General features: G+C 44.1%; 1 long non-coding RNA gene and 1 other non-coding gene across 2 annotated transcripts; both read right to left on the minus strand.

The window, feature by feature from the left end:
• Positions 1–12,464: 12,464 nt before the first annotated feature.
• Positions 12,465–84,915, minus strand: LOC110589361. Its single transcript, XR_002480885.1, has 3 exons — positions 84,855–84,915; positions 26,311–26,368; positions 12,465–12,497 (listed from the first exon to the last, which is right to left on the minus strand). It is a non-coding gene; the product is annotated as an uncharacterized LOC110589361 (long non-coding RNA).
• Positions 84,916–86,570: 1,655 nt separating this feature from the next.
• Positions 86,571–86,674, minus strand: LOC123325401. The gene has a single exon (XR_006540410.1). It is a non-coding gene; the product is annotated as a U6 spliceosomal RNA (small nuclear RNA).
• Between the last annotated feature and the right edge of the window lie 35,919 nt (positions 86,675–122,593).

A 122,593-nucleotide genomic window follows, 5' to 3' on the forward strand; every position in this document is an offset into this window, starting at 1 on the left:
CCCGCTCCCGGCAAGGAATTCTTTCAAGGAGACAGAGGAGTACAATTTTCTCCTCACCTCTGGAAGAAACTCCAACAGCTTATACAGCCAGCCCAAGTTTTCCCAACCTCAACCGGGGCCTGTCATACTCACTCTCCAACAGACGGACACAGAATCCTGGTCTCTCAAGGAGTGGTCTTATTCCCCTGCCACCCTGCAAACTACCTATCTGCTCATAAAGGCTTTAAAATGATCAAAATGACTTTAACCTCACAGCTTCAGTATCTGGGCTATTCTTTTGCCCTTACAATTTTGGTAAAGTCTGCTCCATTATTTATAGAAGAGTCTCCATATACATCAACTAGTGCAGGTTTGCGCTTTACTGAATTAGTCATTACATCTACAGTGGTCAGAGTTTGACCAAATAAATGCATTTTTTACCAGCAAAATCACACTACACAACACTCATAATCTTGCTGTTAGGGTAAAGCGGCGTCACCACCACCACCAGACCAGGGAAACATCGTCAGTCAGTATGACCAGCAGCAGCTGTCAAAACACTGGTCTTTTACTTAGCGTAGGCCAAACACAAGATGATCAAAACAGAGTGGGGTAACTCCCCCGTCTGTGCGCCTTCGCCCTTCCTCAGAGGCCTGAAGATCACAGTGGACTCTAACCCTTTGCCACTCAAAGTGTGTTCCCAGGAACAGAAGCATCAGCATTGCCCATGAACTTGCTAGAATTGCAGACTCCCTGCTAGAGGTGGGGGGTGGGAGGGGTGGCTGGGTGATAGACATTGGGGAGGGTATGTGCTATGGTGAGCACTGTGAATTGTGCAAGACTGTTGAATCACAGACCTGTACCTCTGAAACAAATAATACATTATATGTTAAAAAAAAAAAAAAAAAAAAGATAGTAGGAAGGGAAAAATGAAGGGGGGGAAATCGGAGGGGGAGACAAACCATGAGAGACGATGGACTCTGAGGAACAAACTGAGGGTTCTAGAGGGGAGGGGGGTAGGGAGGTGGGTTAACCCGGTGATGTGTATTAAGGGGGGCACGTACTGAATGGAGCACTGGGTGTTATACGCAAACAATGAATCCTGGAACACTGCATCAAAAACTAATGACGTTATGTATGGTGATTAACACAACGTAATAAAATAAAGTTTAAAAAAAAAAGAAAAGAAAGAAATGCAGACTCCCAGACCCCAGCCAGATGTCCTGAGTCAGAATCTGTATTGAACATTCACAGGCACACTAAAGTGTAAGAAGCACTGCTCCCAGGCCTTTCTCCTCCCGCCTCCGCACTCCCCCTAGCCATCCTCTACTCAAACATACACTTTGGCCTTAGATCTGAGAGCAGCCCGTGCTCCCTGGAGGCCACTGAAGCTTTCTCCAAGGGGCCGAGTTACCATGGCAACCCCACTCTGCAGGCCCTCCACCCACCTGACTGCACCCTGCCCTGTTGGCCTCCTCCGTTGACTTGTCTGGGGTGGTTAGAAACGTGCGAGGCATTTCTGTCCCCCCAGAATGGTTTATTCATGAGGAAAAAGATCTATTTTTAAGCATCAACTGCCGGCCCATCCTGGCTCACCCAGTCCCTCTCCTCCCACTTGTCCAATTAGAAAGATCATATTGTTTCCCGGCATACAGTTCCAAGGGCATGCAGCACAGGCAGGGGACCTGCGGAGGGCTCCAAGGACAGCTCTTGCTGAATGGAAACAAGATGATGTCTGCTCAAAGCAATTTCCTCAGCACCCACCCTTTCCTCCCACCATGGACCCCATGCCGAAGGGACGCCAAGGCCACGTGGAAGTAACAGAACACCAACATATGCGAGACATATTTTTACCCTCCAAATACAGCAGAAAAAAAGGAGAGCCAATCAGTTAACTCTCCTTTCATCCCACCCAAGTTGAAACCTTAATAGTCTAATCCCAACTTCCCAGATGATAGAGAGATGGATCCAAGTTTTTCTTATATGGAGGAGCGTGCCCAAGAAGGAAGGACGTAGTATCAAAAGCTTCTGAGCTTGCTGTGCTCTCACATTCTGACTTTTTAGGGGGATCTGGAAGTGACCATAAACAGCTAATTTACCTTACTATCCTGGTGTACTACAGGGATGGCAAATACGTCAGGCCATTTGCCTTTCCTTAGCTCACGGTAGATGGCACTAATTCACCACAGTGCTTTTTGTCACTGAGCCTAGATACTGCCTTAGAATCCTTCTCGACAGAGCCCCTCTTCCTGTAGAACCTCAGAACCCGCCCTAGAACGCCTCAATCAGGATGTCCACTCGAGCAGGACCCCAGGTGACCCGCACGGTGAGAAGCACTGGCGGACGCCGTACCCGATGTGGGTCCACAAACTGAGATGCACTTGCTACCCCTGGTCTAGTGTCCTGGGCTTCTCACTTCTATTCCAATGTTTCCAGAGCCTCAGAGCCTATTCCACTCCTTCCTGCTGCCTACCTGAATGTGTGAATATTACCACAGTGGAGGCTTTCATGTTTCCCAAGTCAGTAAGAACAGGTGCCCATGACACCAACCTTCACATTCAACCCTTTTCACTAGTCCTGAAGATGAGCAGCCACATCTGCTTTGGCACACTTTCCCTTTCCCCCCGTGATCCCCACAGGAAAGGAGCACTGCAGTGTAAGCTGCCCCTACACAGAGCTCCCGTCCTGTTGGAGATCCACAGGCTGCCCGAGGCCTGCAACCACACACTACAAATCCTTCCTGCTGTCTCGTGCCCAGCACCAAGCACACACCAGCAAACATGACCTCGATAGCATGAGCCCTAAGTCTGCAGCCTGCTTCAGATTCCTGGCGATGCCACTCAGGAGCAGCGTGAGGACCCTGGGCAAGCCGCTAACCCCTCTGAGCCTGTTTCCTCCTGTGTGAACTCAGAGGAAGCACTTAACTCAGTGTTCTGCTCAGTTACTAGGGGGAATAAACGGCAGAGTGTGAAGTGCTCAGCACAGTGCCTAGCATATCTATGCACTCAATAAAGGTGGTTATTGTTATCATGAAACACAGCTCGTGCTCAACAAATATTTGTTAATTGATTGACTTTCCCATCACCTTTGACTATCCCACTTCCCTGAGAAATGGAGAGCTTTCAGACCCTCTGCACTGTCATCTAGGTTGCGGATGAGGCATTGTAGTCGCTGGGGCGGGGGGGGGGGGGGGGGGTCGTCTCTGGACAAGCTGGCCACATCAGCATCCCAGGATGTGGGTTGGCGGGATAGAGACCTGAAACCGCACAGCCAGGCAGGGCATTTTCCTTACCGCCACTCACAACTACACAAACCAGCCAACTTTTTGCTTTTTAAAAAAAAAAGGTCATTAGCATTTCCATATGTCTCCTTTTGAAGTTAATAAAATAGATTTTTAAATTCCATTCCAACCCACATACATCTCTCAATTCTCTGGGGAATCTCACAATGCACTTGGGTAGGACCACCCATTTTAGCATTTAATGCTCTCTCAATATTTCACATAGACCGTACGACTCTCCAGAAAAACTCTAAGTGGCCTCTTAGCTGATTAGCACAATGTGTGGCAAACAGAAGGTATTTTTTTTCAAGTACGCATACGTGCATATACAGGTTTCCTTTTCAAGCAAAACAATAAATGTTTCTGCATTTATTTTGCATTGGCAAAGTGCTAAGCAATGTAACAAAATATATGCCATGCCCATCAATATCCATTTCTTTGTGCGCTAAGAGATATGTTTCACGTTAACTAAACTATGAAATGGAACTCTTCCAGTTTTCTTTGGTAAAGTTTGAAAGTGTAATAAATGAAAAGGGACTGAATTAGGTCACTGTCTTGTTTGTTTCCTTAAAAAGAGACTGGTGATGATCTCTGGGCTGCAACATTTTATCTGCCAACGCTGCAAAATTGACGGAAGAAACATGCTATGTCTTTCCAAAAACAATGGTTTCCGTGTTAGTTCCTCCTTTCAGTTCTAACATCTCAGTCCCTGATTTCAATACGCCACAGGCCTTGGTCTTGGCCTTCCTTTTTAGGAACCGTGACGGCCTCACATTCACAGCCTGCAGAATGCAGGGGGCCTGGGGGTCACTAGCAGGGACTGGCGGGAAGAGAACCACACTGGTCATTTTCAGTCTCCCTAAGATGGAGAGGAAGTAGAGGTGTTTGGGACCATTCCTGGCACCTCTGTCCGGGCCATTTATTCGAGCATCCTGTTGCTTTGGCTGCCCCACAACCAGCTTTGACTCCTAAGTGGCACATCGCAACAGCTAGAAAATTCACTGTTTAATGGCAGCCCTGGACACCAGCTCCTCCTCCAGGGGGCAGACAATGGTCTCGTTGAAGCAGCTCTCTGGGGTGGATTTGGAGTGACCCGCTTGTCTGAGCAAACCGCACAGCCCTGCCAGGCAGCTGTTCCCTTGCTTATGGGGACATGGAGAGTTGTCATCCCACCCTTGGCCCTTAGCAATAAGGAAACCCCTGTGTTTTCGGTGAGGGAACAGTCCTGACCTCTAGCAGTGCCAGAGAGAATCATGAGAGTGTTCTGAGCAGAGCCTGAGGTCTCCAGGAAGGGAAAAAGGCAGGAACATTAACACTAAGAACAAAGGAACAGAAAACCCCTTACCTCCCAGGGAGAGGAAGTAGGTCCCTTAATTAACTGCCTGATATATCACCCGTGAGTGGCAGCCCCACCTCCCCAACTCTCTACCACCCCCACCTCAGCCCAGATCTGCATGGCACTTGCTCTCCAGACAGATGCTAAATCAGCTACTTTGAAACGAGTTGTCTAACAGGATTTCTCAGTTGGTGGGCAGTGAAGGTAGGGGAGAGGAACCATTTGGGGACACAGAGAGGGCAGGAGAAAGTGGGGAAGGCAACTTCCAAGTATCTATTGATAACAAATTATGAGCACGCTGACTGAAGGCCCAAAGGCCTTATGAGTGCTTCCTTTGTAGTTTCTCAACTGAGTACCCCCAGTGCAGTCATGAGATGTGGGAGCCCACTGAAGGACACTGCAGAACTCCTATTTCACATGTAATTGCTGCTTGTAGAAACCATTTCACATTTATTGTTGTATGGAGAACACAGAGGCAGCCCACGGCCTGTCATCAGACTCACGGCTGGGCCAGTCACACAGTCCTTGGGAAAGGGGAGGGTCCCCTTTCATAAACTCTTACACTATGACCAGCCTGGCAGCTGATCAATCAGTTACTGAAACAGATCCGGGGAACCCAGGAACACTCAAAAGGGGGGAAAAGGTAACAGACGAACCCATAAAATACTACTATGCTGCAAAAACCACACAAGAGAGGACTTGCAGTTGAGGAAAATGGTAATAATTAAAGCAGTGCCAGGTGCCTGGGTACCTACACAGGTGAGGGCAGTCATTAGCCTACAAACAGTAGAAGCCATAACCACTAAGGATAAGTTAAACTAGAAGAAAAAGGAAAAAAGCATCCGCATTGAAAAAAACACATTTCCATAGTAGAAATAACATTAGAATGCTTTGAGTTTGAATTCTGATAAGGGTCCACTTTAAGAGGGAAGCCATTTGTAATTCTAGAATCCTTAAGCTACAGCAATTTAGTAGCTCCGTGACCTTTAGATTTTTTTTTTTTTTTTAAACCACTGTAGTTAAGCTTTTGTCCAACTACCTCTACATCCTTGGGAAGTAAATTCTTCAGCATTGTGTGATGGCTCCGATTTGCCATCAGGAACAGAAAAGTGAACAATCTCTAAGAGACCTCACATTACCCCAGAGCCTGCTTTCTCCAGTAGGGTCCCTGGAGAGGCTCAGGTTTCTGAATGGTAAACACTGCTATGGGCCTAGCAGGACGACTTTACGGAGCTGCCAAACTTGCTTTGTCCCTCTGTGGAACCTACCAGCAAAGGGAGCTTGTGAATTGCTTCCCGAGACTTCTAGGAATCGCCCTGCTCGGCTGCTCCTGGTTGCGGCCTGTGTGTGTGTGTCCCGGGAGGCAGAGAACACATCTCAGCTTTTCCCGATCCCCTCTGAGCTCCCGTCAGGCGGGCTGTCTGTGTGCCCACCTCAGTGCTGTGATCTCCGCACCCTTCCCCTGCACAGGGCCACCGCCCCTCTGTCCTTCAAGGTCTAGCCCCGGTGACATCTCTTCCATGGAAGCCTTTCCTTTCAGACTATCCGCTCCCACCGAATGGGATCCGGTCTTTACCTGAACCCCTTCAATGGAACAGCACTTTTACGGCACGGTGCATTTAAGAGAACATCTTTTCTCCCTTCCTGGAGAGCCCTACAAACTTCTTGAGCTCCGAACCCTCACCAGACTCACTGTCACATGCCCACGGAACTGCACACCCAGGGCCTGCTCAGTAAGTGCCTATGGGAAGCTGCCTAGGGCCCTGTTTCTGCCTGCAGGGAGGGTGGCAGGTGTCCACAGACCTTGCTGGGGCACGGGGACGGCGCTCAGGGACGGCGCTGGGATGGCAGTCTCCCATCCTTCCTGCTGGGGCTCTCTAGCCTTCCCACCTTCCTGCTCTGCCCCTCTGTGAGAATGGAGAACAGCAGGACAGTCGTGGCCATAGCCTCACCCTGAGACACAGTCCTCAGACCCCAGGCCTGGCCTCCCGGATACACGGGGAGAAAGAGCCTTTCCTCAGCCACAGAGTCACCTTCAGATACATACAGCTGTGGGCCTGAGACCGGGAGATCGGCACAGTGCCAACCAGGACAACACATCAGGAGGGTCAGGGCAAGGCATGAAGTCATTGCCACAGGTGCACTGAGGACAGAAAATGTGACTGGGGGGAGGAACTGACGAGGCAGGGGGGATTCTGTCATAGCCTTTGAATGTCTCTTGCAAATTCCGGGCTGGGATGCTAAGGGCAGACCCACCTCCAGTGGGCAGGCTGTAAGCACTCTGCCTTGGCTTTTGCAAGGGGGCTGAGAAGGCAGCACAGCTGACTGACCTGGGACCAGGTGGGAAGGGCTGAGGGTGGCTGAGGAAAATCACGGACCACCCACCAGTGCCGAGGTAGCAATGAGAGGGAGACACTTGACGTGCCAATGGAGTTTCCTGTTCTGGGCCCTGGGCAGCCCCTTGGGTAGCTCTCTTCTAGACATTGTGCAATTGCCTTACTTCATGCCCCCAAGCTGTGAGGGCCTCATGCCCAGCCTGCTGCAGACAGCAAACTCCTGAGGGCAGGGACCACGAGTGCCTCCCCGACTCAACATCACAACCTCCCACAGCATCTGGTGCACATGGCAGGTGCCCAGTAACGACCTGCTGAATGACACCTCGGAGGTAAAACAGAGCTCAGATTTTTGGTTTGGAATCGTCAGAGCTAGTACATTTTGAACACAAAGTACAAAGACCATATCAGCCTCTCCATTCCTGGATTTATGTAGTAGGGGACACGGTGGGCATGTAAAATCTCCAAATCAAAATCCAAAGTTGCCTTCTTATAGGGCTACCATTTCTCAGAGAAGAATTAGCCAGGAAAACCTCTGTTATGATTTTTGTCAATAAGATGAATATGTATCATTTGTCTGAATCCTCAAGTCACAGATGTGTGCAGACACAGCGAGGACCCACAGCTCCGCTGACTACAGCAGTTTCAAAGCAGCTTGTTCTGGTGAGACCAGGCCACCTTGGTGCGGAAAGTCAGGCCAAGGGCAGAAAAGTGTGCCAGGAGGTCCTGGGCCATATTCTGGTGCTCGTGCACATGTGCACACACACTCACACAGATACACACACTCACACACACAGATACACACACAGATATACACACTCACAGACCAGAACACAAAAACAAAGACACAACCACTAAAGTGACTGTTTGAACAGGCATTTAACTGCCTCTTAGTCTGCTTTTCAGTAACTGGGTCAGAATCTGAACTTTTCTTTGTCTTCCTTTTTCTAAAAGAAAACATTCCCTAACCAAAATATGGAATTCATCTGCATGGTAATCCCAAGTGGAGAGCAGACTCATTTCCTCTTGATCTGTGTCTCACTCACGCCCACTCACTCTTGTTTCTCATGGACAATGAATGGAAATACTCCCCTGTAGAAATCTCAACCGCCCTCTTTGAAACAGATGTTTTGGAAGCCCCTGACAAGCTGCCCGTCACTGTGAGGCAGATCGCACACGTTCACAGCCCGTCGGGTCCGACGCTTCTGCACACCCAGCTCCAACAAGGCTCGCAAGAGCTCAGACAGCTGTTCTGTGAGATCAGAGAGAACTCTGTAGTTCAGCAACTTTTTCTCCATGTCCCCTTTTAGCAACATCAGGAGGCCACTTCTAAGGCCCTACTTCAGCAAAGTCATTGTCATCTGCTACAGAATCAAGAGTGGGATTTCTCGGGCATGTCTCTGTAAAGACCTAGTATGGTCAAATCCTTCAATGAAAACATTACTTTCAGGAAATGAGCCACGCACTTGGGAAAGAAAATGAACTTTTGTAAGCCACCAGAGCACTGTTCATAAATTTCTGCTAGGCGAACGGGGCCCTCGTGGCCTGGGAGAGTTACTGCTCAGTACTTCCTAAGCACCCACAGAAGCTCACGTTTCTCCCTGAGGGCCTCACTTGCCCCAGGAGAAAAATGTACTACAAGCTTTCGTCTTGTTTAAAACTGTGTGATGCGTGGAGGCAGATCATTCAAGCCACCTGGGTGTGCTGTGAAATAGTTTCTCCAACAGTTCCAGCTTTTCCAAATGCACCTATAAAAACAAAACTAAATGCCTGTTAAATCCACTCTTTAGGGGAACCTACTTTGCTCCAGAGTCAACTGACCAGAGAGAAGCTTCAGCAGAACCTAATACACTTGCTCGAACAATCTGGTTATTGGCCAGAGTAAAGAACAGGTTCATGCACATTTGGAAGGCCATGAACTAAGGCAAGAGCAGACACCCAAAAAGAGACCTTTCCTTACCCAACTTTTGCTAAGGCCACAATACAGAGGATGAACTGGAGAAGCTAAGGAATCTGAGAGAAGCAACCAACATTTAAAAAGAAAACCTGTGAAACATTATTCCCATCTGCCTCAGCAATGGGCTTCAAAAGTTCTGATTTCTACTGCACCAATAAAACTTCCCATGACTGTCTGTGAGCCATTAAACCCAGGCACAAACATACTTCTAGAGCTGTACATGCCTGCTCAGTATTAGTACACACTGTTAAGGTTAGACTATCGGCTCCTTTCCTCTACATTCTTCTTTCTATCAATGAGGATTATTTACATGTAACACTAAATTTCAATTTTATTTGGAGTAAACTTTGAGTGGAATGATCATAAAGTTGTAATTATGATAAAAAAAAAAAGACATTTTCTCAAACCAGGTATCCTTAGGTACTGCATTCACCAAACCTAATAGGAGGAAAAAAATATACATATATGCATACGCACACACACACACAAAGATAAAAATAAAAAAAGGGATTAACAGAGAAGGGCAACATAGTGGAATATTTAAGGACATAAACTCTAGCCCAAGGGACCCATCCCCAGCTCCATCACTTTATCAGCTGTGTGACCTTGGGCAGATTAGTCTCTGAGCCTCAGTTTCCCCATGTGTGAAATGGGGATAATAGAACGTACATTTCTAGCATGGATGATTCATCTTGAGGCACAGTGTCCAGCAAATGGAAAGCTCCCAATAAATGGTTGCCTTTATCATGTGGTTCTTACTAACCTCAACTCCAGAACCCGCTGGTGCTTGCTTACTTAAGAACGACACAATCTGGCAGAGTCACCTGCACATATGAGTATAACTGGCCTCTTGTTCGCCTTGCCATTTAGAGGTCACAGTCTACACGTTCTGTTTATATTGACAAAGAGTTTCCTGAGGACACAGTAGTTACACAGAAATATCTATTTGTTTAGTTCTTTGCTTTTTGCTGCTTCCAAATGTCTGTGGATTGATCTATGTGGATCCCAGAAATGTAATCGTTAGTTGCTTGGCTAAAGAGGCTTCTCTCTGTGTTTGTTTTTATTAGAAGTCAGTCCTCTGAACCTGTGGTTTGCAAACTTTCTTTTTGAGCATGGAACACTATTTATCAAACAGAATCTGACAAGCAACCCTAGATGCGTATATGAAACAGCGAGAAGCAGAGCTGGTGCTGATTATAAAATAAGGAGTCGACAAGGGCCACCTTGCTCCCATGACCACCATCACCTCCAGGTAGCCCCTAAAATACCATTAGGAACTGTAGCAACTGCAGCACTCTGTGGAAGATGCTCAGAAAAACACTGATCTAAACCACTCTTCCAATTTGGATCTCAGAGCCTATAAACACCACATGGCCTGAACTTGAGTCTCATTGGTGAGCTCCCGCTTTTCATCTCCTAGCTCTGTCAGTAACAACAAAGTCAGAGACCCACAAAACCATGATCCCTTGCTTCCTAAACATTCTTAACATGGCTGTGGTCTGTGCAGATACACAGACTCTTACTGTCTTTGTTTTACTAGACCGTACACTGAGTTACAGCAACTCCCCAAAAGAAATGCCGTAGGATAACAGTGTTCACATGGCTGTGCCAACCAGTATGTATGATGTATGTTATCATTATTCCTGGCTTCTGGAGGAGCCATGTTCCTCTTACACTTTGTTTCACCCTTTAGTCCGTGACATACAAACCAAGATCAATCCAATCTAGCGAAGACTCCGAAGAATGTTGGAAAAATGTTCAATGACTATGCCACTCTCATGCTGAAAAATATACCCTTACAGGGCTTATGAAGTACCACACGGTTTCCACACATATGAAATGTTACAGGGATGAAAAAATTAGAAGTTCAGGGTAGGGGAATCAGAAGGCTGAAGCAGCTGGAGAAAGTCATCACTTCAGAAAGCGCCAAGACCAGGAAGCAGGCCCCTCCTCCTCAGTTTAATGGCTGCTCAGCAGAAGCATGACATAGATTCAACTGTGGGAAGGCAAGAGGTAGAGGGAGACTTGCTCAGGGTGGTCTGAGGAGACCAGCCAGGAGTGATGGGGCTGGAGCCAACCAACAAAAGATCCCAACCAATAGGGAGGAAAATATTTCCTCCACAGAAAAAGCCGCTCCATCTCCCAAGGGAATGGCTGGAAGACTCCCAGCCTGAGTCATTCGGAAACAGATTTTACAAACTGCTCCAGAGTATCCCAGGGGGAATGATCAGGCCATGACGGAGGAAGAGACTTCATGACCAAGTGGGTTTTTTCCAGCTCCAACTCCCATGATTCCCAGAACCTTCTGCTTCTTCCCAACTCACTGCGGCCAGCGTGGCCATAGCCTGACCATCACGATCCTCCCCTGTGAGCCCGGCAAGGCCTGGGCGTAGCTACTGATGTGGCTCTGCCTGAGTCCTCCCAGCTGCCACGGTGAGCCTGCAGTCCCGGCTTCCGTGTAAACAGCCCCACCTGGCCCCAGGGCGCTGAAGAGATGGTGGATATGACAGCCGAGGATGCAGAGCTGCCAGGCCCCGGGGCACTCAGCAATCAGGCCGCTGCCAGGGGCACTGCCCCGGGCCTCTTATGTTTCCACATCTCACTGGGGCCTTCACATCTGCTAATCAGATTTGCTCCTGGGAGCCGGCAGGCATTAAACTTGCTGCATGGCTGGAACACTGGCAAGGTCTCACATCCCTGCAGCTGTCCAGCGAGGGGAGCAGATGGGCTGCATCCGAAGCTGTGTCTGCTTGAATCTAATTATTAGGCTGAAAGAATGAGCCCTAAGTGACCCTGGTCACCTCAGAGATGGCTGGTCAGACAGGCCTCGGGAAAATGTCGCCCCGACAGCAGCGGGGGAAGGCTACAACTTCTCCATCAGTCCCTCTCTCTCACCTTCTTCCCGAGGCAGTGTGAGCACCAACCATGCTGGATCACTCACACTGGGACCGACTGGGTGCCATTTTCTGGTGCCGTTAATCATATGTCAAACACATTTTTTCTTGGTACCTATTCACTTGACTCAGGTTTCTAGAAAAATCCCTGTCCAGAAATTTCATTTTAAACCAGAAAAGCCTCACAGAAAGTATCTGATTAGATAAACCACCACATTTTTTTTGTCTCGTTTCAGTTTTAATTCAGTTTTTAATTAAATTCTAATTAATTTAATAGTGAAGACGGTAACTATTGCTGTGTAACAAAGCTTCTCAAAATGTAGTGGCTTAGAACAATGATTTATTATTTCTCACGATTCCATGCGCCGTCGGGCAGTTCCTCTGCTGGTTTTGCCCCGGCTCATGGATGGTGGCTCTCAGCGGGGTCAGCCATGCTGGAAGGCCCGCTGAGCCTTCATTCGTACAGGTAGCAGTTAATGCGGCCTGCTGACGGCGGCACCGCGGCTCTCCTCCATGGGCCTCTCATCCTCCTGTAGGCTGGACTGGCTTCCTTCCACGCAAGTCTCAAGGCAGAGTCCCAACAGGGCAAAAGCAGAAGCTGCTGGACCTCTCGAGGTCTAGGCTCTGGAACTTACACAATGCTTGGGCCGCAACTGTCTCTCCAAGTGAGTGAGAAGGCCAGCCCGGCCCCAGGGGGTAGGGAAATAAGGCTGCCGTTCTGGATGAGAAGAGCAGAAAAAGGATTTGTGACGGTTTCAAATGCACCACATGTCAGCATCTTCCCAGTGTGTCAGAGTGACAGGACTTCTGGACACTGGTCACAGGTGCTCCTAGACCAAAGGGATCCCAGAACAGATGCCGAATCCTACAGCCCACACTTGAAAAGCCGCTGTACACACTACCACGTTAAAGTCTCTGAAAAGTCCCACAATAAAAATGCATCCTGCTTAACAATGAACAAATAACCTTATAGAAACCAAAGAAGATTACTGTCCTGTAGTAGTTGGAAACCTTGGTCACGAATCCTGGATTTTGGGAATAGTTCTGGTTTTGCATGCTTTGTTCTTGGTGACCTATGAAACATCCCAGAAATGTCACGTATGTTTCCAGAACACCTCCTAACATATGAAAGTGGCACCACTACTGCGGGTCCTGAGGTGGGGTTATAAAACTAAAAGCCACCACAGTTCTCTCTCAGGTAAGTAGACATGAACAAACTTCTGCTCAGAATCATCTCGCATAGCCCTAGAAAACTTTCTTAAAAGTTGTAGGCACAAAGGTTTGGAGGCTTTTGCTTCAGATATAGTATTTCTGAGCACTGACATTAGTACCATTTCCTACAGAATGAACATGAACATTTACTCTGACTAAACTTCACCAATTTGAAATTCAGGGAAAATAGCATGACCAACAGCAGAGCAGAAGGCCAAAGACTGTGCTTCCACAGAAGCTGATCAAGAACTACTCTACTTCATATCTGCCTATTGGTCACCAACCTGTACCCTCCCATAAATCTGTACCCTCCCGTCATTTTCTGCTCAATCAGAAAGAAAAAGCTCATCCATCCTCAAAACCAGGTTCTCCACTGGCAGCTTTCAATAGCAATGATACGGGGGACAGTGGTCTAGTGCTCTGGTCATAAGACCGCAATGATTCTAGCGGTGAGTGAAGATTCACGTGGGCTGGGCCAAGTCAAATCATGATCTAGGACCGCTGAGACGCATGCACTCAGGAGACCAGGAACAAGGGTGGTCTCCTCAAATTCAAGAACCAGACCCCGAGCACAGTCCCTGCACACAGAGTACAATGCACAGGGAAGGCACACTGCAATGCTGGATGCTAACTACAAACCTGAGAAAATATCCTATTTACCTTTGTATTTTCTCTTGTGTCAGGGAGAGTGACTGACAAGGAGAGAAGAACCTATGCATCTGGCTGCTAGAAGTTTCTTAGAATTGATTATTCTTTTTTTTTTTTTTTTTTTTTAAAGATTTTATTTATTTATTTGAGAGAGAGAACACATGAGAGGGGATAGGGTCAGAGGACGAAGCAGACTCCCTGCCGAGCAGGGAGCCCGATGCGGGACTCGATCCAGGGACTCCGGGATCATGACCTGAGCTGAAGGCAGTCGCTTAACCAACTGAGCCACCCAGGTGCCCAGAATTGATTATTCTTATATTCATTCACTAAAGGACAGTGATTCACCCTGACAGCTGTCAGGGGGGCGGTTTACTAAATCGGACTCAAGACATCTCAGTATTTCTTTCTTTGGCATCAAAAACTTGTCAGTCTTTGTCTTATGCTGTGAAATCATCAGGGAAACATCTCCTGGAAGCCTGCATGAAGTTTCAAAGGATGGGATAAAAGTGAATCTACAGACAAATGGAGGGGAATTCCATGGGAAAAAACCCCCCATGTGTGATAAAAGAGGAAGGCGGAACTCCTAAGGGAGACAGAATCCTGAGCACACTGGTCAGTCTAAGAAATAAACAAGGTGACTGGCCGAAGGAACTCCACAGCACAGCCCCCTGGAGAGCCTTTCTGAGAGTGGATGAACGACATGCAAGCTTGAATTTAAGCAGCAAGAGGTCGGTGCAAGGATGTGGTGAGAGGGTAATGGACCAACTTCCTCAGGGTTCCTAGAGATGTGTCTGGGAGTCCGTTTTAGCTCCTGCTCCCAAGTCACCCTGAGAAACGGCCCTAGGATGTGGACACGACATCGTGTGCTTTTTCCCTCTACCAAGGTAGCTACTCCTTTAGAAACAAGGGACAAAAATGACAACCAAGGGATTCAGCTGCTCAGTGGGGTATGGGGGAAAACCTGCAGCTGGCTTACGACTTTGTTCCCTTTCTCAGTCCATGCACTGAGGGATTCTAAGAGCAGACGTGCCCCCCGGAGCACGGCCTAAAGCACCACCACACTAATGCGATGACACAGCGAGAGCAGAGAAGGGGGGAATTAGGAAGAGAAGCACTAACAATTCTAAACTCTATTATATATAGCGAGGTATTTCCAGAAATATAGAACACTTGGAATTGCTGGAGTGGTAGAAAATACATGGCCCAGAGGGGACAAGGATATATCTAATACTGACCACCTGCGTGAAGCAGGCCCATTCCATCATCGACAAGGCATCCACAGGCCATTCAGATCAGCTGCTAAGCACAAAATGGTCGTTTCACTGCCAGAAGGCTGCATCTGTGGAACTTGGAACCCCACGCAGGTTGTACAAGCTCTGTTCATCACCCTACGTTATTTCTACGACAGCAGGATGTTTGCTAGGGAAACCGGAGGGGACAGAAGAGGTCGGGCTGTCAATGCCATCTGCCTTCCAACGGTACATGAAGGCAGTGGCAAGGCCCTCAGGACTTGGACAAGCCGCCTTCTCCTGCCTGCAGGTCCAGCCTCACGACACCGTGTTCCGCATCCCACCAACCACTCACTGCTCCCTGACCACACGCAGCACTTCCAGCCCCCTGGCCTCCATCCACACTCGTCCCCACCTGGACACCATTCTCTCCCTTCATGCCTCAGTGAAACTTAGTCATCTTTAAGGCCCAACTCAAATGTCGCAGCTCTGGAATGCCCTCCCCAAAGGTCAGAATTAATTGTTCCGTCCTCTGTCCCCAGTATTATCCATTTATCACAGAATCAGTGGCTTCTCTGCTCGTCCTCTCATGGCTGGATCGGGAACTCGCTGAGGACAGGGACACTGTCCTACTCTTCGCTGCTCCACCGTCACACAACAGGTCTGAGTGATTAGATATCTGACAGCTTCAAGATCGCATCCACTCGTCCCCTAAATGACACTCATGGAACAGCCAGCAGGATATTAGAAGGTATTTTCCATTTTAGGATGTGTCCTCAAGACCGTTGTGTAACAGAGAGGAATCAAAAAAATAACAGAGAAGGGTTCTTTTTAAGGTGCACTAACAGCTTGGATTCCCCCTTCTTTCCTTCCTCAGGAATTTCCCCAAGTAATGTAAATGGCTCTGTTCAGACTTGGCTGGCCAGAGATTTCCGTCAGGTTTTTGTTTTCTTCCAGATCTGAGTGCATGGAAAAAATACCGTAATTTCCTTGTGGGCCTGGTTACAATTCTATAGGCCGATGAGCAAGGAGGAAACCTCGGCCCTATAAGAAGCCCTGATAATCTAGTTGTTCCATTTGTTACTGTCAAGGCTTATCAGCGTTTTTGACTGAGGCATGATGTGTCATTTTAGGATCAACATCTAGACACCTCTCAGAGATCATCCCTACATCCTCCCTTCCCCGTCTCAGGATTAACGGTATCAAACTCTCAGTATTTTAAATTCACTTCAGTATCTATCAGACACTGATAGAATTCATACTCTACTAGCAATCTCTGCATGTGCTTTGTTTCTGACCAACCTGAGATGTCTCTAAGTGAACTTGTCTATGACTGTTAAAAATATTAAAGCAGTGGATTCAGTAGGCACCATAGTGGTCCGTGCGTACCGCTCATCTCCCTTGGGTGCTGCTGACGGCAAGCACCCACGACCAGCACCCAAGCAGAGAGCAGGCCTTAAGTGCCGGCCGCAAGAGCAGCCACCATCAGTGACGGATGTGAGGTGGAGGCAGCCTCTCCCCACTTGTTGGGCCCTCCAAGGGCTGGTTCTGAAGGAAGCCTCCTAGAATTCACCAGGGATTCAGGCCCAGGTACCCACAGCAGCAACTTAATCAAAATCATCTCTTTACTGCCTTTCATCTTCTCGCTAGTTCACATATCTATCTATTCCCTTACCAATGTTTTCCAGGATTACCTCCCAACAACCTACTTGTGCCTGAATCCCGGTCATAGGATCTGGTCTGGGGGGAAGCCAGTCTAAGAAAAGTCCCCACACAGAAGCAACTCGATAAGCAATATGGGAAAGCAGACGTACAGGGACACCCCATATTCAAGTGTAGTAAATATGCACAGTAAATAAAACACGGTCATGGCATATTCATGCTGAAGAACTTTCCGTGTCACAGTCATAATGAGCCTGACAGCCTCAGGAAGCCAACAGAGCTGTCTTAAATCTCTGGGAATTAGTGTGTTATATGTGTTCTAAAAACGGACTGGATTTCAGGGGCTGTTTCCAACTTCCATGGTATTAAATTTCCTTTTATTCTTCCCAGCACCATATTTCCAATAAGCCCTGAAAACACGTACCCCTGGGGAAGGATATTTTGCTATTTTAATAAAGTCTTTCAATCCTTAGGAGACAATGCACCATATTTCATTCTCAAAAATATTAATTTTACTCCCCCCAAAGAATCTTAGGTAAATATTTGTATTTCTCGCCTGAGTTCCCTGGGAGGTGAAGTTGAAAAGCTAGCTAATAAAGGATAATTCGAATATTACAAAAAACAATACATATTGCAATATGGAAATAATTAAGATCCAAAGAAAAATTATCAAGCCCTCAAATCAAAAGCCCTTTCACTAGAAAGTTATGTCCCAGGGGCTCTCGTTTGACTAATATGTATTAGACGTTATTCGAGGCATACTTTGCTTTAAAACAAGCAAGTAGGTACTGAATTCAAGTTTCTATAAAAGGTAAATTCATGGATGAGGATTTACTTCATAAAAAAATTCATAAATATTCCATTAAAATACCATGCCCTGCAAAATATCAATTTTATTTTAGAGAAACCTGATTTTTTTTTTTTTAAAGACTGTATCTAATTGGGAAAACACACATTCCTTCCTCCCAGGAGTGTAGCCTGGACCAGGGTGGGAAGAACAGGGATGGAAGGAGGCAGAACTGAAAGGTCGTTCTATAACCCATGGGATGTGGGTGGTGAGGTAAAGAAGGGTCTCAAGATGCCACCTAGGTATCTGGTTTGGGAGATGGACTGGAGGTCTTTTTACTGGGAGAGAGAAGGAGTAGGTTCATTTTGGGGCACGATGCATTATAAGTGCCTGTGGGAATTCAGGGGAAGACCCCCCTGGGCCTGCAGCCTGGAGAAGAGGTTAGGTCGGGGGAGGTCTGGCCCATGAGTGGCAGCTGAAGTCATGGGGTGGGCCAGAGAGTTTGGAGAATGCAAGGAAAAGAAGGAAGGAAGAGGAGAGAGGAGTCCCTGGAAACAATGATAAGGAAGAGGCACGGAAAGTCAGCTAAGCAGTCTGAGAAGAAACACTAGGGAGAAGCAGGTATGAATCACTTCATGGGGTCAGTGAACACTGTATTAGGAGCCAGCATGTGGTGTTTATTGTTATGATTCCATCAACATGAGCTACACCAGGTGCCTTGCACAGGCAGAGGGGACGGAGAAGTACCAGGGCAGGATGCGCAGGTTGATGGCTGGCGTGGCTGCCAGGTCTGGTGCTCCCTGGGTACAGCTGACCTTCCAGATGCTGACAGTCCCAACCGAGAAGTCACGTTAGAAACTCCAAGTGTGGGGCGCCTGGGTGGCTCAGTCGTTACGCGTCTGCCTTCGGCTCAGGTCATGGTCCCAGGGTCCTGGGATCGAGCCCCGCATCGGGCTCCCTGCTCCGCGGGAAGCCTGCTTCTCCCTCTCCCGCTCCCCCTGCTTGTGTTCCCTCTCTCGCTGTGTCTCTCTGTCATATAAATAAATAAAATCTTTAAAAAAAAAAAAAGAAAGAAAAGAAACTCCAAGTGTGTTCTCTTTGACACTTCCACACCCAATTTCGTCTCCCATACAGGACAATTCTGTATTCAATGAACTATTACTGAGAAGGCAGTAGGCGCAAAGTTAGGCATCTTAATCAACCTTTCTAGAAAATGGGTCAAAAATCATAAACATCGCAACAGTCATAAATAACAACTTCACCTGAAAAAAAAGGACATAATCACAAAAAAGAAAATACAGGTGGCTATTCTGTTCATGAAAAACATTCAATTTCATTAGTAATAAAAAGAGCAAAAATTAAAGTGAGGTGCCATTTACCTCCCAAACCGGCAAAGATTCGGGTCATTAGGGATCCTGGCAGTGCGCTAAAACAAGCACTCTCTCTTACTGCCAGGGAGAGAGCCCAGTGTTCCTGAAGCTATTTTTAAAACTGAATATCTATAAAAGGACAGTAGAAGTTTATATTCAATTATTTTAAAAAATCAGAAAACTCAAATGTTAAAAACAGAAGGTTAAAATGATTTAAGTATATACCACAGGTATTATTTTCAACCACCGAAATACTTTAACAAGAAGCTTCTGGTGATAGGGGGAAATGAATATAGTATCATATGAAACAAAAAAGTAACTGGCTGTAAAGTTGTATACAGAGTAAGCACTCAATTAGGGGAAGAAAAGAATGTACAAAAAGAGACACTCTTTGGAGCTCGGCCACCAGATTGGAAGCGGTGAACCCTAAGGAGACGGATTTTTTTTTCTCCTGCAGGTGTATAGTTCTCTGTATGAACCTGGATTATTTTGATAATTGGTAGAAAACACAAACATCTCCTGGCAATTCTAGTCCAGCAATAATAGCACATAAGGGTTGTTGCCTGACTTCACGAGTATACCAGTGTCCCAGGCACTAGGGAAGACTGAGGTGTGACCTTTGGGCAGCTGAAGAGGTAGTTACCTCTGCTTTGAGGTGTGCAGGTAATATAAATGTGCAAGCGTAACAGCAGCTAGAGAAAAAGAGAGCTCCTGGAGGTCTGCCCAAGTGACCTTCTCTACAACCACTCTTATCCCAAAATGCCTGACAGTTTCCAGAAGGAAAGACTTCAACGTACCTGCCGTGGGGTGTAAATGGTCAAAAGTTGGCTACCCTGACCGTGAATAATGATGAGAGGTCCGTGAAAGCAGGAGACCACCATGCCAGGCTGGCTGTGACTTTCCAGGCCACAGCCAGCCTATGAACATGAGCAGAAAAATGGATGGAACTTCAACTGAATCAGGGATGCAGTTTGAGAATGAAGCAGGAAGAGAGAAATGTGTTGATGAGACAACAAGACAGGAACCAGCTCTTTCAGATTAGTCACACTAGACTTCTAAAGTGAACTCTCAGTCATATTTGCCTTCATTACATGAAAGAGATGACCTAAGCTGTGAGTTAATGACAGGAAGAGCCCATTTCCTAAAACAACTTGGCTGCGTATATAGGAGGATTTGGATCAAAATCAGGTACATTTCTAAGTCCATCTGAGCTTGCCAATTAGCTCTTAAGAGTTTTTCACAGGCTGTTCTGGGCTGGTAACACAAGGTACAGAGACGGGGGCCAATCCCATCTTTACAGGCTGCCTGGCACCTAACCCTGTGAGACGTGGTGCGTGGCTGGCCTGTGGCGCGGGGGGATGCTGGTGTCTCGGAGGACAGGGCCACTGTACAAAGAGTGGTTCCCACTCATATGAGGGCACGAGAAAGGGAAAAGATTACAAAAACTTTATTTTGGCTTTTGAATTAATCCAAAAGGGAATGTAGATTAAATCAATATTTAATTGAGAAGAAGCCGGTTTTTCTTAGGAAGTCATGATGAAATTTCAAAGAGCAAATAGGGTGCTTATGGGGGCAGGATCTCAGAACTTTAGAGCTATACTCCTGCCTTCTTTAGTGATAAGCAGGGATTGCTGTGGTCTGACCTGAGAAATGAGGTCAGACCACAGCAATCTATACAGCTATGACTTACCTGTGTTAACAAGCTTCATGTGAAATCATATGTATATTTTACAGTGACAGCGGGGGAGACACGTCTACGCCATCCCCGTGTATATTCATTCAGATGAGGCGAGTTCATCCCCTTCCTTTCAAGGAGCAGCTTACGAAGTGGATCATTAAGGTGAAAGAGCTTTCCATGTAAGGATCATGGCATCTCTTTGTGTAGATGGCATGTCAAGAGGAGTACCAACTGGAACCAGACCTACCTGACGGAGCAGCTATATATAGCCTTTCCCATAGACTTGAGCATTTGATCACAACAAAACTATAAGTTTGCTGATGTGAGATGCAGAACTTCCCTGTGGACTTACTCCATCAGATGGAGGACCTAAGAATTCTCTGTCGAATAATCCTTTAGAGAGGCCCAGAATTCACAGGAAGATGGATGTTCTCGCCACATCAGCACTGAGAAGAGCTCCTTTCCACGTGGGGAAGCATAAGAACCCCTGGTTCCACCTACCCTCCCCCAAACGGATGACTTTTTCTGCTTCTCAAAAGAACTGAGACCAGCACATGAGAATTCTCTTAACATCTATTCCACGTACGTGAAGCTTGTTTATGGCACTACTACCCTTCCTATGCCAGAGAGCTGCCCCAGTTCTCCTCCAAAGCTAACCACACAGGCACTCACCCCTGGGACTCCGCTTCATTCCATTAGCTGCAGCCCTGCCCACCTGACCCTCTGAAGCCTCCCTCTCCACCCTCATAGTTTCTTGCCGGGGGCACCTTCCTACCTGGCTTCCTAGCCTCTGGGCAATCTGCTAGCCACGGTGCCTTCCTAATATCTAACCTCACTTCTCTGCTTAAAAGAACCTTTGTGGCTTCCCAGATTATAAATGGTTCATACTCCCAAACTCCCTTATAAACGGGAAGTTAAACTTTAGCCTATATTCACTCCTCCGATTTTCCAATATTTAGCGAGCACATAACATACGAGACGCTATGCTGTGCAACCCCTAACGTGCCTGGAGTAGAATTCTCTTCAGAGGATGTTATAAAACTAGCTCTACAGTCTAACCACAGACATTCATCTTCCATCCATTCAGCCGATATTCACTGAGCACCCACTATGCATCAGACATTGTACTGGGCACTGAGGGTATAATAAAAGATTCAGACCAGCCCTCAGAAGTTCACAGTCTACCAAGGGAAGCAACTGTTCATTCTGTCCCTGCTGAGAAGAATGCTCAGGACTCTCCTGTCAAATGGCACAAGTCTAGCCAAAACTTACCAGAAAAAAGGCAAGCCGTCAACATACAAGTAACAAAAGCAGAAACAGAACGGCTTTCACTTTAAGTCTTTAATATATCCAATTACTTTGATTTGCTTTTTTAAAATCTTGAAAACCACAATCTTGTTTTTACTTTATTTTCTCATTTTCCTATCCAGACACCATATATTTGATTCAATTTACCCTCAGTAAAGGAAGAGGGCTATTACACCCTCCCCTATTAAATGTTTCCAAGCTACTGGTGGAAATGAATTCTATACTCTGTCCCTGGAACTTAAAAACCTCAATGTCTTAATAAACTCTATGCAAGGAAAAGCCACTTTTTGGTGGCTACAGATTCTTCATGAAATGTGATAATGGCTTGTATTTAGTACAGAAATCTCAATCCTGCTTAATTCCTGAATAGAATGATACTGGAAAGTAAACTCTCTCATTCATTTACCCAGCCTGGAAAAGTCTGAGGATGGCAATGTATTTGCCATGTTTATCACACGAAGGCATGTAGTTTCATGGATCAAGTACACACAATGGAAGAATGTTGACAAGGAAAGTGGCTGGTGTTTGTTGGCACCAATTACACAGGAACAGAATCAGAGGTTAGGAAAGCTCACCACAATCACCCTGTGAGCCAGCCAGGACTCAAACCCAGACCAGCATGATTCCCGGTCAAATACTCTTCCCCCTGCCCCCCTTAGACTACATTTCAGCAGAACCCCGGGCATGAATGAGAAACAAATACATGGATGATTCTAACTGGGTTCTCTTCTCATGTTTCATACATATACTGGCGACAACTAAGCATCTAGCCAGCAATCATTCCCTTGAGAATGTATCTCTGTATTTCTGGTACCACAGTAAGAAGAGAGTGCTAATTCACTGTAGGTCGTTAAAAGTCATTTTCTCCGGGATGACAGTTCCTAAACTGATCTGCTGGGGCATGTCAAAATGTGACCCTGGGAACATGGTACCTGAGTCAAATGTCAAAATTAACAATCATCAAAGAAGCAGAACATTTAACTGAAAAGTAGTGTTTGGGTTCATATCCTGGTGGATAGTGGTGAGTGTCTCCCTTGGAAGTGAAGAGGAGAAAGGTCTACGGCAAAGACATCAAAACTGAGCCTCGGGCTGTATGACATAAGGTCCAGATAACACAGCAGCTATGTGCCTTTTCTTTTTCTTTACAATTTTGAATATTTAAAAATATTCCTCTATATGTAGACTGTGAACAAAAACTTGAAAAGGAGAGAAAAAACCACTTTCATAACCTTCACAATCTCTTAGGAAAAAAAAAAACTGTATTTTACTTAATAAATTAGAAATTACCCCATTCTTTCAAGGATCTTCTAGAGCATCAATGTCCAATGGAAATATTATATGAGTAGGTACGGCATTTCAAAATTTTAGTAGAAACATTTAAAAAGAAGATATTAATTTTAATAATATATTTAACTCTATATATCCCAAATACTATCATTTCAACATATAATCAACATAAAAAGTATTAAAAATATTTTACATCCTTTTTTCCTAACACTAACACTTCAAAATCTGCTGTGTACTTTGCACGTAATGCCCCTCTCAATTCAGGTACTAAGTTTTCATCAGAAATACTTGACCTGATTAAACCATATAAAATGTACAGTTGAAAAATAGATCTGCATGCCCAAGTTGCCTCAAACATGCGTAAGAGTTTTCCAATAACTGAATTAACTATCAATTCTAAATTTTCAATGAACTAAAAATTCAGTGCTTCAGTCACACTAGCCATGATTCAAGTGCTCAACAGCCACACAGGGAGAGTGGCTACCAGAATGGACAGTGCAAGTCTAGAGCTCTCATTTCGCTCATCTGGTCAATTCTAGCAAAAACTCCCCCAGATGGGGAAAGATTCGTTTACTCGTGAATAGAAAACCAAAGAAGACTAACTCCCAATGCTTCACCCTTCTGATGAGGGAGTCCCACTTTGGAGGATAAGGTCACTCTAGATTTATTCAGGAAAAAGATGATCCTTCCTGATCTAAATAACATAACATGACATAAAAGGCAGCTCAATAAGCCAAAGTTCAATTTGAAGAGATTTTAAAACTATGGATATTTTTTCAAGTCAGAGTCTCTGCCTCCCTTCTTGTGTCCTGGCGAATTTATGAGCATATTTACTGAGATTCAATAGGTGCTAGTTCCATATGCCTCACTCTACACACAATACATCATTTAATCTCACAGCAATCCTGTGTGAGACAGGTGAGAGCCAGAGAGGGTGTTAATAACTTGTTCGAGGTCATACACCTAATTATAAGGTGTAGAGCTGGGACTCAAGCCCAGAAAGTCTGACTAGATTTTTTTTAAAAGCCTGCTCAATAGAAGCCCCCTAATACCAACTACACACCCTAAAGTCACGCTTTTCAAAGATTTCTCACATACACACCCTAAAGTCACGCTTTTCAAAGATTTCTCACAGTTCGCAGAGTAGGCAGGGCAGGAGAGAGCAGGTACTACCTGGCCACTCGACCAGTGAGGCAGAGGAGGTACCTGGCAGGGCCGTTCCTCCATCCCACATCCAGGGCTTCTTCCAAGGTCCCTGATGCTGCTAAAACACCACACACATGCTATCTTTACCTCGCTGAATCCTCCAAAGCACTCTGGGAGGAAGGGGTATCCACACGTAAAGAGATGTGAGTTCCATCAGGTAAAGGAACATGCCTTAGGTCACACAGCCAAATGGCACCACATCTGGGATCCCAACCCAGGTCTGTGCCCAGCAGAGATGGACTCTCAGCCTTGGACCACCTGAGGACAGGCTCCCCTCAGACTGCAGTGACTACTCATTCAAGAGAAACCTTTCAACAAGTTGATATGATGTGAGTAGTCAGATTTCTTCATAATTCACATGCTGTTATTTCAGAAAGGCCACTCCTGTGTCTGACTTGGTCAAGTTTTATTGCATTTGTATGGGATGAACTCACAATTAAAAAAAAAAAAAAGATAGATAGAAGGTGAGTTTTATCTGGCTAAATCTTCAGAGAGGGAGATTTCAAGGATGAACATGACTCCTGGAGGCACTGGCAGAATGGAACTGGCTTCTCCCCAGAGCTGATTAAACAGGCCAGCCTGGCCAAGATGCAGGGTGACAACCCACAGTGGGGGACTAAATCATCACTGGAATACATGGGAAATATGGAGCCACTTAACTCGGGCGTTCACATGCGACTTCTTACATAATGGACAAAATGGCAATTGGACCTGTTTCCACTCAAACAGACAGTGCCTGGGAGTTGAAATAAACACATTCCTCACCAGCACAGATCTGTCTCTGTTGAGAATATTTTCCCTTGTAGATCTGTAGGAGTGAAAACAGGCCTCACTACCAACCCCAATGTCACCTGGCTGACAGGCATCTGAAAGTCTGGACCTGAACAATGCCTGGCAGAGTGTTATTATTAACCAAATTTTAAACAGACTTATGAACACCTGAGTCAGAAAATCACATGTAATAAATCCCTTGTTTTCAACATACAGGAACAGATATATATTTTTTATTCATAGTCTTCATTAATAGAAAATCACTTTCATCTACTCCCAGTAAATAAATAATGGAACAGGTATTTCAGGATTATCAGTTTGATAAGGTGCCAATGATTAACCTTCACAAGACACCCACCCATCTTGGGTCAGCCCTGGCTTTCCCATGAGAAGGAACTTTACTCAAATAATTTCATAACTCACAAGTGTTTACAGTTCCCATTAAAAAAAAAAAAGAACCCAAGCTTCCTAATCTAACCCAAGTAGTAGTAGCTGTTAGAACATTTTAATAAGATTTCAGAAATCAATAGTTCAATTCATGATGTAAGGGCAATTATGCCTTCCCCAGAATCTGTAAGTTAAAAAGATCACCGTTCCACAGTTGAGATGGTGTCTGTGAAAATATTCTGTGAATTCACTGTATATGGAAGAGCCTCCAGGAGAGGGTGTCAGTGGGTCCCATATCCAAACCACATGCTGGCTCTCTTGGCCTGAGCTGTATCCTCAAGTTCATTACAAGGCCCCTGGGGGACCGGGTTGAATACTGTCTGCTTTTTTAGAATCAGAGATGGATCAAAGTCTTTTAAAACAATTATTTAATTGATCTTCCTGAATACATACTGTAGATTACTCAACCCCTATTATTGTTTCTAACATTTTCCAAAAGTGACCCTTATAAATCAGAATCTATAGACTCAATCATACATCACCTATTAGTCAACTGTTTTCAACTTTTATTTAGGCAATTCCTCTACCTGAGCTGTCATCAAGTAATAAAACTGGGTAATCTGAATTGGCCATCTCTACTTCCCCCTTCACAGAGAAATGGTAAAAAATGGTGAAATGGTCCACAGAGAACTCAGAAGGAATAACAACTTAGAGTCAGCTATGCCCATTATAAAGAGCTTGGAAATTTGCTTATGAATGGTCACAGAACCTTTACAGGGTCTTTTACAACATTTGGGTATGCTCATCCAAGAGGTATTTCTAACCAAAACAAAACAAAACAAAACAAAAAACAAAAAACCTAGTGTTACCGTTCAAGATCCAAAAGTTTGAAACACTGCACCTCTTTCAAGAAGTAATTTGCTACCCACCTGGAAAGTGTATCCAAAGAATTGTTATAATAAGGGTATCTGACTTCGACTACTTACCTATTTTATCTGCAGGAATGCTGGGAAGTGTCAATGAACAACTTCAGAAAAATGCCACCTGGAGAAACAAATTGAAAAAAAACTTAAATTAAAAAAAAAAAAATCAAAGGTTTTTTTTTTTTTTTTAAACATAAAGAAGACTTAGCATACAATTTTATGTCTCATTAAAATATGTAACGTTTCAAATATTGGCCTCCAGGCAGCAAACAGGTCAACGTGCATTAGAACATAGCCACCTGTTTGTGGGAACAGCCACAGGTTCGTGGGAACACTGATGTACTAACACAGAGTCCAAACCAACGATGAACCAGAAAAGGTAAGAGAGCAGTAGGGGAGGTACAGCCCATGAACATGCCCCTTATTAAGCCCTTTCCTTTCCCCCACAAAGAGACCAACTTGAAAACACAATTTGTGTCCTTCAGGGCACTTTATAAACAGTCTTAAAAGGCTCCAATACTCCTGAAACAAATTAAGAATGAAATATATAATTGTGAATGAGGAACTATCCTGGCAGTACTCAATATCCTTTCCAGTAACTCTGCTAACTTTTTTTCAAGCTAAACTCACAAGGATGTCCAAGAATGGAGAAAGGAAAAGTGGCCATTACAACTCTAACATAGTAAACAAAGGAATCAAGAACTAAGAATTTATCTAATGATTAGTTTACTCAGAAATCAAGCATTCCTTTTGGTGTTCTCCAAGTCTTCTGGTAATCTTAGAAAATTATAAGCCTATTAATATGTTCACAAAACAAAGAATCCCAAAATGTCCGTCCATTCGTTCACTGCTTTGAAATATTAAACATAAATGGAACAAATTTCTAATACAAAATATCACAGTTACTATTTGGTGGAAATATATTATATATCAGCATAATGTGGCATCAGATTATAACCTTTCCAGATAGACAGTATGTCCTTTGACTGTTGAGGAAACTAATGTTGAAAAAAGCAGAGAAACTTCCCCAGCATCACAGAGACCCAGGGTTTCCAAACGGCAATCCTTCCATCCTGTCATGTGGCCCCCTGCAAACACCTTCTACTCTACACCTGCTAGTCTACTCATTACTTCTCCAAATAGAAACCTGACATTCCTTAACACAAAAGCTCTGGAAAACAAATCAACTAGCAGATAAAATTAACTTGTGCTTTTTGTGTGTTTAAAAGTAGTTTCTTCATTTCAAAATGGTTAGCCTAATCATGCTATTTAGGACTGTAATTTAACATCACATATAAGTAAAAATGTAGAAAGAAAGAAGAAGTTTAGAGTTCAAGAAATAAAACACACAACTAGGAGTGAAGAGGTGTTTTTAACTTCAGGTAAGACAAATGAAACAAAATATTTGACAGCTTCAATTCTATTGGTAAGCAGAAAAACAGGAAGTCTACGTGCCCATTTTCTATTAACAAACTTTCAAATATCCCATCATCAAATTTTGATAATGAAAGTCTGTAATATCGGGCCACAAATATCCATACTTACATCCAAATAACTAGTTTAACAGCAGCAGTATCAGTGTTAATCTAAACTGGACCTGAGGTTGAAAAGCCAGTGTGGGGCTTAAAGGCTCCTCTATCTAAAGACATCATTTTAGTTCAATAACAAACTTGAAGATACTGAACAACAGTCATTGGGTTTCACTTTATAAAAAATAAATACACAAAAGAATTCTGAATTCATAAGGTTCTTTGTTATAATAGCTTAGGGGAGTTATGATTTTTTTAAATGGTTCTTTATAAGTTAATTACTAGTTATATTCCAAGCATTTCCCACAATTTAATTTTACCCCTTTAGGGAAAGTCACAGGAAGTCATGATCAGTATTTTTATCTGAAAACTGCTTCTGTGAAATAAACCACTAGGATTATTATAAATGGGTCTGTTGTGGTGGAGCTCTTGATCAACATTTCATTACCTCTCAAAGCCAAATGGGTAACAAAAACACTGACTTCAAGCATAGTTCAAAATCAAAGATAACATTTTAAAAAATTTTTGTCACATACAACGCCAGCAAAGCTCTGGACAGTTAAGAAAGATCTCCAACCTCTAACAGTAATAGAGAAGGCAGGGTCATATCCTGATTCCCACCTAAAGTTTTCCAAACTCACGCTGCCAGTAAAAGGCACTTCCTAGAATAAATATATTTGGTCTGAAGCTCTGAAGAAAAAAAGCATTTGGGACTAAGTTTTCAGTATCATGATTACTGACAACAAAGTCCTATCTTGTGAAACTACCAAAATGATCAGAAAGATAAAACATGACAATAGGGCATTACAGTTATTTTTATTTATTAAAAAAGTCATTTTAAACATTCAGTAGACTAAAAGTATACTAAGTCATAGAGCCCTCAAACGTTCACAAAAAATAATGACTCTATTAGGCATTAACTGTCAGGCACTATGTACTTGATGGGAATTATCTCACCTCTCACAAAAATGCTGAAGTAGGTACTAATATTATCCCACTTTAGAGATGAAGAAGCAGGCACAGAGAAGTCTCTCAAAGTTACATGGCTTGTAAGAAGTGAAGATTCAAGTCCATATACATGACCACATTTAATCCTAAACAACCATATTAACAGAGGCAGGTCAAAAAAAACTTAGCCCCATTTTGAATCTGAGGGAAAACGAAATTCTGAGGAGAAGAGACGGACGTCCCCCCAAAACACACTGCCCATCAGCAACACGGGCAAGAAGAGAACCCAGGGCATCCAACTCTAGCGTCGGGGCTGGGTTTTAATTTGCTTGTTTTTGTTTTAAATTCTGTTAATTAACATGTAACTCACTGAGGAGAGTGTATCCTGCCTTTAATCTCTGAGAGGACGCTTCAGGGTCCTCCCAGGGGCTGTGGCGACTCTAAGAACATCTAGCCCAGTGCCCACTGAGGTATCATGCTGCCATTTCACTAGTTTCCCTTCCTCTATGTGCAATTACGTTTTTCACTTACTGGTTAACAAACACAGAGGAGCTTATAAAAATCAGAAATAGATGACTTTATTATTTATCCTTCTTTCATCTTCATTTTATAGACCAGTAGTCTCCCTGGCCACTTAAATGAGTTATAACCTAATAAATGCAGGCACTTATTCAGCAAGTAGCCTAAATGAAATCAAAACCACCGTTATTTTTGCACATTAAGGAGTTAAAAGTTTGTACTTCCCATTCATCTTCATTTGGGTTGCATGCCCTTCTGTTCCACTTCCGGAGATGGGGGGGGGGGGGAAACAATAGCTGCCTTTAGCGCCAAGCACAGCACTCACGTGACAGGCACCAGCTCTTAGGTATTGAATTGGATTGCGAAAAACAGGAAGCTGAGTTGTAAGACCCCTTTCTCAGTTAGAAATTTCTATGACTTGAAATGTGCTGATTTGAATTGTTTCCCGTCAACTCTGTAAAATTAGAACCAAGAAGTGTAACTTGTTTTGGAAGTTATAAGGAGAAATTCCAGGTCAACCGAAAAAAGAATGTCACAGTCAACAGAGTGGCCACACAGAGGTCCCGGCTGCCGTGGGGGGACTGAGAAACATCGGCTCATGATCAGAGAAGCCAAAGAAGGGTAAAGTCTCGATTACTGTCCTATAACAGAGAGACTCGTTCCATGAACCCTGCGATAGTTCACTACACCCATCCTCGGTGAAAATTCGAGTTCCCATGGCAGAGCACTGTATGAGTTAAATGATGCTTTACAATTCATTTTCTCATCTGACCCACACAATGAGCAGAAGGCAGTTGGAGTGGGGGTGTAGGGCAGACATCATTTATTATTGCCACTGTACATACTAGGAATGTGAACCACTCAAGCTAAACCACACAATCAGTAAATGCTGGATCTTTGCAACAACCAAGACATGGGCTTTTCAGCCATCATACTTATTCATCAAGGACAAGGGCAAGGATGGGCCCCAAAAACTTGAAGCATGAAAATGAAACCAAAGGAGATGAGCTAAAAGCAAAATATAGTAAGAACCCTATTACTCTTATAAACCACTCTGCCTTCACCTAAAAAGTACTCTACATTTTTAGTAGACAACTCTAGGTTCTGTTTACTTGTGTCAACTAAAGGGACAGTTGTCCAAACCCTACTTCACTATGCTCTGCTGATACAACATATGTTTGTATGTGGTTCCTATTTTAAGGGGAGTTGGTGGCAATGTAACAGACACAGAGAGCACTGTCCCATTTCTACATCCAAAGCATAAATAATTGTTCAAAGACTAGGCTGAGAGGTTGTATTTCTTTCTTTCTTTTTTTTTTTAAAGTCAGTGAAATGTACAGACTCTATTCTGACAACAGGTCCAAGAGAACTTCACACTTGGGTCTGACAACAGTAGTTTAAAAGAAATGGGTCAGGCACTGAAGACTGCTGAACCTTGCAAAAAAATTTTTTTAAAGATTTATTTATTTATGTATTTGTGAGAGAGAGAGAGAGAGAAACAGCATGAGAGGGGAGAGGGTCAGAGGGAGAAGCAGACCCCCCGCTGAGCAGGGAGCCCGATGCAGGGCTCGATCCCAGGACTCCGGGATCATGACCTGAGCCGAAGGCAGTCGCTTAACCAACTGAGCCACCCAGGTGCCCTCCTTGCAAGACTTTTTAAGGGAAGACATGAAAGTGTCAAATTTCAGAAACCTGTCTCTAAGCAAAGGGAGTTGCAGGTTACCAAAGGCTGAACTGCGTTAACTCCTGTGAAATGCTGGGAACCTGAGCCTCTACAATGCCCACCCTGCCACTCGGCCACACAGTGAATGACTGAAGTTCAAGGTTCTAGAGACCTCATGGGTCTATGAGCCAAATGTTGTTCATCACAAAAACTTCCTTTTACTCTTAAGGAAGGAGAAACTACCTGAGTCAAAAATCACATCAACATGATGCTGTTAAAGGGTAAGTTTTTAAATATCTGAGAACAACAGAATAACCTACCCACATGCCATCAATAAGTCAGATTCAATTATACTGCCTTTTAACAATCAGGTTTGTACACCACACTCATTCACATGACTATTAGCCTTTCCCCAACATTTAGTTACAAATCTACTGGACCAGAAGCTCCTCCAGACTAAAACTAATTCTACCTTACACCCTTACCTATCTCCTGCACTTAGCACAGTGCATTGCACAGAGTAGACATTTCCTAAATAGGCACTGAATAAATGGATGATTTCCTACAGATAGAAAAGGAAGGATAGGGGGAAGAGAGAAATATGGGGTTGACAGAATGGAGAAAATCATCAAGCAAAGAGGACTGCTGGAATTCCAGCAGGAGAAAGTACAAGAGGCAAAGGATGAGTCAGCAGGCATGGAAGGAGCATGCGGGTGATGGTTACCCTGTCCATGTAGGGGGAATCCTCAAGTGGGTGTGTTTCAAAATACCAGTGTGTGGACGAACCTCCGTGATATCCTTGGAACACAAGTGGTGGAAGACGGTGACAGGGGCAAGTGTATATAATTAAAGAGCTCTTTTGGGAATTCTGCAAAATGCTCCTCGAGATGACAACTACTCTTAATACTCTTGGCCTTTTTTTTTTTTAACCTTGAATATAGCTATGTGATCATTCTGCAAGACAGAAACAGTTGTGAATATTGTTGGGCGCTGGTAAGGAGCAAACCTCATCAAATACCACAAGCACGTGTTCACGAATAAGTCATTTAAGGTGGACAGACACAGGTCGTTATAGGCAGACAGGTGAGTGCAGCACGCTCGGAGTACGCGCAAGGCTGGTGGGTGGCCACGCAGGTAGCTTGCACCAGAAGAGCTGACAAGCCCTTTCTCTGTCTGACACTTCCAAATCTGGGCATCAACTTAGTAACAGGCCAATGTTTCTGAAAAACAGAGGCCAAGATTAAAACTAGAACTAAATGAAGGCTAAACATTAAAAGCCTTTCCAAAGAGGGTCATATGGACACACTCCGCACTCAGGTGAGAGCACATAGATGGCAAGTAGAGCTGTTGCTCCCAAGCTGGCCATCAGCTATAATCCCCCTAAAGTCCAAGAATGAGCCCGTCTGACCTGTGGAAAGACCCAAAGATCCTTGTGTAGCATCACCTTCACACAGGTGAAGTTCACGGAGGGGACATGGCTGTTACAACATCAGCACAGGCTGACTCTCATTCTGGAAATGTGTTCTTTAAAGGATCTGCAATGTCCTAAAAATGAAGGAAAGAATTCTGAGAGTCTCTGCATCCAAGCATTCTGATTCTAGTGGTGAAAGACAGTTGGCTTTGGGAGGCCTGGCTCCCATATCTAAAATATTTTCCCTTTTCATTATCTTACGTATGCAAAAAGCATTTATCTGTCCATTACTTTATCCTCCCCTAGTCAAAAATTATCTGTTGGGCACCTATTCCCTGCCAGGCACCAGGGAGACCGAAACAAACAAGGCATTAATTGCTGCTCCCAAGAGAAGTATTGTCTCCCCTGCACTGCTCAGCCGTGTTCTGCCCCGTGCCCTGGTGCCTCCTGGGACTTCCACTGCACGAGGGGTCTGGTGGCCATCACGTACACAACACTCGCCGGTCACTGCTGTCTCCTCCAGGGGGACCTACATCTTCAGCTTCTGTCTACATCATCAAAGGCTTTGAGCTTTTCTAAAACCTTGACATTAGTAAGCAAGGAACAGGATTTTGGTGAAACAGAGCCAGAGAAGAGGAGCTTCGATTACCCTTGGAGGGCTCAGAAGGCCTGTGGCATCTCAGGAGGAGTGAGGATGTCTTCCAAATACATGTCGGAGGAATAAAATCACTTCAACACAAATTGAATGAGGACAGTATGAATAAGCTTTTACTGCTTGCCAGGGTAAACTTTCAAGAAATTTGTAAAAAAAAAAAAAAAAAAATCTGTATCATAACATGGGGCGCCTGGGTGGCTCAGTTGGTTAAGCATCCGACTCTTGATTTCGGCTCAGGTCATGATCTCAGGGTCGTGGGATCGAGCCCCATGTCGAGCTCTGCGCTCAGTGAAGAGTCTGCTTAAGACTCTCCCTCTGCCCGCCTCCCCCTCTCAAATAAATAAATATTAAAAAAAAAAAAGTAAGTTGTTTGTCCACTAGAATATAAGCTCCGTTACACAACCTTTAATGTGTTTTAGTCTGTGCTGTATAGATCCCTAATACCTGGAGTGGCACTTGAGAGCGAGTTCTCAGGGAATATCAGTTGGTGAATACATTTGTGGGCAGATGATAATGTCTTGACCAAAACAGGAAACCAAGGGAAAAAGGGAGATCAGATGAGGGTTTGGAGGAAAATCTGCTCATTGAGGCTTTTAAGCTTGAAGTACCTGGTTGGGCAGATTCCAGTAGGCATGTGAGGAACTGAGGAAAGGAGGTTGGTGCAGGTGATATAGTTTGGGAAATTCGTACCATATAGGAGGTGTTTGAAGCCATAGGTACCCCCAGAAAAGCAATCAACTGAGTAAGGTAAGAGCTGGCTATTGTATAGTAAAATAAGTAAATAAATAATAGCATCTACCTCACAGGGGTGTGTGTACTAAAGGAAAGAGCTCATGTGAAATACCTGACCTGTCTAGCTCTTTGAGGCTTAGCCAAATTACACAGCAGGTGCTCAATAAATAGTGACTGCCAAAATGCAAACACCTTTCAAGACTGATAAAGACCATTTTTAGTGCCATTTTGTCCTCACAGCATTTGGGCACAGCATGGATGCAAGAATTGTATGTTTACACGAGGCTGTGTTTTTCTTTCGGAGGACTCTTACTCCAGTCTGATCAAAGATTAAGAGATTCTCCAGCGTTATCTACAGCATAAAATAATGCTGTCTTCCTTTTTATTTTCTAGTAGGGGAAAGTAAATAGGCAGGAACACAATTACCAGAAATGGGGTATGAAAGGCTACCACTTGTTCCTACAAGGTCCATGGACATGAATGTTTACCGTGGTCCAAGCGCTGTAGCTACAGATTTAAACCTAAATCCACGAGGAGAAAAACTTGCTGCCACAGACTAAAAAAGTAGTAACAAATGTGGCATTTGAGCTAAACTCAAAGGATGAGTTAAATGTAAAGGTCCAATTTCAAGAAAGAAAAAAAAAATCACGGGTTGGCTTAGGTGGTTTGCTTTTAAGCTTGTCACTAACTATAGCTTAACTAAAAATAAGCATCCCAAGTCAATGATGGGAAAACAAACGTCACTATGAGTGCCCCATTTAGAAGTTAGTCAAGGAGGTAGAAGTCCAACACCAATCAACCACTAAAGCAACTGGGTTAAGTGCCTGCTGTAAGTGCTGCTGGGTCTTTCGGGAGAAGGACCCTGTGGTTTCACTGGTCAGGGCAGAGGAGGAAGTGAGCAGAATTCTTCCCCAGCTACAACTAGAGTGTCTCTGCTTTTATCTTTTTTTTTTTCCTATATTAGAATTCTACTGAAAATTTTGTTTGAAGAAAGCACTCATTGTTAAGAACAAACATTCTGAAAGCTACTGACGTGGTAAAAACTAATTCTGGGGATAAAAATCAACAAAAGCTTTAAAATTCTGGTTTTTATACCCATTTTCACAATTGGCTCACGAGTATCTTAAGGGTGATCACTGTGGGGGTTGGCTGGTGCAGTGATTAGGAGGTGCAAAGGTTTCATAATTCTGTAATGTCTGAATTCTGCTTAATAAAAATGAATATTTTTCTCACCAAAAAATGTTTGAGATACTTTACTTCAGCCTACTAGTCTTTCCTATTTTTCAAAGAAAACAAATTATAACTAAATTTAATTGCTTCCCTGGGCAAAGATGAAATCGTACGGAGGCTTCATATATTGCTGTGTTTATGCTAAGAAATAAGAGAAAATGTTCCATGTTTCATTAATAGTAAAAACCTAATGATATAGAACCATTCTCTAGGGGAATGGTACGCATGGGAATAATATTTTTTGCCAAACAACTTCCATAACATTCCTGTTCTTGTACAGATGCAAATGAAGTGTTTCCAATTTTAATTACAAAATGGTGTTTAAATGAAGAAATGAGAACAAGCAGAGACAATGAACAACGGTCTTAGGGAGTTAGAGGCAATTTCTCTTCTAATGCTGGCCCTTTTCCCAGTTCCTGAAAAGGAGGATGGTATGTTCATGTTGAGCACTAGGGAGCACTATTTCAACAATCTCAGTCTAACTTAGTGTAGAAAGTTTTGTCTTCAGACCAGAGAAGCCCACAAACAGCAGGCACTGAGACTCTGGCTCACAGGGAATATTTCAGACTCTCCTTTTAGGCTGTTAAATATGCAAGCAGGGTGCCCTCCATCCACGAAGATGAACGCCAAGCCTTCTACTACCAGGACGAAGGCCCTACGAGATCCCAGGAGGAAAAGCGGAGTCTGGACATACTTCCACACTCTCTAACCCTCCCTGGGACCCGTGACATACATGTGAGAGGCAGCTGGTCGGGGTTAAAAGTACAGTCTGGCTGCACAGTCCCGCCCAGCTAACTGGCCCACAGAGCAACTGAACCCTGACCTTGGCCTCACCATCCCCATTCTCTAAGCAAATGTGTTAACTGGCTGCAGATTCCTGAACTGTGCCTCAGATGCATTCCCAAACTAACACACACACACACACACACACACACACAAGTGATAGGACATAATTTTCTCTAGTGAGGAAAAACAGTTTTATTTATTAACAGCTAACCACTTACCAACAAAGTCGACTACAATCAATGGTAAACAAGAACCCATAACTTGGGATTCTTCTGTGTTAGAGGGTTACAGATGCCTCCCTGAAATCTCTGGAAAACATTTTCCTGAGAAGATTCTGCTGATGCATCAGCTTTGGCTCCCAAGCTCTCATTTGCATGAACTGCAGACCATTCATGCTAGAACAGGACGATTCTTCCTTTAGCCAGGCCTTCTGCACTCGCTGTGCGTATTCCTCAGTCACCCAAACTCCACCACCTCAGCGCTCTGTGTGTCTAACTCAGAACTGCTTAGGGCGGGAAGGACGTCAGAGATGACCTAGCACAACACCATCATTTCAACAAAGCGGGTCCAGAAACAGCAAGTGACAAAAAAGTATTGGTGGCAGCCTAGGAGCAGCAAACAAGGCCCTCCCTCCTAATCCTGTGTTCGTGTCAGGGGATGAAGAACTCTCAGGGGCCCCCAGTGCTCAGATGTGCCTCAGAAACCAACAGAGCAGGAGGCGGCTGGGGGGCAACTCCCCAGAACAGCTACGGTTTATCTGTTTCATATATTAGGGTTAAAAATAAGATTTTATTTGAAAGAAAGATTTTCAGTGTAAATACACAAACATCTTGAAAACCACCACATGGCAGAACTAACTTCAAATAAAAGGAAAGTTAAAAGAGAGAAAGAACTGGGCGCCTGGGTGGCTCAGTCGGTTAAGCGACTGCCTTCGGCTCAGGTCATGATCCCAGGGTCCTGGGATCGAGTCCCGCATCGGGCTCCTTGCTGAGCAAGAAGCCTGCTTCTCCCTCTCCCACTCCCCCTGCTTGTGTTCCCTCTCTCGCTGTGTCTCTCTCTGTCAAATAAATAAATAAAATCTTAAAAAAAAAAGAGAGAGAAAACTAAAAACATAGGGTCTTACTTTAATGAATGTGTCCTTTCTTAAAAGGAACGAGGAAAGAAAACAGTACTAAAACCAAATGTTACAGCTTGGAGTTCTCTCCTTTATTTTTGCCTGCCCAGGAAAATAAAACAAACAAAAAAAGACAAAGAAGAAAAACAAAAGGAAGATAATATATTTTAGAGTCTAGGTCCTTGGCAAAGTCTTAAATCCATATTGCATTGACTGGACAATTTCAAGAAATAAAGTCACAGAGGGCATTAACCTCCTAATTTAAATTCCTAAGATAAATCTTTACTTAAAAAAAAAAAAAGAATGGAAAAAAAATGCTTCATAAGTTGCCTTTGCGGGTGGGGGGGGGGGGTGGGAAGCAAGGCTCCCAATTTCACATTTTGCTTTCCTGTCTGTTGAGCACCTTTAATGCTTTCAATTTCTCCATTCCTAAAAAATCAAGTCCTTCTTACAGGTGTTCATAAGCCTGTGAACTATATCTCTTTAAGGTCAGTAGGCGGGAGGGAAACTGATTTGTCACCATGTGGTAGGCTAGAGCTGGATACAATTTGCAGAAGGAGGGGAAAGCCCTGGGGATACTGGGAATCCAGCAAGTCACCAAGAACTATGTTCACTGTGGTTTGGCATTCCACAAAGAATCTTTTCTTTGACTTTTTAATTTTTGTCATTCTAGACTCATACTGGATCCAGACAATTTAAAAATCTTGCTTCAGACAACCTTCTTAACTTTTTACAGTTAATATAATAGCTTCCAATGATAATGAACCAAACAACCTCTTTGCATTTTATAGACCATTTAAAGCCAGCAAACTAATCATTTAGTAATGCAATAGTTCTTTACAGGAAGTGTCCTCACGCTAAATACAGTTCTTTGGGGACTTTGTTAATATGCTCAGTCAAGTCAGCTCTGCTTAAGCCAAGTATCCTCTCAGTGCCATCCTCTGAAAGGATCAAATGTCTCTCTCCAAACAGACAACCCCTCTTACTTCCTCCTTCCCACTCACTCCTAAATTTCCACAAGCAACATTAGCATACAATGCAAATGAGAGACACAGCCATTTCTAGGCACAGGGAGCTCAACACATTTTTAAGGAGCTCTAAGAGAATGTTGCAAAGTACTGATTTTCCTTATGCTCCACGGATATATGAATATTAACACAAGTTGTTTTATAAACTTGGAACACTGCAGGAGGCCATCTTGGTTAGGTTCCAAGCAGACTTACTTAAGTGACCTAATTTTTGTGTTCTACTTTTGAAGATCTCCAGGACAGAAATTTCACCATCTCCATTGGTAGCCTGACTTGTAGTTTAATTTCCTTCAGAGTCAAAGGGGACAGTTTCTCTCAACTTTTTAAAAAAAAGTTAAACAAGAGCTTAAATCTTGTGAAAGATGTTATTTGAACCCCGAAACTGGTAAATGCAACCACACAAGTGAACCACCAAGAAAGAGGCTACAGTTTACAACACAGGCTGACATATCGCCCACTTAGTAAAGACAGTCACACTGCTCTGTCCTACCCTGGCAAGTCTGCGTGCATCATGGACGTCCACATTCACAACTCAGAGTCACAGATTTAAGAAATGACTCTACAGTGTGGAACTGTTGAATCGCTGTATTCTACACATGAAACTAACAGAGCACTGTATGTTAATGAACCGGAATTAAAGTAAAAACTTAAAAGAAAAAAAAAAAAAGAAACGACTCTACAGCTCCTGGAAGGAAAGGAGCTCATGTGCAACAAAGAAGTATTTCCTAGTCACTGGGGAAAATCTTTCCCAGGCCTTCCACACTTTCCAAATGAAAAGAAATTGTGTTTTTTGGTTTCCTTTTCCTTCTCTGTTTTTCTAAGAGTCCCCTAAGCAGTATCATACTCAGGTTTTCTACATTTTTTTTTTAAAGATGAACTTTCCACTGAACTACACTCCATGAAACAAGTCTTCTGGAGATTTTACCCTTGGCCTCCTGGAATTTTTCAATGAAATTCAAAAGAGATGTTTACCTGACCCCAAATGTTATCCTAATGAAGACTCTGTTTTTAATTCCTTGAACTCTTCTCTTTCTCTTTTCTTGTCATGCCCTCTGGGAAAGAAAGACACATACAGATGTTGGCCTGACCTCAACTGGCAAACACCAAGATAATAGAGTTCTAATAGTTTCTCAAGAAACTTGGACAACATCACAGAGGTTAATTATGCCCCTTTTTCTGGCATGGTCCTCCACACTTCACCTTTTTAGAAGATCAATGGAAAGACAGAAAATACCAGCATACTATCTTTGTGACAAAAACAAGATGCCAATCACTGGAAGAATAAAAGGAATATTATGGGTTTCTCAAAAGCAATGAGAGAGCAGAAAATAAAACAAAACAAAAAACTATGACCTAAGTGGTAGGAGGAAGGAGGAGTTAGAACCATTTTCTGCCAATTAAAGAGTCCAAATGAGGCTGATTGCAGGCTCTCTCTAGCAGACGGCATCTGAGGAATATAGGAATTGGGCACCTACAATCAGGGTTTAGTTGATAATTTCCTTTTCTTACAAGAAGGAAGGTTCCCGGCATGGAGGCTTGGCAAGTCCATTTCCAACGGTCACAATTGCCCCTGTTTAGGAATGGCTTTGGCTATCACACGTACATACAGAGCCACGTCATATGCATTTCAGGGTCTTCCTCCTCCTCCTTTCCAGATACTTTCCTCTACCAAGAAATCAAGGGGTGAGATCAATGGCTTCACTTTACTGCCAATTTTCTCTGAGAAATATCTTCCAGAAATCATTTAGGTACAAGGCTTCTGAAACCATTCCTAAACCTGCTCCTAACTACCTGTCCTGGAATAAGACAACACTACCACACGATCCATCAACCACACACACGAGCCCTGGGGGCTCAGAGACACCAAGTCCAGCTCTCTGCTGCCTAGAAGCTACAATCCAGTAGCAGGAAGAATGCTGACTCACAAAGAGCTTTGTTTCAAGCAGGTCCTTCTGAAAAAGTACAGTTGGTATAATAGTGAAGATGAACTCAAACCCAGTACAAAAGTGTAGTTTATTTCCTCTACCTTTTTGAACCTGACTCTGCAAAAGAGATGAAAACTGCCCTCAAGCAAAGGAAAACGGCCTTCACATGGCCTATACAGTGCCCCGAGTTCAGTGATTTGGTATTTGTTACAGTCTGGCCATTTCCCTGCACTTAGGGTCAAACAGGTGAAATTATCTGGAGCCATGGTTGGAATCCTCTCAGATTTCAGGACCAAGCCAAGTGTACAGATGAATCTACACAAATGCCCACAGTAAGGGAGTAGCTCACACTTGTTGACTGGCTGGATTGATTTGTAGGAGCTGAAAAATTGCTCTTTGGCATTTCATTTAATAAAAAATTTCATTTAGGGTGCCTGGGTGGCTCAGTCGGTTAAGCGGCTGCCTTTGGCTCAGGTCATGATCCCAGGGTCCTGGAATCGAGTCCCGCATCGGGATCCCTGCTCAGCTGGAAGCCTGCTTCTCCCTCTCCCACTCCCCCTGCTTGTGTTCCTGCTCTCACTGTGTCTCTCTCTGTCAAATAAATAAATAAAATCTTAAAAAAAATTTTTTCATTTATATTTCATTTGTGTTCCAGTGTGGTCTATCTAATCAAGGACTTTAATGGAGATCTCTAGGTAAAGGAACAAAACACACAAATCACTGGAGTCTCTTCATCAGAAGCAAGATGTTTTGAGGATGGTGATGGCCAAGGAATTAATATGATTAGCAATAATAGGAAATAAGTGAGCAAATAAGGATTTTCAACCTTTTTGTTTATTTCATCCAGCTCAACTCAGACTGGCTACTGCTTTATCCCTGGGCCACTCTGCATAAACAGGAGCCCCCAAATTAGAAACAAGGGAACTTATTTTGTTCCCATTCCATTCAAAGTTTCAGTGACTAAGTTTAATATCAATGGTTTGTTTGTTTGTTTGCTTTTTTAAAGGACTGATAGTTCTAAAAATGGTTTTTCTTCTAGATGCTAAATGAAGGAGCTTTAGTCTTAGTTCATGTGGAAACCATCTGGCCTAAATGATGATTTGAAGCTCTCAGCAAACAGCTGATTGTAAGGACACTGTACATGGAGATGGCATTCTAAGCCCATCCTAGAGGGAGGCAAGGAGCTAACTGGTCTAGGATTTTCATAAAATTCAGATTAAAACTGATAAAGTTAGAACAGAAGCATCCTACAGTCTTTCAGTTTCCCCTAAGTACATGAGTAAGAAAAGACAACAAGGATGAAACTCATCAAGAAACATCAGGAGAAGAGCAGGAACATCTGCTGGAAAGTACTTCTTGTTAGCACTGAAAATGAGGGAAGCGGTGTGACCCCAGTTTTTGGGTCCTCGTGTGGGCCTGTGTCTCTACCTGTTTCTCAGAAATGAGATGAGATGATACTTGCCAACCCCTGGTTAAGTGATATAGAGGAACAGGAAGTCCTTCTCTGGTTTGCCTGGGATAAAAATATTCCATAGATCTTTAAAGGATGAATTAAAAGATTAGCTCTGGACAGAGGCTATGAGTGCCATTGACCTTGGGAAGGCATGGGGGTCAGCATGTACCATAGGCCCAGCTGTCTCTGTTGCTTGATGAGGCAGAAGAATCTTGAAAGTTTAAGCTGGGGTATGTGGAATAAATAGGAAACACATGACAACAGAAGTTCAATAGCTGTTCTCCATGGAAACCAGCCCCCAGGAAGCTATTATGGGCGTGTGTAACATGGGAGGGTCAAGAGTGCAAGTTCAGCCAGGAAACAGCTCAGCCACACATGGGTCCAGGGAGAGAGAACTTTCTGTAACCAAAACCTCAAGAGCACTGAGAACCTTAGCAGTGACTATGGTCTTCCTCCTCTTCATGATAATGAGGGGTCTTGCTAGGTGCCACAGTGCGAAGTACTTAACAGCATTTATCTCCATGGAGCACTCACAACAATGACATGAGACAGTCAGTTAACTCCATTTTACAGATGGGGACACTGGGAATTGGGGTACCTTGCCCAAGCTCATATGGCCAACAAGCAGCACAGACCCTTCTCACATTACTTCCCAGTGATCTAAAAGGCCAAGCAACACCAGAGCTAAAAGCGGGGAGAATGACAAGGCCATTTTTATCCAGTGCTTTTCCGTCTCTAAAGGACTTGAGGAGGAAGAACAGCACCAACTCTGCAGTTCAAATTCTTGGGTTTAAGTACCAGATTCACCATTTGCTGTTTGGGGATGTAATGATCCCAAGGGTGGCCAATATCCACCCATTTTATTCTCCTTTCCCTGGGGCAAGTGACTGAGACCTCTAAGACCTTTTGTCCTCCTGTCTACCATGCGATCATCATGTCACCTCTCCATATAGCTGTGAGCATTCAGTGAGATGATTTTATGATATGGCAGTACACAAAGACGAACCATTGTTATTCCATTTGATTTTCATCTTGTCTCATTTGCAGAAAGTGCTAAGCCATCTGGTTATAGAACAGTGCTGTACTCATTTCACAAATGCGGTAACTAAAGCCCGGCACCGGGGCACCTGGGTGGCTCAGTCGGTTAAGCGACTGCCTTCGGCTCAGGTCATGATCCTGGAGTCCCGGGATCGAGTCCCGCATCGGGCTCCCTGCTCGGCAGGGAGTCTGCTTCTCCCTCTGCCCTCTTCCCTCTCATGCTCTCTCTCATTCTCTCTCTCTCAAATAAATAAATAAAATCTTTTAAAAAAAATAAATAAATAAAGCCCGGCACCCAGGGCCATCACACAGCCACGTGGCCCTGTGACCCATCTTCTGTTCCTTCCTCCACCCTTTATCTCAGTCACCACAAAACCTCACATGCTCCGTCCGTGAAGAGAATACCACTCAGCATAGTTAAGTGCCCCAACAGTGGTCCCTTGCAAGACTGGCACCCCCTCCTGCTCCCTGCCACCCCCCCACACAGGAGGTATACACATTAAGTAAAATAGCAGCAGAAACTTCTGGATTTTGATCCTTAATTCTGTCCCAGTACTGAGTTTAGGGTCCTCTGTTTATTAATACAGTATAAGCTATGTTTTCTAGCAATTATTTGAAAAGCTCTGGAAAGGGGCATTTCAATATAACAAGGACTAGAATGTCATTTTTATATATACCAAGACTTGGAATACTCTTTTTAACTGTTTTTGCTGCCTAATAAAGGTTTCATGGATTTTTGAACTCAGGAAGTGTATTTCCTTATTGGAGGTGGGGAGAAACCTAGTAGCTTTTGCTTCAAAAAGAACAACTGTTAGATCATTATCATTACTCCTATTATTCCAATCTTGTCCTTCATCATCAATAATAAAGGCATTTCTTACAGTCATTAAAGCCTTTGCCATGCGAATTGTGAAAAAACAGATACGAAACAAGGCAAACCTAAATACCTTGAACTTTGCTGATGTTAAAATATCTGTTGCACAGCCAATTAAAGTTGGTCATAGAGACTCACATTTTCCACAACCTATCTGCTGGCACGGTTGATGCTTGTTGGCAAAGAAGCCAATCAGAGTCATCTCACAAAACAGGACAAACGAAGACTCTATTCGACACTGCAAACTAACCGTTATGGAAGATTTCCGCTGCTAGGAAGGGCCTGGGGGTCAACAATAAATGATACACAAGGAAAAGACCACCAGAAAATGCTGACACCTCCAATCTCTGCTTTTGTCCCTGCATCCTACACCTCTTGGACACAGGGACTTGGGTCTGAATTCTAAATATCCTATACCCACATGTAAGCCATTATGAGTAACTGTTCTTGAAATTTAATTCCACATCTGCTGTTCTGCAGCCTTTAGAAATCTTATAAATTTCTCTGACAACTGTTTGCAAAGGCCATAATCACAAGCATCTGTAACTGGATCCCCAGCTATAGGGCAAAACACCACATAATTCCAACAGGCTTTTGGTCCAACCTTATTTGGCTTCTTGTCTCTCTTGCTTTCTTTAAAACTGTGCTGAGACTTCAATTTGCAGAGAGAGCTGATTAGCACTGGAAGGAGGCGGCCCAGGTCCTCTGTACCATCCCCACCACACAGACGCGGGCACATCCTCAACATCTTCCTCTTGGTTGTGGCTGCTCACTCACCTTTAGAAAGAGCCCTCATGACTGTGGCAGGAGGCGGTGGGAGCCAACAGAGAGTCCCTGTGCCACTTAAGTTGCTCCCTACTGCTTTCAAACTCCCAGAAGGAGGTGGGAGGATGCTCCCTGGCTCCAAGTAGCCTGAACATAGATGCATTAGGACTTCATCTCTCGCACTTGGGTTGCTCAGAAGCTGTGTGGATCTGGAGCTGGGTCTGCCCTTCCTAATTACGGTTGGCCACTGGCCTGACATTATCTTGAGCAACATAATGAACCTCCCTGTGACTGTTAGAGATTTTAAAAATTTCATAGCATCCACTTGTTAACAGCATTCCTGTCCTGTTCTTTCATTCTATTAACACGCCCAAGAATCAGGTGGGAAAAGTTCTTGCACCAATTGGGCCACATACAGATTCAGTAACCCTGGGCAAGTCACCTCCCCTCTAGGAAACCTCTGTTTTCTATCCCAATTTCTAGCCATCTCCTGTTTTTTTATGAGGACCACATCTAACAAGGTAAGCAGAAGTGTTCTTCAAATGATGAAAAATTAAAATCTAGGCATTACTATCACTGCCATCCTCATGATCCTCTTCAAAAACTCCATCCAATAGTTAAGAGCTCTGGAGCCACAGAAGCAGGGTTAACTACTCGAGCCTCAATTTTCTCATCGTTGATGTGGGGATGAAATAATAGCACCTAACTCAGAATACTTGAGAGGATTAAATGAGGAAATGTACAGAAAGCACTTAGAATAGTGCCAGAAACAAATTGGTGCCTAGTATTAGCCACTCTCAGTATCCTGTAATTAGCCCTGCTTGCTTTCTTGTTTCACCAAGCATCTTCCAAAATAAATGATTTTTTCAAGGCATTCGACTTCAGTATGCCAAGGGAAGAGGAGGAATTCATCATTATTGTTACCTATACTACCTCATATCCAACCCACACATGGAGCATGTAAAAATATTTTATTATTCCCTTTTTATGTGAAGTTCAGAAGGGTGGAACAGCTAGCTACTAGGTGGCAGCCAGCATTCAAAGGCAGCTCTAAACAACCCAGGCTATGCTTTCCATTGCCTTGTTTCTATTAGATATGAAGGGGGAGGAAAAAAAAAAAAGTTTCCCCCCAAATTAGAAAGTCACCTAATTTACATAAACAGTGTGGTTCAAAGTCTATTGTTAAGAAACAGCTTTTGATTTGGACTTAAGAGTCAACACTCAGCTCAAAGGGCAGCTACTCTTGCCTTCCGTCTCCTGCTCCTCCTTAACCTGCAGCCCTGTGAGCAGTGAGGTAAGAAGGAACCTCTGCTGCATGTCCCAGCCTACGTGGACCCGGGCAGCCCCTGTCCCCCAGCAGCACACCTGCTGGTTTGTGTTGGTCCCCTCCAACGGACCCTGGGTTGGTTCCCTAAGGCCCAGCACATCTTGTTCACCTCATATATCCAAGGCCCACCTGATGCCCAGCCCAGAGTAGGGGACAATACTGTCAGTTAAATGAATACATGAATGCTGTCCATCCATGGAATCCTTGCTGCACTGAGGTCTGGTTTATTTGACAATTACGAGAGGTTGAAAGGTCCCAGAATTAAACCTTGTCATTGCAGAATATGATCTGTATAGTACCCAAGACCACACCTTACAAAGAACATTTCATAAGTCTATGTAATTAGAAAGACACCTAAGTAAAACATAGTTATATCCTTATGAAACTTGGCTTGTGTCTGCTAGGAAATGTTCTTGTATCAAATACGAAGGCACAAACTTCCACATACGACTAGACTATAACTAGTGCCTTATTATATTTTTTTTTGGAGGGTCATTCAGGAAAATCCAGTCAGTAATAACCAAAAAATGGGCAACAGGTTTAAAGGTATGTTGTAATGAAAGATCACCTTTTGGATCATTATGTTTCCTTTTCAAAAGTACCACACAAGGAAACAGATACAAACTTAGATAAAGGCATTAACTGATTATGTAAGTAAAACAAACTCTGAGTTCTTTATACTACACCTACAGCCCACAAAGTCAATTTGCCTTGCCTCTTGGTTTTTTTTTGTAATGACTATATTAAATCCATTTTTTTCCTTTTCACCTTATGCATTTTTCCAGTTTATAAGTGGGTCTTCCTCCTGGACAGGTTGAGAATCAGGGAGGCATACAGCTGCCTCGTGAAATGTAAGTGATAACTTTTAAAAACCTCTATGATGTTTACTCATGGATTTGATAAAGATCGATATGCTTTTGTTACAAAGAGTTATTTAACATGGAATAAGTTTATACTTCATTTAACACTCATACAAAAGCTAGAAATAGTTACATCCATGCTGGAACACTTAATCTTACCAAAATAATGTAGAACATAAGGTCATAATACCTCCAGGATAATTGTATATGAATGATAATGCAGATTATGCCTTATGTAACCACAGTCAGAGCTAGGGAGATTTCCTCTTCTCTCACACCTTTGATTCTGCTTAGGGATCTGTGACTCTTTATAGCTGGGTGTTTATGATATTTCTGAGAAAATCAAACTGTTTACTAGTAAAAATTACCCAAGCTGCTTTTTGGTAATAACCTAGTGACACATTTAATGTGCTATTTTGTGGAAGAGGGAAATTAGATTTACTATTTTTCATAAAATCAACTCAATTCAGGGGTGCCTGGGTGGCTCAGTTGGTTAAGTGTCTGCCTTCAGCTCAGGTCATGATCCCAGGGTCCTGGGATAGAACCCCATATCGGGCTCCCTGCTCAGCGGGGAGTCTGCTTCTCCCTCTCCCTCTGACCCTCCCCACCCCTCGCTCTCTCTCTTGCTCTGTCTCAAAGAAATATTTTTTTTAAAAAGTCAACTCAATTCATACATAGTCCCTGTCCATACAGAAAGACACACTACAGAAGTAAAACACCCAGGACTTAACGATGTATGTATAAATTTATAGAAGAGAATTAAGATGAGGACATAACCTTAAATGACCAGTTTATCTGTTCCCATGACCAAGCAACAAATGAAACGCCAAGAACAAGGGGAAGTAGTTGACCTACAGAGCCCTAACATTTTTCCCTCTGCAGCTTTTGAAACAGTTTACAGTTTCTTTATCTTTATTAGGACATTTTCCCTCATCAAATTAATGAGTCACTAAACAAAAGGCTTACTAAAATGTTTACATTTGGGAATAAACTATCTGCTAAGGCTTTAGCAGAAAAGACAAGTCATACTTTGCCACTGCTTTTCAATAAAATTATCTAGGAAAAGCCAGGCAGAATTGTTGGAATAGAAACATAGGATGACCATGTAAAATTCAGTGAATCCTGAGACCAACTCAAAGAAAATGTTCACAGTCCTTTTTGCCCCGTAATCCTTAATATCTTCATTTCCACCCTCCTATCTTTATGGGAGCCCTCCCTCCTTCCTTCCTTTCCTTCCTTCTCTTTCCTTCTTTCTTTCCTTCCTTCCTTCCTTCTTTCTTTCTAAGATTTTACTTTTCAGTAATCTCTACACCCAATGTGGGGCTCGAACTCATGACCCCGAAACCCAGAGTCACATGCTCCATGGACTGAGCCAGCCAGGGGCCCCTGAGCTCTTTCCTCTGACAACTATTAAACAAGATATTCTTTTGGAATAATTTGCATTGTTATAACCAGATATTGTGCAAGGTAAGTGAGGGGAGGAGAAGTCAGTAGAAACCCTGTGCTCTGAGGACTTAAAGGAACAAGAAGCTTGTTAGTTGAGGTAACAAAGACAGAAAGTGGATAGTAAATAATAAAGGGCAACACAAACATTCATCACATTTTCTTAGGGTTCTGTCCAGGTACATGCAACTGGCTGAACATGTGGTTGATGGGTATGACGAGAGCCAGGACAGGACAGCTGTGAAGGATGCGCTGTACACTACATCTGGAAATTTTCTGAACAGAAATGGCTCCTTTCAAATCATTTCCATTTGGTGGTCTTTTCACAGTGGTCAAGAACACATATTCTTGAATTAGCAAATAGTACCATATTCTTATTAACAAGCAACACAGACCTACAGTTAGAGATCGAAGGGAAGTTACAGAATTCCATCCGGGGGGGCACTTGGGTGGCTCAGTTGGTTAAGCGGCTGCCTTCGGCTCAGGTCATGATCTCAGGGTCCCGGGATCGAGCCCCGCATCGGGCTCCCTGCTGGGCGGGGAGTCTGCTTCTCCCTCTGCCTCTGCCTCTCTCTCTCTCTCTCTCTGACTCTCATCAATAAATAAATAAAACATTAAAAAAAAAAAAGAATTCCATCCAGGGAACTGTGGGAAGACCAGAAGTACTCAGAGGTGGCAAGGCATGCTGTCCCAGCAGTGCAGGAGGGGAGCCAGAGGACCGCAGCCTCCCCCTGCAGAAGGAGCCTCTGCAACCTGGTGCCCAGCCTACATCTAAGAGAGATTGGTGCTTCCACCAAGTAAGAGCTAACCTGTGTTGCTCTCCTGTGGGGCTTCCGTTTCCCAGGGTAAACTGCATAAATCCTCCGCTCCGTGGGGGCAGTAGAGTTCTTTCTCCCTCTTCTCTAAGTTTCACAATTTTGTACCACACTGACCCTTTCTGAACATCCTTTGCTTTCATGGCTTCTCATTTCCTCTACATTAAGTTCTGCCTGATCCCTCCTCAAAGCAGTGAAAAACCCAGGTACCTATAATCAGTCAGCTGAATTACTCCTGGAGATCCAGATTGTTGTTGTTCTTTAATTTCAAAAAAATTCAAAGCTGTACAGAGGTTCTTTCATGCAAACAGGCAGAACGGGCTCTACTCCTGAATCCCTAATGTCCCTTCAGAACAAAACCAACAGCAATACACCCACAGTCATAGCAGCGTTAGTCACAATAGCCAAACGTGGAGGCAAGCCAAGTCCCTATTAACAGATGAATGGATCAACAAAATGTGGCATATACATACAATGCAATCATGTGCAGCCTTAAAAAGGAAGGAGATTTTGACACATGTTCCAATACGGATGAGCCCTGAGGACATTACACTAAGTGAAATAGGCCAGCCACACAAGGACAAACACCATATAATTCCTCTTACATGAGGTTCCTAGGGTAGTGACATTCATAGAGAGAGAAGGCAGAAGGGTGGCGGCAAGGAGCTGGCGGGGAGGGGAAGAGAGAATTACTATTGAATGGGTATGGAATTTTTGTTCTGCAAGATACAAAAAAAACCTCTGGAGATGGGTGGTGGTGATGGTTGCACAACACTGAATGTACTTAATGGCATTGAACTATACAATTAAAAGCATAAAAATGGTAAATTTTGTTATGTGTGTTTCACCACAATGAAAACAAAATTAAACAAAAACCAACAGTTTCCACATCAGTTTTTGGCAATTTGTGTGCCATCTCCATCACTGAGGCTTTCTGGGAGGGGGCAGTCATTCACCGAACTGCGGGGGGTCACTACCTGCTTCTGACATGCGCACTGCGCTAAGGAGCAAGGGGAAGCCTTGGGGTGGGGGCGGTGCTCCGAGGGGAGTACTCTCCCAGGCAGCGGGGTTTCTGCATCAGGAATGCCTGACTCACTTCCCTTCATCGTGGGAATCAGAAGGGAAACATTTCAGGCCCTGAAGTGGGATGGGTAATAAGCCCTCCAGGTTCCCTAAATTAAGGAAGGGGAAAAAGGATTAAGGAAGTCAAGAGCACAAGGCCCAGAGACCCCTGGCGCTCTCTTTCCACCTTCTGGTTTTCTGCCTCCTCCAGGTACCCCCCCTTCATGTTCACACTCCTGTAACAGCATTTTCATGATAAAAAACTTATTTTTTAAAAAAACTGCTCTACAAGGTCCTCACAGACTCAGCCTTGCTTCCAGGAGGTCATCATTTATGATATACCCTGTGGCCACACCAGCTGAAACATATAGACAACAAGCTGGGATACAAAATCAATGTTTGAATGGGCAATGATGTATTCAAAGCACCTGTGGTAAGGGTGGGAGATGCACACATTTTGAGAACCCGCAACCAGACCAGAGACCACATAGACCAAGTGTGTGTAGAAGAACCTGGGAGCTATGCCCACAGCCTAGAGGGTAAAGACTGGACCATGGTCCCAAGAGGGCCTCACTCCCAAAGTGGCAGGTCATGACCTTCCCCCAGTCCCACCCTACTCCGAAACATCCCACAAGCAGACCCAGGGCACCTTGCTTATTGAGGCAAGGAAGAGAGGAAATGGAGAGGACATCTCATGCCTATCAGTCTTCACAATAGCAAATACTTGCATAGTGCTCATCACAAGCCATTCTTCTAACACTTTATGGATACTTATTTCAACCTCACAACTTCAGGTACTGTCTTATCCACTGATGGAAAAAGCAAGACGTAAAAAGGGTAAGGAACTTGCCAAAGGTTTCAGAGCTACTAAGTGTGGGAGTGAGACAGTTGTCCTTGCTCTTAACTATTATGCTATCCCATCTCTCTGAAAGGGCTATTTATGTATCACTAGACAGGGAGAGAGGCTGAAGGACATTCAGCACTATGTAGCATGGTAGTTCTGCCCCCCCCCCCATTTTTAGGGGGGGAGGCAGTAGAACTTTGTGTAGAGATATCCTCCAAGTCAGGATGATGTAAGTAAGGGGTCAGCTTTTACAGCTCTTACTTACTAGCTATGTGGTCGTGGGCATGTTAATTAACCTGACTACTGGCTATCTACTGCATCTGTAGTATATGCCCTCTAGTCTATCTATGAGAATTATACCAAGTTCCTGGCATATATTCAGTAGACAGAAGCTATTATAGACCCAGCCAAACACTCTCAAAACAACCCATCTGAGAGGGGCGCCTGGCTGGCTCAGCTGGTAGAGCATGCGACTCTTGATCTTGAGGTTGTGAGTTTGAGCCCTAAGTTGGGTGTCGAGATTACTTAAAAATCAAATGTTAAAAAAAAAAAAAAACAATGCATCTGACAGTCATCATCTAACAAATTAATCAAAATTCTATGATAAAGGAATAACGACCATAAGTCTAAACTGTCGGTTCATAGCCTCAACCCTACAAATCTTGAACAGTCCCTTTACCACAGTGTTTGGGGAGGGATTTGATAATTTTTCCTAAGTGTTCCCCTGGGATAGTTAAGAACCAAGACACAAGGAAAAAGAAGGAGCACAAATTAAAGTTAGCAGAATGTTTTATTATAAACATAGTGCAAAAGTTAAAGATTTTTTAAAATGACATTTTATAATAGCCTTTGATTCTAGAAAGTCAGACATTCCATAATTAGTAAATCACATATGAAAAATGAACAGCCTTCAATGACCAAAGAAAGAATATAAATTGCTCGTCGCATCTCAAACCTCAGAGAGAAACCGCCTGACGAGGTTAACCTTCTGAACGGCTGTGAGCCCTGTGTTCTCTCCCTCAGAATGGACCCTGGTGACTGGCACCTGGCTGGCCTATCCTCAGGGTGCACAAGGATCTCTCAGGGACCACGAGAGCAAAGTTCATGCCTGGCATGTTCCCAGCTCACATACAAGAACGTGAAAATAATTGGCGCTGTCTCTATACATGCACTGATGGACTTTTCCCAGGACTGCGTCAAACCAGGATCTAAGGTGAAACAACAAGCTAGAGAAGCCATGTGCAGACACCCCACCTCCAGCCAGGATGCAGGGATTCTCCTTCCTGGAGACAGACGTATTTTTACAACAGGCTTTTCTATTTTCCTTACAGATTGCTTCAACTATAACAGCACAAACCAAACATCTGAAATAATGAGTCACCTATTGGCTTGAATCCGAAGCACCAGGTCAAAGGCAGTTTAAGCCACGTCAGTGCTTAAAAGCAACCCTAGTACAGTGAGTGGACAGATTTCTGCCACCCACGATCTGCATGCCCTTTCTACCATGGTACACGATGTCTCAGTACCAAGAGGCATGAGGAGCAGTCCCGGCTCTTCAGGGGACCATTGGGAGAACCTGTGGTGTTCCTTCCTTCTGAAACTTCCCGTTGATAGAGGGTATTCCAGACAAGGAAAAGCCAAAAAAGAAACTCAAACTTAAAGCATTTTTCCCTGACAGGCACTCCTGGCAAAGGGCAGTATGAGAGAAAGGGGTGGTTAAATTAACAGTAATGGTATTAAGTAATATCACTCTTATTTTTGGATTTAAGTTAAATTTGTTCCGGATTGGGTAATAAAGTTGAGCATGTTTTCATGAGTATGGGGGAAAAAAGTAGCACTCTCAGCTCTCCAGCTATTCTGAACTAAACCAAAGAAACAGATTACAAGATTTACAATAAATTACAAGCAACTTCATGTGATGCCCAAATTACACATTTACCCTCCTTTACGATATCATTATAATGTCTGTAATTAAAGCCAGGCAGATACTACTTGAAATTAAATTGAAAAGATGCACAGCTATAAGATTACTTCTCAAGAAAGATGGAATGAGAGAGGGTCCTCATTCCAAAAGGCTGGGCTTTCAGGAAACATAGTTCCACATCATGTCATAGGAGATGAGCAGCCGCCTGGAGGAAGACCACTCAGAATAAATGAGTGAATGAATGTCAAATAAATGAGTGAAGCATGCAGACATGAATGAATGGTTGACTGTGCATCTGAGTAAAGTAGCTCCGGAATTGCAAAATTTCAGGAGTACTTTTCATGAGTCTTCTAATGCCCAGTTTTCCTTCAACATAAGTTGGTCTTACCTCTTCTAAAAATATACCAGAAATGTGATAAAGAGAAGCACAGTAACAATGACTGATCTTCCTTGGCCAATCCTTGTGATTCTTATTTAATCATTCCAATTCTGCTTAGGAATGAAGGTATTGTGTGCCTGCTGGGAAGTGTCTACTATAGCTATGTTCTGACCGTCCAAAAGTTGGGCCCCCAGATCCCCAATCACTCAGAATCCAGCTAGGAGCCAGGAAGGAGAAAGGGGCTCTGAGCAAGGAAATGCTGTCCAAAGCTCAACAAACCACATTCAGATACTGACAGAATACAATTTATAATCATCCAGAAAAGACAAATTCCTCCTTTTATGATGTTGATGGCTTCTTCTGCTTTCAAGTTTTTGCCTTCTTCCCATTAAACCACAAAATTAAGTGACTCTAAGTTGCCCATGTTCCAAAGTCTGTAAATTCATATGAAATCAAAACTCAAACATTTAAAAAGAAATTCAGTAAGTACTGATTAAATAAATTGCAAATAATTTTTAACACACCAAATATGTTAATTTTGTGAGTAAATGCCAAGCCCAGTTCTCGGCCCTTGCTCTGTATCAGAATCACCTGTGAGACTTGAAAAAGTCACAAATAAACCACTACCATGCCCCCAAAGATCAAATTGAGGATCCAATACTACCCCCCAGAACTCAAGTATGACTTAGGACCACCTCCAGAGATTAAGTATGATGATCCATACTGCCCTCCAGAGATCAGGTGGGCCTGGGATGGAGTGGACACAGCCCTGGGCAGGGAGCCAGGCAATAAACTTTCTAAGCCTGGCTTTTCACTTCCCGTGTGACCTCGGGTACAACACATTTCTTCCACGTGTTTCCTCAATTCTAAAATGGAAGCACTGTATCAAATAACAATGGAGTCTCTTCTAGCCTAACACATATAAATTTTAAAAACTGTCTCCCAAACCTAGAGTTTTTCCCACTTTGGAAACTTACATCTCTCAGTACCACATATAAGCCAGGAAAGGCAGAGACAAATGTACCAAGCGTGTCTCAGGGTACATGAGCGGACTGATTCAACAGGCTCAAAGGATTTGTGTGGGAAAGTGAGGAACTGGCAGCGGAGATTAGGGAACACCATGGACAGGAGGCTTGGAAAGTCACAAAACTCTAAGAACCCATCCTTCCTTCCTTTTGCCTTTTAAGGAACAGAACAAAAGAAAAGCTGGAAGGAGAGAGAAGTGAAGTAAGAGACAGTAAGTCAGTCCAGTGCATTCCATGAACATTTGTCAAATGTACATTACGCCATATTACAGAAATAAAAAGGAATAAGAAGATTAAAGTGAAGAGCAACAAGGTCCCTGAACTCAAGGGATTTGTGATGGAATTCAGCGGCTCTCAAACTACATATGCAATAGTATCACCAGGCAAGCTGGTTAAAACAGAGAGATGTTTGGGTTCCACCTACTCATCCCAAACATAGTAAGTCAGAATTACTAGGATACAGAGCCCAGAAATGTTTTTGTTGCTCACCAAAATTTGACAACCACAAACTTAGAGCGAAAGCCAATTTTTAGATAATGCTGTAAATTCACAGGCCCCTGAAGGCAACTCTGACTTAGTTACAGAGAACAAACACAGGTCAGACCCAGGTTCCCACACCATGTGCCAAGGTGCCCTGGAGAACCACAGGGAACTCACAGGAAGATGGAGGGGATTCCAATTTCTCAAAGAAAACACAGTGAAGTCTTGGACACTGAACAAACTACTAGTTCAAGTTAATTCACAGATTGCATTACATGACATCATTCATATGTTTGTGAAAAGGTGGTTTTGTTGTTTTGTTCTTGTTTTTGTAATTCCTGTGATAAAAACCCAAGTATCATTTGAAAATCAATATGAAGCAGAAAATGTGAGCGAGAGTGTCTACTCTAATTCCAAGGTTTGAGAAGCTGTGCAATGTCCAACAAGTAGACACATTATTAGTAAATAATGGTACTTATTAAAGAATGAAATAAATTTTTAAATTTTAAGAGAAAAGCATATGTCTTTTATAATTTATAGGTCTTTTTTTTTTTTTTTAAAGATTTTATTTATTTATTCATGAGAGATAGAGAGAGGCAGAGGCAGAGGGAGAAGCAGGCTCCCCGCGGAGCAGGGAGCCCGATGCGGGACTCGATCCCAGGACCCTGGGATCATGACCTGAGCTGAAGGCAGACGCTTAACCGACTGAGCCACCCAGGCGTCCCATAATTTATAGGTCTTAAACTTTTAAATGGCAACTCAGTTATTAGGACATAAATATTTATGAAATTGTTTATGTTTAACTACTTAATAAGCAAAACCGTTAGCGGCTTCTTTTGAAAAAATTATCAAGACACTTAAAGCACCATGAAGAGAGAAAATCTGGAAACTTCTGGGTCAATACAAATTTACAATGAGAGTTTTTTCACCACACAACTTAATTCACTTGATCAAAACAGATCCAACATTGCATTCTGGAGGAGTTCCAGAATAGTGCTTTTCCAAGTATTCTCAAATGAGAACAATGGATAATCATGAAAGTCTATCCACTGATTAGCCGGTAACTTCATGAATTATTTTCTCCCATGTTATATTTCAAATAACATTCCAAAGTAAAACATGGTAAGCATTATTACATTTGTACAAAGCCTTCCAACATGAGACAGTCCCATTAATTTCACAAAATTGGAACACACAGGCCCCTTAGATTATCTAAGCATAGTTATGCCTGGTTTTTCAAGCAAGTCACAGGAAATGCTGAGCTCACTCTAACTGTTGGTATCATACTGATCTCCAGTCCTTTTTGGTATAGCAGTACTGTTTGTTTTGTTATACTACACCATTCTTTTGTCCTCCCAAATGTTACAGATACGGTTTTCTTTCTTCTTTTTTAAAAATTTTTTTAAAAATTTTATTTATTTACTTATTTATTTATTCATTCATTCGAGAAAGAGCACGTGCATGCATGCACAAGCATGCACATGCGAGTGTGTGGGGGAGGGGCAGAGAGGGAGGGAGAGAATCCTAAGGAGACTCCATGCAGAGCGCTGGATGTGGGGCCATGACCCCAGCAGAACCAAGAATCCGTTGCTCAACTGACTAAGTCACCCAAGCGCCCCACACTTCTATTTTTTCAATTAATGTGAATTGGGTTTTGAGACTTCCATGATTCCTACAGATAAAAACTTCCCAAGACTGAAAACCAAGGCTAAACCCTCTTCCTAGCAGGCAGAACTTCAGTAAGAAGAGACCGTATGTCCACACACAGGCTCTGCCTGCCTGTTCAAGGATTCAAACAGTAACAAACATCAAGGCTTACTGCCTAGCCTTGGGATCTTGTCTACTTGCGACCTGACACAGATAATGGTACCACAGTGAGTGCTTTTTAACCCTCAAATTGGAGATTTTTCAAATTATCCCCCAAATTACTAGCAGTTTTTGGAGTTCTCTTTAGAAAATGCCCGAAGGGGCGCCTGGCTGGCTCAGTTGGTGAAGCATGCAACTCTGGGTCTCAGGGTTGTAGGTTTGAGGTCCACGTTGAGTGTAGAGATTACTTAGAAATCTTTAAAAAAAGAAAAAAGAAAAAAGAAAGTGCCTGAAAACACAGAATTTCTGAAGTAGCTGTTCAGAGTCAAATCTGACTACATGAAAATTTTAAGTGACAAAGCAAATCTTAATTGTGTCCCTTAACAAGTAATCTTTCTCTAAGATGAATAAGAAGCAGGCAGTACACTCTTTGGAAAGAACTGCTTCCTAGGGAAACACACATCAAATAATGGGAGCTTTTTCTTGTGTGAAAATTACACTGAAAGACTAAAGTTGATAGCAATGTACCTACTAAATTCCTAAATAGTTTTGAAAATCTCAAGGGGAGGTTTTTCACTTTCAGATGAGCCTTTCAAGTCAAAAATTTACAGAGCTGTTCTTGTCAAGTGAGCAGACTAGATACTAATTCTAACAAAGCCCTGTTATTTCACGTTATGCTCCCCGCATATGGCCATACCAGTTTCACATTAAGAGTTAATCAGTAAGGGACGCCTGGGTGGCTCAGTCATTTAGCGTCTGCCTTTGGCTCAGGTCATGATCCCAGGATCCTGGGATCGAGCCCCGCATCGGGCTCCCTGCTCGGCGGGAAGCCTGCTTCTCCCTCTCCCCCTGCTTGTGTTCCCTCTCTCGCTGTGTCTCTCTCTGTCAAATAAATAAATAAACTCTTAAAAAAAAAAAAAGAGTTAATCAGTAAGCTCTTCAGTTTGGGCCTGGGGCTGGTGAGAAGAGAAGTTAAAATTATGACCTGGGTCAAAAGATAATTTCTCCGCTTTGTGAGTTTCAAAAATTAAATCATAAAGCTTTCAGAGAGATAAATGACTAATGAATGCAAGCAAACAATATACTTACCCCCCAGAGAGATATTACTAACAAAATACTATGAAGTTGGTAACTAAAATAAATGTTCTGGCTGAGAAAATACTTTCCACAATAGAACACCAATAGCAGACAACCAGGACAATGCTCCCTTCTGGCCTGTATCTGAACTCAAATTAGCAGTTTAAAGGAAAAAAAGTTCACCAAAACTCCAAAAACACTAAAAAGTAAAAGGGAATGACATTTAAATTTGCCCAACGCTTGACCAGCATGTTTGCCATTTGCCCAACCTCGACACAGGAGTGACCCTGCAGGCCAGGAGGGCACTCCAGTCTGAAAGATCCAGTAACAACAGGCAGAGAAGCCTCTGAGGAAAAACTGTGAAAACACAAAGGAGAACAACTCCTACCATTTGGTCTGGTGATGAAAGGCAAAATGAGGTGTCATTGCGGATGATAAATATCTGGACCCTTGACTTCTTTGTGAGGGCAAAGTAACAGAACAAATGCCTTTTTTTGAAGGAGTGATGTGGTTTGCCTTGAGATTTATGATGCTGAGGTGATTCTACCATGTTTACAAAACCACCATTGAGAATTCAGGTCCCAGAGCAGAAGGTCTCAAGAGCGCAGGGAGTCATGGATTATTCCCTGAATTCTTCTGCTCAGAGTAAGTGCCCACTAACCATACACATTATTCTCAGGTGTGTATATGAATTAACATTCATGGTGAATGTCCCTGTGAGGTAGGCAGATTGCCCAACAGGGAGATGTTGGTTCTTAAAGAACAGATGAGGAAGAAATTTAGTAAGAGTATCGACCATCTCTATGTAGCAAACTTGTGCCACCCATCAATTCAACAGCACTAGAAGACAAAAAACAAAAACAAAAAACAAAAACCCGTCCAACCCCTCACAGGCATTCCCCAGGGCTAGAGTAAACACAGAATAAAAGTCCCCTGTTAGCTGCATTCTCACCAGGCCACCTGCTAACCTGCTGGAGAAAGAAGAGATGCCAGAGGCTGGGGAAGGGGGCGGGGAGCTGCTTCTCTGACCTGTCAGTCTCCTCCCCGAAAGTCATTTTCCTCAGAGCTTCAGTTCATCCAGCAGATGTAGACCATCTCATCCCTAGTTAAACACTGCTGAACAACTGTAAATGTCGTGGCTGAACCTCAGTATGAAAAAGTCAGTGAGTGGGGAAGTCTAACTCCTTAAAATCAAAAAATTAAAAACTTTTAAAAATACATATTGATGTAGAAAACACATAGACACCCCCGACACACACACATTTAGACTCTTCTCCTAAAAACACTGATGAAATATGGCACCAAATTAAAAAGAGGTTCCACTGGGGGCGCCTGTGGCTCAGTTGATGAAGCGTCTGCCTCTGGCTCAGGTCATGATCCTAGGGTTCCAGATGGCTCAGTGTCAGGCTCTCTGCTCGGCGGGGAATCTCCTTCTCCCTCTGCCCCGCACCCCCCACTCCGCCCTACTCATGCTCGCTCATGCTCTCTCTCTCTCAGATAAATAAAATCTTTTTTTTTTTTTTTTTCTTAAAGAGGTTCCACTGAAATTTCCAGAAAAGGAAAGCCTATCGAATACATACTCTGGAGAGAGAATGACAAATCATTGATCCCAAAATACACACATGGTTAAAGAGGATGATGATGGCAATGAAGAAGGGAAATAAGAAAAAAAAAAAAATTAAGGGGGCGCCTGGGTGGCTCAGTCGTTAAGCATCTGCCTTTGGCTCAGGTTATAATCCCAGGGTCCTGGGATCGAGCCCCGCATGGGGCTCCCTGCTCAGCGGGAAGCCTGCTTCTCCCTCTCCCACTCCCCCTGCTTGTGTTCCCTCTCTCGCCGTGTCTCTCTCTCTGTCAAATAAATAAAATCTTTAAAAAAAAAAAAAAAAAGAAAGAAAGAAAAATTAAGGCCCAAATGCTGCTGACGCTTCTTTGACTTTTTAAAGTTAGGCGGTTGTAAGGCAGAAAGATTTCCTTTAATGCCACAGGAAAGTAGAAGGTACAACATTTTCTTACAATACCCAAATAAGTTAAAATTTTCATCCACCAGCTTCTCTAAAGGCACTTTATTCAAGCTAAGGAAACAGGATTGGAGGGAACACATCCTTCTCAAATTCTACCTTTATTACCCAAACAAAAAAGTACAGTACCAGAAAAAAAATGGTATGTTTGCTACATCTTTTTTTAATGTTTTTTAAAAAGATTTATTTTAAAAGAGCATGAGTGTGAGGGACAGAGGGAGAGGGAGAGAGAATCTTAAGCAGACTCCACACTGAGCGCAGAGCCCAACATGGGGCCGGATCTCTGGACCCTGAGATCGTGATCTGAGCCAAAACCAAGAATCGGATGTTCAACCAAATGTGCCACCCAGGTGCCCCAGGATGGTTGATATTCTTACTAGATTTGTTCTCTTATTTGTTCTTGAAGAACAAGCATCTGCCTTGGGGCAGGGGGTAGAGCCACAGAAACCCTTGACCATATCCACTCATACGCAACCCTGAAAATGAGCGCATTGCAAGAACCGACCCCAGGTAGAAGAACGCTGACCCAGAGTGCAGTCAACACACCCAAGAGGCGTCCTAGAGCCCAAGGACTTTGAGGAACAACTTGCCAACACTGCATAAACCCAGTTCAGAGGCCTGCTAGCACAGGGTCCCCCCTCCCCCAGCCAGAGCAAATCACAGCAGCTCTCACTCACTGAGCACCCAGTATCAGCGAGGCCTACGCCAAGTAATGGCTTTGCAGCGCAGTATTGGATTTAAAGCTCACCACCACCCACAACAAGGCAGGTGCTGTTGCATGCACATTATGAAGCTGGAGGTTCAGAGGCGTAAAGCAACAGATGGGAACCCACGCCTGGCTACCTGCATAGGCTGGGCTCTTCAGCACTACACTGAACTCATTAATTGATCAGCTGACAGCACCCGAAGTCTCACTGTAGGTATCGGAAAACTTGGTCTCTTGCCAGTGAAAAGGTTTCAAATCTCAGAGGCAATTCTTTTCCTCGTGGTCACTTTCCCCTTTCTTAGAGCATCTCTTCAGAGGACTCTTGAAGCAAAGGGGATATAGGAATATGGCACAAGAGTGACGAACTAGGACATACTCTTTACCAGGGATTTCTCTCCAGGGAAATATATCCCTAAGAAGAACCCCAAGGTGGGAAGGAGGGCGCAATTTTCTTTTCTTTTTTTTTTTTTAAAGATTTTATTTATTTATTTGACAGAGAGATAGAGAGCACAAGTAGGCAGAGAGGCAGGCAGAGGGAGAGGGAGAAGCAGACTCTCCACCGAGCAGGGAGCCCGACGTGGGGCTCGGTCCCAGGACCCTGGGATCATGACCCGAGCCAAAGGCAGACGCTTAATGGCTGAGCCACCCAGGTGCCCCCGCAATTTTCTTAAAGAAGTTTGCAGCAAGGGCGCCTGGGTGGCTCAGTCAGTGGCATGTCCAACTATTGATTTTGGCTAAGGTCATGATCTCAGGGTGGTGGGACTGAATCCTACCCTGAGGTAGGAATTGAGCTCCGCACTCAGTAGGGAGTCTGCTTGAGATCCTCTCTATCTCCTCCCTCCGCCTCTCCCTCTCCCTCCCGGCGTGTGCACGCTAATAAATATATCTTAAAAGAAAATTTAGGATTATTCATGCCAGCCTCAAACTGCAAAGAGTTTGAATGTCCTATTATGGGGCTAGTCAAGCACACCATGACACATAAAGTGATTAAATGCTAAATGGACTATTCAAAATAAGAATGTGGTTAATGCAGCTATTTGGAATGTAAAATTACAGTAACATTAAATATTTTAAGTGCAACAGTATGTACCCACCACTGAAAACCATTAAATAGTCCCACTCAGATACAATTTCAGAACCCAATCAGAAAGTGATATAAATGAGAATTCAATCAACTATAGCTTTTTTATGGTGGTTTAAAGCTGCTAAAGAAATACAAACTATAGAAAGTCAAAACAGACCCATAATAGGCTGTTATGTGGTCAAAGAAACTTATATTCATGCTAACATCACAGGCACATTCTGATCATGGAAATCAATTTTTTTAAAGATTTTTATTTTTAAGTAATCTCTACACCCAACATGGGGCTCAAACCCACAACCCTGGGATCAAGAGCCGCATGCTCCACTGACTGAGCCAGCCAGGCGCCCCTAAGTTCTTAATTTGTGTTATTAAAATACCTGTCTACTCTATAGCTTCTTTTTTTTTAAGATTTTATTTACTTATTCATGAGAGAGAGAGAGGCAGAGGCAGAGGGAGAAGCAGGCTCCGAGCCCGACAAGGGGCTTGATCCCAAGACCCCGGGATCACGACCTGAACCAAAGGCAGACACTTAACCAACTGAGCCATCCAGGTGCCTTACGCTATGGCTTCTTGAAAGCTGGCTTTAAAATAAAGTCAACAGTCTCCCTAGGGAGAAAAGAGGTATGAGATTCCGTATCAGTGCTGCTCAGGAAATGGTTCTTTTAATCCTGTTTGTCTATTCTAGTCTCTGCATTTATGAACTCTCTAAATCCCTTCTATTTAAATCATAGCACTAAGCCCAGGATTAAAGATGCAATGAATTTTCTGATAAAATGCACTTAACTTTATATCTAGGCCATGTGCTTACAACAGTTTTGTACTTGAGTAATTTGCTGAATGTACCTGTACAAAATAATGTGTCTGAAAATTCACCTTTTAAAATGTATTTTATCAGAAGATGTGACAGGAGGTTTCTATTACTTCTGGTAAGAAAAGGTTATCCAGCCCCATTGTGGACTTTGTATGTGTTAATGGGCTCTGAAGCCAGGTGATAGAAGCCATGACATGGCTAGCGTTTAAATTATGTCTTAAACAGTATTAGGAAGAGGAGTTTAATGAGAAGGATTTCAATTAACTGTCGATTAGCTGACAAAATCAGACCTTCTACAGGACAACCAGGCAATCAATGCAATTTTGAGATCTGGCACGTGTCAGGAGCAGAAAAGCATTGATACATTGCCCAGCCTCTGAATAGGAGGACATGTGTCTGGGAGACAGATGGCACCACAGGGTCATTAGCCATTCCAGTAACCTGTTTCATGGACCACTTCTTCATGCCGTAGGCTGTCAGTCCTTCCTTCTACCATCCTTCAAAATACTCACCAGAATTTTTAGGATCTTTTATATCATCATTACCACCACTTTGACCATGATACTACCTATGCTGGATAGAATTCAGACAGGTCACTTTATGACATACCCTGGCCTCTACAATAAGCAAAAATCACAGAAAAGGCAGTGCCTTTATGCTTCTATTTCAAGGTAACAATTTTAACTAAATCATCCTTACTGGCCCTCTTTCTCCTTTGATCTGTCACAAATTTACCCGAGGAATCAAGACACAATAACCTGTATATGAGTTGTCTTTGGATTAATCAGTTCCACATCTCAGAATTTAATATAATGCAAAAATTAATCATTTCTGCATAGTACTGTCAGCAGACAATATTAATTACCTTACCATCTGGTTTGAGGTCCTTCCAGTTTTCGCATTTGCTATTTAACCCTCACAACCCCTGCATACAGTGAAATCCCTTTAGTCAGCCACATTGGCGAACACATTTTACAAAATCAACATCGCCAATATGAGTTCTGATGAAACAATAACAAAATGAAGCAGGTGTCACCAACAAAAATTCTGTCCTAAAATGCGTAACTTAATTCAACTCAACCAGTATTTAGGCCTACCATGCCCTACCCCAGGCAATGTGCTCCTGAGTCAGGCTTCTTGGGGGGAACAAAACCACAACATAAAAAATTTAACCACCTTATGTATGTCCCTAAACATTAAAAAAACAAAAACAGAAACAAAATGTGGTCCATGATATCCAAAAGTCTGGCGACTACTGATTTAAAAGATTTTATGGCACCTTTACACTCCCTATGCCTAAGCAACCATCTGGCTTCAGATGAGCATCTCTAGAAGTGACCACCAGGGACCAGGCCGTGAATTACTGCTCAGAGCTATTTAATGTACAAGACAGAAATGTATTAAATGGCAATGAAGTAGTAATTACTAAATGCTTCCCCAGGGACTCTAAGAGCCAGTTAACTACCACTTACTACCACTAAGATTGTGAGTTATTAAATGGCACTAAAGGAACAGTTTGTTACATGGTACCTTAGTGTCCTGAAAGAGTCATTTCCATACAACTCAGCACCAGCATGCTTAGACACTGGGGGAGTCCCGCTGTTTGTTGGAAAACAATGTGCATTGTCACCCAGTACCAGAACCCCAACATCTGGTTAGATGGCTGAGCAAGCACTTCATTCAGTGACCCCTCCCAGGTCACTGAATGCAGCCTGAGCTCGGGGTGTGACAAGACCGCATCCCCACTGAGTCTATCACAGTCCTGTCTCCGGTACCAATTCACACCCAAAGTTGTGGTGAATCTTCTCACATAGGTTTATATTCTGCCTTTCTGACATGAACAAGGAACATCTAAAAATGTCATGATCTAATTACAAATAAAATTTGCCATATTTATTCTGGCAGCCTCCTCTAAAATGTCTTTTTGTGCATCCTACTTACTCTCCTCCTCTTGGTTCCCACCTCTCATTCCCATTTTATTCGAAGTTAGCCTCATCCCTAGCCATTCCTTTCCTCCAGTTAGTGATCCCAGCCTTTTAAATCAAAATTCAACACGAAGAGTCTATTCCCTCTAGAAGGCTTTACCTGACAAGGAGACAAGACATTGAAAAACTCTCCCAAACTACTTTAAAATCATTCCCTCAAATTCTAAATAGGTTTACAAAGAACACTAAGTTGGGGCTCCTGGGTGGCTCAGTTGGTTAAGCATCGACTCTTGATTTCAGCTCAGGTCATGATCTCAGGGACATGAGATCAAGCCCCGCATCCGGCTCTGCACTGAGCATGGAGCCTGCTTCAGATTCTCTCTCTCTTCCTCTGCCCCTCCCCTGCTCTCTCTCTCTCTCTCTTTAAAAACAAAACCCAAAAACTAAGATGGTGTTATTTTTTTTCCCTAAGCTAAAGTTGCCTACATCTTGTTATTGCAATAGTCTCAACAGGGAAATCTACCTTTCGTAGATCTATGTAACACCCAGACAAAGGGAGCACATAATGAATGTTAAACATTGAATCACTCTGGTCTGTAAAAGAATACACACTACAAAAGCATTTTAAGATGATAGATGTTAGCCCTATCATTAGATGAACTCAAGAAAGTGTGAAAGAAAGATAAGCAATTAACCAATGAACTGGTCCAAGTTTCAGGTGACACAGAGGATGGACAGATGAGATCAAGGAGATAAAGTTCAAAGAGGTGGAACAACAGGTCATTAATCACATGGATCTGGGGAAACTTTCACGGACTGAAACAAATGGAGAAAACATTCTAGAAGAAACCAGAGACAGTCATGAAAGCACTGACTTAGTGCTTTCCATAGTAGAAATGCTAGAATACTCACCTCAAGATGATACCTTCACGTAAGAACTAAAGAGTTATTTTTTTAAAATCCCTATCAAGTTACAAAGTAGTATTTGCTACTTTTATTGTCAAAAGCTCTCTTTAGCTAAGTTTTAGAAGCAGTATGAAAGGACGGAGCATGACAGAATGCCACAATAAAGACTGGAAAAGGGCACTGGCTTTAATTGCATAACCTCCAATGTGAAGATTAATTGCAATCAAAGTCAAAAGAAGACATTACTGTGTAAGAGCATGGGACAGGCTGCCCCAAATGGACCACACTGGCATACTGATTATTTTGAACTGAAGCTACCTGGGAAACAGGCAGCGTAAGGACACTCAGACACTCTGCTCTCCCCCTGAAAGTGGGAAATAAATCTCCCATACGAAAGGTGCCCTCCCTGGACTAAGAAGTGAGAAGACCTTCTTATCACCAGAGATGGGAACTTTAAAGCTGAGAAGCTATAGAAATAAACTTGGTTACGTTTTTACTCATCTATTACCTCAGCCCAAATTCCACTTAGAATACTTTTCTCATTAAAGCTCCCAAACATCTGTTTTCTTTATCTTGTCAATGCCCCGCCAATTGATTGTCTCTTTGTCTAAAATGTTTAAGAACTGCCTGCCTTTGGTCATTTCCTTGGATCCCAATTTCATTATTGGGCTTCTGTGCACTCATAATAAAACTTGGGGTTTTTTCTCCTGTTAATCTGTCTCATGTAAAATTCAATTCTCAGTCCAGTTGGAAGAACCTCAGACTGAGGAAAATTTCTTCCTCCCATTTAACTGCATACTAGAGTGATGTAAGGGAAAATATAGACTGGATATGCATTTTTGGTTCTTAACCAGTGAAGCTACATCTATCATTAAACCTCCCCTTAATTAGTTATCCAAAGTCTATTTGCCAAGAAAAAAAATAGTAGCTAAAGAGTTCGGGAAAATTAATCATTTAAAGTACTTTAAAAGAACAGCATTAAAGAAAGTCCACAACAGATTTTATTTCATTATGGGACAATACAAATGGTTCAACATTTCTGTAGGTAGCCTGTCAGCCTCCGTGAAAATCCAAAATAGTTATTATATTGTGACTCAGTAGTTCTAACCCATTTATCCTGTGAGAGAATTAGACTGGTACAAGGATGTTTAATGAAGCATTTTTCATAACAGGGAAAATGTTCCATCTTTAAGAGACTGGTTAAACAAACCACAGCACATTCATACAATGGCATATATATCAGATATTAAAAAGGAAGAGTCTAAATTTACTGACATGGAAAGACTGACCACAATCTACTGTGAAGAAAAAAACAGAACAATGCCTTATAATATGATCTCATATTTAAGGTTGTAAGTGTGCATATGTGCATGGTGATCCTAAAACATTAAGGGCAATAATTACCTTTAGAAGGTAGGTACTTGGCATGGTTTGCCCTTTACTTGTACTTTTATATGCTGTTTAAACTTTCCACAATAAGCATTTCTTTAAACAACAGAAAAAAAAAAAAACCCAGAAAATTAAGCTTCTTTATATGGGGAATGGAATCACTGATACATCTATTTTTTTTTAGAGAACTTTTTCCAGAGACAGTAACAGTCATCCTTTAATATAGGATGCAAATTCACTGTCAGCCGTCAGAAGCTCCTGAGAGGAGCTAGCCTGACCCTCAGGCTGGGCTACGAGAGCCCAGCGTAACTGCAATCAATGACTCCGACTGCCGTGGACAGAGCTGGCGGAGCGGCCATCCGTGGTCCACCTGCCTCCTCATTAGCACATGCTCGCTTTCCCGCTCTGGAACTAGGTGAGAGGCAAGGTAAGGACAGCAGGTACTGGCTCGGGAAATGCCAGCGGGGCCCTCTGTACTTAGCCCGTGGCCCTGAGTGGGGAATCGCTAAATGCAACCTCACCAGAAGGGAGTGGGAGGACAGAGGAGACCAGAAGCCTTGGGCCTGCTCCACCTTTCCACAGATGCAGCCAGGGGCCACTGGGAAAGACAGTCTGGTTAAGACCAGTGGGCAGGCCCACCAAACAGAGGCAAAACTCCACCCAGGAGCAAAGGGTCTAAAGCGCCGGTTAAGAGGTCTCTAAGAGGCCCAGGGCAGATGCAGACGTGCAGTGTTCCCTGGAGGTGGTGTGCGGAGGACAGTACAGAGCAGGGCAAGACCACTGTGGGCTGCGGTAAAGAACGGCTTTCCAAGTGGAACTCAGCCTGGGCCTGAATTCTGTTCCTTGTCAGTCTCTACACCCAGGCAGGGTAAGAATCGCCATCTGGCCCCGGCCCACGGAGCTTCTGGGCTTCCTCCCCAGCAACTGACATACCACGGCCTGAGGAGGTGATGAGGAGCTGAGCCTCGAGCCCGAGGAAGCCAGGCCAGAGGCCTGCGGCAAGAGATTTCAGGCAGGGGAAACGGCCACGCTGAGGGCCCCGAGTGAGCGGGTCAGGAGCTCGGTGGCTGAGGGCCAGAAAGACAAGTCTCAGGGCTGGAGCGGAAGGAGCATGGGGACAGCCAGAGCGGGGGCTGGCGAAGCTGGCAGGGATTTGGATTTTATCCCTAGTGCAACAGGAGAAGACCGGAAGATTTTAAGTAGGGTGCGAATGTAGTCGAATCCGCAGCCTGATTTACATCCCTAACAATCCCGACAGCTGCTGTGTGTAGTCATGGATCCTGTGGGAGGTCAAACGTTTCAAATTTTACTGAAAATCTATTGTCAAAATTCAGAATGTATTGAGGCCACAAAGCAGAGTCTTTTTCTATTCCATGCTCCCCATGGGTGGTACACACAGGCTCCTAGAACACAACACTCCCACTCTCTAAAAGCCCACAGTGCATTGGAAGATGGTCCTTCCTAGGGGATGGATTTCTCTCTGAAACAACAATTATAATTTGGGGGTGTTTCTCCTCCAAAAGCAAAAAAGAAGCAAACAGTAAGACAAAAAAATATAAATATATATTTTTTATATAAATATAAAAAAATATACAGTTGATCCTTGAACGATTCAGGGGTTAGGGGTGCCAATCCCTGCACGGTCAAAACTCCACATGTAACTTTTGACTCCTCAAAACCTGACCACTAATAGCCCACCCTTGACCAGAAGCCTTACCGATAACAGAGGCAATTAATACATATTTTGTGTTATATGTATTATACGCTGTATTCTCACAATAAAGTAAGCTACAGAAAAAAACGTTATTAAGAAAATCATAAGGAAAGAATTTACAGTACTGTACTGTGTTGACTGAAAATCCACATATTAAGTGGACCCAGCCGTTCAAACCCAGGTTGTTCAAGGGTCAACTGTATTCTTTTATAGCAAAGGGTTGTGCTTTCACTAGATATTTTGTTACCAATTAATGCAAAGTTAGCTGTTCATTGACAACGGAGCACTTCCTACTATCTCCTTACTATTTAAACTGATACTGTGAAAACATTTCCTCTCAGATTGAGATTTTTTTTTAACTAGTTCTAATAATGATATGGAAATAGAAAAAAATCACCCTAGTCTTTTGCAAAGATTTTCCCTTAAAAAGTAAAAATAGGAAAATAGCCACTAAAGCAAATGGTTAGTAGAGAGTATGATTTGCATCTTTTAGAACTGGAATGCCCTTATATAATCACTCCTCCAAAACTCGTGAAAATATGACTACTATTTATCTAGAGCCTTCCGTTAAGCAGTTAAAGTGCTTTACAAATATCATCCTCATAATAACCCCATAAAGAGAGGAGAGTTTGCTATAAAAGTTCATTGGGCATGAAAACTTGGCTCAGTTATTCAACAGCTTGATCCAAAAGCAATTATTAAAATTAATTTTTAACGGCAACAAAAATAATTTGGCTGAAAGAGTAAACTAATAAGCAGTCAACTAGTTACCCATGGAACATTTCCTCTACACAAAGGCTGCCATTCGTTACCCCAATACCCAGAATTACTTCTAGGGAAACCAGCTCCTACAAATCGCAATAGCCCAGAGGACCCGCGTCAGGGGCTGTCTTGAAAGCACTGGACTCCATTTTATAGTAGCACTTGGTCCTACATTTCAAGTGCCCTTACGTCTGGCACCAAATGAGCTGGGGAGATAGTGATTTCCTAATGAATTAAGGCTGAGCAAAAGAGCCACCCTCCATTGGGCATGTGGGATAGTCCACTAATTGCTCAAGGACATACAGATCCATCCCAGCCTCTCCCTGGCGAGCTGCACCATGCACACACCTGGCAATCCTGAGGTCCTCCTGGCAGATAAAACAAAGAAAGGATGGGGTAGCTCTGTGGAGCAAGCATGGAGGTACTTGCTGGCACAAAATGCCAACTGCCATAAGCCCTTTTCCAGGTTCTGAGAAGCAGAGGCCATAGGAAGGAGGCCAAGTCCATGGAATCTACTACTTGGAGGTCAATTCCTCCTTTGCCAGCCTTCTACCTCCATTGTGGGCTATTTCTCTCTTTAGCCATGGGCAAGTTTCCCGGATGAGAAATGAATGCAGCATAAAGGCAGCTGGTTCTATAAGATAATGAGAGGCTTAAAACATGCACTCAGTTTTCCTGGTTCTTAAATTATCTGGTGTACCCCAGAGGCAAACAGAAGTCACCAGACCTGGGAAGAAACCTTCCTGGACTCTTCACAGCATGGCACGGTGAAAAAAGGATTCACAGTCCTCCTATCCCACTTACTACTTGTGTTATTTACACAGGTGACTTATATTCACTGAGCCTCTATTGCCTCATCTGTTAAATGGGTCTAATACTCCACAGGGAGGCTGTAAAGATTAAATATGCTAATTATGTACAACGCCTGGCATAAAACAGATGCTAACTATTGCTCTCTTCTGTTAGCGTGAAGTCAACCTCCTCCTGTTTTCAGTGATTTCCATCCTTTTGTGCTTATTACTCTCAGCTGCAAATTTTTTAATCCATTCAAAATGGACTACCCATATCTACTCCATACTAACAGGGTAGTGATTTAAAATTGGCTTTGGCTCAAGCAAAGCTGTGGTCAAAAACCCAGTTGCACTACTTATTGGTTGTATGATCCTGGGAAAATTTAGGGAACCAGTGCATCAGATGCACGATGGGGACATTAACATCACTGTGAGCGGATTACTGGGAAGATAACTGCAAAGACTAAAGAGCTGCTTTGTCAGAGAGCCCCTTCGGTATCCTCCCTGGGGCCTAGAGCACCCTAAGCAAATGCCACTTCATAACAACACTTTCTTTGCTTGGTCATGAGACACCAGACAGTAGCCCACACGAGTTGAAGAACAGACCTTAGAAATAATGCTTGCTGACTGATACTGATTTGGGTGCCCATGCTTTGTTTGAAACATTAGCAAATGACAGGGTTTAACTCCAAATTTTAAAAGCCTTTGTGGGTAAGATATGCCTGAACAGTCCTGGCCCGGAATCTGGTCTGGTCACCATCAACGCCCCTGGGAGGACGGGCCTGGTGTGCCCGGGCACTTGGAGTAGAATCAGGCCCCTTAGGAAGCAGGGTCCAACAGGAAAATGCTACTGGAACAACTATACCCACCTTCTTTGGCCAGGGGGGGTCTCTTCACATCTCCCCTGGGTGTCAGGAGGGTGGGAGATAGCAAGAAAGCTCCTTCTTACCCATACTCTGAGCGTCTGGGTAAAGCCCATTCATTTCACAGAGAAAAAAATCTACTTTCGAAGTCTACCTCCAATATTAGAAAAGCAGTCCTAAATCAGACTATTACACGTGCTTCTCACAGTGTCTGGAACACAAACCTATTGTTTCCTATTGTAAGATTCTACCCATTTTATTGGAAGTCTTAAGAAACACTCTAAAATTATTTTGTTATATTTGAATTTAAAATTGTAGTGAAATCTATATTGGCTCTACAAATATAAAAAATATTACCATCAATATAGCTCATGTTTAGAAAAAGAAGAAAAGAAGACTAAAGGATTCAGGCATAGGGAGACCGTCTTGGGACCCATTAGAATGATACTTATCAAAAAGATGTAATTATTAAGTATACTTAAAATATGCCAAGTATTGACCCATTTGATCGTCACAAAAATAATGACCCCAATTCACAGGTGAGGGGACTGAAGCAAAGAGACTAACCTTCCAAAGAGCACCCAGCTGTAAATGTCAGAGCTGGTTTCAACCCTGGCAAAGCCTGTGCTTTTAACCACTCTATTCTCAGTCACAGTTTATAAATCCAAGTTCAAGACTCTTTCTCCAACATAATTTGCAGAAGAGCTTTGCCTTCCATCTACAGTGTGGGCAGTATTAACATTTCAGGAGTGATTCCTATGCAGGCATTTAGGATCCCTGGTCCCTATTCCCATAAAGCCTTAGGGCAGACTAATCACCCTCCCAGATCCAAATGCCCCTGGTAATATGGAGGAGAAAGGCGGAGAGGACAGGAGTCAACCTTGCCCCAATAAAACAGAAAAGGAAATCAAAAGGATATCAAGAAAATTTAAACAAGAAATGCCTCTTAGAAAGCAAAGGAAGATAAAGAAATGAGAGACAAAGGGAAGACACACACCAGATTTCCTCCCTTTTCCTGCATTGTTCAACTGGTAATTAACTAAAACAATCCAAACTTCTGAGAAGTCATCAGGACTGAGCAGCTAATAGAGAACTGTTTTCTGAAAACAAATCCATATATGGTAGGCATTCTTAATCTGTTCTTTCATAAACTCTAAGTCCAAGATTTCAAATTAACTTATGACCTGCCAATCTTCATTCTACAAGTCTGACCTCCTGATGGGAGCATGGTGAAAAGCCCTCAACTGTGTTCAGCCTAAGAGAACTCAGATTGTCCCAGAATAAAAAACTAATTTTGGATTCAAAACCTGGTTGCTACAATTAATAAGAACCTATAGTCTGACAAGGGGACCACTCATTTGGCTTCAAAAATATAGATAGCCAAGAAGGTCAAGCTGATGGATACACAGTGAAGAGAACACCCACGCTCCTTCCTCAGGCTGCCCTCACTTCTCTACCATTAGATGGGGCGCCACCCTGGGGAGACCATCCAAAGGAAACTCCCCTAGCTGACGACAGAGAGAGGTTTGCCTCTGCAAAGCTGGGGTTTGGATGTGGGATTTGAAGTGCCCAATGATGCTTATGCTCCGAAGACCCGGAACACCAGCCATATAGTTACACCGTCTCCTCCACCACCTACTCACCACTCCTCCCTCTTGTCCTCCTCCTTCATTCTGCCCTCTACTCTCATTCTTCCATTCCCTTGGCAAATCCAAACCTCTTTGCCCAGGCTTCCTTTGTAACTATCCTAACACTGGATTGCTTCTGAGGACATTTTACGCAGAAATCAGAAAGCCAGAAAGGGATTTTGGCAAGAATTCCAAAGCAATCATATCCAGATTTCAGAAAACCATGCCAGAAGACGATCAGCTACCCTAATCCCTGGTCTGCGTTGTGACATGTCACAAAGAAAACAGGAAAGGATGCTAAAAGGGATGGGGATGCGGGTGACCTTAACAACCCCCCGGGAGGTCCCATGTACACAGGCGATCCTTCACAGCCTTGGCAGAAGACAGCTGCAGCTCTCCTTACATATTACAGCCAACAATACTTCCTAATGGCCTGCCTCTGCTCACTGACATCAGCAGGAACAGTGACATCCCCGGAAGTCCACACCGCTAACAACCTGGACTTGTGTGCATTTTGGCACCCATCTGCAAAGAGGCAGCTTCCTCAGCCCACCTGCCCTAATTCAGGAGAAGCTATCCCTGCACGTGGGCTGCTAATTCTGATCTTCTTGAAGCACATCCTGGCTTCTGGGAGAGCTCCCTCTGCGGGCCTCAAAATGTGAAGTGTCAAGTCTCCTCTGACGATGGTCGTTACATTATTTTTAGGCTTTCTTAAAGTGCCAGGCACTTCACATTTACAAGGACACTATTAGCTCTCTTGTAAGAAAGAGAAGAGTTCAAATAATTGTATACCTTTCCTCCCTAACCAAACATAAAGGATATTCTGTCTGTTACATACCCAAAATGCAATTTTTATAACATACATTTTAAAACTGTTCACTTCTAGGAAAGATACCTTTTAGAGTGCTTACAACCCCAGGACAGGATTTAGGACAAACTGATCTAATCTTCTAAGAACTGAAAAGCTCCTTCAAAGTGTGCACTTCTTTGGGCCTTGGGACGTCAGAGCAATAATCTGGAATAAGGCACCAAATGAAGGCAAAGGCTCTGACCCTAACCTCCAGCTTAAACCAGAGCAACTTCACATTTGTTGAATAGTTATTATTAAGTGGTATTTATTAAAATTAAAGCATTTGTTAATAGTTTAATAGACTATGCCAGAGAGACATTAAAGTCGGTCAGCCAGCAGGGTAAGGCAAAACATGGTCATGATTAGCCCGAAAAAGTTCTTTAGGAAGAGCAACAAACCATTATCTCAAGAAGCTTCTAGAACAAGTTTTTCAGTAGCACACTAGACAAAATGGTTGATTTCTTTAGGGGCCACTTAACAACAACTTTTTATAGTGTCTCACATTTTGTGGGTCAGGAATTTGGACAAGGAGCAGTTGGGTGATGCTTCTGTTCCATGGGACAAGGTCAGAGATGGCACGCGGTGGGCGGGTGGGCTAGTCTGCAGGATCGAGGTGGCTTCATTCCCATTTCAGTGGGGATGGATGGAAGGCTGGCTTCAGCTGACACTGTCTACAGCATCACCTGCCATAAGGGCTCCAGGGCAGACTTCTTCAGTGGCAACTCAGGGCTGGAAAAGCAGTGTTCCTGCAAATAAGCCAGAAACTGCATGGCCTTCTATGACCTAGCCTTGGAAGCCACACGATGACACTTTCTGTCATACTTTACTGGTCAGAGTGGTGACAAGCCCACCTAGATTCGAGGAGGTGGACCTTGTTTTAAATTCTAGAAGCTCCCCAGCCGCCTTGTATAGAACATAATTCAAAGACCCTGAGGTAAAGGTAATTTGTACGTGAGCCTGGATGTAAACATTCAGAATTGCTTGTTTCAGGGGCTGAGCCTGACAAAGGAACTGGAGTGATTGCTTTTCAAAAAACTGATCAAAAACAGCAGGGAAACAGCCCGATGGCATTATCCAGACTCGATAAGCAGACCTGAGGTTGAGAAATTGGCCATGAGCCCTACTATTACCAAGACATTCTGACCTGACAAGGCAGAGATTCGTGTAACTGGACCAATCACTCTTCTAAGGCTTTGGCCTTTAGAAACTTCGCGGAGAGATTTCACTGAGGCTGCCTTCCCTTGAGAAGTAAATCCCTAATGCTTTCTACTCCACGCCTCTGGGTCATCCCCTGCACTTTACACTCGTTATTTTGTTTTCTCTTACTCACTCATCATCCTCACAAAGGCAAGAGGATGTGGGAGAGGACCTTGACCCGGGATCACGTGAGGGAACCACCCACGGAAAGCACCTCCGAGCCCTCTCAGTCTACAGCAGTGGTTCTCAGGTGAAGAGCGGCTGGCCCTCCCGCCTCCCGCCCCCCGCCCCAGCACATCTGGCAACGTCTGGGGGCGGGAGTGCTAGGGACGCTGCCCAGCACAGCCCCACAACAAAGAACTATCCCCCACAAAATGTCACGAGCCCCAAGGCTGGGCAGCCCTGCTGGAAGGCACACACCCTACTAGAGCCGACTGTTGGGCGGACCCACGGTGGAGCCCTCGCAAGCTCTCCCTCCGTGCTTTTGAACCATGCACGGACAGTTGACTTCCTAGGAGCTAAATGCACACATGCGGCGGCCCCACTGGAATACCTCAATTTTAAAAAACGTTCTCCCGGGTCTGAAAATCCCAATTCTCAGGAAACCATTCTTGCACTGCATTTTTAAGGGTTCCTTTTAATTCAGATGACCCAGTCACCCAGGAACACCGAACACAAACACGGAAACAAACGTTCAAGGATCCAGTACTCGGCAGCTCCCATCCGACCTGAAATGCTGACCCTGCTTCGAATTCACAGCCGCTCTCTCAGTCCCCGCACCTGGTGCTGTGGGAGGGTCCTGTCGGTCTGTCATCCCCCCCCGCAGCACCATGGCAGCAGGGACGCAGCCTCGCCCTCTGCCACCTGTCGCTCAAACAGCACAGATACCGGTCTCTCCTGCGGCCGCCGGCTCTCACACGCCCTGCTCTGTTTGTGGCAGTCCTACTCCGCCTTCTGCTTACAGATCAGAAGCTGTCCACTTACCAGACAGAAGACACCATTTACAAACTCCTGTGCTCGCCTTTGGGGAGCTCTTTATTGGGCCTCTCGCACCACACATTTGTAAAGCTACTTCCTATTTCAAACATTAATTGCTATTTTCCTCTTACAACAAGGTTTCAATGCCACCACTACATGGCACACAAAACCACAATTCCCTCAGTGAAATAAATTACATCGCCGGCCTGGTGCGAACGGCAGCAGCAGACTATTAGCGGGCCAGGCCCGTTAATGGTGTGCGATGTGTTGCCATTCTCCCAAGACAAACATAAACACTTTCTATACAATTTTTGGCTTTGCATGCGCCTTCCCAGCTAACATTTTACCCCAGGAGGTCGAATCTGAGCTGTCCCACAGAGCAGACGGCCACTGGGCATGGCCCGCACTCGGTAGGCATCCCTCCCCACAAACACAGACTCGCGAACACATCTGCCACAGGGCTAATTTAATTTCTAAATGACTATTAATTTTACCTCCTGTCAAATACACACTCGCTCTAGAATTCGTTTGATCCTAAAGGCAAAGGAAGCCCTGGGACGTGCCCGTGTCCAGAAGCTGTGTGCTGCAGACAAAGGGCGAACACAGGCCCTGAGCGCCAGGAAACTCCGTCCCCAGCAGGCTCCCGTGTTGAGGAGGCAACAACAGGCCCTCAAAACAACATCAGCTACAAACATGCTTTGAGCACCTCAGGGGAGGGGGGGCGACAATTCAGAAGAAACTTTCAGAAACTACTGGATTACTCAGGCCGACTGGCTCCTATTGTGGTAGCAGTTACGATCACCACCTACTAGGTATGCCTTACCTAGGTCGGCTCAGTTAATTCTCTTAACAATTCCAGGAGTGGGTATGATTATCCCCCTTTTACAGAGAAGGAAGCTAAGCGCTAGGAAGATTTGTAACTTGCCTAAGGTCACAGAGCCTGGGTGGGGAGAGCAGAGACTGGAACACAAGCCTCCTTGACACAAGACTAGGCCTTCCCCACCATAAAACCCGCCCAAACGCTGACTCAGTCCAGCCCTGGCCCTGGACCGGCCCCAGCACTAAAATGCGGCTGGAAAGGGCTGTCGCCCAAACATTCTCCTCTCCCAAGAGCCTGATACATAATAGCTCTCTAGTGTTTTTTAATTAGTAAAATACTTAAACAGACTGCATAATCAGCAAACAAAATCCAATCCCGTGTATCTAATCATTAACATTTTTAGGCTATAGAAAATGCATGCTCCTTAGTTTTAGGGTGAGCAGGGCTGCTTGTTAGGTACGACTGGGCTCCAGTTGTAAGGACCAGAAGACAAGGACCAAGACATCCTTGGGACCTGGCCAGACTGGAGGAAAAACTCAGTCCTCTCATGAAGATCCTAGGGTTCAGGCGTTACAGAGGTTGATTAAACTGGGGTGGGGATCAGGGATTTAATCCTGGTTTCTGGGAAAGAGCACAGCAGGGGAAGTGATCAGCTAGAAAAAACACAGAAGGAAAAATGGAAGAAAAGACAGACAGGGCACATTAATGACTTCTCCGAATTTTAAAGTTCTCTGGATTGTAAAACCAAGAGCAAGATACTTGCAAAGTGACTACAGACTGATTCTTACACTCCTACTCTCTATAAAGCTAGACTTACATGATTTATACCTTATTTGGGGAGTAATCAATGAGTGTATATAAGAAAATCATGAATATGAACCAATCTTCTAACTTATTAACATTAAACTTGTATAAATGAGTTAGAATCCTATGAATACAAAATTCCATCTCATTTGAGCATTTAATTTTGTAAACATGAACGCTACTATATAAACCTCCATTAACTTCCTTTCTGCCACTGTGGTTACAGACCCTCATAGATTGCTTTAAAAAAGATAAAGAGAACTACTGAAATGAAACTATGCCACCTGCAATAAAGTAAGTAAAGAAATAAAAAGTGTGCCTTCATGAACAGGCAATGCCACCACACTGTTCCACTAAAAGGTTTGCTTTCTAAATCGCCCTTCGTAAATCCTCAGGGCTCAAAGCTGGGGAGTCAGGCTTCCCACCGCAAGTTTGCTTGTACTTTTAAGAATCCTGACGAGAATAATCAGGTATTCCCCACAAGTAAATGATTTCAAGAAACTGGATATTCCAAATAAGCTGTTTTTGTCGACATACATGTAGTATTAAAAATTGAATTTGTTTCTAATTTGCATGGTTTTGCACACAGAGTATTTTCAGTTCAAGTAAAACATTTCCCATTCACTTGCAAAGCCCCATGCGGGCACTGCACATGAGGAAGGGCCCACAAATAACTCCATCTGTGCTGAACAACAGCCCGCATGAGAAGTTCAAAAACCAGACTGGGGACACTACCACAAAATCACTTCCCAAAGCCTGATTTTCACCATAAAAACAAAGTGATGATTAATGCCACCGTGCAAAATGGAGCTCGCTCTTTTTATTCAAGCTCTAATAATCTAGCCAATGGTAATCATTCTTTGTCCTGCTATGGAGACCGGGTCAGACCCACCTCGGTCCGCAGCATGCCTGCCAGCTCTAGATCAATAAGGCCTGTGTTCTTTAATACGGAACAGAAGCCGCTAACCCAGCTGATTCTTTCTGTAGTCATCAATCAGGGTTAGACTACCGCTTGTCTCATGACCCCTCCGGGAGATGGGATGTCTGCCACACGTTTCCTGGAAAGAATCGAGGAGACATCGTATGAAGTCACAATCAGCAAAATCAGGTGGACCAGTGAAAGGGCCATCAGGGAGGAAGAATTTCCAGAAAGAACAGTGTTCTCCCTCCCTGAGGTGGCAAAGAAAACTCCACAGGAAAGTGGTCAGTTGCCCAGGGTTCCAGAGGAAGCACACTCACCCGGGACATCAAGGCCACGTGCTGAAGCCCAAAGGTCAATTTAAAGAGACAGGTACACCTCCACCCAGGCTAGGAGGGCAGGGGGGGATGGGTAGACGGACCAGGTTCATGGGGTAGATGAAACTCACCAAGCGGCAAACAATAACATGACCTCACTCAGTATTTGTGAATTTAAACAAAAATTCTTGACCTTACAAATTCTCTTTGGCAACTTTTAGAATTTTTTTATTTTATTAAGTAAACCCTCCCCCCAACATGGGGTTCCAACTCACAACTCCGAGATCAAGAGTTCTCATGCTTTACTCACTGAGCCAGCCAGGCGCCCCCTCTTTGGCAACTTCTAATCTTGAATTAACCTCCTGTAGCTATTCTAAATTTTAAAACTCCGTGTAATGGTCAATCTTTTTTTGTGAGTTAACTGGGAAGTTCACAGGGAGAGAAAGGAGCAGCACTGCCTTGCTTTATGGGCCAGAAAGCAGCGGCGTGGCTAACCACTGTGGGTTTTCTCAGTACAGCACGCTGTAGCGACCTGGTTTCCCCAATTGCGGCCGGTGACAGAAGCCAGCGCGGCAGTTTGCAAAATGAGCTTGGGCAGTGGCAGCCACCCTGATTCGCTGGCTCATGGCATCTGTCAGTACAGAGAATCGAGTCCTCCTCCTTATCACTGCCGTGCCCCGGGTCTCACCCACGCCATCTTGTACACATGCACCTCCACAACAGACTGAAAAGTTCCATGAGTCCCAGGGAGCATGGCCCTCTGGAAATGAAGGTGCCGGGCCACAGGAGGGTGGGTACCCAGCTATGGGTACTGTTCGTGGGTGGAGGGGCCACTTCAAGCCTGTTTGTTCCACAGGTGTCTGGATTCCTCCAGGGAGGCTGTGGGGGGGGGCGGTTCACCGCTCCACAGGGCACCACTCGCACACACAATATGGCAGTTCTTCCTCCCGCCCACCCCCACGCCTCAGAAGGCCTGTCTTCCCCTCGACTTCACCACCAACTTGAAGCAATCTGTTTAATCTCGCCATGTCTGGATTTTCTAATCTACGTGTAATCACAATAATCTACATACAAGCTACTTGGCACCACTTCTTACACTTTTTTCAGCCTGTAAAAATACCTCAGAGAGCACTGGACTAGGAGTCAGAAGTCCTATCTTCACTATATCATTCATTCACCTACCAAGTGCATAGTAAGCACCTACTCCGTGCCAGGGACCAGAGTTATAAAGCTGAATGGGCACGACAAACAAGGGCCTCTGCCCCCATGGGTTTTTGGGCAAGTCATGTGCTGTCTTTAACTGAAATCAAAGGACTTGGACAAGCTCTTTTAAGTCCCTTCCAGCTCTCCTATTCTGCTCTACTGCCAAGAGGGGACTGAAGCATTCTGGAATGTTCTGCTTCCCTGAACAGATGCTATTTTTACGTACATATAGCTCAGGCTGCAGACGTGTGACTTATCTTCATTCTGCCAAGCACAAACGACTCGTTTTCACCCCAGAGTGGATTCAACTATGTGGAGCCCTCCACTAGAAGGCCTACTGGCATGCACATCTCAGGCTCCTTGGCACAGGACCCTCACAGTCCCATTCCTTCCACACAGAGGAAATCTGGTTCCTTCAGATCAAAACTACAGAAAAACAGGAGCAAGGCTGCCAGGGCTTCCTTGCATGTTGCCTGGGTTTGTTTATTTCTTCTTCATCAACTCACATCATTTCTGACACTGCACTTCAACTTCCTGGACACAGCCAGGGAGAAAAGCTTTTAAGAGGCACTGAAGTACGGCCAACTTCTGATTAGCTGCTGTAATGAAGGGAAGGAACAGCACACGGCCAAGGCAAGAGGACTCCTGCCTCTAAGTACTACAGGGCAAAGATTCTTGCACAGAAGGTGGAGATGCATTAGGGAACCAAGTGAACCCCACCCCCCAAAAAAATCACCCTCAGCTAACATTTCAGGAAAACCCTTGGCTAGAGTTTTACTTTCAGGGAGTTCCCAAGGGCACCACATCTACCAGAAAGGGAGGTGCCTCCAGTTTCCATTATCACTTTATAGGGGGAAATATCAGCTCCTGAATCAAGGGGGGAATAGATTTTGATTAGAACTCTACACACTGAATCTATGATTAAATGCACTTCACAGTGGTTAAGGTTTTTGTTAGAACATTTTTTTTTAAAGATTTTATTTATTTATTTGAGAGAGAGAATGAGAGAGAGAGAGCATGAGAGGGGGGAGGGTCAGAGGGAGAAGCAGACTCCCTGCTGAGCAGGGAGCCCGATGCGGGACTCGATCCTGGGACTCCAGGATCATGACCTGAGCCGAAGGCAGTCGCTTAACCAACTGAGCCACCCAGGCGCCCTTTGTTAGAACATTTTAATAGAAGTTTTCTGTTTCTCAGAGCTAAGTTCATCAATATTAGGCAGAAATGTACGCAGTAGAGAGGGAGAAGCTGAAGAGAAGAAAGCAATCAGACATGAGACAGTAAGAGTATGAATGCAGATGGACATGGGAAGAGCTAGGGCCCAGAAATAAACAAGCAAGCAGCAGTGGTGTGGACACCTGATGTCACTGTCCTTCCTTATCATATGCACGGGCATTCCAGAAGTGACTCAATGCTTTATGACTATGTCAGATATACAAATCACCCTCCCCATCCTCCTTGCCCTGCCCACCCTGGTCACTTGGCTCCCCTTCAGAAAGAAACCAGGCTGCCTTGGGGAATGGTGCCAGCTGGTGGCTGGTGCAGAGAACTATCTATTAACCACTACTTTTCTCTTCCTGCTCTTGGAAACATCTTTATCATTCTCCTCCTCCTTCTCTCTCCTCTGTCTCTTCAATAATGATCACAGAGAACCTAATTTGCAAGTTAAAAATCCAGGATCGAATCCCAGTTCCCCTGCTGCCCTCCTGGGAGACCAAGAACAAGTCCCAGAACCTTTCCCCACATTACTCTCTGTCCACGTGGGTAGGAATACGTGCCTCCCGAGCAGGGCTCTAGGAAGCAGGAGACATGAACATACGCTAGAAGGTACAGCTCTCACTTTCCTGCCAACTCCCCACCCTAAGATTTAACACTTTGAACACTGCTCAGCTCAAATGAACGTGATGACCATCATGCCCCAAATAAATCACATCGACAGGTGACTGGCCAGCCTTCCTCAGAAGTAAAAGCCACCACGATCCCGATTCTTTTTTTTTAAAGATTTTATTTATTTGACAGAGAGAGATACAGCGAGAGAGGGAACACAAGCAGCGGGAGTGGAAGAGGGAGAAGCAGGCTTCCCGCGGAGCAGGGAGCCCGATGCGGGGCTCGATCCCAGGACTCTGGGATCATGACCCGAGCCGAAGGCAGACGCTTAACGACTGAGCCACCCAGGCGCCCCCACGATCCCGATTCTAAAGGAGCTCTCTTGTCTGGCGGAGAGGTATGCTGGGGCACAGATCAACTGCTTTAAGTCACTAACTCTCGCCGTAGAGCAGGAGAAACTATCTTCCTGGCCGTGGTGCCCTGCCCTGGAGCCACGGAAATGCAGCCGTGAGGCCCCTGGCAGGGAAAAGGCCGGCGCCCACGAGGCCCTGCTCCATCCCCAAGTGCCATCTCACCATGATAAAGACCTCAAAGGGGCTAATGAAATTAGCTCCTCTGCCTTTTATTCCTCAGTAACAACCACAAAATTAGATGAAATGACCCCCTGCTCCACTAATTTAAGGCCTGTTTTATTACCTCTAACCCCAATTCTCTCTCTTTTAAACGGCTATAAGACCCTGAAGACCCAGAAGCCAATAGGATTAGTAATTGACAGGCCCCTTCTCCAGAGGGCGCTTCTCCGTCCCCCACGGTGGGGTCACGATCAGTTCAATCTTCATGCTTCAGAGACAGCCCCTTTGAACAAGATCAGATGTTTCTCCACCCCTGCCCGGAGCTCCGCTCAAAGTGGCAGCAGCCCCTTCTCGCTCAGAGCACTAATGTCAACTCAGCCAGAAAGGCAAAAGGAAGAGGTCAGCATGGTCAATGGTCCACCAGGTTCAGACACAGGCCCCCTCAAACCAGCACCTTGGGAGGGCTGATCACCCCCATAAAATGTGAAGTGCACTTTGAACCCAAGAACAAGGAGAACGAGGACTATTTCCCCCAGCCTGCTGGGCCGCAATGGGAGCTCCGTTATTTGTTTTCTTTTCCAGTTTGTGGCCCATCAAGGGGAGAAGGACACCCCGCAGCAACCCCAGGCGGGCTGGGGGGGAAGGCAGAGAGGTGAGCACCAGGCGTGGCAGTCAGGACAGAAAGAAGAGGAGAGAGAACCATCAATGGAGGTGGTCTGAAGGGAGCCAAGCAAGGCTTCCTCCAGCTTTGAAGAAGGGACCTGAGAGGGCAGGATTCCTGAAGCCTCAGAAACTGCTCCATGTAAGAAATGCTTTCGAGAGAAACGAAACCATTCAAAAGGCAGAGTATTTACTCTTCATCATTAAAAAAGATGAAAGAGGAAACTCTTTCACTTTCTTTTGCCTATCTGGGAAAGTTACTTTTGTTAACTAGTTATCCGACGGCCTCCTTCCAACTCAGGTAAAAAGATGCGAAGGAACAGGAAACAACCATTTCTTGAAGAGGACATGAGAGTGATCAAAACAACAGTCTCTTCATAAAGAAGAAGTCCAAGAGCTTCCATTTATAAGCAACTTTTCCTGGAAACAAGTACTTATAAGTTATCTTTGAAATCAACAACAAACTCCTATAGTGGATAAAACAAACCAGCCACAAATCACAGCTGACAAGCAACCTGATCAAAGGACAAAGTGGCTCCTAAATGATGCATTGATTGTGACCTGGACATGGAAAAAGAGCAAACTCTTCCCAGAGATGTCAATTCCTGGGTGCAGCTTTGCAATGAAACTTGAAAGTCTATTTTGGAGACTTTGTTTCTTCTTTAAGAAGAAGGAAAGATAAAGGCTTCACCTGAAAACAAAACGAGCTGCAGTCTGGGTTCCCTGCCATTTCAACAAGAAAGGACATGGTCAGTCAGAGACCAGCATGCTAACAACACTGGAGCCTAAGACCAGCGGCACAGTTGCTGTGTCCGCTCGTTGCCTTTGCTCTGATGGCTCCCAAATGTCTACCCTGGACACAAGGAGCCCATGCTGGACAGTGCCTTTGGATCAAGGCCAACACTCCAAAACAGCTATACTAAACACACACATGTGCGCATGCGTGCACCCTGATATACAAATTCTACTGCTGGGGTACCAGCAGGCCCATCTTTAGAAACAGCAAACATTTCATGAAAGAAGAACCCCCTCCTACCCCAAACACAAAGTTCAGAAGCTCTAAGAAAATTCAGGAGCTGTATCACTTCTTGGGCTAATGAGAATGATGCGGGGTAGTCAAGATTCAACTAGAGAATGCTAGTGAAGTGTGTCTGAATGCATACCCATGTGTGAGTGTCCCATATGGAAGAGGACCATATCAGGAACTTGATGACTTGACCTACCTCATTTGTTTTCTAACTAGATTAGACTTGTATTGTAAACCAGGAGTCGCTCTGAGAATCAGATATCTCCTAGAAGCTCAATAAGCTGCTAATTCCTGCCAATTGGTAAGCACTCCCCATGTATTTAGCGGCGTAAAGACCAAACAGCCACCACCTTGCATTCGGCTTCTGCAGGAATAGTGCAACACACAACAGGCAATAATATCTCAAATTCCAAAACCTACTAAAAAGCTAAAACTCACTCATATCTTAACATCTGGGCTTTTAAACTGCAACTAATTTCCTTAATTTATTTTTCAAGTATGATAGACAAACTGGCTTCCATGGAGTCTGGAAATTCCTGGGCAAAGCTCAATTCCTCACTCTACCCAAAGCCGTAGGAAATTTTAAGAACATAAATAGGGTCAGCTGAGAGTCAAATTTCTTGTACTGCCTTGTCTTTCACTAAATTCTCAGACGTAGCTGTATAACTGGGGCTCGGCACCAGGTAAAGGAAACCAGTTATTTGATTGCTTTTACGTGGGACTTGTTGGCCAGGACCTCTACTAGGAATGCAGGAATCAGAAGGCGACTCCTTTCTCTTTGCTTCAGTGCTGCACACACCTAACCCAAGCAGCTGGAAAGGCCAAACAATGAGTAGTGTTCATGGAGAAGGCAGGAGAGGAAGGCAAAAGCAAAGACTCAAGGCCATATTCTCCCCTGTGAAGACCCAGGTCCCATGCTGGTTTCAATATCGAGTGAACCAGCAGCCTGGGGGTTGCTACCCCCAACCCACAGGATGAAGCAAAATGGCATCAAGCCACTCAGCCCACATCTCAAAGAACTCAATGTACCGAGAAGTTTGGGGAAGACTGAGGTGCACTGATTTAAAAGCTTTCTGCTAACCTTATTTAAACCTCAACTGTGTTTTAAAACAAATGCTCAAACCACTCAGAAATATTTTTATTTCCTCTAGGTTGTAAATTGGGCAAGTCTATTGTTTGCTCTCTTACTGCCTACACATTTAGACACATTATCAATCCTAGGGCTGACCAGGGTTCCCGGGGTCTGGTTGACAATGGTCTCCCCCAGGGCAGCCAAGAGGGCTGGCTGCTCATGGCCACAGGCTGTCATTTAGCACATTAGTGCTCTGTGACCTAGCACCACTTATTACTCCATAGAAAGACGATGACACGAGAACGCCTGACTTCTTATCCTTTTCATTAGGGGGAGGAGTCTAAACTCCTATTGACTTATGATGGTAAATTCTCAATTATGCATGGTAATATGAGCAAAGAGGCATAGAATTAATCCAAAAAGGCACTCTACAAATCATTTAATTGGTTTATGATTTTTTTGTCACCGTGCCTTAGGGGAGCTTATGAGGGTTTTTTTCTTTTTTTTTTCGTCAGACGTATCTGTTCATTTATTGAAAGTCTGTTCCAGGCCAGGAAACATGCAAAGGAACTCACAGACTAGAGGGAAGAGTTGTGCACGAACACATACATCCAGCTCACCCGGCAAGCGAGTGTGCTGTGTGAGCAGAGAGGCAGTGATCGGTTCTGCTGTAAAGCCAGGGGAAAGGCTAGGCTCCAAAAAGCCTCCCGCTGAAACAGTCTGATAACTAACATAGGAAATCTGGGCTGGGTCTTAAATGAGGAAAAAGAATCCTAAAAGACTAACTCACATGGACCGGAGAAGGGAGCCCCGCTCAAAGAAAAGAATGTTGGTAATGAGAAGACCAGCAACGCCCAGGAGAAAGCCAGCCAAGAAACACCTTCACCCCACAATTCCCAGCAGGGGCAGGGGACCACTTCATAGCCTTCTTACAGGAAATGTCGCCCTACATATAAGGATTTTCTTTTTAATGAATGAGAACTTTGGGTGGTTATCAGAGCGCATCATCATGGCTAGTTTGCCTACAGCCCACCGGAGCATGAGCAGGTCCTTACCTGTATGCGTGCTCTTTAACAAGAGGCAAAAACCACAAGCCAGCTGTGAATTCAAGAGTTGGCTTCCCAGTTGACCTGAAAAACAACAGGAAAGGGCCATTTTTGTTAATTTGGAACAAGCAGTCTTTTAATGCTCCCAGGAAAGACCTGCGGACCATGCCTAGGTCTCCTAGGTCTCAAAGCAGGAAGTCTGGTGGGGGGGGAGGGGCTGGGTCAGGGAGACGGGTTAGAATCCCAGTGTTGGAACTCAGTGACAAGGGTAACTGTAAGCCAGGTACTTAACCTACTTTTGCCTCGGTTTCCTCCCCTACAGTATCCTTCTCACAGAACAACCATGCCACGCCGAGAGTCACATGACTGAACATGGGATGGGTTCACTACCCTCTGGGAGCTTACAATCCAGAGAGAGAGAAAGAAATAGGCAGTAATCAGGACCCTGATGCAGCTGACAGGAGCCGAGTGAGAAAAATACAAGGTGATGTGAAGCCTTTACTGAAGCCCTAGCTGGTCCCAGAGGGGTCAAAGGAAGCTCACCAGAGCCAGGGATGGCCAAGCTGAGGTCTGACAAGCAGGAGTTGGCTGGACTAAGAGGACCAGCAAATAGCCCGCCAGGCAGAGGCACCAGCAAAATGGGATGCCTTGGAAGCAAGAAGAATATAGTAGGGTTAATGACCGCTGGAGTATTCCCCGGGGCCGAGAGGAAAACTGGCAAGACACAAGCTATAAAGGGAGGGAATCACAAAATGCCTTGCCGCCATTTTAGGAGAGTTTGGACTTTACCTTAAGGCCACTGGCAAGCCTATGAAGGGTCTTACAGAGGAGAGCAGCACGGTCCAGGAACACCACAGAAAAGAAGGTATTAGAAGGAGGTAATGAGAGTCCCACTCAGCTACCCCAAATGCCACATGCCTGCCCTGTGTGGAGAGAGAAGGCTCTAGGGCTGGGGCCCCTCTGGCACTCCAGGGAACACTGTATCCCTGGAGGCTCCTCCAGCACTGGGCAATCCCCCACAGGCAGACACCCCACTGGGACTGGAGCCTGCCTGTCCCAACACACCTGGCAGAAGGTCGAGGGGAGGAGTGCCTGGTGTCACTGTGGTTCTCAAAGTGTGGTCCCCAGACCAGCAGCATCAGCATCAACTGGAAATGTGTTAGAAATGCAAATTCTCAGCCCACCCCAGATCTAGCAACTCAGAATCTCTGAGGGTGGGGCCCAGCCATGTGTGTTATTAAAAGCCCTCCAGGTGACCCGGATGCTCCCTGAAGGCAGTAAGCACTAAATGGGGGCGGTGCCAGGAGCGGGGGTGGGGGAGAGTACAGAGTAGGGAAGAGCTGGCTTGGCCTACTCCCTATGACGTCCATTTTTGTTTACAAGAAAATGCACGACCTTGTTGATGCTCGGAACCCCTCCTAGCCCTGCAGCAGGATGGGTAGAGAGCCCAGGGTCCACCGCTGCAGGAGGATTTCATTTCCCCAAGAAATGCGCATCCCCTTCTGCAAGCTGCAATTGCTTCGGGGCAGGCAAAGGGAACTCCAGCTTCAGGAAAGTGGATGCACACTTCCCTTTCTTAATCATTCATTCATTTTTATTTTTTTAAAGATTTTTTATTTTTAAGTAATCTCTGCACCCAATGTGAGGCTCAAACTCACGACCCCAAGATCAAGAGTCGCACGCACTTCCAACTGGGCCAGCCGGGTGCCCCTCATTCATTCATTTTTAAATATGGAATGCTTCATAGATTTGTCTGTCATCCTTGCGCCAGGGCCGGGCCAATCTCTGTATGGTGTCAATTCTAGTGTATGAGCCGCCGAAGGGAGCACACATTTCTCCTCGCCATCCAGAAAGTTCCGTGTGGTTTTATGCAAGGGTCAAGTTTCTTCCTGGAGCGTGGAGCACCCTCTGTGGTTACAGTGATGCCAAGGCCCAGGAGCGTCAAGTAATTCAGGGTTGAGAATAGCTCAATTCAGCTGCCTCTCTCTTTGAATATCTATCATCTCTAAGAAAGAAAAAATTACCCCTCCCCCCCAACAAAAAGTATATTTCTGTAAGGAGCTGGCAAATCCTCACATTCTTATGTTTCTATTGCTCTTGCTTTTCTTTACAAAAGGGGAAAAATGGGGTCCAAAACATAAAAACAGTACTCGGATCATGGTGATACACTGCATGCCCCAACCACACTCAGCTTCCAGCGTCTGCCCCTCTTGGCCACGCCACAGCGAGGGTGGCTGAGCTACAGGATCTCCTAGCAGGTCAAGCAAACACATGTGGACCAGGGGCACAAGCAATGCTCCAGAAATCCCTAGCGCCTTCCCTAGACTGCACCCTAAGCCCGCACACCCCAGCTCTCCAGCCTCCTCACCTGCTCTGGGCATGTGGTGCCTACACCTCCTAAAGGCCTCTTACACGTCCCACGTGGCCTCTCCACCCTGCACTGCACACCTCACTACCCACAAGAAAGGTAACGACTGTTCTGCGATCTCCCCTACCAGACTGTCAGCTCCCTGAGGGGCTCAATAAGCTTGTGTTGAATAAATGACTGAACACACAGACATAGAGACTCACCTAGAATAAGAATAATCAGGCCTAGATTCATCCCCTTACCTTCTCTAGCCCAAACGGTAAAATGACTTGTCCAAGGTCACAGAGCAAGCTCATGGTCACAGCACAGGAGGCAGTATAGATGGTTCTCAACGCTTTCCAATATTCACAGGCTGTGTGTTCCCACCTTTCCTGGGTACCAGGAAACCAGTACCCCTTGAAGACAAAGGTATTTGATTTGTAATAGAATGGATTCATTTTCTGTGTGTTTTATCTCAAGACCTTGCCCAAGAGCATGAAGGAACATCTTGTGAATCTTGCAATTAGGGGCACTAAGCCCAATCTAAAGACAGAGCAGGGACTTTGGGGGCGGCAGGGGCAAGAAATGGCTGTCAGTGAGGGTGTGGGTTGGTCTTCATAAAAGTTTCCAGAGTTCTGGTCCCTGGGATGTACTTCTGTATCACTTCTCTATCAGTTCAGGCTTACTCAGCCAGCAGGGGCAAATGTAATCTCCCAACCCATCATCATACTATTCTGAAAACACACTGTACCACTCAAACAAGCTTTGGCTTTGGTAATAGGATGTCCAAGTTCAGAGTTCAGCCACCAGCTATAAACTATTCTTTGCAAATGAGGGAGAGAAAGCGGGCGCTAACGCACACTTTCTAGGTGGCATGGGGTCTCAGAAGAGTCAAGCCCTTCTCAAAACGGACTGGGAAAAAGCCTCTACATAAAGGAAGGTCTCTCCCACTGGCCAAGTTCACCTGTTAAGCAGGTACAGAAACTGAATCATTTCCCAAGCTTTTCTCTCAAAACTAAACAGACTTTTAAAAAAGAACAAAATAATCCCAACTACATTTATGATGTTTAATCTTAATTTTCTTATATAAATCGCCTGGCTTTTCATTACAACTGGTCAAGTATATGTGAAATATGCCACACACATCATGAAGGCTCTCTGAGTGCCTATAACACAGCATGCGTGTGCACACACACAGTGAACAAGAACCAGTTCTGCCCAGTGCCCTCCTAGCTCGCCCTGGCTCCTGGTGAGCTGCCCCACATGCCTGCGGCCTCTAGCTATCCCCTGTGGCACTGCTCTCCTTGTCCAGGACCCACACTTCACCTCATCAAGTCAGAGTCCACTCTCTTCATACCCTGATCTTAGCTAACTGCTTTTGAGAAGCATTTTATGAAATTATTCCTGGGAAGGTATAAATAAGAAATGTGTTCTCTGTCGTATAGATGTTTACATGTTGAAGAAGAGGTTTAAAGATAGTTTTTCACCAAATTTCTCTAATGATAGAATTTTAGGCACAACAGTTAAGTGAATTCACCTCATTTTTTAATTTTTAATAGATCAGTTAGTGACTCCCACTCAACAGTTCCTGAGGACTTTGATGCTGTCATACACAATTTGAGACATAGCAGGAATCTCCTTCATCTCATGACCATGGTTAACACCACCCTTACAGGGATCTCCCTGCCAGATATTACAGGTGTACCCATCAGGAAATCACTAGTCATAAAGGTTCAAATAACCACAGATCTCTGGCATGAAGCCTGCTTCTACTGTAGCTTCTGATGGAAATGTAACAGTGTCACAATCACCAGGGAAGAAGCCTTTTCTCCACCCCTCCAATACCAACCAACACACAAGCCATTTCCTACTATATCCGCTTCCTAAACTGACTTGGTCTCTAGGGTGGGGCTGAGATGGACCCTGCATTTGTAGAGAGGAAGGTCAATGTTGATATAACGGTATGGAAAGCCCAACTCCTCAGTCTGTCAGTTCATCTGGATCAGAACCAAACTGGTCTGTGGAGGATGAGGGGCCCTTCCTCATCCATTTCTAGTCAGCGTTCTACTTAGAAAGGGGACACTCATTATCCCCAGCTGTCTGTCTAAACCAAAGTGGGAGAGGGTGTGGGAAAAGTCAGCTGCAGGACATTCCTTAGACTTCTCCATAGAGGTCCAAAGCTTAGAGCCCAGTATTTCCAAGAATGCCCAAAAGCACTTAATAGTCAGTGTCCATAAAACCTTCCTAAAAATAACAGCTTCACAGAACTGATGTCTTACATTGTTGAAAAAGGACTCTCTGATTTGGTCCCATCCAAGATAAGGGCCTCTCTATAAGAATAAAAGCATGTGTCAAGATAAAAAAGTGATTCCACAGGGACAGAAACCAGTACCCAAGAGGCCAAGAAAAGAACATGTAAGGGCGTCCCTCAGACACAGTCAACATTGCAGGTTCAGACAGATGGGTTTCTAAATCAATGTTTCTCTACACTGGTGTTTCTAGAACCTGCCTGACCATAAGAGCTACCTGGAAGCTTTGTTTAAAAAAATACAGATCTCCAGGACCCTCTCCAGTCTTACAAAGTCAAAACCTCAGAGGAGGGGTCTATGCCTAAACTACATTAGAAGCAGGCTTCGTGCCAGAGGGAGAGGCAGACTCCCCACCAAGCAGGGAGCCCGATGCAGGGCTCAATCTCAGGACCCTGGGATCATGACCTGAGCCGAAGGCAGACGCTTAACCAACTGAGCCACCCAGGCGCCCCTAGTTAGAGCCTTCTTTATCTAGTTAAAATTATGAAATATAGGGGCACCTGAGTGGCTCAGTCTGTTAAGCAGCTGACTCTTGGTTTCGGCTCAGGTCATGATCTCATGGGTGGTGAGATCAAGTGCTGTCAAGGGCTCCGCACTCAGCAGGGAGTCTGCTTGAAGATTCTCTCCCTCTGCCCCTGTCCCAATGTGTGGGCACACAGGGGCATGCACACGTACGTGCTTGCTTTCTCTCGTGCTCTCTCTTGGATAAATAAATAAATCTTTAAAAAAATAAATTAATGAAATTAAATTATGGAATACAGTCAACATGTATTGAGGAAATCAATTTAACTAAAACTTAGCAGAAACAAAACCTGCCATTTAAGTTAATCATATCCCACCTAAAATGACCCTCTAGAACCTCCCTGCCCTAAGGACTAAAGGTAAACACTACACAGCTGCTCCTGGTGGTCATTACAGACCCTAATGGAAGTGACGAGGCTGAGGGCCCTCAGTCTCATCCCAACAGAGACCAGCCCTAAGTGCCAGGCAACCCATCCAAAGTCAGACTCAACAGGTGCCTCCTGGTTATCAGACTTTACAGGTTTCAGCCTCCAGCTGACTAGTTCATAGTCTTATTCATGTCCCAGCTTTGGGTAAGGCTGGCTACTCAAAGTGTTTTCCACAGAACCACCAGCATCAGTGTGGCAGGAAACTTGTAGAAATACAGAATCCCAGGCTCCACCCAGGCCTGCTGAAGCAGAATCTGCGTTGTAACAAGAGCCAGGTAATTCTTGTGCACACTGAAGTTTGAGTGTGCCAATGTGAGACTTACGCCCACCTGTGGAACACCCAGGTCATCAGCTTACCCACGAATGCTCCAGACTCTCAGAGGCCTTCTTCCCTCACACTCTCGTCAGTCTTGGTTAGTCCTGGGACCAAATCACCATCAGCAGGGTACAAAACTAGCTGATAATTCAAAGCCCAACTTTTAAGGAGTTAGAAAGAGGCAATAAGTACTGATAATCTCCTACATTCTCACCTCGCTCTTATATTCCTTAGAAGGCTGAAATATGGACCCCATGACCATAAATCAACAGAGACAATCCAAAGTCAAACAGTACCATGGAACACTGGCTCTCCTGGTTCCAACACAGTGTTAATGAGCACAAGGTCATGAGTATGATTAGCTTCCTTTGTTCGTTGGCACAGACTCCAACCCTCTACCCTCTGGCTGCCTACAAAGGCTGACACACCCCTGGTTACTAAGAGGACTCAGAAGAATGACAAGGGGAGGCTTAACAGAGCAGCACCAGTAAGTAACTCAAAGAACTTCCATGCCCGATGAGCAGAATATGTCGAGGAACAGAACACGCAGCCAGAGGATGGCTGACATGACAGATGAGCAGGTCAGAATCCAAAATTATCTGGACATTTTGACGGGAAGTCCCATGGTCAAGATTTTTAAAAGAACTCACACACACATATAAGCAAGAGGAAATCTAACTGGCACTTCTCATTTTAAAATGTTTTAAAAACATGCCAGTTGTGTTGACTAAAGTAGCTGCCAAGAAAGCTCACGTCGTCTTAGGGTCCATGAGTCTAGTTTCCCGCCCAAGGGAAGCAGCGGTCCATCTGCAGCAAAGCTCATCAGACTATCCTCGCCAGTCCCCCAGCCACCCGTCCACACAGGTGAATACACAGCCTGTCACACTTTTTCATCACCACCACCACTTGGGTTCTTATAATTAAGAGTGGCCTCTTTCCCTGGCTACAGCTCTTTTAGGCTTCGGGTTATAGTTAAAAACATTCCACATATCGGCTTAGCTCCCTTTGATGCTGCCCTTTCTTTACTAATAGAGAAATAAACCATAGACCTCAGCACAAACTGGAAAAAACACATACGCAGACCAGACACCCTAAGCACACTCATTTACCAAAAGGATTCAGATCAAAAAGACCTACAGTCACCTGTTTAAGCCAGTGCACTACGCTACATAGTACAGCATAAATCCACACAGAATTAGTAATTAGGTTGGCAAATGATGAGCTCCCAATACAGAAGAACCTTGGAAGGACTACTATAAAAATGAGCAAATGACAGAGTGTAAGTATCTGCTTAGACATACTTCTCTATGTAGGATCATCTAGACAGCCATTTAAAAACTTGGATGGGATTTTAGACTGTTTTTAAAGTTGTGACCCATGTTTTTCTTAAGTCTATATTGAATACACAAGTGGTAGTCATTTATGAAGACTAAAAGACTGCTTACTGGTAAGCTTGCAGTTCCCAGACTATCCAATCCATTATTTTTAATTTCAGAAAATTTGGTCTCTATGGGCAAGAGAAAAAAGAAAGTTTTTAAATCTTAAGAGGTTAATTTGCCCTGAATAAGTGTATGCACCACTTACCTAAGCATTAAATGAAGCTACTGTCCACACAGTGACAACCATCCTTAAACAACTGGCTAACTGCCTGAAAACTGGAAAACAACATGTGAAATTCAGCCCAACTGCAGCCTGCCCCAGGAGAAAGGAAGCTTGAACTCCAGGTGCCCTTGACAACACAGCTCAGTGTGGAAAGAAAGAAAATGCTGAACAATAGAATCAGTAGAGGAAAAAGAGCCCCTCTAATTTTCCAGGCATGTGGAGAGGTTGCTGCTGAAGGGATATTTAAGATCTCACTGCTGGTTGGGGTTAAAAGGAACACTGAAACAATTTTTAAAAAGAAAGAAACCTAACATATCAGTATAGTACATATTCAAATGAGTACTTAACAGATCTAATTCAAGAGTTCTTACCAATCAGAAAAACATTTATACGCTTAGCTATAAAAGTGAAACACCTCGCAAATCACATTTACAATGTTTATGAAAACATTGCAAATATAGGGTAAGAAGTGGGTTCTTGCCTATAGTTCAGAGGAAGCTGCCCCACTCTGGCTCTGAGTCACAGCCCCCAGTCCTGGTTGTATTCCCAGTCTCCCATCATGAGCAACTATGTTTACAACAAATAGGAATTGCAATTCTCTTTTAAAGCAGAAACCTGCTTTATAATGGATGCACCACAGATTTAAGGAGATGTACAGTGTTGTGGCCAAAACCATTTGCACACACACACACACACACAAAACCCACCAACTGTTTTGCTCTGATTTTAAAAGTAACATGATATTTACAGAAAATCTGAAAAATAGGAAAATAAAGAAAATAACTAGTCACTTGAAATCACACTAGCCCAACATGAAGAGTTAAAAGTTTAGTCTCCATCCTTCCAGTCTGTCTATGGCTACCAGCTTTCCCTTCAACGGCAACCCAGTTAAGCAAGCAAGGGTGAGGGGAGGTGTCCCTGCTGGTTCCACAGCCTGACAATGGTCCGTAACCCCCACTGGTCTTACCCTAGATCCACAGCAGTAAGGGCACTCACAGTGTGCACAGATCAAACAGCATGCCTGCAAATTTAACAAGCATTCACTGGCGTCTATTTTGCACACTTTTAATTATTCCACAAATGAATGAAATTCAAATTAACAGCAATAGCCCTCCAGGGCCATATGGTAACTTCATAAAAAAAGGCAGATAAGCCTCTTTCTCGTGGACATGAAAACAAAAGTTAATTTTCCCAGTACAAGTTCTCAAGATTCGGAGCCTCCCTCCTGTCTTGTAGATGGCTGCGTTCTCACCGTGTCCTCACACAGAGGTCTAAGGGGAGAAAATTAGTGTTGGGAGAAAGGGTGTAGGGGAGCAATTGGTAATAGAGACCTGGGATCCACAAACATGTGTGCAGCTCACGTCCAGCCATCCAGGGATCCCTGCAAGTCTGTGCACTTGTAGGATTAGAGATACTCAGCCCACGCCAAAATATCCTTAGTTCCACAAACAGGGAGTGCTTTATTTATTCGTTTGTTTATTTATTTTTATTCATTTGAGACACACAGAGATACAGAGAGAGAGCAGAGAGCATGAGCAGGGGGAGAGGCAGAGAGAGGGAGAAGCAGGCTCCCCGCCGAGCAGGGAGCCCGACGTGGGGCTCGATCCCAGGGTCCTGGGATCGAGTCCCACATCGGGCTCCTTGCTGAGCAAGAAGCCTGCGTCTCCCTCTGCCTGCCTCTGTCTCTCTCGCTCTGATAAATAAATAAAATCTTAAAAAAAAAAAAAAAAAAGCTAGTTGGGCTGCACTGTCCTAAATGGAACCTCAAAAATTCACCCAAGTCAACACCTCAGAAGTCTTACTTAATTTTGACTAAAATATTTTTTAAATAGTCTCCAAAACACCACTTAATCAACAAACGTGGGATTAAATCCAAATCAGAACAAACCCACAGGAGGAAAAGTCAAAATACAGTGAGGTTCTCCTTTCTTACCTGGCAAGTCTCAGTCATAGTTGGGTACTTGCTCTTGACCTAGCTGAAGGTATTACAGTTTAACTAAGAAAACATGCAGGTAACATGCCTCTTTAACTGTACTTGGTATTTTATAGATGCACACAAAACTACTTTACTTTCTTAGCAAGTAAAGGTCATCTTAAATTTTCTGAAATACAACAGACACCTGTACAACAGTCAGTTCAATCTGCTATAACAAAATGCCACAGACTGGGTGACTTAAACCGCATTTCCTTCTCACTGTTCTAGAAGTTGCGAGTCCAAGATCAAGGCACTGTTAGGTTTGGTTTCTGGTGAGAACTCTCTTCCAGGTTTGCAGATGGCAGCCTTCTCTCTCTGGCATGCTCTGGTCTCCCTTTCTCATCTCCTAAGGACACTAATCCCATCATGGGAACTCCACCCTCAGGACCTCATCCAAACCTAATCACCTCCCAAAGGCCCCGCCTCCAGGTACTTCCGCACTGGGGATCAGGGTTTCCACAGATGAATTTTGGGATGTGTGTGTGTGTTGGGGGGTGGTAATCAATTTTACCAGTTATACATCCTAGCTATTAAATATGTTCAGAGCCATTCTACATATATTCCTCTCAATGATTTCAGGTCAAAATAATATAAACAGATCCACCATATCTGTAAAATAATACCAGTAAGAGACTGGTCATTTAAGGCCAAGGTCAGGGGCTTGACTATCCCCAGTTAGGCCTGTTGAAAGGATAAAAGGGAAAAATTCAGTTACAAGGACACCACTTAACTCTCACCCTGAGCACTATTTAGTAAATCTCAACCAACCAGGCAACCACTTGCCACTACTATAAAAATAACTCCCTCTTTCATCTCTAGCTCCAGACCTCTGTTCCGGCCTGTGTCTCTAGCTCTCTGCTGGGCATCTCTCCCAGGAAGGCTCACAGTGCAGTCCGGGATTCAACTGAGCTCATTAGTCCTCACCGTCTCCTCCAACTGAGGATCCCCACAGCTGCTTACCTCAGCGAATGGTGCCATGACTGATCACCCTGGACTCCGTCTCACTAAGTGCCCACACCCAAAAGATGACCAAGGAAGTGTGACCAGTCTCTCCTGGCCTCCGCCTTCCTCTCCCCTTCTCCTTCTCCAAGTCCCTCATGGATTCCTGCACTAGCCTCCCAACTCACCTTCTGTCCCCATTCTGGTCTCCTTGTCACCCAGCCCACGTCACGGCCACCAAGTTCTTTCTAAAGCACAATAAAGCAAGTCAATTACCTGCTGCAAATTCTCCATCATTTAGCCAGCTTTGGAGATGAGGTTCAGCTTCCTCTCAGCTCAGCACCCAACCCCAGCACCCGCAGGGCCTTCCCTACACAACCTGCCTCCAGTCCACACAACTATCAGAGCCTTGACTGCCTTACACCTTTGTAAGCCTCCCAGATTCCAAACATGCAATTATTATTGCATAATGTATTAATGGTATTTTAAAAGTGATGAAAAAGAAAACCTGGCAGGTGCATGAGGAACCAAGTATCCACTTTTCTTTATTCCTTCATTCATGCCTTATACAGCGTGAGAGCAAGAAGTGTTTCAAGTCCCACACCAGATTCTTCCCTGGACACATCTGGGTTTTATAAGCTGATGATCAAAACTGACCTTTAATTCCTTCTTTGCCTTTCTAAGGCTGAGAAATCTCACCTCTGAGAAAAACAAAAAAAAACTGTCTTCATGGCATGTGGCTGCTGGTTCTACTCACCCACTACTCAAACTGGACACAGACTTTTATAAAGCATGGGAAAAAAAGAGCCCCCTCTTTCTCCCTTATCCCTACAGAGAACCCACAGGACGGGCAGCCCCTGTCACTACCCGCGGCCAGATCACTCCCTCTGAGCAGGCAGGCTTGTGGGAGGGAAGCACACCCACCCAGCACTCTGCTCTTCCAGCACAGTCTCTTCTAAAGCAAAAAAGGAGCTTCCCGGGTTTATGGAGGTCTTTCGCACAGTTTGCTTCGCCAACTAGAATGTGTACTCTGTGAGAGAAGAGGCCTGCTCTTGGTTCTTGCTGTGTTACCAGAGGCCAGAGCAGAGCCTAGCCCATGGGACAGGCTTCATAGGTATTTGCTGAATGACAGGGTAAAAGGATGGACGAACAAGCAAAGAGGCAGTCCTCCTCAATTAGAAGAGCCATATACAGCATAATTCCCCTGCTCAAGAAATAGTGTTTGGCTAAGAATGCCTTTTGTTCACTTTGTGCTAGGTAGAACCTTAATAAAAACTGGGCAGTGTATCATTAACCCCAAAGTATACTTTAAAGTTGCTTTTCGGAAAAAATTTTGGAGATTAGATATTTACTTACTGCTTGTATCTTTCCAAGAGCAGTAAGCATTGAGTAAAATGTTGCCTTTAGGATTCCCCAAGAGGCATGCATTTTGTCCAACCATTAAAGTTCTTTCGCCCCCCCCCCCCCCCCCATCAAACGAAATTTGGATATTTACTTTCATGGGACTGGAAACCTGAGAACCTGCCATCACAGGGTCAGTGAGGCCTGGAATTGCAAGCCATACCTGTGCTCTTGCTCTCCGAGCCACATGCAGCCTGGACTACACACTCCCCAGAACTGGAGTCCCAGGGAAGGCTGACCAGAATGGGCCAAAAGGATGCAGCACGTAAGTTCTAGAGAGATCAAGTGTTTCCGTCTGTGGGCTGTCAGAGGCAGGGGGACAGCCTCAACTCAGGGTCCGCCTCAAGCAACCACAGCTCAGGTATGCATTCCGACTCTTTGAATGGCACTGCTTTTTCCAGGGCATTTGAAATATTTGACAACCAACATTAACATTTTCTGAGCACTTAGCACAAGACACCACCCCAAGTCCTATACAAAAGTAATCCTAGTTAATCTTCAAGGTTAGTCTTTGACTTGAACTCTGCCACCGAGTTATAGACACAGAACCCAAGGCTGAGAGAAATTAAATAACTTGTCCGAAGTTCAGATAGTAAGTGGCACCTCTGGGAACTCAACAGCACCAATTTGGGTCTCCTATATTTTCCGCTTCCTATTTTGTCAATTCTTTGCAATAAAGAATCTGAGAAGCTGTACACAATGTTCATTAAAAAGGACTATGTACTTTTCTATATGTTGTTTTTCTGTCTTCCACTATGGAAATTTCCTTCCTGCCCCGTCCACTATATGCAGTGAAATCTCTTTAATTCATCAGTCCACACATCTTTGTAGGCAGGTGCCATCAATTCTGAGCCCATCTACCTGGATGAACAGTATACATTCCTTTTTCCAGAAGGCACTGCTTTGCTCTCATCTACAAAGATCCTTTTTCCTTCCTAAAGACAAATGACTGGTTCATGTACCATGATTCGAATTACATTTGAGAATGTTCATTTGCAGAGTAATTATTCTTCCTAATTGGACTGCTCTAAAGACAAATGATTCTCCCTCCCCACCCCTATCATCTCCTGCAACATACCATGTCATCTTTCCTGGCCTAAAATGTTTGCTGCACCCTTTGCAAACCACAACCAGAGACACTACCTGCTCTATGTGTGACCACCTAGAAAAAATATTATTATACCAAAATAGTGGTATTACTGCAAGCCCCTCAACTATTTCATCAGCATCAGATTTGACACAGATTAATAACAAACCTGTCACAGTATGACGGCAAAAAGAAATGAGGATCTTGAATTTTCTTTCTTTCCTCTATCTTTAAAACATTTAATCTTCCCACTAGCATGTGTTCCTTATCTCTTAAATTGTAAATGAAGTCGGTTTTTAAAAAGACCAGGAGGAAAGAATCAGAAACACCCAGGAAAGGGCAACGCCAAAGAAATTAGCACCGATCCTCGCTTAAACCTGTTGGGGGTGGAGCTCTCAAGCGAGTGAGTGTAGGAAAAGCAAAGCGCCCATGATAAACGTTCCTTCGAACTCGGTTACTCAGGTTTAACTCTCTCGGACGAGACCCTAACCGCTCCCCTCCCCCTCGCACTCACCCCTCTTCTCCCTCTGGCTCAAACACACAGTGCTGGGGCTACTTTGCGATTTCAAACAGAAGTTGTACTTTTACATGTGGGTCACGGATGGCAACCTACAAGAACGCACACAACCACAGACAGAAAACGGGAAATACAGGAAATAGCCCGGGGGGGGGGGGGGGAGTAAAGATGGGGGTGGGGGACAAGACTTTGTCTTTACTCTCATTTACTCGCAGTGAAACAGCTCACGGACTCTCCTGAAACTCAGGACCCTCCTAGATTAAGAGAAAAATTGAACGGGATGGAAGAAAATCCTTTTGCTTTTCTCAGCTCAAAGAACACTAGACCGCTGAATGGAAGGGAAAACAGGGGGTAGGGGGAAACTTTGTGCCTAAAAACACCCAAAGACACATACAGAGTCTTCCCCAGTCCTTTACCCCAGCCCACGGGCTCAACCATCCATCCCAGATGTGGTCTTTCCCACTCCACGCCCACCTCCTCCAGCCCGCACCCCAAATCACTGCGCTGCCCACAAAAATGCAACCCAGATTTGAAAAGCAGCTGACGTCTGTGGCCGGCGTGACCCAACGCCACACACCAGGCCCCACGGGGGCGACCACCGGGCGGCCCCCGAGGCGCGGTACCAAGCGCGCGGAGCTCGGCGCCGGGCTGCGCCCAAACCCGCGCGCCGCGGTGCCCGCGGGAACCACCGGTCGGAGCCCTCCAGCGGCGGCGGGAGAGTTCGGCTCGCGCTGGCTTCCCGGCAAATTGCCGTTCCAGGCACAATTTTTCCACTTCTGCTGCCGGCGGCTGCGGCGGTAAGAGGAGAAGCAGCCGCTCCCTCCCATTCCCAGCATCCGACACCCGTCCCGGTGCCGGAGACGGTCCTCTTCCCTCCCCGTTGGCTCCGGGGGCGCGGGAGCCAGGTTCCCGCGCCAGCCGCCGCGCACGCAGCCCGGGCTCCGCCGGCCGCGACGGTTCCGCAGGCGCCCGGGCGGGGTGCCCCCCACCGGGGCCGCCCGCCCCACCTGGCCGGGGCTGCAGGCTCTCCCTCCCGCAGCGCGCGCGGGGCCCGGCGACTCCAACTCACCCGGCCCCGGCTCCGCGTCTCCGGCTCCGAGCTCGCAGCCTTCCCCCCGCCGGGGCTTTCCGCTACGCCTCCTCGCAGCTCGCAGCTCGGGGAAGGAGGAGGAGGCGGAGAGAGGAGGGGGCGAGGGAGGGGAGAGGAGAGGGTCCCCGGGTGGGGGGAGGAGACGAGACGACAGCGCCGACCTCGGCGGCCGCCGGCAGGGCTAGCAAGGAGGGAGGAGGGAGAGGGGCGGGGGCAGAGAAAGAAAGAGGCCGCCGAGCCTCCCTGCCCAGGACCCAGCCCCGCGCCGCTGCCCAGTCAGCATCGCCGCCCCCGTCCCGCTCTAGGGCCGGGCGTTCAGGGGGAGGGGTCGGGGCCCGGGGCTCTCCCGGCGCCTCGCGCGGGGCGGGGCGGCCGGGGGCGAGGCGGGGGCGGTGGCGGGACGACGAGGCCCGGCCTCCGGAGGGGAGTGTCCTGCGGGGCCCCGGAGGCTGTTGGCGAAAGGGGATCCCCGGGAGGAGGGGCGGAGGCCCCGGGGCCTGGGAGCGGGTCACCGCGCCCGCCCCGCGGCGTTGGCGCCTCCTGGAATCCTGCGGAGGACCCCGGGCAGCTCCCGGGAACCTTCGGGGGGCAGTTTCGGGAAAGTGTCTCAGGAGCGCCGAGAATGCGCACAGCCTAGGCAGGGCGGCGAAGTTGGAGTCGGGGGTCATTGGCTGGACTGCTGCGGCGGAGCGCGGGCCCTGGAGCGCCCGAAGCAGTTCCCCAGGCCCGGGCCGGAGCGGGAGAACGTCCCGCGATCCCCGGGAATCCTAAGCGGGAGGGTGGGTTGGGGCTGCCTGGACCCCCATCCTCACCTCCCTCTCCCGGAGAGGAGGTTCCAGACATGAGTTTCTTTGCCCTGTGATTCTCTAGGAGGGGAAACTGCAAGCAGTCACAAAGAATATTCGTAAATACTTGGGGTTTTGAAACATCCTCCTCTGTCCAAAATACGGTTTCAGGATGAATTTCTAAGGCACTTTAGCCGACACTCTGAAAAGGCACATCCTTCTTGTCTTTTCTTCCTGTGAGACCTGCTCCTGTCCCCAACTTCTCTGCCTCTTGTCTGGGATACCTTTTTCCACCAGTTGCCTGAACACAGACCCTACCACTGGATTCCCGGGCTCTGCCATTGCCATAGCCACTCCCATTGATTCTTCATTTTAAGGTCTTCCCAGTTGTCCTGTCCTTTCCAAGTCCAGTGCCACCTTCCTGGTTCTCGCTGTTTGGGGACTTAATGGTTTCAGTGCTCTCTCCCCCATTCCTCGCACGGGCATCCATCTGTACATGCGAGGGTAATGGTTCTAGAACACGGCTCAGGCAGGCCACTTCCTGTTCTAAAAGCTCTGGGAGGCGCTTTACCACAGAAAATTCTGAATTTAAAACTCTTCTGTTCAAAACCACCCACTTACCCACTCCTCAGAGCCTCGCTTGCCAGCCAGGACTCCTCCCCTCCTCCCAGAAGGTTCCATACTGTATCCACTTGGGAGTTGCTGATGTTCTTTTGCCAGAACTGAAACGCTCTCTTTTATCTTCTCCCAAAGCCAAATCCTACTTATCTTCATCGAAAAGAAGCTTGTAGTACATTTCTTCTATAAAAGGATGTATGTGTTCTTCCCGTTTTGTGAAATCATACACTAGAAATAACAAGGCTTATGGGGAAAATAGGGTTAGCAACAAAGGATTCCAAATCTTTTTTTTTTTTTTTAAGATTTATTTATTTATTTTAGAGAGAGAGTGCTCCAGTGCACTAGTTGGGGAGGGGCAGAGGAGAAGACTCTCAAGGAGAATCACAAGCAGACTCCCCGCTGATCTCGGAGCCAGACCTGGGGCTCAGTTTCACCACCCTGAGATCATGACCTCAGCCAAAAACAGCAGTCGCACCCTCAACCAACTGAGCCACCCAGGTGCCCCCAAATGACTCCAAATCTATGTAACATTGCAACTAGAACACTAACAAAAACAGTAACCATTCCAAAAAACATACTAGCAGAGTTTATGAGCCATGTTAAATTCCTAATAAATATTACAGTAAATATAAATACAGGACTTCTGCCTTTAAGAAAGGATGGCAGTCACTGATGAAGGGACTGGAAGGAGAGTTGTTGGAGGCTGTTGAGTTCAGAAGATAAGCACAAAATGTACAAGTATAAGAGGTGAATTCCCCCCTCACAATAAACCCTTCCAAGTTAGAACTCATGGCCAAACGAATCCAAGAGAAAGAACACAGGGTGAATGGGCATCAGGCACAGCACCGTGTATTCTCCACAAGAAGCAGGCTGCTGTGTTTTGCTTGGAACTGCTGTTACTTGGTGGTGCTTGGGACAGTTGCTTGTGAACAAACACAACCACCCGATTTTATGAATACCCTTTCCCTATATATCAATGAGTTCACTTGTGTTACCTATATTCTCATTACAGAAACAGGCCAGTAATAGAATAGCTTAATTCTAAGCTTAGAAAGTAGACTGTACTTCATTCCACACATGGATTGAGCACTTACTATATGCCAGGAACTGTTTTGGGCACTGCAGATGCATCAGTGAATAAAAAGGAGCGCAAAAATGTCCGCCCTTGTGGACCATAGGTACCTGAACTTGGCATCACAGGATGGTATTGTATATTTCTTATGGATGTAATTTAGATTAGTGCCTCATCGAATGCCTTATGTTACTGTGTCTTTCAGAACATCTGACATGTAAAGCAGTTTACACCCATTTTATGCCTTGTGTTATTGAATTCACAGGAGAATAACCTGAGAAATCTAAAACTAAAGTTTTCTCAGAACTGTTTGTTGCTATTTGGGCTAAAATTAAAGCAAGTTCCCCAGATAGGATCATTTGGATCTGAAGAGTAGGAAAACTACACTTGATAGGAAGCAAAAAATTAAGGATGGGAAGGGGAGGGAGAACAGAGAAGGAGAGAGATGCTAAAAGGTGTAGTTCAAGAAGAAAGTACTTCTAAGCTTTCTGGAAACGTAGCTAGAGAAAGAATAATAAAAGGAACTTTGGGATACTGTGAATGCTGCTTCTCTCATGTGTTTCAGCCAAATGTTCAAGGAACACTTAATGTGGGATGAGTGAGGATGAAATTATAAGAAATTAAAGGGTACCTGAAGTGTTTGGTCAAATGACAAGGAGGCCTTGGAAGAAAATAATTATGAGCCACTAGATAGGTCACAAGGGAAAATTACAGTGGTGCCTGGCTACAGTGTTGTGATTCCGAATTTACTTGCCTGTGCAAATCACTCATTTCTCTGAACATTATCCCCCACCTAGTATAACTTGCATCAACAGGGCTAGATATTTTTCATGTGCGAACGCTGTGTATCCTATTCATGAGTGTGAATCTGCTTGGAATGCAAATAAAATATGCATTTACAAGAGACACATTTGATATATTTTCATGATTGTCAGCATACTGAATATAAATTAACTTTAAATTTGCCTGTTCATCTTCATAAAAACTACCCTCTCAAATCCACCCCCCCTCCTTCTTAGAGATTGATATTTCCTAAACTGTGATCATAGAATTCCAGGGCTAGACACACATTTAGAAATCAATGTCTTTTGAAGATCACATTAAAAATGAAATGACTTAAGCGGAGAATTTCTTCAAGGAAACTAGCAAACTTGCACTGCACCAACTTGAGGTCCTGGGAAAAATCAGTCTCTTAAAAATTATCATTCTGCCTTTTTATCCATGAATCTAATCATACAAAGAAATCATCTGAAACTCCAAGAATCCACTTTCCTTGACAAATACGGAGAAAAGGCAGTTTTGAGCACAAAGACTTGAAGAGCTTTCCCAATTAAAAAGGGCTCTGGGCAATTAAAATCAGTGCTCTGATCCTCGTGAGACAGAAGCAGTCTTTTTGGCTACAGCAGTGACGTGGCCACAGTATCCAATGGGTTTAACCATGTCATATTTCACTTTCTGCTTCCAATTCGCAGTTTTTAACTCAAGGGTGAAAATGACGGTCTTAAACACTAAAAAAAAAAAAAAAAAATTCCCTATTTTTCCTGAAATCCCATTACCAAGGTACCAGGCTATTTGTTGAATGAGGATAGCAAAATGTCTCCAAGTGAGAACAAATATTACAAGTGCAAATAGGCATGTAGGATTTTTCAGTAACCACATTATAGGAGGGCAGTAGGACCCGTGAGCTCAGGCCATGAGCTCCTGATAAAGAAAATCTCAATGATCTGTAGAAAACACTTCCTTAATTTTCATACATCTATCTATTAAGGACACTGTCCACACATGAGCCAAGGGAAAAACATGGCCCTAAAAATACACTGTGGCTAAGTCATGAGAGAAATGAGCACACAGAACTTTGGGCATTTGCTCTCTTCTGGCAAAACTAAGGGTTGTTGGTCGCTTTTATCTTCAGGCCACAGTCTGCCTTCTGGCCTTTCTTTATTCTGTAAATGAAGAGTAGTTTTAATTTGCTGACTCCTAAAGAAGTAGTTTGCTTTACTGCCTCTAGTTCCTAAACTTGATTCCATGAGACTCCAGCAAAACTCTGCTTAAGAAGGTGCTCTGTTCATTTCCTCCTATTATGTCACCACTACCATAAACAAATCCATCTGGCCCTCATCCAATTGAGCTTACCCTGAAGTGAGGTGGAAATTTCCATACAGTGAGAATGTTCTACTGCGATATTACTTTATAGGTTGCATGTAAATTCTACAACATTCTTAACTGCTTAATAACACGTAACTGGCAAATTCAATTCATTCCAGGTATTTACCTGCGGACATTTTCCTGGATTACAAACTTTTCTCTGAAGAGGTACAGAATACAAAGAAGCTTGGGGGATTAGCTGTCTTACAGTATTCATGACAGGCATAAAACCATCCAAAGAAAGCCTGCTTTAGCCCTTTCTAACAACAATGCTGTGCATCTGGTCCCTGACTTGTGCTTTATCTTTTCTATTATGAATTATATGTTATTCTCATAACCTCTAAGGGGTAAGAGTTTACTATTACCCTCATTAGTACCTACAATAAAATTTGGGAAGTACTCAGTGTGATTCAGTAGCAATGCTGAGATGAGAATTTGAGGGAACCACTGCTGTTCTTTGCATTATGAAGAGGATGCTTGTCCCAAATCTGGTCCAGAATGAAAAACCCAATCTCCAATCTGAAAATCTTGCCTTTAAGGAACTTTTTTTCTTTTATTATCTTTTAATTGTCTTCTGAAAACAAGAAGTACAACACATAAATCTGTAAAACCAGCAGTTGTTGGGCACCCTATTTTCACATAGCTAGAGTTAGAAGATACATTATTTTCTACTGATGATTGATCATAACATGTATTCTGCCTATTTCCATATGGCCCTGGACTTGTTATTAAAAATAATAGGGACACCTGGGTGGCTCAATTGGTTAAGCGTCTGCCTTTGGCTCAGGTCATGGTCCCGGGGGCTGGGATTGAATCCTGCATCGGGATCCTTGCTCCCCTGGGAGCCTGCCTCTCCCTCTGCCTGCCGCTCCCCTGCTTGTGCTCTCTCTCTCTCTCTGACAAATAAATAAAATAAAATCTTAAAAAAAAAAAATAAGTAGAAGAAGGCAAGAAGTTCTCTTACCAGAGCTTGATTTACCATGGTTGAGCATTAAATTTAGCTCTGGGCTTCTCAGAGCCAAGGCAAGAATGACATACAGTGAATAATACAGTTCTCATGGTCTGGTAAAAGAATCATAGTTGTTCTTCAAGTTAGACAAACTTTTTCCTGGCATTAACTTCTAAGAGGAATTGAATCATGGGAATCCTTACATAAGAGCCACTGGGCAATCTAAACATCTGGGTGCAGCGTCTTCACTGAGAAAAAGCAGTAGACTCGTGCCCTGCAGAGTAGAGAGGGTAAAAAGTTCACAAGAGATGACAGAATTGTCTAGACCATGTTTCTGTCATGACTGAAACTGCATTATCTAAATTGAACTTCTATCTAGATTCTGAGACCCAGAAGATACTCTCCGTGTCCTCCATTAAGAAAAGAAAAATAAAGGAGCTTTGTATTAAACGAATTATGACCCCCAAAATGCCATTTCTTCATTGACTTCACATATCTTTCTCAGTTCTAAACATTCTATTATTTCACATAGAACTCATTTGACAATTATGACCTGTGTTAATTTCAAAACAACCTTGAGAAGGTTTTTAATGAAAACAGGAATTAAAGACAAGGCCAATCCACACAACTGAGATTCATTCTAGCTTTTCTGCCAACAGAATGGCATTGTGCTATGCTAATAATACAAAATAATGTTCAATGACTTTTGAGGTCACATAAATGAGAATAACATAAGCTGTGAAATTAAAATAATTAAAATGAACCATAAAAACCATAGTTTTTATAGTTGAAGAATGATTTCTTTAAATATCTTGTGAAACACTGCTATTAGACAACAGTCTTAAAATAGTTATAAGCTCCTCTTTAATTTTCTAGAGTGCCACAAGAAAAATGTTTGATATTAATGAGCTCAAGTCCCTCCCCTGCCTTCAGATGCAGTTTGTGTTAACTAAACTCATAGTAATAAAAGCTCCTTGTTATGAAAATATCATGGGCTTTGGATTCCTAGGGACTGTGTATAAATACCCCTTCTTCTACCATTAGTTACAAAATGCTCATGGACAAGTTGCCTAAACTTTACTTTTCTTGCTTTTTAAACATTTCTTAAAAAATTTTATTTAAAGTAGGCTTCACGCCCGCTGTGGCCCTCAAACTCATGACCCCGAGATCAAGAGTCACATGTTCTCCCACTGAGCCAGCCAGGCACCCCTACTTTTCTTGCTTGTAAGCAAGGATAATGCTACCTATTGTATGAGGTTATTATGACTTTTCTTGATTACTATTACAATGTATGTGAAGGTGTCTACTCTAACGCCTAACACATAGGAGGTGACCAATAGATGTTTATTCCCTCCCCTTGACATCCATTCCTGCAAAAAGAATTTTCTCCCAGTTTAAGGAGACGAGTCTTCCCAATTTGCCAATTACACAGCTTTCCTATACTGTTTTTAAAAAATGACGTAAGAGGGGCGCCTGGGTGGCTTAATTGTTAAGTGTCTGACTTCGGCTCAGGTCATGATCCCAGGGTCCTGGGATCGAGCCCCGCATCGGGCTCCCTGCTCGGCGGGAAGCCCGCCTCTCCATCTCCCACTCCCCCTGCTTGTGTTCCCTCTCTCACTGTGTCTCTCTGTGTCAAATAAATAAAATCTTTTAAAAATGACATAAGAATCAAAACACTGTGGTACTGGCATAAGGCTAGAAATATAGATCAAGGGAATAAAATGCAAAATCCAGAATAAACTCACATTTATGGTTGACTGATTTTCAACAAGGGTGCTAAGACATTTCAGTGGAGAAAGAATAGTCTTTTCAACAAACAGTGCTGGGACAACTGGATAAACACATGCAAAAGAATTAATATGAAGCCCTACCCCATGCAAAAACAGACTGCTCAAAATGGATTAAGATCTAAATATAAGAGTTAAACTATAAAACTCCTAGAAAAACACAGAGGAGTAAATCTTCATGACCTTGAGTTCGTCAATAATTTCTTAGATATGACATCAAAATTACAATTAATAAAAGAAAAATATATAAAGTATATTTCATTAAAACTAAAAACTTTTTTTGTGACAAGAGGACACCATCAAGAAAGTGGGAGGGCGCCTGGGTGGCTCAGTCAGTTAAGCATCTGCCTTCAGCTCAGGTCATGATCTCAGGGTCCTGGGATCATAACCTGAGCCAAAAGCAGACGCTTAACAGACTGAGCCACCCAGGCGTCCCTTAAAAAATCTTTCAAAAAAGAAAGTGGGGGAAAAATACAAAATTAAAATATTAAATTATGATTAAATATTTGCAAAACATGTATCTTATCAGGGACCTATATCCAGAATATATAAAGAACTCTTACAAGTCGATAATAAAAAGACAACCCAAAATGGCAAAGGATCTGAATAGATATTTTCCCAAAGAATACATACAAATGGCTAATTGGCACCTGAAAAGATGCTCACCATCATTAGTAATTACAAGAATGCAAATGAGGGGCGCCTCAGTGGCTCAGTCTGTTAAGCCTGGGACTCTTGGTTTTGGCTGAGGTCACGATCTCATGGTCATGAGATTGAGTCCCGCACTGAGCCTGGAGCCTGCTTGGGATTCTCTCTCCTTCTGGCCCTCTTGCGCCTTGCATGCGTGCACTCTCTCTCTCTCGCTTGCTCTCGCTCTAAAAAAAAAAAAAAAAGAAAGAAAGAGAGAGAGAAAATACAAATGAAAACAACACTACACATACCAGTATGACTAAAAATAAAGAAGACAGAAAATAGCAAGTTAAGGATGTAGAGAAATTGAAGCCTTCATACACAGCTGGTAGGATTGTAAATAGGCAGCCACTTTGAGAAACAGTTTGATACTCCTCAAAAGGTGAATATGGAACTACCATATGACCCAGAAATTCCTCTCTTGATATATACAGAAAAGAAATACAAACAGGTCTACACAAAAACCTATACACAATGTTCAAGCGGGATTATTCATAGTAGCCAAAAAAGTGGAAACCCAAATATCTATCAACTGATGAATGGATACGCAAAAAGTGGTATATATATATATATATACACTATATACATTTATTATACTATTCAGCAATAAAAAAAAATGAAGTGGTACATGTTATAACATGGATGAACTTTGAAAACATTATGCTAAGTAGAAGAAGCCAGTAACAAAAGAGCACATATTGTATGATTCCATTTATATGAAATGTCTAAAATATGCAAATCCTTAGAGACAGAAAATAGATTCATGGTTGCCTAGGGCTGGGGTGGAGAGTGGGGGTAAGGGGAAGTGAGGAGTGACTGCTAATGGGTATGGATTTCTTTTGGGGGCAGCAAAAATGTCCTAAAATTAGACTGTGGTGATGGTTGCACAGTTCTGTGAATATATGAACAACTACAGAATTATACACTTGAAATGAGTAAGTTTTATGGTATGTGAAATATATTTCAGTTTATAAACAGAAATTAAGAAAAAAAATGATAGGAGAAATGGTTGTACTATCAAAAACCAGGAGTAATTTTGGTAAACATTTGCTTACTGTGTGTAAGGGGATCCAAGGATGACTAAGCATGGACTCTATCTTCAAAGAGCTTAAAATATAGTGAATGGATGCAGTTCAATGAAGATCAGTGCATATTATGCTTGCCAGGGGGATCACAATTAAATAAATAGCTGGAATGCATAGTGTTCATCTAATACACAGTGCTGAGCATCATGCTAAGCCTGGGGATATAAAGTTTGAATGTCTAGCCTTCTATAGGCGCCCACACTTTTGGAGTGACAGAGAAGGGTCTAGGGAAAAGTGCTGTGCTAAAGAGCAGTGTCAAAGAGGCTCATCAGCATTGAAAACCAGTGGGAGGAGGTGAAGGGTGTTACAGGAGGTTTTCTGGGGGTGATGACATTGTTTTCAGGAGTAGGAGTCCACGAGGTGAAAGGTAGAAGGCAGGCCACTCAGCCAAAGGAGACTGCATGCATGAGGGCCCTGAAGCACCAGCAAGTGCAGGGCTAAAGAACACACAGAGAGGAAAAGTGAAAGATGAGAAGAAATTGACTGGGGGAGAGGGGGTGGGTGTCAGTGGGAACCCCAACAATCCTATGAATCCCATTAAGAATTTCATCCTGAGGTCCCCAGGAAGCCAATGAAGGTTTTCAATCCCAGGATGGCCCAGTCTTGTTTTAGGTTGCTCTGCCTGCTATAGGAGGAGAGGGACTAGAGGAGAATAAGACCAAAAATGGAGAGACGTATCTTCCAGGAGAGTGGGGATGAGGACCTACATCAGTCATGGTGGCAGGCTTACAGCACCAACTGGGTGGTCAGTGAAGGAAAACAAGTCAAGGATGACTTCCAGGTTTGCAGGCTGGGTGACACATGACCAGTTGCGTCAGCCACAAAGGCAGTAAACATGGGATGAGAGACGAGATTCCAGTGGAGGCATGGAAAACGTGATGTGCCCCTCATATGAGTATGTTAGAAGGTGGGGGAGGAATAGTAAAGTAGCCCCCAAGCTGAGAAGGCCCTTTGAGACCAGAAAACAAATCAGGTGACTCCATTCAGTGGACATAGAATTTTATTCAGGGTAAATTACTGAGGCGTGTGTCTTGGCAGCAGGTGCGGGGTGTATAGGGGCAGGTGGGCAGATCCAGCAGAGGACAAGCCATGGCAGCTGCATAGTTATTCTCCAAAAAGTCTGGACCTTAGTCCAGATTTTACAGAGTGAGAGGACACGCAGAAGGGCACTGTAGTGAGATCAGAGGGTTTGCATGCACCTAATTGACAGCCAGCCTTTAATTAGATTTTGTAGCACCACCTGCGTGTCAGGAAGGGGCAAGACCATGTTCCCTTTAGCAGATTCACGGAAGGCCAAAGCAACACCCCCCCCCACCATCCTGGCCTTAATGGGCATGTCTAAGGTATGTATATTAATTTCCAGAACACGCAGCCCCAAGTGAGGTCATCAAATGAATACAAACAACATGGAGGGCCAAAGATGAAATCAGTACGGTCAGCACTCCTACAGAGTGCACGGGGCCCTGGGCCCCAGCTATGCAAAACGGGAGCTTCCCTCCTGGAAACCTTAAAAGGCAGTGTCAAATCCTTCCCTTTGCCACCAGATTGTGGAGTTGGGCCCACTTATACCTTCCTTGGTACCCAAGCCGAGGGCAGACCTTCAGGCAGTGGAAGACACCAACCTCTATCTCAGTCAGCCAGACTCTACCAACAGTCCTGATACATCTCACTATACTGAATGCTTTCCAGCCAAATGAGAAATACTTAACAGGCTGTGGGAAAGATTCCCCCGGGGCACTTCACCACCAGGTTCTGACGGAGGCTGGGAGACTCTCTAGACGTTTATCCAAGTTGGGTTGGATCAAATATCATCGTCATTTATTATGGGGACATGTGAAATGCACCACTTGTGTAAACCAGTATTCCTGATGGCATCACCTCATTAATTAAACAACTTAATAACTAAAGGAAATGTCCCCTTGTTTTGAGCTGTTCTTTTGTACTTATACACAATACTACTTCAGAAGCTTCCATAACTTTGTAAACCAGATAAGGCTAATGGAATTATTGATTCTCAAGTCAAAATAAAGTTTCAGTGCAACTCATAATGCATTTATTGATTGCTGATGGGATGAAAATTAACATGAAAAAGTAATCAATAAAACCATCCTAAAAATAAAGCCACATCAGAAACAATCTCTGTCTTCTAATGTTAGACTCTGTCAGTGCAAAGTTCCCTTAGAAACCTGAACTTTCTTTGACCTGGTAGAAAGTAGCCATTCCAGCATAGGATGAAAGACAATATGATATGCCTGTTCAAAAGTAAACAATCATTCAAAGTGCATTTTAACCTCAGAGACCTCAAAAGAAAAAGCAACTACCATGTTTACCGATAACACAAAAGGAATTCAGGAGAAACATTTCAAACTTAGAAAACAAATTGTTAAATCTTTCTTATCCTTTGTCTGAAACTGGCTGTGGTCCAGAAGCACAGATTCTCTTTCTCTCAGCCCAGAACACTTCCCAAAACTTCCATACTCGTGACATTGTAAGTGAAGGAACCTTGCCAATGCCTGAAGGTAGCAATGCCGGCAACCTGCTAACGTTTTAATGTAAGAGATGGGTTGTGCATTTACTGTGTTCTTCAAGGAGCTACCTCGAGAAAATGTATTAATTTCTCTCGTTATTCAACATCGTAAAATAAAACCATTTGATAATGCTTGTTTATATGCGTCGATTGAATTTTAATAAATGCATAGTTTTATTATACTTTTTATAACCCAAGTCTCACAAATCTTCATGGAAATTATTAGCAATAGTTTATGACATCTTATAAAGTCCAAACTGCAGCCATGGTGGTTCAGTTGTTATCTCAGGCCACTCCAGGTAGTGGTGGAGTGGGAGAACTAAATGTTGGTTCTATTTTGGCGTTCACTGTCAAAGCCCTAAGCAAGCCTAGGATTTCACTGTAGGCCATTTTTCTAATAAAGTAGCCTAACTAAACATTCTATATGGCAGTCTGATGGTAAGAAAATGCTTTTAGAAGATTCATCACTAGGTTCTATTTTATATATATATTTATATATACATATATATATATATATATATATTTTTTTTTTTTTTAGAGTGGAGGGGAGGGGCAGAGGGAGAGGGAGAGAGAGAGAGAATCTTAAGCAGGCTCCACATCCAGCACAGAGCCTGGCATAGAGCTCAATCTCACAACCCTGAGATCATGGCCTCAGCCAAAATCAAGAGTCAGACACTTAACTGACTGAGCCACCGATGTGCCCCTTATTTATATCTTGAGAGAACTTATGTAGGGCTATATCCCACATGAAGGCGAAGTCATGATGGAATCATTTGCTGAGCGGGAAGTTCCAGCAGAGACCAAGTGTCTAATGATCGTATCTCATGACCAATTTATAGGAACCTCTCAAGCGTAAATGGAAGTTGAACGCTTACCTCACGCTATATAAAACAACTCAGAATGGATGAGAGACCTAATGGGAGAGCTGAAACTATAAAACTCTTAGAACAAAACATGGGAACAAATCCTCATGAACTTTGATTTTGGTAATGGATTATTAGCTATGGCACCCACAAGAAACAAGCAAAAGATAAATCACACTTTATCAAAATTTACAACTTTTGTGCATCAAAGTACACTATAAGGAAAGTAAAAAGACAACCCACAGAATGGGAGAAAATATTTGTGAATCATATATTTGATAAGGCTTTAGTATCCAAAACATATAAATAGTTCTCATAACTAAATAACAAAAAGGCAACCCAAATAAAAATGGGCAAAGGATCTGAATAAACCTTTCTCCAAAGAAGAAATAAAAATGGCCAATAAGCACATAAAAAGATATTCAGTATCATTAGTCATTAGGGAAATGCAAATAAAAACCATAAAGATATACCACTTGACCCAGTAGGATAGCTATAAACAACAACAACAACAACAACAACAACAACAAGGAAAAAGAACCAGTGCTGCCAAGGATATGGAGAAATTGGAACCCTCCTACATTGCTGGCGGGAATGCAAAATGACGCAGTTGCTTGGGAAAACAGTTGGGCAGTTTCTTAAAAAGTTAAACATAGGGTTAAAACATGACCCACCCAATTCCACTCCTACATATATACCTAAGAGAACTGAAAACAGGTGCCCAAACAAAAACTTGTACATGAATGTTTATGGCAGGTTTATTCATCAGTCAAAAAGTCAAGACAAACCAAATGTCCAAGCTAATTAGTATATTCATAGAGCATATTATTAAGTCATAAAAAGGAATGAACTACTGATACATGCTGCAATATAGATAAATGCCGAAAACATTCAGCTAAGTGAAAGAAGCCAGACACGATAGGACGCATATGAGTCCATTTACGTGAGATGTCCAGAATAGGTAAATCTATAGAGAGAGAAAGCGGATGAGTGGTCACTAGGGGCTGCAGGAGGGGGAAAGGGTGAATGATTGCTAATGGGTATGGGATTTCTTTTTGGGGGTGATGAAAATGTTCGGAAATTAGATAGTGGTGGTGGTTGCACAACCTGGTAAACGTACTGGAGCCACAGAATTGTAAACTTTAAAATAGATAAAATGGTGAATTTTGGTTACGGGAATTTTATCTCAAATAAAAAACATGTTTTCTAACACCAAAAAGTAAGTAGTGAGAAAAGTAACATTGTTTTATATTTTTTTGCGAATCTCTCTTACATATGACTTAGTAAAAAAGAGTTGGGTGCTTCTATCTACTTCTTCACTCAAGCTGTTACAATGTTGTTTGGTCGAAGTATATGAAGGAAAACTATCCTCCGGTAGATATGTAGCTGGAAAAAGGAGATTGTAAGAGCCTTTCTAGATAATAGTGGATATTCATTCTCCTTTGACGTGACACCAAAATCCAACAAATGGTAGATTTTTAGAGGTTAGTTGCGATGTGGAATCTGAAGCCAAATCAATCAGCTTTTCCTGTTGTGTTATATTAAAATCCATTGGTTTATCTTGCAAAAGTAAAAAAAGTGGAAGGGCGAGACTGAAGGGTGGTAAGGCTTTTTTCTTTGTAGGTATATAACCCTGATTTAATTTTGATAAAGAAAATGTGGAAAAGGCTAAAGATTATGTTCAAGGTTATAAGTTAATGATTAGCAATGGAGTTGTTCGGCTTTAAGGAACATTTTACACTGAGGGAAAGGGAGAGGTGTACTTTTCGTCTACAAATATTAAGCTCCCTTGTATATGCCGGGACTTTGGCTGGGTGGTAGGAGCAGGGCGCAGGAAGGTACTGGAAGGACGTGTACGACATACCTCCACTTGCTTCAAAAGGTTGCACCACCAGGCTGAGTTCAGGCCGTTTTCCCTGGCCCGGGGTGGTGGTGGACAGGAGACTCCACAGCGCAGCCAGCCCGCACTGAAAGGCAGCCCTCCCCAGGCAGGCGGAGGTGCACGTGTTGTGGAGCCATGGGCACGGTAGGTCTTCCCAATCCCTTTGTGGAACTATACCGAATGAGGAAAAGCGTACGCCAGTAGAAAGATTTTTCTTTCTTGTTGCTTGACTTAAAAAAAAAAAGTAGAAAAATCTTCTTCGAAAAACTGTAAGGTCATTGATTTCATCATTTTTTTTTTTTAAAGATTTTATTTATTTATTTGACAGAGAGAGACACAGCAAGAGAGGGAACATGAGCAGGGGGAGTGGAAGAGGGAGAAGCAGGCTTCCCGCCGAGCAGGGAGCCCGATGCGGGGCTCCATCCCAGGACCCTGGGATCATGACCTGAGCCAAAGGCAGACGCTTAACAACTGAGCCACCCAGGCGCCCCTGATTTCATCATTTTTATGGATCTTTTTATAACACTGAGATCATGCTGTAGATAGCCTTGTAGCTTTTTTTCCCCCACTTAACCACCATGACCTAAGCATTTCCTCATGTGAGTAAAAATTCTGTCTGCTCCAATTTTAAATCCCTTCCTTCTAAGCAAGGCCCATTTGTGTGCTTGCTGGTGATCAACCAGGAGTGCACACTCCACTAGGGAATCCTCATGGTTTCCTTATAGCTCTGTTAAGAACCCCAAATATGTCAATAATCAGTTTTTGAAAACCTTAGTTTTCTACCATACTAGTTGCCCTACAGTGCTCTTTAATGGTACCTGAGAAAGCCGAGGGGGGCCAAGTTGAGAAGACACTAGGACTCCCAGGGGAATCACCTAGACCACTTGTCGAGGTCGAAACCCAGCCATGCCACATAACACTGTGACCTCAGACAAATTATTTAATCTCTTTGTACTTCAGTTTTCTCATAAGTAAAAGGAGAAAAATGATAATAGTAGCTCCAACTTCATAGGATTGCTGTCAGTGGGTATATGTAGAGTGCTTATCACAATGCTTAGGGGTTGGGGGAGTTGGGGAGATGTTGTGTAATGGTACAAACTTGCACCCAGTAGATAAAGAAGCCCTGGAGATCTAATGCACGGCAGAGTGGTTACACAGAACAATTCTATATTATAGATTTCAGTATGGCTAAAAGACCAGACCTTAATTGTTCCCAACACACACACACACACACACACACACAATTATGTGACACTGATAGCAGTGTTAGCTATTCATATTGCAATATATAAATGTACAAATCAACACACTATACACCTTAAAGTTACACAATGTTATGTGTCAATTACATCTCAATAAAAACAGGAGAAACAACGCTTGACAGGTATTAAATGTTTAATACATGTTAGTTGTTACCATTATGATTAACTAGAATCAGACAGTCCCCGGGGTGGCGGCCCCCAAATCTCAGGGGACACCTTGTTCAACTTCTGCCAGGGCGTTGTTTTTCTGCCTTCTAAATCAGTCTTATAACACCGATCTCACAGGGTTGTCTGGTTGGACATTTGAATGAGCTCAAGGCCAAGCCGCTACAGGGCCTGCTCCCAGTGGGCACACAGGAAATGGTGGTTGGGTCTCAGCCTCCTGTTATAAGTCGCTGCCCCCAACACCACAGAGCAGGTGTTTAGCAAACTGAGGGGAGAGGTTTGGGAACCGAGGGTTTTCAGGGGAAGAAGAGAGACACAGGGGCTGGCGTTTGGGCAGTTTCCTTCTTCCTGCCCCCAGGTCACTGAGTGGTGAGGCCTCGGGAGTCTCCACTACCCCAAGACCCACCCATCAAGGGAGAGGGACACCCCGAGGCCTGCAGACTGTTTTCTTAATTTGTTTCTAATCCAGTGTTCCGGTGGAGGACTTTTTCAGCTGTGGTAGGGTGGGAATGTTTCAATAAATGTGTTATCTGTAAGATCTCGTTCCTCTGTTTAGAAAATATCTATCACAGAAATCACAGAATGGAATCACAGAAATGGGAGGGTTTGTGATGAAACAGGCACCCCGGGCAGTTCCTAAACAGAAGGCTCCTTTGTAGGGTTTTCTTTGGGGGACTTTTCAAAGGCTCCCGCCTGGCTGGCTGCCCCAGGCTAGTCCTCGGGTGGGAGAACACGGGGTTCTCAGCAGACAGGGTCCCTGGCAGTTTGGTCCCTCCGTTTGCGTCATTCACTGCAATCCAACCCAGACGCTCGGCCATTTTCAAGTGCCTACCTACTTCGGGAATTAGGCAAGGGAATGAAGGAGTCAATTAATATGTAAGCCAGGGACTCAAGTAATTCAAGAGCGATGAAAACATGGCTCAAGAAGTTTATCTGTCTCCCTAAGCAGGCCTGCTTCCTCTGCCTCCAATCTCTCAATTCCTCTCCCAACTCCATCTTGGAAGTGTTCCTTTCCGGTATTTCACTGCACTTCCAGCCCCGTAGCCCAGTCTGGTATCTCTCCTTTAATACCCTTGCACCCTGAAGAGTCAACTTCTCAGCCTGGGCCAGAGGGTAGCCTCTCTCCCCTTGAAAGCTGTTTCCCCAAGCCCCTGAAATGCTGCCTCATTACAGACTGTCATGCTCAGACCCTGCCCTTGGCTCACCTGGACTGGAGTGAGTTCCTGCAGTCACACAGCTTACCTATGCTTGGGGATATAAAGTGCTAGCAAACTCACTGTTGCCCCCACATCCTGCCTTGGATTCCCAGCATTTTTTTTCTTCCATCTGGTGCTCCAGATCTATTTTTAGTTACACCTGCCCCTCCAGCCTGGGGCAAATAATTGGTCAATATTTACGAAGATTACTGTGGGCAAGGCCCTGTACTAGTGGCCAGAGGATAGAAAGTTAGAGGACTTGGCTTCCGTGTCAAAGAGCTTCTGAGCTAACTTAGGGCCAAATAAGGCTGAAGTGTTAGGTGCCAGTTAGTGTACTCAGAATGGCAAGCAGGAAGGACTTGCTTCCCTGGCAGGGTCAGGGAAGGCTTCCCAGAAGAGGTGGGATGTTGAATTGAGCATTAGCAGATTAGGCAGGCCAGTGGTTCTAAATGCATTTAATTTAAATTTAAATTTTATTTATTTTTTTTTTTCTCAATGCATTTTAAAGAAATAGATGTGCTAGACTCTAGCCCCAGAGTTGTGATATGTAGTTCTGGGGTGGGGTCTTGTTGCTGAATTCTCCCTCTTCTTCCTCCCCCCTCCCCCTCCCCCTCCTCCTCCTCCTCTTCTTCTTGTTGTTTCATGGGTGACTGAGTTAGGTGATCACAGTTGAGAATTGTTGGTTTGGGCAAGGCAAGGAGAAGTAAGCCATATCAGATAGAGGAAACAACTGTAACCAAAGAGGAAAAGCAGGAAAGCACAGAGCTCTTTCTCTGGGATAGGACAGGCAAGAAATAGACTCATTTAGCTGGTATGTATTAGTGCTTGAAAGGCAGCTCAGAAGTTTAGATTCTATACTTTGAGCAATGGTTTTTGAAGGGGGGGAAGAGATCCTAAGAGATATGAAAGTGTTTCTATAACAAGCACTTGCTCTGCCTTGAATTCTCTCTGTTCTCAGACTTGAAGGAGGTACACTATTTTCCTGGGTCCAAAAGCGTTAGCCCTGGTCTTTTTTGCAATTGCAGGCAGAGTTAAAACTAGATGTCATGTTGAATCCTGTCCCAGGATGACTGGCAGTGATGATGTCCATTGCTTTATTCCCATGTCTTCCAAAAGACAATCATAAAAATGAGTCTGATGTTGCATTTTCCAAAATTTCAACCATCAGATCATGTCTATGGAGAGGTAGTTTTCATAGACATGCAAGTAAAGGTGATAGAAAAGAAAAAAGGGAACCACTTAAGAGAGATAATGAAGGAAGAAATGTAAGACTTGGAACACAAAGTAGGCAACCAGGGTAGCATATAAGGAATTCTTTTTTTTTTTAAGATTTTATTTATTTATATGAGAGAGAGAGAGAGAGAGCACGAGCAGGGGTGAGGAGGGAGAGGAAGAAGCAGACTCCTTGCTGAGCAGGGAGCCTGATGTAGGGCTTGATCCCAGGACCCTGGGATCATGACCTGAGCCAAAGGCAGACGCCCAACCGACTGAGCCACCCAGGCACCCCAGCATATAAGGAATTCTTAAAGAGAATAAGGGTTTTTGATTTACAGAGTAGCTACCTTCAAAGACCCAAAGACTGTCACATGGTAGAAGCATTAGGCTTATTGTGTATATTGGTAAGCTTCCCCAAGAAGTAACGGGATGCGAGTGTTCAAACAGGTCATGGAGGCTAAGCTATAACACTGTAGGATTCCGGGTTCTACTAAGTGCTTGAACGTACAGGGCCAGCCATTAGCCTCAGCAAAAGGCCATCAGTAAACCAAGACTGGAGCAATAGCATTGCTTATAATAATGACACCTTTCATTTGTATAATGTCAGGCATTACATTTCTTTCAAATGCTGCACAAAACCTGGCATGATTTTGGGCTGTATGAAAAATTGCCGGTGAAAAATATATACATAAGCCTCCTGCCCTCCTTTAACCTAGTGGCCCAAATGAGCAAATATATTATCCAAAAGAAAATACATGTTTTACACTTACAGAACATAGTCTTTTTCCCTCTAAAAATTAAAAGTCTCTTTTTCAAGTCCTGGCCACTATTATTCAGGATGAATCCTAGTGCTCTATTCTCTCTCCAGCCAAGAAGCCCTCCTAGGGACAAGTTAGATGCTTGACTACATCCACAAGCTCTGTAAGAACTCCCGACAAATAAGACCTTTCATAGTAAATGGTGAAATAGAACAATAGGAAAGGGCAGCTTGATAGCTACGTTACTGAAATATATGGAGAATTCTCATTAGGAAAATGCTGGCGGTGGGGGGTGGGGGAATGTCTGCTTTGTGCTGAGAATGAGAAAAAGAATAGTCTTAACTTTAACAGTGATGTCAAGAGTGACACTCAGAAGGATGTAATAAAATATTTTCTCTGTAAGTCTCTGAATAATGCAGTCCTTTTATTTTTTTAATTTGGGGGTGAGAGAGCATTAGTTGGGGGGTGGACAGAGGGAAAGGGAGAAGAGAGTCCCGACTGAGCAGGGAGCCCGATGGGCGGCTCAATCCCAGGACCCGGGATCTTGATGTGAGCTGAAGGCAGATGCTTAACTGACTGAGCCACCCAGGCTCCCCTGATGCAGTCTGTTCTTGAGATTAGTGTTAAACTGGGCCCCTAGGGGCTGCACTTTAGCCCTACAGTTACCTCTCTCTATGATATATGTGCTAGACTATGAGCACCATGAGAGCAGGTGCATTGTTTTCATTGTTTCTATGATTGTCATCAATGCACCCCCAGGATCAAGCACAGTGCCTAGCCCATGAAAGGCCCTCACTGAGCTTTTGATTAAAGAAAGGATGGATAGATTTGATTACCTACTGCCAAAGAGTATTGCATAGCTTATTTTTTATTTATGAAAGTAAAGAAGTAGCCGGAAAGAAAACCACCAATCTCCCCACATAATATACAGTTTGGCCAATAAAGAACCTTGGATCATAGTGAAGAGCTGTGAGGCGGCAATCGCTGGAAATTGTGTAGACTTGGAAAAGGACCAGAAATGTCTAGGCAGATCCTAAGTTCAGCCTGTACAAGATTAGAGTAATAAACTGAGTATATTTATCATTTAAATGAACAACAACTGGGAATGTGAGATAGGCTGACATTCAAACCCACTAAACTTTGTATTTACAGAATGAACACTTTGCAAATAGCCCCAAGGTTACGGTTCTTTTAAATTTTTCACATTATTGCTCTAAGGTGTGGTGGGCCTGAAATACCACAATGGTGTGATGATTGTGCCAAAAAGCAAGCAACGTAAATACTTGGAAAAGGAGAACATTACCTTTTTTCTCCCTGGTGGCAGGTTTCAGAGGACCAGCTATTTTTAAAAAATGGAAAAAATTGAAAAGGAAATTTTCTAAAAAGCAAGGAGGAAGTTGGTAGAAAGAAAAGCAAAGGTGAAAAATGATATAATACTTGGAAAAAAGATGAAGGACAAGCAAAGGAAAAGAAAGCACGAGTACAACTCAGGATTCTAGGACCTTATGGGTATAAGAGGAGGACCTCTGAAGCTCTACTTGCAAAAATAGTAAAAACATAACCACGTAGTGGAGGTCTCTGGGAAACCTTGAAATCTGAAGATATATACTGTCCAAGTCTGGGAGTACAGCATGGGGTTTTACATCAATATTGTGACGACAAGCCAGATTTCCTATGAATCCCTCCTCTCTCAAGGAGAAATAGTTTCCAGATAGGCACAGCCCAATTATGCACTTGCCTCACAAAGCTGTACGTGGGTAACATGGTCATAGCCAACTCTGTCACCCTCACCCCCATCGAAATCCTTTTTTTCACCAACCCAGATAGCAGCCAAACTAAATACCACAGGCGACAAGCTTGGATCATAACTTTACCTCTGTTCCTTCCTCACCACTTCCTTTATCTCCTCAATTTGAATCTTGCCCATGAGTCCTTTTTTACCTCCATTTTCCACCATTCATAGGACATTGACTTTTACCTCAGGCAATTTATTTTTCACACAGACTTACTAAACATAAGACACCAGCATCATCAGTCTGTAAAGACCTTGAACCAGCCCAGAAAGTCCCTCCAGAATTTCCACAAAAATCTTCATTGGTTCCTTGCTGCATGCCCCAGCATTTATCATAAATGAATGCCATTACTTTTTCTGTTGTTTCTTTCTTCTGTCTTGTTTACAGGCATGTGACTTGCTAATCCTCTTCATTCCCATGACATTTTAGCCACCTTTTAAATGAAATACCCTTTCTGAAATCTGACCACGGCACAGAGTCAGGGCCTGGTGAAATGGAGTGTTGGGTCCAAGGCGCCTCATCTAGCTCTTTTTGCCTGGGTGTACACCCGGGGCTTCAAGCCTGGCCCAACATAGCCTCCTTGATCGTGTTTGCAAGGTAGACTCTTAACCAGTGTCTCTGTTCAAACTCCTGACAATCCAAATGGCAGAGCCCTGTCATGACTTTACTGCTCTGAGATGTGAGGGCTGCAACTATACTCTCCATCCCTTGTCCAAAGAGCTGTGGACAGAGAGGGGAGGGGAGGCAAGTTCCTTAAGGAGGGGATGTGAATGGCATCTCTTCTACATTTCTCTCCAGGCTCCCACTCTATCATGGTCCACATGAGGAATGAGTAAATTCTTGCTTCTTTCACCCTCAGGCTCTTCACTTTAATAATTAATGCAATTATCCACCAAACAAGTTATCAAACAGATTCTGTGAGAAGCAACATCTGATTCTCTAGCCTCTGGTTATTCTATAAAAAGATGAATTCTGGGAACATCTTTGGGATTAAGTCCTTTCAAATTTAAACAGGGCAAAGGATCTTGGTATAAAGACAGCCAAGTCCTGTGCATACCATCTTCTAGGTGCAGTAACTTAGAACAGGCCTGAGGAAGATATTCAAAGTGGTGAGGTTTCTATGTACCTCTTTGAGACTTGCCTCCCACCTCCTGGCAAGTTATTATAATGACTTCCATTTGCAGAGTGCTTTACAGCTTAGTAACATTGTGGTTTAAATGATCTCATCTCATGCTTACAGACACCCCAAGAAAGGCATCACTACCAGTGACATCCCCATTTTACAGGTGAGGATCCTGGGGCTCATTCAGTGACTATTTATAGAGTAACGACTGTGTGTTGGGCCCAGTGGAGACAAAACGACGCACACTACACAGCTCCTACCTTCAGGGAGGCCCGCAGAGAACACTGACCACCAGCAAGATTTGACACCGCAGCCCTAGCCTATCAGGGCACAGAGAAGGGTCGATGATCCAAGAATGGAAAAGCTTTCCGGAAGGGGTGTTATCTGAATTTTTTTTTAGAACCAGTGAGTAAGGTAACAAGAGCCACAGGAAGAGCATTCTAGGCCCCAACCCATTCTTATTTGACCTCTTAAAGAGGAAATCTGTCAACTCGAATACACTTCTGGTGGGATTTCAGACCCTATAACAACGCCCAAGGAGGTACTTGAAACAGGCAACGTGTGGGGAAGTTCGGGCTCAGAGGTGTTATCCTCTAGTCCCTAGACTGAGTGTGCCCTCCTCCGGGAAGCCATACCAGCCTCCAGGATACTTTTCTAAGTACGCCTGTCTGAACACTGCAGCCTCTTTCCCCCAGACAGACACAGAGGAACCCTCCCTAGCTCGCCTCCTTAATACGAAAATGAAAATACACGTAGAGATGGCAGATACCATGTGGAGGCTGGCCCTTCTGGAAGTGACAACCAGGAAAATAATGTTAGAGCTTTGTCACCACAAAACGTAGTCTAATAAATTCAAACACCAAAAAGCGTTACAGTGAGTTGTTTGCGGTCAGAGGTTCAATCCAGAACAACCTTTCCTGCATCTTCGGTCTCCCTGGAAAAGAAGAGGTAGAAGCCAAGTCCTCCGTATGTCCCCCCACAAACAGGGGCCCAAAGGGAGCTACTACGGCAGGGCAGCAGACGGATCTGCAGCGTTTTGTTCCAGGAGACGAGTCTAGCCTCCCCAGGGAGCATCAGGCATGAGCACCACGGCGCACCTTCGATTTTTCTCTCGGTTGGACACAACAGAAAAATCTAAATTATTTTGAGGAAGAAGAAAACATCACTTCGGGTCAAGCGGACCCTCGTTTTTTAAAAACATCTGGGATAGCAAAATGGGTGAAATAAGTGTAAAAGCCTTTTAAAAGACACCATTCCTAGAAACAGTAGAGAACGGCTGCTTCCTTATGTGGCCCCTGTG

Source organism: Neomonachus schauinslandi, chromosome 7 (assembly GCF_002201575.2).
Source record: "Neomonachus schauinslandi chromosome 7, ASM220157v2, whole genome shotgun sequence".
In the NCBI taxonomy this organism is placed as follows: Eukaryota; Metazoa; Chordata; class Mammalia; order Carnivora; family Phocidae; genus Neomonachus; species Neomonachus schauinslandi.